At 47.7% G+C, this 121,896-nt stretch overlaps 7 protein-coding genes and 1 long non-coding RNA gene across 22 annotated transcripts; 7 read left to right on the plus strand and 1 right to left on the minus strand.

Moving 5' to 3' along the window:
- The first annotated feature begins 9,648 nt into the window (after window positions 1-9,648).
- Window positions 9,649-22,584, plus strand: HOXB9 (homeobox B9). The gene is made up of 2 exons (XM_085561749.1): window positions 9,649-12,029; window positions 17,593-22,584. Exons 1-2 carry the CDS (start codon window positions 11,645-11,647, stop codon window positions 17,826-17,828), a joined length of 621 nt encoding a protein of 206 aa, XP_085417875.1. The 5' UTR covers window positions 9,649-11,644; the 3' UTR covers window positions 17,829-22,584.
- Window positions 22,585-23,865: 1,281 nt separating this feature from the next.
- On the plus strand, window positions 23,866-31,002 carry HOXB8 (homeobox B8). 2 transcript variants are annotated; one of them, XM_021547494.2, is made up of 2 exons: window positions 23,866-28,910; window positions 29,664-31,002. In XM_021547494.2, exons 1-2 carry the CDS (start codon window positions 28,493-28,495, stop codon window positions 29,969-29,971), a joined length of 726 nt encoding a protein of 241 aa, XP_021403169.1. In that variant the 5' UTR covers window positions 23,866-28,492; the 3' UTR covers window positions 29,972-31,002. The 2 variants fall into 2 exon arrangements, with proteins under 2 accessions (XP_021403169.1, XP_021403170.1); XM_021547495.3 differs by having other exon boundaries at window positions 29,667-31,002.
- A 2,332-nt stretch (window positions 31,003-33,334) lies between these two features.
- On the plus strand, window positions 33,335-38,089 carry HOXB7 (homeobox B7). The gene is made up of 2 exons (XM_021547491.3): window positions 33,335-33,816; window positions 37,603-38,089. The coding sequence occupies exons 1-2, from the start codon at window positions 33,417-33,419 to the stop codon at window positions 37,854-37,856; spliced, it is 654 nt and encodes a 217-aa protein (XP_021403166.1). The 5' UTR covers window positions 33,335-33,416; the 3' UTR covers window positions 37,857-38,089.
- Window positions 38,090-38,268: 179 nt separating this feature from the next.
- LOC146765136 (uncharacterized) lies at window positions 38,269-78,050 on the minus strand. Of its 4 annotated transcripts, none has more exons than XR_014950200.1 (3): window positions 77,979-78,050; window positions 38,819-38,980; window positions 38,269-38,515 (listed from the first exon to the last, which is right to left on the minus strand). It is a non-coding gene; the product is annotated as an uncharacterized LOC146765136 (long non-coding RNA). The 4 variants fall into 4 exon arrangements; XR_014950199.1 differs by lacking the exon at window positions 77,979-78,050 and adding an exon at window positions 60,480-61,915; XR_014950198.1 differs by lacking the exon at window positions 77,979-78,050 and adding an exon at window positions 41,804-43,727.
- HOXB6 (homeobox B6) lies at window positions 45,507-54,752 on the plus strand. Its single transcript, XM_021547493.3, has 2 exons — window positions 45,507-51,457; window positions 53,477-54,752. The coding sequence occupies exons 1-2, from the start codon at window positions 51,043-51,045 to the stop codon at window positions 53,734-53,736; spliced, it is 675 nt and encodes a 224-aa protein (XP_021403168.1). The 5' UTR covers window positions 45,507-51,042; the 3' UTR covers window positions 53,737-54,752.
- HOXB5 (homeobox B5) lies at window positions 56,850-59,862 on the plus strand. The gene is made up of 2 exons (XM_077788430.2): window positions 56,850-57,501; window positions 58,505-59,862. The coding sequence occupies exons 1-2, from the start codon at window positions 56,952-56,954 to the stop codon at window positions 58,750-58,752; spliced, it is 798 nt and encodes a 265-aa protein (XP_077644556.1). The 5' UTR covers window positions 56,850-56,951; the 3' UTR covers window positions 58,753-59,862.
- Window positions 74,309-120,813, plus strand: HOXB3 (homeobox B3). Of its 11 annotated transcripts, none has more exons than XM_085561740.1 (6): window positions 74,309-74,544; window positions 88,032-88,169; window positions 101,447-101,511; window positions 112,397-112,972; window positions 114,700-115,184; window positions 118,036-120,813. In XM_085561740.1, exons 5-6 carry the CDS (start codon window positions 114,809-114,811, stop codon window positions 118,794-118,796), a joined length of 1,137 nt encoding a protein of 378 aa, XP_085417866.1. In that variant the 5' UTR covers window positions 74,309-74,544; window positions 88,032-88,169; window positions 101,447-101,511; window positions 112,397-112,972; window positions 114,700-114,808; the 3' UTR covers window positions 118,797-120,813. The 11 variants fall into 11 exon arrangements, with proteins under 11 accessions (XP_085417866.1, XP_085417863.1, XP_085417869.1 ...); XM_085561737.1 differs by lacking the exon at window positions 74,309-74,544 and adding an exon at window positions 77,538-77,678; XM_085561743.1 differs by lacking the exon at window positions 74,309-74,544 and adding an exon at window positions 77,538-77,678 and having other exon boundaries at window positions 112,397-112,480.
- On the plus strand, window positions 77,559-81,481 carry HOXB4 (homeobox B4). The gene is made up of 2 exons (XM_085561748.1): window positions 77,559-78,201; window positions 80,696-81,481. The coding sequence occupies exons 1-2, from the start codon at window positions 77,895-77,897 to the stop codon at window positions 81,211-81,213; spliced, it is 825 nt and encodes a 274-aa protein (XP_085417874.1). The 5' UTR covers window positions 77,559-77,894; the 3' UTR covers window positions 81,214-81,481.
- Window positions 120,814-121,896: the final 1,083 nt, after the last annotated feature.

The raw sequence follows: 121,896 nt of genomic DNA on the forward strand, positions 1-121,896 counted from the left end.
GCGCCCGGTGAGCTCGGGGCAGCGCCCGGTGCGCTCGGGGCAGCGCCCGGTGCGCTCGGGGCAGCGCCCGGTGAGCTCGGGGCAGCGCCCGGTGAGCTCGGGGCAGCGCCCGGTGCGCTCGGGGCAGCGCCCGGTGAGCTCGGGGCAGTTCCCGGTGAGCTCGGGCAGTTCCCGGTGAGCTCGGGGCAGTTCCCGGTGAGCTCGGGGCAGCGCCCGGTGAGCTCGGGGCAGCGCCCGGTGAGCTCCGGTGAGCTCGGGGCAGTTCCCGGTGAGCTCGGGGCAGCGCCCGGTGAGCTCCGGTGCGCTCGGGGCAGTTCCCGGTGCCGGCCCGGCCCGAGCCGCTCTGCCCGGCTGGCACGGCCGGGGCTGCGCGGGGCCTCTCCGAAATCCGGGTCTCTGTCCTAAATCCTGTCCTCATCCTAAATCCTGTCCTCATCCTAAATCCTGTCCCCATCCTAAATACGGGTCCTCATCCTAAATCCTCTCCTCATCCTAAATCCGGGTCCCCATCCTAAATCCTGTCCTCATCCTAAATCCTGTCCTCATCCTAAATCCTGTCCTCATCCTAAATCCTGTCCCCATCCTAAATCCTGTCCCCATCCTAAATCCTGTCCTCATCCTAAATCCTGTCCTCATCCTAAATCCGAGTCCCCGTCCTAGATCCGTGTCCCCTTTCCCGGGTCTCTGTCCCTCTCCTGGGACCATGTCCCTTCTCCTGGAGCTGTGTCCCCTCTCCCGGGTCTGTGACCCCACCCGGGACCGTGTCCCCGTCCTCGATCCGTGTCCCCCCCTCGGGACCGTGTCCCCCCCTCGGGACCGTGTCCCCCCCTCGGGACCGTGTCCCCAAGCCCGGCTCTGTGTCCCCCCCCCCATCTCCGTGTCCCCCCCCCCATCTCCGTGTCCCCCCCCCCAGATTTTTGTCCCCCACCCCAGATCTTTGTCCCCCCATCTCCGTGTCCCCCACCCAGATCTTTGTCCCCCCATCTCCGTGTCCCCCACCCCAGATCTTTGTCCCCCCCGCTCCGTGTCCCCCCCCCAGATTTTTGTCCCCCACCCCAGATTTTTGTCCCCCACCCCATATCGGTGTCCCCCCCCATCTCCGTGTCCCCCACCCAGATTTTTGTCCCCCACCCCAGATTTTTGTCCCCCACCCCAGATTTTTGCCCCCCACCCCAGATTTTTGTCCCCCACCCCATCTCCGTGTCCCCCCCATCTCCGTGTCCCCCCCCCAGATTTTTGTCCCCCACCCCATATCGGTGTCCCCCCCCATCTCCGTGTCCCCCACCCAGATTTTTGTCCCCCCCCCCCAGATCTTTGTCCCCCACCCCATCTCCGTGTCCCCCGCTCCGGTGCCCGCCCCTCTCCCGCCGCCCGGCCCAGCCGCGGCCCCGGGCGGGGTCGGGGTCGGGGTCGGTGTCGCTTCCTTTGTCTCGATCCCGTCCCGGGGACCTTTCCCGGGACAGCGCAGCCACGCCCCGAATCATCACGAGCTGATTAACGCGCTAATTAGGCTGCGGCGCCTCTCGGAGCTGAAATCCCCCTCCCGGCAAAGCCCCCGGGCTCAGCGACCCCCCCCCGGTTTGTGTCCGGCATAAAAATCCCCCCTAGAAATACACGCAGGGCCATCAAAGAATTGTTTTTATTTTAAAAATCTTCTTTTATTAGGGGCTGTGATCTCCAGCTCGGGGTGACGAGAGGGTTTAGGCAGCACAAAAAGCTGCCAGCAGCCCTCGGCTTTAATTTTTCCAGTTGATAAAATAAGTTTATTAAAGGTCCCCCGGTAATTTTTATAGGGGCAGGGCTGGGCAGCGACTCCTGGGAATTTTTTAGGGAAAATCCAGGATTTAGCTGTGTGGATATTGAATATTTGGTCACCCAGAGGCCCAGGATTTTAGGAGCTGAGAAATGATGCTCGTGGCTGGGCGCTGATCTTTAATTCCATCACCTCTGACATCTCCTCAAACTCCGAATTCATCACCTGCAACATTCCCTTCGATTTTCACCCAACAAAAGGATTTTTTTGGTGGCCGCAGCAGTTCCGCCACATCCTTCCCCTCAACGTGGGAATATATTGATTTAAAAACGGGGGGGAAAAATCCCCAAAACGACCAAATAAAGCCCTAAAAGTATAAAATTTCCGTGAGAAAGGGAGGGCGGGGAGCGCCCGAGTTTTTCGGGATGAAGTTCAGGCTCTGCCCGCTGCGCACCCGCGGACTTTTGAGCGTGAGTGTGCGATTTTCCCCGCGCCGCTGTTCCCAACGCTCATAAAAGCAAATTTCACATGCTCAGCGAGCCTGGGAATTGATCTCCCTGCGACGTTTCAAGAATTCAACTTTGATACCAGATCCAGCGCCCGACCCGCCATCTGCTCCTGCTTTTTGTGGCCGAGCCTGGTACTTTTTCATTTATTTTTTTTTTTAAGTTTAGTCTGGTTTTTCTTAACAATTTTCTTGCACTATTGTGAGAAAACCAAACCAAACAAAGCGAGGGTTAAAACCGGTTTTTTATCCCTCAACCCGGCCACTCTCGCCTATAAACAAACACGCGCCGGAGGGGAGCGGAGGGGAAAATCAAACAGCGGAAAAGCAGCGGGAATTTTAGGGATCCTTGCGGCTCCCGCCTTAGGAACGAGGCCTCAAAAGCCCCAAAGCGGAAAAGGCCAATCTGGGCAAGTTAATCATAAACCGCTCGGAAATTACCCCAAAATCTGCCCCGGCTGCGCGCGCGGCGTCTGGCGCTGCCGGGTTTGATCTCGCCCAGGAAACCGCGCAAAGGTCGGCATCAGAGCCGGCCCCATCCCCCAAAAAACGCGAATTTGGGGCTCCTTCCCCGCGGGAGAGGCTCCGCGGGGGCTCAGCGCTGGGTTTTTCCCGTTTCCCGAATAAAAAACCCCAAAAGAGGCGCTCCCCCCCCCACCCTGCGCGGGGATGCTGCGGGTGCTGCTCCGCGCTGGCCCGCGGGGGGAACCGCACTTCAAACCGAGTTTTACCCCAAAAATCCCGCTCCGAGCCAAGCCCAGCCTGGCTGGTACCCCCCAAAATTCCCTTTTTTGACTAGGCTGTGATGGGGTTCCCGTACCTGCCTGTCCTGTCCCTCCGCAGCGGCAGCGACGCTTTTGTCACCCGCGCGGGGCTTTCCCTGCCCCCCTCCCGCCGCCTTTGGGGATTTTTGGGGTTTTTTTGGAGGGGTGACCCGGTTACACTGCCGGCACCCCAAAGCAGAGCCCCCAGAACCCGCTAAACGCGAGCAGGACGATGGTTTGGGGGGATTTTGTGGGGCTCTTTGGTTTTTGTTTTTGAATTTTTTGGATTTTTTTATTTTATTTTTTTAATTTTTTTTAGGGTTATCCCGGTTACACAGCGGGCACCCAAAGCAGAGCCAGAAGAATCCCCTAAACGCGAGCTGGACGATGGTTTTGGGGGATTTTTGTTTGTTTTTTGATTTTTGGGGGTTTTTTGGAGGGGTATCCCGGTTACACTGCCGGCACTCCAAAGCAGAGCCAGCAGAATCCCCTAAACGGGAGTTGGAAGATTATTTTGGGGTTTTTTTGGGTCTTTTTGAAGTATTTTTTGTGTTTTTTTGAGGGTTATCCAGCTTACACTGCCGACACTCCAAACAGAACCAGCAGAATCTGCAAAACACGAGTTGGACGAGGGTTTTGGGGTTTTTTTTGGGGGGCTTTTGTGGGTTTTTTGGGGTTTTTTGGAGGGTTATCCCGGTTACACTGCCGGCACTCCAAACAGAGCCAGCAGAATCCCCTAAACGGGAGTTGGACGATTATTTTGGGGTTTTTTTGGGCTTTCGAGGGGTATTTTTGGGATTTTTTGGAAGGTTATTCCAGTTACACCACGGGCACCCAAAGCCGAGCCAGCAGAATTCCCAAATCGCGAGTTGGACGAGGGTTTTGGGTTTTGTTTTTGGGCTTTCGAGGGGATTTTTTGGGATTTTTTTAGGGTTTTCCCGGTTACACTGCCGGCACCCCAAAGCAGAGCCAGCAGAATTTACTAAGCTCGAGTTGGACGAGGGTTTTGGGGTTTTTTGGGGGTATTTTTGGGGTATTTTTGAGGCGAATCCCTTTTGCACCCCAAAGCAGACCCAGCAGAATTTCCTAAACACGAGCTGGATGATGATGTTGGGGGATTTTTTTAGTTTTTTGGGGGTATTTTGGGATTTTTTGAAGCAAATCCCTGTTTCACCCCAAAGCAGAGCCAGCAGAATTTACTAAATGTCATCTGGACGATGGTTTTGGGGGTTTTTTTAGGTTTTTTGGGGTATTTTGGGTTTTTTTGAGGCAAATCCCTGTTTCACCCCAAAGCAGAGCCAGCAGAATTTACTAAACTCGAATTGGACGATGGTTTTGGGGTTTTTTGGGGGTATTTTGAGGTTTTTTTGAGGCCAATCCCTGTCGCAGCCCAAAGCAGCGCCCGGCACCAGGAATTCCCCACAAATCCGAGATTATTCCGGGCAGGGAATGAACCCAGCGACCAGAACGGGGATCCGGAACAACAAAACCCGATTTTATTTCCTTTATTTCACATTTTTCCCCTTCCCAAACGCGCACACGCTTCCACTTGGCCGGGGCACGGACCCCGAACGCTTTATTACAAACCTCATTTGAAATTCTGTTTTTTTTTGTGGGGTTTTTCCTTTTTTTCCGAGCCAGGGTAAACTTTTGCTCCTTGGGAAATTGCCCACGTGTGTAATTTATTTTTGCTGCTCCTCAGACAAGGAATTTCCCTTCCCTCCCTCAGCGCTCGGGATTTTGACCGCGCGGCGCAGGAAATGGCCAAGGTAGATCCTTCTCCTTTTAGGCTACAGAAAATTATTTCAGCTTTTTATTTCTTTTTTCCCCCCAAAACTTTTACCCTTCAGGAGGGAATTTCGCGTGTTTTGGAGGGGGAGCCCCTGCCTGAAGTTTATTTCATAAACCTGAACGTATCCTTCATTAATTCTGGTGAGGTTTTCATTCTGCTTCCTGACCCTTAAAAGCCAAAAAAAAACCTCCAAAAAATTGCTTTTTGTTGTGGTTATCGGCGTTATTCTAATGATAATATCGGGGTGTTTAATTTCATTTAAAGGCTGAGTTTTCGGGCTTTTAGCTCCGGACTTTTCCATAAATGTGAAATTCACCCTGAATTTTTATCCTCCCTTATAAACCTCTAAACCCAAACCGGCCCAGGAAAAAACCCCAAAAATGGCTCAGGTGGGGTAAAATCCTGATGATTCTCCCCAAAATTCTGCTGAATTTCCCCAAAATTCTGCAGATTTTCCCAAAATCCTGCTAATTTCCCCCAAAATTCTGCTGAATGCCCCAAATTCCTCCTGAATTCCCCCAAAATTCTGCTGAATTCCCAAAAATCCTGATGAATTTCCCCAAAATCCTGCTAAAACCCCCAAAATCCTGCCGAATATCCCCAAAATCCTAGTGAATTCCCCCAAATCCTGATTATTTTTCCCAAAATCCTGATGAATCCCCCAAATTCCTGCTGAATGCCCCAAAATCCTGATGAATTTCCCCCAAAATCCTGATGAATTCCCCAGAATCCTGCTGAATTCCCCCAAATTCTCCTGAATTTCCCCAAAATTCTGCTGAATCCTCCAAAATCCTGCTGAATCCCCCAAAATCCTTCAGAGCTGAGGAGGCGAAAGCGGCCGGAAGAAATCTCCGGTTTTAATAAAAGAGAACAATAAAAAGCGGTTTAAAAAGCGATTTAAAAAGCGATTTAAAAAGCGATTTAAAAAGCGATTTCAAGGCGTTTCCGGGATGAAGCAGCCGCGATTGCTCCGAAAATTGTCAATCAATGAGAGGCGGCCTCGGCACGGCCCGAAAATCGGAATATTCCGAAGATTTTTGGTGTTTGGCAGCCGGGAAATGTCAATTTTCCTGCGAGGAGGGAATTCCGCACTTGGGAATTTCGGAGGGAAAGATTCCTTCTCTGCACGGGCAAAAAAAATTAATTTATTTCCAGCCGGAGCCCGAGGTTGGCTGCGAATTTCCCCAATTTTCCCTCGCAGCCCCACGCGCCTCAGCCCAGCGCGGGAGAAGTTTCCGCTGCGGATTTTATTTCAAAATTTGATTTATTTTTTTAAAAAAACTCTTCCCGCTTCCACTTCTGCACATCCCGGAATTAATCCCATTTTCCAACCGGCCCAACTCGCCCTTCCTGCCTCATTTCTCCCCAAAATTCCGATTTCCCCTCATCTCTCCCCAAAAATCCCAATTTCCCCCTCATTTCTCTCCAAAAATCCCGATTTCCCCTCATTTCTCCCGAAAAATTCCAATTTCCCCTCATTTCTCCCGAAAAATTCCGATTTCCCCTCATTTCTCCCCCAAAATTCCGATTTCCCCCTCATTTCTCATTAATAATAATAATAATAATAATAATAATAATAATAATAATAATAATAATAATAATAATAATAGTTCAGCACAGACCGGGTGTTCCGCTTCCATTTATCTCCGATAATTCCATGAATAATTTAATTTTTCTCCTTATCCCAAAGCAGCGCAGGGCCGTTTATCCACACGATTTCGATCTTAAAGCGCCTTTTTTTTTTCTTTTTTATTTCTTTTTTTTTCTTTTTCTATTTTTTTGTCCTTTTTTTCTTCTTTGTTTTCTCTTTTTTTCTTTTTTTTTCTCTTTCTTGTTTTTTTTTCATTTTTTCTTTTTTGTTTTTTTTTTTTCTTTTTTTCTTTTTTTCTTTTTTTTTCTTTTTTTAATTTTTTTTTAAATTTTTTTCTTTTATTTTCTTTTATTTTCTTTTATTTTCTTTTTTCCTTATTTTTCCTTTTCCTTTCTTTTTTTTTTCTTTTTTCTTCTTTTTTCCTTTTTTCTTTTTTCCTTTTTTCTTTTCACTTTTTTCTTTTTTTTTTTTTCCAGAGTGTCCCCGAGGTGTCCCCAAAATGTCCCAAAATGTCCCAAAATGTCCCAAACTGTCCCGCAGTGTCCCCGCAGCTCAGCGTGGCCGGAGCTGCCCAAAATGAGATTAAAATGGGATTTTGGCCGTCCCCAGCCGAGCTCCGCGGGAATTTGGGTTTTTCATCCCACGAGCCCCAAAATCTCCTTTTTTTGAGGAAATCTGGGAGAGCTGAGCTTTGAGATGGGGTTTAATGGCCTTCATCACCATCGTCATCATCGTCATCTTCATCTTCACCATCACCATCACCATCTTCATCTTCATCGTCATCTTCATCTTTACCATCACCATCATCTTCATCATCATCACCATCACGATCACCTTCATCTTCATCTTCATCTTCGTCATCATCTTCATCTTCTTCATCTTCTTCATCACCATCATCTTCATCATCATCACCATCACGATCACCTTCATCTTCATCTTCATCTTCATCTTCATCATCATCTTCATCTTCTTCATCTTCTTCATCACCATCATCACCACCATCACCATCATCTTCATCATCATCACCATCACGATCACCTTCATCTTCATCTTCATCTTCTTCATCATCACCATCATCACCATCATCTTCATCTTCATCTTCATCTTCCTCGTCGTCGTCATCGTCATCTTCATCTTCACCATCGCCATCATCAGCATAATCTTCATCTTCATCATCTCCATCATCTTCATCTTTGTCATCATCTTCATCATGTTCATCATCATCATCATCATCACCATCACCATCATCACCGTCATCTTCATCACCTTCATCATCTTCATCACCGTCATCTTCATGTCATTATTTTCATCATCTTCATCATCTTCACCATCATCTTCATCATCTTCATCTCCTTCATCATCACCATCACCATCATCGTCACCGTCATCACCGTCATTTCATTTCATTTTATTTTTATTTTATTTATTTATTCATTTATTACTTTTTAATATTTATTTCTTTATTTTATGCATTTTAATTTGATGTTCTTTTATCTTATTTTACCTTACTTTTTATATTTTATTTATTTTTTTTTTTATTTTTTATTTAGTTTCATTTACTTTATTTCACTTCATTCAATTTAATTTCCTTTCCTTTCCTTTCATTTTTATTTTATTTTTTATTTTATTTATTTATTTATTTATTTATTTATTTATTTGTTGTATTTTAATTTTATCTTATTTTATCTTATTTTACCTCACTTTTTATATTCTTTTTTTTTTACTTTATTTCACTTCATTTCATTTAATGTCATTTTTATTTTATGTTTTATTTTATTTATTTATTTATTTATTTATCGGTTGGTTTATTTTTACTTTTTTATATTTCTATTTATTTATTTTCTACCTTTTTATTTTCTCTTATTTTCTCTTATGTTACCTCACTTTTTATATTTATTTATTTGTTTGTTTTATCCTATTTTATTTTACTTTATCTACTTTATTTCACTTCATTTCATTCCATTTAATTTCCTATTTTCTCCTCTCTCATTTGATTTTCTATTTTATTTTCCGCCTTCCCCTTCACCCCGATTCTTACACGGCCGCAGCGCCGCTGGAAAAAAATAAATAAAAGAAATAAATAAATCTATATATCCTCCCGAAAAAACCTCCCGAAATTCCGGATTTTGGGGGAAAAACACAAATAAAAAACGAGAGAGCCGGGGGTGGCCTTGGGCCCTTTTTATCCCTTTTTTTCCCTTTTTATCCCTTTTTTTCCCTTTTTATCCCTTTTTTTCCCCCCTTTTTTCCCCTTTTCTTCCCCCTTTTTTCCCTTTTTTATCCCTTTTTTCTCCTTTTTTTCCTTTTGTTCCCTTTTTCCCCCTTTTTCCCAATTTTTATGCTTTTTTCCACCTTTTTTCCCTTTTTCCCCCTTTTCCCCTTTTTTCCCCCTTTTTTTCCCTTTTTTTTCCCTTCCCCCCCCTTTTTCCCTTTTTTTTCCTTTTTTCCCCCCTTTTCCCCTTTTTTCCCCTTTTTCCCTTTTTACCCCCTTCCCCCCCCTTTTTTCTCCTTTTTTCCCCTTTTCCCCATTTTTATCCTTTTTTTCCCCTTTTCCCCCTTTTCCCCTTTTTTCCCCCTTTTCCCCCTTTTTCCCCTTCCCCCCCTTTATTCCTTTTTTTTGTTTGTTTTTCCCCCCTTTTTCCCTTTTTCCCCCCTTTTTTCCCCCTTTATTCCTTTTTTCCCCTTTCCCCCCCTTTTTTCCCCTTTTTTCCCCCCTTTTTTCCCCTTTTTTTCCCCTTTATTTTCCCCTTTCCCCCCCTTTTATCCCCTTTTTTTCCCCTTTTCCCCCCTTTCCCCCCCTTTTTTTCCCCTTTATTTTCCCTTTCTCCCCCTTTTTTCCCCTTTTTTCCCCTTTTCCCCCTTTTTTTCCCCCTTTTTTTCCCCCCTTTATTTTCCCCTTTTCCCCCCTTTTTTCCCCTTTTTTCCCCTTTTTTTCCCTTTTTCCCCCTTTTTCCCCTTTTTTCCCTTTTTTTCCCCTTTTTTCCCCTTCCCCCCCTTTTTTCCCCTTTTTTTCCCCTTTATTTTCCCCTTTATTTTCCCCTTTCCCCCCCTTTTTTTCCCCTTTATTTTCCCCTTTATTTTCCCCTTTCCCCCCCTTTTTTTCCCCTTTATTTTCCCCTTTATTTTCCCCTTTCCCCCCCTTTTTTTCCCCTTTATTTTCCCCTTTCCCCCCCTTTTTTCCCCTTCCCCCCCCTTTTTCCCCTTTTTTTCCCCTTTTTCCCCTTTTTTTCCCCTTTTTTTCCCCTTTTTCCCCTTTTTCCCCTTTTTCCGGGCCATAAACCCGCGGCTGTAAACCCAAGCGTCGCCGCGAGTTTTCCGCAACTCCAATTGAAAGTTGGAGCGCTCGGGAACAAAAGCGCGGCGCTTTACGGGCCTCGTAAACTTCGGCAATTCCGCCGCTTTTCTCCGAATTTGGGTTTTTTAACCCATTTCCACCAACACCCCGCGGCGCTGGGCGCGCCCGGGGCTGCTCGCGATGGGAATAGGCGGCATTTTTTCCGCTGAAATGGTTAAAAATTCATATTTTACCCGGTTTTTTTTTGCTGTCGCATCTCTCCTCCCCACGCCGGACGCTTCATTTTTGACATCGGCCTCCCCAGCGCTCCAGGGCCAAAATTATTTCAATTTTCTTTCCAAAAAATGAGGGGTTTTTGCCCGGTTTTATGGCGCGGTGTGACCATAAAGAAATGACGGCCGTGAGGGGGATGGGGGCGGTTTGTGTTTATTTATTTTTAATTTTATTTTTAATTTTTTCCCTCTTTATTTTTAATTTTCCCTGTGTTTCTCCGCAGCCCGAAATGCCTTTTTTCTCTCCATTCCCCCGCGGCCGCTATTAAAGGCAAAACCGGCGCATCAGCATCTTCCCGGAGAAGGGGAAAAAAATAAATAAATAAAAAAATAAATTAAAAATTAAAAAAAAAAAAAAATCCCACCCCCACCCCCCCCACCCCTCCTTCCCGACCCCTCCCCGCCAGCAAAAAATGGGTGGGGACGAGTTCAAAAAAAGCGGAAAAATGCGAATATTCGCCGCGAGCCGCGCGGGGTTGGGGTTTTTCGGGCTGTAATTTATTTTTGATTTCTTTCCGTGCGCTCTGCGGCGCGGCACGGGCGCGGGGGGCGCGCACGGGGGCGGATGAGGGCGCGGCCGGCCCCGCGGCCCCGGTGATTTACGCGCTGCCGGAGCTTTATCAGCCCCGCCAAAGTTTCCGCGAGCAGTGCTGCGCCGGCCCCGCACGGCGCGCAGCGGCCGCGGGCAGAGCTCTGCTCCTCACAGCACTCCTCACTGGTTGCATTTCAGTTGAAATTATTTTTATTTTTAATTATTTTTATTTTTAATTAATCTTATTTTTAATTATTTTATTTTAATTTTTTATTTGATTATTTAATTTTTATTTTTATTTTTATTTTTATTTTTATTATTTTTATTTTTATTTTTTTTTATTTTATTTTTATTATTTTTATTTTTATTTTTATTTTTATTTTTATTTTTATTTTTATTTTTATTTTTATTTTTATTTTTAAATTTTATTTTTATTCTTAAATTTAATTTTAAATTTTAAATTTTAATTTTAATATTTTTTAATTTTATTCTTATTTTTTATTTTATTATTTTATTATTTATTTTTATTTCATTTTAAACTTTATTACTTTATCTTATTTTCTCGCTTCATTTCCCACTTCAATTTTTTTTCCAGTCTATTTTTTCCTTTTCCTTTTCCTTTTCCTTTTCCTTTTCCTTTTCCTTTTCCTTTTCCTTTTCCTTTTCCTTTTCCTTTTCCTTTTCCTTTTCCTTTTCCTTTTCCTTTTCCTTTTCCTTTTCCCTTTATCTTTCCTGTTATCTTTTTCGCTCTGATTTTTTTACTTCCATTTGTTTTCACTTCACTTTCTCCTCGCGTTTTTTTCATTTCATTTTTCCTTCCCTTTTTCTCCTTCCATTTCTTAATTTATTTCATTTCTTCCTTTCCTTTCCTCCTTTCATTTCCCCATTTCACTTCTTCACTTTCTCCTCTCGTCATTCCATTTCTTCATTTCATTTTCTCCTTTCATTTCTTCCTTTCACGTCCTCACTCCATCCCTTCATTCCATTTCCTCCTTCCATCCTTTATTTCTTTTTCAACTTCACTTTATTATCCCCCCCCGTTTAATTTTTTTTTTAAATTTACTTTTTTTTCCCAATTTTATTTTTTAATTACCGCTCACCATTCCCCCCCCGCCGCCGCTGGCTAGATGATGCCCCACGATGTCCATTCCCGGCACGCTCAGCAATTACTACGTCGACTCCCTGATAAGCCCCGAGAGCGCCGATTCCCCTTCCCCTAAATTCGCGGGCGGAACTTACGCGGCGCCGCGGGCCGAGCCGCCGGACTTCCCCTCGTGCAGCTTCCAGCCCAAGGGCTCCGCGTTCTCCGCGCCCTGGCCGCCCGCCGGCCCCGCGCCCTTCGCGCCCTACGCGCCCGCGGCCGGCTCCGCGCGGGGCTGGCCCGAGCCCGTTCCGCCGGGCCCCGCGGCCCAGCCCGCGGCCAAGAGCCGCGCCTTCGGCCCCGCCGGCTCCGCGCCCCTTCCGAGCGCCTTCGAGGACCGTAAAGCCGCGGGAGGAAGCGCGGACAAAGAGCGCGGAGATCAAAGTAAGTGCGGAGAGCGCCCAGGGGGCGGAGGAGCCATAAAGGGAAGAATCCCAGGAAGGAATCCAAGGAAAGCCAAGGAAAAGCGCGGAGGGGTGAACCGCGGGGCGCGGGCAGGAAGGGGCGCGGCGCGGGGGTGGATTAAAGCCCGCGGAGCGCCCGCGGAGCGCAAGGACGAGGAGAGGAGAGGAGAGAGGAGAGAGGAGAGAGGAGAGAGGCGCGAGCTGCGCAGCGGCGCCGGCATGGAGAGGAGGAAGCGGCGCGGAGGGAAAGGGAGGAAAGGGGGAGGAAAGGGGGAGGAAATGGGGGGGAAATGGGGGGAAAATGGGGAGGAAAGGGGGAGTAAAGGGGGAGAAAATGGGGGAGTAAATACGGAGTAAAGGGGGAGAAAATGGGGGAGTAAATAGGGAGTAAAGGGGGAGAAAATGGGGGGGAATGGGGAGGAAAGGGGGAGGAAAGGGGGGGGAAATGGGGAGAAAATGGGGGGGAAATGGGGAGTAAAGGGGGAGGAAAGGGGGAGAAAATGGGGGGAAAATGGGGGGGAAATGGGGAGGAAAGGGGGAGAAAATGGGGGAGTAAAGGGGGAGAAAATGGGGGGGAAATGGGGGGGAAATGGGGAGAAAATGGGGGAGAAAATGGGGGAGTAAATAGGGAGTAAAGGGGGAGAAAATGGGGGAGTAAATAGGGAGTAAAGGGGGAGAAAATGGGGGGGAATGGGGAGGAAAGGGGGAGGAAAGGGGGGGAAATGGGGAGAAAATGGGGGGGAAATGGGGAGTAAAGGGGGAGGAAAGGGGGAGGAAATGGGGGGGAAATGGGGAGAAAATGGGGAGGAAAGGGGGAGGAAAGGGGGAGTAAAGGAGGGGGAAAGGGGGAGAAAATGGGGGAAAATGGGGAGGAAAGGGGGAGGAAATGGGGAGAAAATGGGGGGAAAATGGGGGAGTAAAGGGGGAGGAAATGGGGGGAATGGGGGAATAAAGGGGGAGAAAATGGGGAGGAAAGGGGAAGGAAAGGGGGAGAAAATGGGGGGTAAATTGGGAGAAAATGGGGGGAAAATGGGGGAGTAAAGGGGGAGGAAATGGGGAGGAAAGGGGGAGGAAATGGGGGGAAAATGGGGGAATAAAGGGGGAGGAAATGGGAGAAAAAGGGGAGTAAATGGAGGGGGAAAGGAGAAAAAAGGGGAGGAAATAGAGGGGGAAAGGGGAGCAAAGGGGGAGTAAAGGGGGAGTAAATGGGGGGAAAAGGGGGGAAAAGCGGAGTGAATGGGGGAGTAAATGGGGAATAATTGGAGGGGGGAAGGGGAGGAAATGAGGGGAAAAAAGGGGGAAATGGGGAGAAAAAGGGGAGTAAAGGATGAGTAAAGAGGGAGGAAATGGGGGAAAGGGGAGGAAATGGGGGGAAAAGGGGAAAAAAGGGGAGTAAAGGGGGAAAAATCGGGAGAAAAAGGGGAAATGGGGAGGTAAAGGGAAGTAGAAGGGGAAAAAAAGGGGAGGAAAAGGGAAGAAAATGGGGAGAAAAAGAGGATTAAAAGGGGAGATAAAGTGGAGAAAAAGAGAGGTAAAAGGGGAGAAGAAGGGGAGTAAAAGGGGAGTAAATCTACGCGGCCGCGGGCGGAGGGGTGGCGGGCAGCGCGGAGAGCGAGAGAGAAAAAGGGGAGGAAAAAAAGGGGAAAAAGAGAAAAAATCACCAGGAAAAGTTCAGCGGGGGAAGGAGAGAGAGAGAGAAAAAGGAGGGAAAAAAGGGGAAAAAGAGGAAAAATCACCAGGAAAAGTTCAGCGGGGGAAGGAGAGAGAGAGAGAAAAAGGAGGGAAAAAAGGGGAAAAAAGAGGAAAAATCACCAGGAAAAGTTCAGCGGGACCCGCGGAGGTTCCGCGGCTTTCCCGGCGCGGAGGGTTCATTTAATTGTGCTGTTAATTGTTCGTTCATTAACGCGAGTATTTCAAAGTCGCGCTCTTTCCCTGGCTTAAAAAAACAAAAACAAGTGGAGAAGGAGGGAGGGGGTGTTTGAAGTTAATTAGGTTTTATATCAGCTTTTATATCAGTTTTATATCAGCTTTTATATCAGTTTTATATCAGCTTTTATATCAGTTTTATACCAGTTTTATATCGGTTTTTATTCGTAATTTACCCACATCGGGGAGACTGTTCAACTCCAGCTTTTTCCGCTTGAAATTTATATTTAAAATAATACCAAGGATTCGTTCAGGGGACATTTAAGGCTACCGAGAATGGTATTAATATAATAATAATAATAATTATTATTTTTAATGATAATATTTGGCTCGGAGGGAGGAGCGGCCGTCACCTCCCGCTGGCGCCGCTTTCCGCTGGAAGTGACCCCGGAGCGCGGCGGCCTCGGCTTCACCCTCCCGGAAATTTATTTTCCATTAAAAAATCAAAATTTCCAACCTGGCAGAGCAGCAGCGCCCGGCCGGGGCGAAATTCCCATTTTTCCCCCTTTAAATTCACTTTTTTTCCCCATTAAAAACACAGATCATCCGCTTTTTCCCCCATTAAAAATACAGAATATTCACTTTTATCCCCATTAAAAATACAGAATATTCTCTTTTTTCCCCGTTAAAAACACCGAATATTCTCTGCCCCCCTCGCGATTTCCTCCCGCGCTCTTGCGGGGCGTTCTGGTGGCGTTTTTATGATTTTTTTAATTTCCTTTTAATTTCTTTTCTTGTTCCCCTCTCATTGAGCTCGCCCGCAGACACAAAAAGAAAAGCGCTTTTCTCTGGTGCCGGGCAGAGCTCCAGAACAAACTCCCGGCGGGCGGTGAGCGGTGGGGGAAATAAAACACCCGAAAATTCAACATTGTGGAAGTTTTCTCCCAAAAAAAACATCATTAAAGCCGCCGGCGTGGGCGCGCTGCAGTTTTTTATTTAGATAATAATTTAATTTCGAGCTGGCATTCCACAGCGAGTCCCGCTTCCGATTTCCCCATTTTAACTTTTGTTTTTTATTTTCAATTTGTTTCCCCCTAATGAATCCATGCCTGGAAGCCGTTAAATTATTTTCAAGGGGGAAAAAAAAAGTAAATAAAAAGAAAAAAAAAATAGAAAATGAAAATAAAAATAAAAATAAAAAATAATAATAAACTAAAACTAAAATTAAAACTAAAACTAAAATTAAAAATAAAAAATATAAATATAAATATAAATATATAAAATAAAATAAAATTAAATTAAATTAAAATAAACTTAAACTATTAATAAAATAAAAATAAAAATAAAAATAAAAATAAAAATAAAAATATAAAAATATAAAAATAAAAATAAAGATGTGCCAGGACCTCTCCCCATTCTCTTTCCTGCTCGGGGATTTGTGAGTGGCGAAGAAATGGAAAAATTCCGCCTAAAATCCATTTTAACAACCCCGAAGCCGCGGATGGAAGCGCTGCCATTAAGGGCCGGGCAGCGATGAAAAATATCAATTATGAGCAGCTTTCCTGCCTTGAATAATTAATTCCGCAGATCCCATCAAGGCAATTAGCGCAGGAAGCGGCCGCGCGAAATTCGGAAGGGGCGGAGCTTGCGCGGGGAATGCGCGGGGGCGGTTCCGTGCTTTTATTGGCTGCAATATTCCATATTCGGGATTTTGGGGGATTTTGGGGCGTGCGGGTTTCCAGCGCCGCGGGAATTGCGGGAAGGTTCCCGATATTTGCATATAATTAGCGAAAATCCAATTAGCGCCCCAAAGCGGCTTCGGCCTCTGCCGGCGGGGTGGGATCTGCTCCCAAAATTTCCTGCATCCTTCCCGTCCCCCATGGAAAAAAATCCCGAATTTTTATTTTTGCCGCCGTTCCCTCGCAGCTTCTCCCACCCGCGAGCGTGGCTTTATTTATTTATAATTTTTTTTATTTATTTATTCTTTTTAGTTTTAATTTATTTTTTAATTTTTAATATTTTTATTTTTATTTTTATTTTTATTTTTGGCAGCCAACGGCCTCGGGGTGACGCTGCAGACCCGGCGGCAGCTCCCGGGGATGTTTCTGGCAGCCGGGAGCGATTTTTGGCCAGATTGAACCCAAAAAACTTTAAAAAAATAAAAATTTGTCAGGATTTATCCAGGAAAAGCCCCCCGGGTCTCCCCTCCCCCCGTGCCGGCTCTGGAGCGGCAAATCCGGGAAAACGGGGGGAAAAACGGGAATTTTGGGGTTGGGTTTTTGATGGGATGTGGGGCGATGGGGGGGCTGGGACGGGACCCCAAAAACCCGGGTGAGACCCCAAAACCAGCAGAAATTCACCCCAAAAACCCCGGGGCGAGACCCCAAAACCAGCAGAAATTCACCCCAAAAAACCCGGGTGAGACCCCAAAACCAACAGAAATTCACCCCAAAAACCCCGGGGCGAGATCCCAAAAGCTTCAGGGTGCTCCCAAAACCCCAGAAATTCACCCCAAACCCCAGAAATTCCCCCAAAACTCCAGTAATTCCCCCAAATCCCAGAAATTCTCCCCAAACCCCAGAAATTCTCCCCAAATCCCAGAAATTCACCCCAAACCCCAGAAATTCTCCCCAAATCCCAGAAATTCCCCCAAAATCCCCAGAAATTCCCCCAAAATCCCCAGAAATTCCCCCAAATCCCAGAAATTCCCCCAAAATCCCCAGAAATTCCCCCAAATCCCAGAAATTCCCCCCAAATCCCCAGAAATTCCCCCCAACTCCCAGAAATTCCCCCAAAATTCCAAAAATTCATCCCAAATCCCAGAAATTTCCCCAAAATCCCCGGAATTTCACCCCAAATCCCAGAAATTCCCCCAAACCCCCAGAAATTGCCCCAAACTCTCCGGGCTTCGCCCCAAAACCCCAAATTTGGGATTTGGGTTCGGCCCCCCCCGCCCCGGGCGGGATTTTCCTGCGGCCTCGTCCCCTCCAGGTGATTTTTGGGGATTTTTGGGGAGTTTTGGGGTTTGTTTTTTGGTTGGTTTTCTTTTCTTTTCTTTTCTCTTTTCTTTTCTTTTCTTTTCTTTTCTTTTCTTTTCTTTTCTTTTCTTTTCTTTTCTTTTCTTTTCTTTTCTTTTCTTTTCTTTTCTTTTCTTTTTTCTTTTCTTTTTTCTTTTCCCTTCCCTTCCCTTCCCTTCCCTTCCCTTCCCTTCCCTTCCCTTCCCTTCCCTTCCCTTCCCTTCCCTTCCCTTCCCTTCCCTTCCCTTTTATTTTTATTTATTTTAATTTATTTTATTTTATTTCACTTCATTTCATTTCATTTCATTTTTCATTTTTTTTTTACTTTATTTTACTTTTTTTATTTTTTTTTATTTTATTTACTTTTTTAATTTTTATTTTTTTTTTACTTTATTTTATTTTACTTACTTTATCTTGTTTTATCTTGTTTTATTTTATTTTATCTCCTTTTCCTTTATCTCCTTTTACTTTACCCCCTTTTCCTTTATCTCCTTTTACTTTACCTCTTTTTCTTTTATCTCCTTTTACTTTACCCCCTTTTCCTTCCCTCCATCTCCACGCCATTTTATTCCCTTTTCTCTTCCCTCCTTTCATTCCTTCCCCCACCCCTCCAATACCCTTTTCCCGATTTCCGCTCATTTTCCCTTTCCCGGCCCGCAGGCCCCGCGGCGGCGGGCTGGCTGACGGCGCGCTCGGCGCGCAAGAAGCGCTGCCCGTACAGCAAATTCCAGACGCTGGAGCTGGAGAAGGAATTCCTGTTCAACATGTACCTGAGCCGCGAGCGGCGGCTGGAGGTGGCGCGGCTGCTGAGCCTGAGCGAGCGCCAGGTCAAGATCTGGTTCCAGAACCGCCGCATGAAGATGAAGAAGATGAGCCGCGAGCAGCCCAAGGAGTGAGCGCGGCCCGCGGCGCGGATTCGCCGCAAAGCGCCCCAAAAGCGGCGCCGGATCCATTGTTCCATCTGAAATTTGGGTTATTTCCATTTAAAAATCTCTTTTCTTCCTCTGGTGTAACTGAGCCCAAAGCGCAGCTCCTCTTTGGGATGAGAGGAGAGAAGGGCACAGCCCCCAAATCTCCGATTTTTCCTCCAAAAGCAGCGCCGGATCCACTGCTCCGTCTGAAATTCGGGTGATTTCAGTTTAAAATTCATTTCTGTTCCTCTGCTCTGACTCAGCCCAAAGCACAGCTCCTCTTTGGGATGAGAGGAGACAAGGGCAGCACTCCCAAATCTCCGATTTTTCCTCCAAAAGCAGCGCCGGATCCATTGTTCCATCTGAAATTCGGGTGATTTCAGTTTAAAATTCATTTCTGTTCCTCTGCTGTGACTGAGCCCAAAGCGCAGCTCCTCTTTGGGATGAGAGGAGAGAAGGGCAGCGCTCCCAAATCTCCGATTTTTTCTCCAAACCGCCCCAAAAGCAGCGCCGGATCCGCTGTTCCATCTGAAATTTGGGTGATTTCAGTTTAAAATTCATTTCTGTTCCTCTGCTGTGACTGAGCCCAAAGCGCAGCTCCTCTTTGGGGCAAGGAATGAGCAGGACAAGGAATGAGGGAAAGAGCCCCAGATCTCAGATTTTTCCTGCAAAGCACCCCAAAAGCGGCGCCGGATCCACTGCTCCGTCTGAAATTTGGGTGATTTCCGTTTAAAATTCATTTTTGTTCATCTGCTGTGACTGAGCCCAAAGCGCAGCTCCTCTTTGGGATGAGAGGAGAGAAGGGCAGTGCTCCCAAATCTCCGATTTTTTCTCCAAACCGCCCCAAAAGCAGCGCCGGATCCACTGCTCCATCTGAAATTTGGGTGATTTCCGTTTAAAATTCATTTCTGTTCGTCTGGTGTAACTGAGCCCAAAGCGCAGCTCCTCTTTGGGGCAAGGAATGAGAGAAGGGCAGCGCTCCCAAATCTCCGACTTTTCCTCCAAACCACCCCAAAAGCAGCACCGGATCCGCTGTTCCATCTGAAATTTGGGTTATTTCCATTTAAAATTCTCTTTTCTTCCTCTGGTGTAACTGAGCCCAAAGCTCAGCTCCTCGGTAGGGCAAAGAATGAGAGGAGAGAAGGGCAGCGCTCCCAAATCTCCGATTTTTCCTGCAAACCGCCCAAAAGCAGCGCCAGATCCTGCTCTCAACACCAGCTCCGCTGTTCCGTCTGAAATTTGGGTTATTTCCATTTAAAATTCTCTTTTCTTCCTCTGCTGTAACTCAGCCCAAAGCGCAGCTCGTCTTCGGGGTGAGGAATGAGACAGGACAGAAAGGCAGCGCCCCCAAATCTCCGATTTTTTCTCCAAACTGCCCCAAAAGCAGCGCCAGATGATGCCCCGAGTCCCAGCTCTGCTCTTCCCTTGGAAATTTGGGTTATTCCATTTTTAAAATAATTTTTCTTCTGGTGCAACTCAGCCCAAAGCGCAGCTCCTCTTTGGGGCAAGGAATGAGCAGGACAAGGAATGAGAGAAGGGCAGCGCCCCCAAATCTCCGATTTTTTCTCCCAAAGCAGCGCCGGATCCTGCCCTCAATGCCAGCTCCGCTGTTCCATCTGAAATTTGGGTTATTCCCATTTAAAATCCATTTTTGTTCATCTGGTGCAACTCAGCCCAAAGCTCAGCTCCCATTTTAGGCCAGGAATGAGCAGGGCAAGGAGTGAGGCACAAACCCAAATCTCCGATTTTTCCTGCAAACCGCCCCAAAAGTGGCGCCGGATCCACCGTTCCCTCTGAAATTTGGGTTATTTCCATTTAAAATTCATTTTTCTTCTGCTGCTGTAAGTCAGCCCAAAGCGCAGCTCGTCTTTGGGGCAAGGAATGAGAGGAGAGAGCGTCAGAGCCCCCAAATCTCCGATTTTTTCCCCAAAAGCAGCACCAGATCCTCCTCCCAGTCTCAGCTCTGCTGTTCCATCTGAAATTTGGATTATTTCCATTTTTTAATATCATTTTTCTTCTTCTGGTGCCCCCCAGCCCAAAGCGCAGCTCATTTTTGGGGTAAGGAATGAGAGAAGGGCAGCGCCCCCAAATCTCGGATTTTTTCCTCCAAACCGCCCCAAAAAGCGGCGCCAGATCCTCCCCCCAGTCCCTGCTCCTCTTTTCCATCCCAATTTTTGTTTATTTTCATTTTTTAATCCCTTTTCCTCCTCTAGTGCCACCCAGCCCAAAGCGCAGCTCCTCTTTGGGGTTAATTTCTTTTTCCTTTTTCCTTTTTCCCTTTTATCCTTTTTTTTCCTCCTTTTTTTCCCCCTCCCCAGTGCCGGAACAATTTTTCCCCTTTTAAATTTGATTTTTTTCCCCCCACAAAAAAGCAAACCCAAAAATCCGGCCCCAAAGAGGCAGCACCGAACCTCGCCGTTCTTTCCACGCAAGGACAAAGATTTAATTTAATTTAATTTAATTTCTTTTTTTCCACCCCAAACCCTCCCAGACGCTTTAATTAAACTCCTGCAAGACAGACATTCATTAACGCTCAACTTTAATTACTCCCAACGAATCATTTCCAACTCCAGCCCGGGGTGGCCGCGCCTTGACAGCCCAAATTTGGGGTTCCCCCCTTTTTTTTCCCCCTCGTTATTTCAATTTTTTACCTCGGTTTACAACGCAAAATTTGCATTATTTCAATTATTCCACAGGGTTTGGATCCCGGCCACACTTTGGGAGGAAATTGGGACTTGGAGGAAAAGTTTTTTGGGGCAGAACTGCCGGATTTTGGGTTTTTTTGTGCTGGGAAGAAGAAAAAGAAAAAAAGAGAGGGGAGAGAGAGGAGGGAGTGAGGGGCGCTCCCCGAGCCTTGGAAATTTTAGGAGAAAAAATAAAATTTTAGGAGAAAAAATAAAGGGGCGGAAGGACCCCTGCCAACTTCTCCCGAACTTTTTAGCCGAGAGGAAGAGCGGGATTTTCTAGTTTAAAAATAAAAAAGAAAAAGAAAAAAAAAAAGAAAAAAGAAAAAAGACAAGAAAAGCACACACACAAAAAAAATTCAAAATAAACTACCTTGGAGGAGCTTTCAGGGAGGGGCCGGCCGCTCTTAGCGCTCGATATTTATAATTTATTGAGGATTTTGGGACTTTTTTTTGTTGTTTTTTTTTTTTTTTTCCTGGAGCTGCTGCAGAGATGAAAGCGCCAACCCCAGCCCGGCTTTTTTAAAATTGAAATGTTAATTTTTATTTTCTTTTCTCCCCCCTCGCCTTTTGCAGGGGCGGCCCGGGGGGTTTTTGGCCGCCGCCAGCGCGGATTTCTCCGCGGCTCCATCCTCATGGTCAGCCCGGAGCGGCCGCGGGGCCCGCGGGGATTTTGGGGTTTTTCTCTCTGTGAGGACGATTTTGGGGTGATGGGGAGGGAGGGAGGGCGGGGAGGGTTTAGTTCGTGACCCGTGGTTCGTGCTCGTGTTTCTCTCGGTGTCTCCGCTGTGTTTCCGTTGCTGAATTCCCCTTTTGAAATATTTTTTCGATTTTAAAGTAATTTTTTTTTTCCCCCAAGCGTTCTGCACTCGGTAGCGGCTGGAAAAACCCGAAAAAAAAAAAAGAAAAAAAAAATCGAAATAAACTTTCCTCGCTCGCCTCGTGCGCGGAGTTTGTGCGTTCGGCTTTTCGAGGAGATCCCGACGGGGAGAGGGAGGGGAAAAAAGAGAAAAAAATTCATTTTTTGCTGCAGTTTATCTGCGGGAACCAGCGCAAATTCCGCCCCCGGTCCTCGCCCCGGCCCCGATTTTATCGGCGGAGCGGGCGCGGCTCTGCGCGGCAGCGATAACGGAGATTTGCATTTTTGGGAACAGCTCCTGCTTTTTTTATGGTTTTTCTTCCTTTTTTCCCCTCCGCCATCCCGAGATAAAACCCGAGGAGCTGCGCTGAAATTTCCGCCGCTCCAAACCCTCTTCGAAAGGGTTAAAAAACCCCAAAAAACCCCCAAAAATCCAAATTATCTCCCCCGTTTGACAAGAAAGCAGAGCCAGAGGCTTTAAAAAAAAATCCCCAGAAAATTATTTGGGGTTTTTTGGGTTTAAATTTTGGGATTTTCTCGTGTCGAACTTTCCCATCCCGAAGCGGCTCGAGGGGGGTTCCCAAATTTAACCCCTCTGCTGCCGGAGGGAGCTCAGCGCCGCCGAACTTCGCTCCGGGTTTAAAAACCCAGCGGGGAAAAAAAAATTCAATTTTTGAGGCGTTTTGAGCTGCGGGCAGCGGGAGGATTTCTCGAAATGCTGATTTATTTAAAAAACAGCATTAAAAAAAGCGAATAAATGAAATAAAAAGGGTGGGAAGCGAAGCTTGAGCTGGGCGGGATTTTTCCAGGCTGCTTTGGTTCTCCTCGAGGACGGGCGAATCCTTCTCCCCGAGAGGCCGGATTTGCCAAAATCCTCGTTTCTTTTTAATTTCCACGAGTTCCTCGATGTTTTCTTGAGACCCCATCGGCCGCCGGGATTTAGGAGCGGATTTTTCTCACTTTCCTTAGAGTTGTGCTAAAGAGCAGATATTTTTAAGATGACGATTCTGAGGTTCTTTTGGAAATAGAATTGAAGATGTTAGCTGATTTTATTAGGAAATACTCTTAAAAGAAATAAAAAAAATTAAATTAAAGGGGAAAAAGTGTTGGGAAATTTTGTTTTCTGTAGCATCAGCCCGGGTGTATTTTCCAGAGATGTTTTAATGCTCCAGAATAAAAATGGATTTTAGAACAACGAGCAGCGCTGTCCTTGTGTCCCACCGCTTCACCCGAAATCCCGGGATTATTCCCGCCGCGTTTCCCTGATTTTTTGGGGGGGTTTAGGTTACCCAAAATCAGCCCAGAAAATGGAAATAAATAATTCCACTCCCGAGCCGCGAGGGTTTGCGGGGTCCCTCCCGCACTTGCTGCGCTTCTGAATTTTTATTTTTCAGCTCATTTTCAGTTCTGAGCCCCGAGGTTCTGAATTTCCAGCCGCGTTTCTCCTCCGCTCGCGGTTTTTTTTTTATTTATGGCTTTTATTTCTTATTTTTGGAGATTTCATCTCCTGATTCCCGCCTCAGCCTGAGCTTGGAAAAGGCTCAGCGTGGGATTTTCTGCCTCTCCTCGCTTCATTCCCCTCTCGCCCAAGGAAAAGCTTGGCCTGAGAAGATTAAAAAAACACCCAAAAAACACCCAAAAATCTAAAAAACCCCAAAAATCTCAAAAAAACCCAAAAAGCCCAGCGGGACGAGCCCACCCCGCTCTCCCCACTCGGCGTCACCTCAGGTTTGACACGCGGCTCCTTTTTCCAAGAGCGATTCCTGCGATTCCCTCCCGAAATTCGTTTGCTCACGAAGCAACGCGAGTGCCTGGAAAGTGGGTTTATATTAAAAAATATATATTAAATTAAAATACTTTTTTAAAAAAGCACAAAATCCCCGCCGGGTCCTGCTCAGCCCCGCAGGAAACAGGTAGCGAGAAATAAAAGCCAGAATCTCTCTCCCACTAATTTTGAACATAATGGGCCGCTCTAAAGGGCAATATTTCACTTCTTAAGGGGAAAAAAAAGGGAAAAAGAATTTAAAAAAATCCTTTCTTTGGGGCAGCTCTGAAAAGAAAACAAAAGAAGAAGGAAGAATTTTGGAGCTTACAGAGGGAAGGGAGAGAAAGGGAAGGAACTTGTCATAAAAGAAGGAAAATTCAGTGCAGTGCGCTGCAATAAAAGAATATGACCGCTATAAAACTTTATAGGGTATAAATTTCTGAAGGTTAAGGAACTGAGCGGCTGTAAAGGAAACAGTGCAAGAAAACTTTCAGGAACTCCTAAATTACTCCAACGACTTGGGAATGCGGGGAAGCCCAGCGCGTAACAGCTCGGGCGTTGCTGCCTCACTCGCGAGGTTCCCCTCTTTTTTCTTTTCTTTTTCTTTTCTTTTTCTTTTTCTTTTTCTTTTCTTTTTCTTTTCTTTTTCTTTTTTTTTTTTTATTTTCCTATTATTTTTCTTTTCTTTTTCTTTTTTTTTTTTTTTTTCCTGAGGGAGTGGGCAACCCAAAAAAAAATCAGCATTGGGGGTGAAAAAAAAAAAAGAAAATGTGGGGAGGGACTTTTGCTAATTTATTCTTCTCTTGCAGATGCCGTGAAAATCCAGCGCTCGGGATGATTCCCTTTGTTCTTTTTTTGTGTGTGTGTGTGTTTCCTTTTTTTTTCCACCCTTTTTTTTGGTCCCTTTCAAGCAATTCCAGGCCTGCACACAACAACAACAACGCCGCGCACAGAGGCACCCCCAGCGCTCGCACACTCGAAGTTCTGGCGAGACGTCTGGGCTGGGGAAGCTCTTTATGACTTTACAGCCCCGGCCTTGTCCCCCCTTCGCCTCCCGGGCAGCAGAATGACCAATTGTTTAGTCTCGGAATTTGAAACAATAGCGCGTTTCAAAAGCGAGCCCGCTTCGCCTCTTTTATTTTTTATTTTTTTATCTTTTTATTGCCGCACTTTGAGAAAACTCCAGCGCGGCGAGGCAAAGAGGCGCCCCCCAAAAAAATCCTTCTCCTTTCCCTCCTCCTTTCCTCCCTCGCCTCCTTTTCTTGTTGCATTTTTCAAGCTGGTTTATGCTCCCAGCGAGGAGCGCCATTCCTGATTTTGGTGTTTTTTCCCCTTTTTTGGGGTTTTTCCCCACCCCGGCCAGGGACGCTGCGCTGCAGTTCCGCGCGCGGCCGCGAGGTGGCGCCGTTGCTCCACGCTAGAGGCGCCCCCTGGGCGCGAACACCTTGATTCCATTAGGTAAAATATTGGGTTAATTATCGCTATTTTGCCCATTTTATAGCTCGCATCGCCGCTTTTTTTTGGATCGAGGGTAAATTATGTGACGCCGGGAAGGGGAAAAACACCGCGGCAACGCGGCGGCAGAGCTGCGGGGAGAGGTGGGGCGCGCATCTCTCCGAAATGTTCGTTTAAAAAGCGAATAAAAAAGCGCCGGTTTTGTTTTCTGCGGGTCTGGAGGTGGGAGGACAGCTGAAATTACCCCGAGCCCGCAGATTTACGTTTGCAGGGCTTGAAAAATAAAAAAAAGAGAGCAGCTAGAAGATTTCGGGGAGAAAGGGACCAGCAGAACCGGGACAATATTTTTCCCCTCGGCCATTAGGATGATCTGCGCTTTCCCCGCTCGATATTTTATGTGTTTTATAATCCCAGTCACCGCAGAAAAAAAAAAAAAAGATAAAATAAAAGAAAAAAACTACTCAACCATGCATTAAACCAAGAGCATTTGTTTTTTTAGAAGTTGAACCACTCATTTCTGGTGTGGCTGCCCCATCTTTTGGCAGTGCCGATGCTCTTCGCTTGAATTCTTCACTTTAACAGCTTCAGAATTTTTTTTTTTTTTTAATGCCACAAGCGAGTAAATTAACCCAAAATGCTCTTAAACCACCGCGCTTTGGGGTACAAATAAATGCACCCCTGATGCGGCAGCAATAACGTCAACTTTTAACTCCACCAGCTCACTTTGATTTTGGCCTTTGATTCCTCAGAATTACGAGGCAAAAATTTACTCCGATGTTGTAATTCTTCCGCCACAAACGGCGGCAATAATTTCAAGATGGGTTTTCTTTCAAATTGGTATAAACGGGTTTTTTCCTGACTGAGAATTGCTCCCCAGTTCCACCAGAAACCGCTCCCGTCGCTCCCAAAAATCAAGATTTTGGGTGAGGGCGGAACAATTCAAACCCACACGCAGCCGCGCAGGGTGGGAAATCTTCTTTTAAGAGGCAAAGTTTCGGCATCTCCAGGCTCCGTTTCAACGCCAGGGCGAGAAATACGAGCGCAAACAGAAATAAATGAGGGGAATGAAGAAAAATCTCGCCCCTGTGCATTCGGCGCGAGGCGGAACTTGAGGTTTAGCAGGGAAAGGATTTGAGGCTCTTTCGGGTTATTTTTAATTTTTTTTTTCCCCCTTTCCTTATGAATTCCTAATAAATCTTCCCTCCGCTGGGTATTTATAAATTACCTCGCTCCGACACCCACCCCGCGCACTCGCTCGCTTTTCCCTGCAATGGAAACATTTTCCTTTCATCGGGACCCCGAGCGCGGTGATTTAGGATCAGCCTCGGATTTCTGGGGCACCGCGGAGCTCCCGCCGCATCCCCGCCTTCCAATTATTATGATTATTATTATTTCTTTTTCATCAAAACCCTCATTCCCAACCGCAACTTCCCGGCCTCCGCCAATTCCTGCTCTTTTCGCCCTTCCCAAAGTTCAGCGGAGGAAACTTCGGCCGGGAAATCGCTTTCCTCGATTCCGCTGGAATTTTTTTTCTCCCCCCTTTGAATATTCCAGCATCCCCAGGCCGGGCTGCGGGGCTCTGTTTACTTCCCTGCACCATTTTCGGGGCTTTTTATGTGGCGAGATGAAACCCAAATCTGCTCAATCGGCAATAAAAGTGGGGAGAAAAAAGAAAATGTTAACTCGTCTTTTTAGAGGGGCGAAAAGAGCCTTAATTATACCGCTGCAAGTACTCCAGCAGCAATAATTACCCGAAAAGGCTCTTAGGCTCGGCTGGAATTATCCCTCCACAAAATAAAGGAAGCGTATTTACTTCCATTATTTCTCTAAGGATGGGTTTAAAGTTTTATTCCGTTGCTATCTTTGTTTTCTTTCTCGCTCTCTCTTCCTTTCTGCCTTCCTTCTCTCCTTGCCTTTCCCCCCTGATCATTTTAGGGCGGATTTTTAATTTTTTTTTTTTTAACCAAGGTAGAAAACCCAAAATATTTCAACTTTTCCCTCTTTTTTCGTGCGGTGGAGGTTGAATTTGTCCCTCAGCTGGAGGAGGACACCTCCTAAAATTCACTTTTCTCGCCTCCAGCCCCGCTCAGGCGGAGGCGATGGGGAAGCAGCAGAAACCCAGGCGGGGCAAAGCGGGGGAAAAATTCCAAAACTGAGGTGGAAAAGAGAGGACGGGAGGCAGAAAAAGCTGGAAAATCCAGCTGGGATTGCTGGGGGGCTCTGGAGGGGCCGGGGCAGCGCTCGGGCTGGGAGGGTTCGGAGTCGTTATTAACTGAGGAACGTCTGGGTAATATTTGCTGAGTGCGAGAAATGAATTTCCAAATCTACCCCCTGTGTGTTCCGGCGGTGGAAAATTGCAGCGCTGGCATCCGAGGGGCAACTTTGGCTCCGCTGTTGCCGAATGCCAATAAAAGAGAAAAGCTTCTCCCTCCTCTCTCCCCATCCCCCCGCGCTTGCCCTGGGAAGAAGAAGGGGAAAATGTGAAATAAAAAGAATGAAATAAAGAAATGGAAGTCCTGGGGGCTCGGTGGGCTCGGGATTTTCTGCTCTGGGGGTGAGCAGAGCCTCAATATTTGGAGTTTGGAGTCATCCCCGAGCGCGTCTCCTGGTGAGGAGGAGGAGGAGGAGGAAGAGGAGGAGGAGGCAGCGAGGGCGAGCGGCGCAAAGTCGCTGTTGCAGCTGAAAAACTCGCCGGTTTTAATTCGATATTGCCACCTCCGCGTCTGGCCGCGGCCGCGGAAGGCTCCGCTGGAAAGCTCCGCTGCCAGCGGCGGAGGAGCGGACTCGTAAAAGCCGAGCGGCTTTTATGGAGTGCGGCATAAACAACAACAACATCCCCGGCTTTATGGCGTTTTATAGTTTGTTAAACAGTTTACAGCCTTTTTTGGGGCTATTACAAACGCAATTCCCTTCATGCGATAGTTAAACCTTTATCAATAATAAGGAAATTGATCATTAAAATGTTAAATATGACTACCTCGTTTGTTTTAAAATATGTTTAGGATAAGAAGCTGTATGATTTGATAACTTGTATTAAAATACCAATTACATTTATAGGACCTTTTAAAACTGGTAGCAATTAAATCGTGTTCTTTTACAGTTTTCCAAAGCGACCCTGACATTTAAAAAGGCTAAAACTGCCTCGTTAAAATTTTGAAATTAACGACTGCGAGCGCTCCTCTTTAATTTTCCAACACTCCCCAAAAATCAATCTTTTGGGTGGTCTAGGTACGTGATTTGTTGTGAGGCGAGCGATATCTCATTAATGGGGGTAGTTAAACATATTTAATCCGTATATTCACCCCACCTCCTTCTCCCTTCCCCTCTCCTCCCTCCCTCTCTCTCTCGCTCGCTCCCCCTGCTCGCTTTTCCTTCTTTATTCTCCCACACTCTTCCTTTCACAATCATGCGGTGCAGAGTCCGTGTGGAGTAAGGAGAAGCCAATAGGATGAGGTTTTGGTAATAGATGCAAATGATCATGAAAAGACACTGCAAAATATGAAACAACTCATTTGCGCTGAAGTAAATCACTGAAAACTGTTTATGAACTGGCATCTCTTCTTGGAAATGTAAAGCGAGAACTCTTTAAGTGGCGATTTTTTTTTTTTTTTTAGGGGTGGGGGGGGAGGAAAGAATTCAATATCATGCAGGCTTAGAGTTTTGATTATATCCTCCTTTTATATTCCTGGAAATCACAAACTGTCGTTGCTTAGCATCTTAGCGCTTTCTTTTTTTGCTAATAGATTCTCGCGGTCTGGTTTGTCGTGAGGGTGATTTTTTTTTTTTAATTTTTTTAAATTTTTTTTTCCTCCCGCTGCTTTAAAAAAAAAAAAAACAACAACAACGGGAAAAAAAAAAAAACCAACAACCTCTTATTGAAATTAAAATGAGCTCCTATTTTGTCAACTCACTCTTCTCCAAATACAAAACCGGCGACTCCCTGCGCCCCAATTACTATGACTGTGGGTTCGCTCAGGAGCTCGGGGGCAGACCCACCGTGGTGTACGGCCCCAGCGCGGGGGGCACCTTCCAGCACCCGCCCCAAATCCAGGAGTTCTACCACGGCGCCTCGTCGCTCTCCAGCTCCCCGTACCAGCAGAACCCGTGCGCCGTGGCGTGCCACGGCGAGCCGGCCAACTTCTACGGCTACGAGCCGCTGCAGCGGCAGAGCCTGTTCGGCGGCCAGGAGCCCGAGCTGCTGCCCTACGCCGACTGCAAGCTCGCCGCCGGCGGCCTCGAGGAGGCGGAGAGCTCGGAGCAGAGCCCTTCTCCCACGCAGCTCTTCCCCTGGATGCGCCCGCAAGGTGAGGCGAGAGCGGCGAGCGGCGCCCCGGAGCAGCCCCAGCTCCCCCCAAACCCGCCACCCCCTCGGCTTTTCTCTTTTTCTTTTTCTTTTCGGCGTTTTGCTTTCTCTGCCCCTCCTTTGCTGCCTTTCTTTCTCTCGCTGCCTTTTTCTCGCCCCCGGTGACTGTATTTTAGTGCTTTATGGGGGTAAACTTTTGCACTTGTAAATTGCTTTATAGTTTAATTACCCTGAAGGAGACCTTTTCTTCTGGGGGCTGAGCGAGCCGGGCTTTCTGTGGAAGGAAGCGTCCTTAAAGTTTATGGCACTTTTATAGCCTTAAAAAGCCCCTTCATTTTTGTTTGCCGTTCGACTGGGGCTCTCGGCCGCGCTGCCGCCTCTCTGCGGGCCGCAGCCTTTTATTTATTTTCATTTTTTGCTGCTTTTTGGGGGTTTTCCCGGGCCGGGCTGCGCTGTTGTTGTGCTGGGGGTGATAATCGGTGTGCAAAGCGCAGCTCCGGCCGGGCTGCTGGGGTGGGCTGAGGGTGACCGACCCCCCCTCTCCCTTTTCCCTCTCCCCTTTTCCTTCCCTTCCCCTGCCACCATCGCCCTTTTCCCTCTGAACCGTCTCCCCCTCGCCCTCCTGCCTTCCCGCGGGGTTTTTTGGGGGGTTTTGCGAGTTGTTTGCGCCTCTCCCCGAGCCTGGTTTATGTTTCTCTCAACCTCCTTCTCCTTTCCGCCCCTTCTCTCCCACCCAACCTTTGCCATCCCCCAGCAGCCGCCGGACGCAGGAGGGGGAGGCAAACCTACAGCCGCTACCAGACGCTGGAACTGGAGAAGGAATTTCTATTTAATCCCTACCTGACCCGCAAACGGAGGATCGAGGTCTCGCATGCCCTGGGATTGACAGAGAGGCAGGTCAAAATCTGGTTCCAGAACAGGAGGATGAAATGGAAAAAGGAGAACAACAAAGACAAGTTTCCCAGCAGCAAATGCGAGCAGGAAGAACTGGAAAAACAGAAAATGGAAAGAGCGCAGGAGGTGGACGAGGAAGGGGAAGCACAGAAGGCGGACAAGAAATAAAGGGAATTTTGAGGACTGAAAGGCAAGCGCTGCTGGGGTGGAGGAGCCCCCGAGCCCCGCGTTAATGAGAGTTGCTGTAAGGGAGGGGTGGGGGTGGTGGTCGGGGGGGGGGGGGGGGGCACACGACAAAAACAACAAACCAGGAAAACAAAGCGTAGAAAAGAGAAAAAAGGGGAAGCAGGAAAAAAAAAAAAAAGAAAAAAAACCACAAAAAAATCCCTTTTATTGCTGTAAAACAATATAGCTGTAAGCGCCACTTTCCCGATTATCCTTTGACACAATGAGCAGAGCGCGGGAGGCTCCGGCAGCTCCCGGCTGCCTTTTGCCAGTTATTAACTAGCGGTAGTGTAACGCAATAGCTTCTGTAAAACATGACTGTGAAATTCTCTCTCTGTCTTTCTCTCTGTCTCTCTCTTCTTTCCGGGGGCGCGGGGGGTGGGGTGGTTAACATAGCTTTCAGCGCTAGAGGAGTTCTGTGAGATTACATTTGTGCACTTTTTTATTTTATTTTATTATTATTTTTATTTTAATTTGGATGTTTAGTTCCTTATTTCCCATCCTTTTTGTTGTCGTCGTTGTTGTTGTTATTGTGGTTTATCTGTATGTACTGGAGGTAGCTATTGAGACAAGCATCCCAACAACATGAAACTGCCTATTTATGCTATAGTTATCTCTCTCTTCACTTTCCCCTCCTCTTCTTTGCCTTGGTTAGTTGGGGTTTTTCCTTTTTTTTTTTTTTTTTTAACACAATTTTTCAATGTCTCTTCCATAAGAAAAAAAAAGGGGAAAAAAGAAAAAAAAATGCAAAAAAAAAAAAAAAGCGTTTTTCTTTCCTTTAGTTAGCATGCGCACAGTGAAGCAAGTTGTAAAGTGATCTTTAGGTTAACTGTGAAAAAGAATGTATACTGTATACGTGAATTACTTTATTGGGGGAACTAATGCTATATTTTGTTGTTCTTTCACCACTTTGTTCTATTGTCTAAACCTGGAAGCGGCGGAAGAAAAGTTACAATAAAGTTTACAAGCGAGAATTCCGTGACATCATTCCTTTCGCCCTGCTCCGCTTCCTCCAGGACCGCTGGGATAGAAAGGAAATTAAAAAGTCAATTTGTGCACCACCGAAAATAAAAGGCAAAACCTCGGCCGGGCTCGGAGCTGCTGCCGGGCCGGGGCCGAGGGGAGGGGAAGGGCCCGGGGCAGCCGCGCTGCCTCCCGCTCCTCTTCCTCCCGCTCCTCTTCCTCCTGCTCCCTTCCTCCTGATCCTCTTCCTCCTGTTCCCTTCCTCCTGTTCCCTTCCTCCCGCTCCTCTTCCTCCTGCTCCCTTCCTCCTGATCCTCTTCCTCCTGTTCCCTTCCTCCCGCTCCTCTTCCTCCTGTTCCCTTCCTCCCGCTCCTCTTCCTCCTGATCCTCTTCCTCCTGTTCCTCTTCCTCCTGCTCCTCTTCCTCCTGTTCCCTTCCTCCCGCTCGTCTTCCTCCTGCTCCTCTTCCTCCTGTTCCCTTCCTTCTGCTCCCTTCCTCCTGCTCCTCTTCTTCCTTCTCTTCCTCCTTCCCTTCCTCCTTCCCTTCCTCCTGCTCCTTTTCCTCCTTATCCTCTTCCTCCTGCTCCTCTGCCTCCCACTCCTCTTCCTCCTGCTCCCTTCCTCCTGTTCCCTTCCTCCTTCTCTTCCTCCCGCTCCTCTTCCTCCTGTTCCCTTCTTCCTGCTCCTCTTCCTCCTGCTCCTCTTCCTCCTTCTCTTCTTCCTCCTGTTCCTTTCCTTCTCCTCTTCCTCCTTCTCCTCTTCCTCCTCTTCCCTTCCTCCTTCTCCCCTTCCTCTTTCTCTTCCTCCTGTTCCCTTCCTCCTGCTCCTCTTCCTCCTTCTCTTCTTCCTCCTCTTCCTTTCCTTCTTCTCCTCTTCCTCCTGTTCCCTTCCTCCTGTTCCCTTCCTCCTGTTCCCTTCCTCCTGCTCCTCTTCCTCCTCCTCCCTTCCTCCTTCTTCCCTTCCTCCTTCTCTTCCTCCTGCTCCTTTCCCTCCTGTTCCCTTCCTCCTCTTCCATTCCTCCTCCTCTTCCTCCTGCTCCTCTTCCTCGCAGCTCCCAGCTGGGGCTGCCGCCTGGAATTCGCTGTTGCAGGTAACGTTTCGTGAAGCTCGTGGCTTTTTGGTGGCTTTTGGTGGCTTTTGGTGGCTTTTGGTGGCTTTTGGAGGCTTTTGGTGGCTTTTGGTGGCTTTTGGTGGCTTTTTGTTTTGGTGCCCTCGCCCTCCCGCGGCAGCCCGGCCGCTCCCGGCCCCGCTGGGGGATCGCGCCGGGAGCAGCGCAGCTGAGCCGCCGCTTCCCCCGGCGCTCGTAACCTTGGGGAAGGAGAAATCGCCACAAACCCCGCACCATTGTCTGCTTTTCCTGCCTCCCGGAGCTTTTTTTTTATTTCTTTCTACATGCCCCTCACCCTGCCCTCCCCTCCCCATCCCACCCAAGCCGGGGCCGCCGCCTCTTCGCACAAAAAAAAAAAAGAAAAAGGAAAAAAAAAAAAAGAAGAGAAAGAGCCAGATCGCGGTTTTGGATGGTTCCTGCGCTTCTCCAGCAGAAAGCAAATCAGCCAGCTGCTCAGGTCTGACTTCTGGCTGGAATTGAGCCCTGCAGAAGCGCTGACACGCGGAACAAGGGATCCCAGCGCTCTTTATTTTCCCCAACAAGAAAAGCAAATGCCAGCTCGATGCGCAGCTCAAAGCCTGTGGCACTGGAATAAATTAGATATAGAGCTGAATGGCATTTTGGGGGGTGGAAAAAAAAGACGCCTGGAACTATTAGGTATCAATGAGACATTTGTCTCTTTTTTTTTTTTTTTTTTTTTTTTTTTTTTTTTTTTTTTTTGGGGGGAGGGGGTTGAGGAGGGGGCGAGGGTCGAGGGGGGAGGGGAGGGAATTATGGCCAGTCTGGTGAAAAAGTAGCTCGGAGACGAGGAAATGGTGCAAAGGAGGGAAATTTAGACGGGATCAATAAAGGGATAAATAGAACTCCCTTCCCTTTCCTCCAGCAGAGAGAGACCGAGAGAGCCTCGCTGGTTTATCAGCAACGTGCTTGTAACCCCCTCCCCTTTTTCATGTTGTTTTTTTCTTCTTCTTTTTTAATTTTTTTCCTCCCCTTTCTCCCTCGCTCCGAGCTGAAAACTGATTACAGGTTGCTTATCGACTCCGGCACAATTTCACCCCTTCCAGCAGAGCTCGTGCAGGGTTTTATAGGGCATCAATTATTTATCATATTTTATAAATCCAGCCGCACAGTCCCGTGCCCCCGAGGAGGGGGCGGCCGGCGATTGGCGCCGCCGCAGCCACGTGCCCGCGCGTCACCGGGGCCGGGAGGAAAAAGGCTCTTTTTTGGTGTAAATCTGGACTCTAATTCCGTAATATATCACGGTACCTCGTAAAACCGACACTAAAACGTCCCGACCTACAAATCACCCGGCCAAATTATGAGTTCATTGTATTATGCGAATGCTTTATTTTCTAAATATCAAGCCGCAAGTTCGGTTTTCCCATCCGGAGTGTTTCCCGAGCAAACTTCTTGCGCTTTCGCCTCCAGCAGCCAGCGAGCGGGCTATGGGGCCGGATCCGCGGCGCCCTTCGCCGCTTCCATGCCCGGCCTCTACTCGGGCGGCAGCTCCGTGCACCCGCAGCCCCCCAGCGTGTACCCCGCGGGCTACGGCCTGGAGGCCGGCTCCTTCAACATGCACTGTGCCCCCTTCGAGCAGAACCTGGCCCTGATGTGCCCGGCGGACGCCTCCAAGCAGAGCTGCAGCAAAAGCGACCAGAGGGACGCGGATCTGCAGGGCGACAGCAACTTCCGCATCTACCCCTGGATGAGGAGCACAGGTAGGAGCCCCGGAGGGGGCTGGGGCCGGGGGAGGGCGGCCGGGGGCCGGGAGGGGGCTGGGGGTGGGGGGAGCGGGAATTATTTGCTGGCGTGCGGAGGAGGAAGGGGGTGGGGGTCGTCCCCAGCTCCTTTCGTGACGTTTCGCTGGAAACGCGTCTTGGAAAGAGAGGAGGGGGTGGGTGGGGTGGGGTGGGGGGAGCCACACACCGCCACCCCCCTCCTGTCCTCCTCCGCGCCCCCGTTTGCCGTCAAGCCGCGCTTGTAGCTCCAGATACCGATCGGGGCCGTGTCTGTCTGTCTGTCTGTCTCGGAGGGGACGGACGGAGCCGCAGGGATCGCGGGCAGCCCCCGCCGTGCGCACGGGCGGAGGCTGCGCGCTCCGGGACAGGGGCTCGGGGTGAAGCCCCCGACGGGAGGCGCTTCCAGGGCCGGGGCTGTTCTCCTGGAGGCGGCCAAAGCTCGGCCCGGCTGTCCCGAGCGCTGCGGTGCCCGCAGCGGCAGCGCATCCCTCCCCGCTCCGCGGAAACATCCGCGCTCGCCGAGCGGTGACAGCCCGGCGTGGAGGCAGGGATGGAAATGGGATCAAGAGCGGCGCCTTCTGTCCCAAAACCCTCGGGGAAAGCCCTTTCGGGGCGGCCCTGCTGGAGCTGGGGCGGCTCCGGGGGTGACCCCGCTCCGGGTCACGCTGGCCCCGCACATGTCCCGACCCTCCGGGCTGCCTCCGGCTCCGTCTCGGGGCATTAACGTCAATTAAGGATTAATAAATATCCCAATAAATATCCCTGGCCCCCCGCGGGAGGGGCCCGGCGCGGCCCCGCTCCCCCCGGGCCGCCCGGAGCGCTCCGGGGCTGGCTGGGCGCTCCCTCCGTGCCCGCGGTCACTCGTGGGCTGGTCACGCTGCCCTCGTGGGCTGGTCACGGTGTCTGTGGTCACTCGTGGGCATGGTCACTGTGTCTGTGGTCACTCGTGGGGATGGTCACGGTGTGGGGCTGGTCACTGTGTCTGTGGTCACTCGTGGGGATGGTCACGGTGTGGGGCTGGTCACGCTGCCCCTGGTCACTCGTGGGGATGGTAACGGTGTGGAGAGGGTCACTGTGTCTGTGGTCACTCGTGGGGATGGTCACGGTGTGGGGATGGTCACTGTGTCTGTGGTCACTCGTGGGGATGGTCACTGTGTGGTCACTCGTGGGCTGGTCACTGTGCCCGTGGTCACTCGTTGGGCTGGTCACGGTGCCCGTGGTCACTCGTGGGGCTGGTCACTGTGTCTGTGGTCACTCGTGGGGATGGTCATTGTGTGGTCACTCGTGTGGGTGCTCACTCTGCCCGTGATCACTCGTGGGCTGGTCACTGTGCCCGTGGTCACTCGTGGAGCTGGTCACTGTACCCGTGGTCACTCATGGGCTGTTCACTCTACCCATGATCACTCGTGGGCTGTTCACTCTACCCATGGTCACTCGTGGGGCTGTTAACGATGCCCGTGGTCACTCATGGGCTGTTCACTCTACCCATGGTCACTCGTGGGGCTGTTAACGATGCCCATGGTCACTCCTGGGCTGTTCACTCTACCCATGGTCACTCGTGGGGCTGTTCACGATGCCCGTGGTCACTCGTGGGCTGGTCACTGTGCCCGTGGTCACTCCTGGGCTGTTCACTCTACCCATGGTCACTCGTGGGGCTGTTCACGATGCCCGTGGTCACTCGTGGGCTGGTCACGGTGCCCGGGGCTCCTCACACCCGTGGGATGCCGAGAAGAGCGAGAAAGGCGCTGCTGCCCCGCCTGGGAGCGGCACGGGCGGGGGGACGCGAGCTCCTTTTCCAGCTGGCCCAACCTGGGAGCATCAGCCCCGCTCCGCGGCGGCGGAAAATCCGCGGCAGGGCTCGTTAGGAGAGCTGGGGGCGAGCGGAGAGCGGCCCAGGCTGGCCGGGAAGCGGAGGGAAGGAGGAGCAGGGCGCAGCAGCCGAGGCACGGCGGGCTGGGCAGGCGGGAGTTCCCTCGCACTTATTCGGTGGTCACTCCTTTCCATTACCTGCTCCATAATTCATCCGCTTTTACAGTTGATTTATCAAAGACCAAATATTTCTGGTCGTAAACACTTCATCTCCGCTTTTATCCGACTTTAGATTTAAGAAGCCCCCCCCGCTCACTCCTCTTTCAGCCGGTGACGCTGCGAGGATCAGCGCTGGAGAGGCTTTGGAAAGAGAGCAAACCTCCAAAAAAAACCCAAAAAACCTGGATGTTCTGGGATCAGCTGAGCTTAAAACCAGAAAAACTCGAGTCAGGGCGTAAAATCAGGGGTCCCTTCCCCGCAGCCCCCCTTCCCTTGCCGTTCCCGGTGCCCAGGGTGCGATCCCGCTCGCGGAATTGCGGAATTCCACCCGCGAGCAGAGACGGAGTTGTCATCCCCATTCAGCAGCGCTTTATGGCTCTCTCCTCTGCGGATTTTACAGCCCGCATTCCACGACCTGCACATTTTTACTTTACAGCTTTGGCCGGGCGATTTTGCCTTTTTTTGTTTCCCTCTCACTTTTCCTTTTAATGACTGGACCTTTTCTTCTTGAAGAAAAAAAAAATTAAAAAGGCTAGGAAAAAAAAATAAAAGAGTTGAGTTTGGAGGGGGGGGAAAGGGGAGAAGAAGGAGAAGAGGTGGAATGCGGGGAGGAAGGAGAGGCCGGGGCTGCCTCTGCACGGAGTTTACACCCCGCGATCACAAACACCAGATTGTAGAATCATTCCCAACCAGGAATCCAGGAAATGTCGGGCGGAGGGGAAAATCAGGAGCTGGGCCCTTTCCAAACCCTGCGGGCTGCTGGCCAGCCCGGGCTGGGAACTGGGGCTCTTCCCATCTTCACACCCCCAAAAAAAGCGGCCTGGGTGGCGGGAGAAACCCCCGCGAGAGCCACAGAAGTGCCCAAAATGCCCCAAATTTCTCCCGGAATGGTTAAAAGCGTCTCACACCTTCCAGCGAGCATCCCGATGGCAGCTTCAGGAGAGGACGAGGGGTGGGTTTGTGGAGGCAGCAGATGTCCCTGTCCTGTCCCTGTCCCCGTCCCTGTCCCTGTCCCTGTCCCTGTCCTGTCCCTGTCCCTGTCCCTGTCCTGTCCCTGTCCCTGTCCCTGTCCCTGTCCCTGTCCCTGTCCCTGTCCCTGTCCCTGTCCTCTCCCTGTCCTGTCCCTGTCCCTGTCCCTGTCCCTGTCCCTGTCCCTGTCCCTGTCCCTGTCCCTGTCCCTGTCCCTGTCCCTCTGCCCGGCTGTTTCCACGCTGATGTCCCCCCAAACCACCCCAAATTTCCCCAAAAACCACCCCAAATTTCCCCCCAAACCATCCCAAATTTTCCCCAAAAACACCCCAAATTTCCCCCCAAACCACCCCAAATTTCCCCCCAAACCATCCCAAATTTCTGGTGCCTGGCTGAAAATGGAGGCAGGGACTCGGAGCCTGGCCGGGGCTGGGAGGGCAGGAAACTTTCTGAACTTTGTTGTTGGCTCTGAGACTCTGCTGGCCCCGAGACGGAGGCAAATGAAATTTGGGGGTGTTTGGGGTGTTTGGGGGGCTGCGAGCGCCAGGGCGAGGAAAGGGAAAAGGCTGGAACAGCAGGAAACGCCTCAAAATTAAAGGAAATATTGGCGCGGGTGGTGGTTTTGTCTTCGGTGGCGCCGCAGAGGAGCAGTTTTGGGGCTGTGCGACAACAAGAAAAAAATAAAAAATGAAAAATAAAAATAAAAATAAACACCAAAACAGGCCAAAAACCGCCCCGAGCTGACCCGAATTTGTTTGTTTTCGGCAGGAACGGACAGAAAACGCGGCCGCCAGACCTACACCCGGTACCAGACGCTGGAGCTGGAGAAGGAATTCCACTTTAACCGGTACCTGACGCGGCGGCGCCGCATCGAGATCGCGCACTCGCTGTGCCTGACCGAGCGCCAGATCAAAATCTGGTTCCAGAACCGCCGCATGAAGTGGAAAAAGGAGAATAAAACCTCCTGCCCCGGCTCCGGCGGGCAGGAAAAGGCGGACGCCGAGGAGGATGAGGAGGAGTGAAAAGGGGGGAGAGGTGGATGGATGCGGGGAGAGAGAGAAGGAAAAAAAAAAATAAAGAAAAAAAAAAAACCGGGGAGAAACGCAAAAACACGCGTGAAAAAAAAGCAACAAAAAAAGGACTGGATGGAAAAATAAATGATAAACGCATCGATCATTAAACCTCTAGGAGGGATACGTTGTTTGATGACACTGAGAAAAAAATACTGAGAAAAAAATACTGAGAAAAAAATACTACCTATCCTCGAGCCTCTTTTTTGGTTTGGGTTATGTATCTACCTATTTTTGGTTTGGGTTATGAATATCTACCTATTAAATGTGGCTTTAGTGTCAGCATAGACACGTTTTTTTCTAGGTGAGCCTTCCTCTAGCAGCAGTAATTTGTAAATCGCTGGAATTTGTACTTCGCTGTGTATTTTTAATTTTTTTTTGTTTGTTTGGCGGGGGTGGGGGTGGGATATGAAGTAACATGGTCGTGTTTAGCACCTTTAATTTAGAAAATGTGACCCGAAAGCCTGAATGCAAATTACATTTAGCGCGTAGAGTCCTGTACATAATATGAATTATTATTCCTCCTTCCTCCCTGTAACCTCGGTGGTTCTTTTCTCCTTGCGATGCTCTTTTGTCTGTGGATATTTTTACCTTCGTTGTTCGAGCCTCTACTGGGGGAAAAATAAAAAAAAAAAGAGAGAAAAAACAGAGGAATTAATATTGTGCTACGTCAAATGTTGTATATCAAAGTAGCAAATTATTTAATGGCGGCGCGTTGCTTTTTTTTTTTTGTTATTATTAATAATAATAATAATTATTATTATTTTCCTTCGTCTGTGATTATTATTCTTCGAAATAAAAAGGAGATCTCCAAAAATCTACAGCGCCTTGTGTGCCTCCCTCTTTGGCTTGTTAAAAACGCACAAAACCCCAACATGTTATTTGGAAATAAACGTGCTGAAATATCCTTTTACCCCGATTTTTCACCCAAATCTCTCTCCTTTTCTCTGGGACAGCCAATCCGCTCGAGACCTCGCTGCTTTTTCAGTAGATTTGGCGAATATCCTGAGAAATAATTGATTTTCGGGGCTCTGGAGATGCGGGCTGGGCCCTCTGCGGTTGCGCTGGGATTATTTCTGAGGAAGGCAAAAGCGGGAAAAAAAAAAAAGGAATTTAAAGAACCCAGAACGGCCCCAAATAATTTCTCCTCTCCTCGCTTTAATTCTCTTCTCCTCCGAACTAATTTGCACCAACCCGATCCATTTCGCCGCGCTTTTGGCCGTTTTATTTATTTATTATTTTCTTTTTAAGAGTCTCCCTCCGCCCTTCAATTCCTTCGCTGCGGACTGGAACTCTTTCATTAGAACCAAATAACGCCGAGCATCAAAGCGCGCATAAAATAAATTAAAGCAATTAAACGCGGGGGAAGGAGAAGAAAAAAAAAATTAAAAAATCAACAAGGCAAAACAAAAGACGAGTAAATTTAAAATTTAAGCACTTGCGCCTCGGCCGCGCTCTCCCCTCCCCGCCTTTTTTCTTTTTTTTTTTTTTTTTTTTGTTTATTTATTTATTTATTTCCACTGCGCATAAAAGCGCGGAGGCTCCGCGGAATTGTACTCGGCGGAGGGAAGGGAATTAGAAAAAAAAAAAAGTAAAAATAAAAATAATTATTTTTTAAAATTTCAACAAAATAAAACCCAAATCTTCCTTTGCTGCCTTTTTCACCTCCCACCACCCCCAGATGATTTCTTGCCCCGCCGCATCCTCGGGGATGCTTTTTATTTTTAATTATTTTTATTTTTTTCCCCAAAAACAATCCGGCGCCACGCCAGGGACGTGCGCGCCCCCAGACTCGCTGCTGGCCCTAATTAATCCCGTTATTAAAGGCTCGGCTTTTCCGGGCCGAAATTCCCGGCTGGAGCGGGAAATCCAGGGGGGAAAAAATCCCATTTTTGATCCGGGCAGCGCTGGCTGCAGAGCCAGCTTGGGGGGTGGGGAGGGCTGAAATAAAAATCAGAATAATTGTAGAAGAATTCGACTCATCAAATCAGAAGCGGTTCCAGAATTTTCTCCGCTCCCGCAGCGGGGGGAGCTCGGCTGGAGCCGCCCCCCGGCCGGAGCTCTGCGCTGGGGGGGCAGCGGGAATTGGGGCGAATTCCCGGGAAAAAAGGCAAAAGCGGGCTCGGATCCGGCAGGGCTGGGCGGGGGGCGCCCGGGGCACCCCAAAATCCCTCCCTGGGGCCGGGGGGGGTCCCGGGGGGTTCGGAGCCCCCCGAGCTCCGCCCGCGCCTTCCCCGCCTTTATTTCACCCCCCCGGAGCTCCCGCTGCCCCTCCCAGCCCAAAAATCCCAATTTTCGCCCCAAAAAAAGGGGGAACGAGCCCAAAAGCGCGGCGGAGCCCGCTGTTTGACGCTGCTTTTCCCCATTTTCAGCCATCCCAAAGCTCCAGCTCTTCCTTCTGGGGGGGTTCATTGTTCGGGAATATCAGGCGTTATTCCATTTATTTTTCACCCCAACGCCACCCCCCCCCCCCCATATCCAAGCCAGGGGTGAGGTGAGGGGGGTGAAAAATTAAAAAAAAAAAAAAATCGCCGACCCCCTGTTTGGTTTTTTTTTCAAATTTTTGTTAAAAAAAATAAATTAAAAAAAAAAATTTAAAAAAGATGGCGGCTAAGAAAAAGACTGCTGTTAAACCGGTCATGAAGAAATGCAATAAATTCCTTGTTGTTTTATGAAAATTTACAACTTTGTGATAGAACTTTATGAGTGGCTGGGTTCTGGGATTGGCCAGAGCCGGTCATGTGGACTGCTAACCGTGAACATGAACTTTTTATTATTTCCCATGTGGTTATATTGCACCATTCTTCTGTCCGCTGCACCTTGGGTCGGATCAGTGTCCTCTATAGGGCTCTCGCCCTCTCTCTTTCCATTTTTTTACTTTTGTGTGTAAGCTCGGCAGGGTAAAGCGGGGCAGAGGGGAGGGGGGGCCGCGCAGCCCCACGCACCCCCGGGCTCCCCCCTCCGCTCCCTCCAAACACTCCCAGCCAAATTTTTCCTTTTTTCCCCCCGTTATTACCACGATTTTTTGGGGTATTTTTATATATTTTTATTAATTTTTATTATTTTTTTAAAAAACCCGCTCCCCCCACTCCCCTCGCTTTCCCAGCTGCTTTATTTTTAATTTTCTTCTTATTGTTATTATTATTATTTTGGGATCTCAGAAATAATGGAAGGGCGGAGGGGGTCGTGCACCAGGAGCGGTTTTTGCAGAGGGGGAAGTCGCTCTTTTTTCCGGGCAAGTGGCAGAAAAATGCCAGAAGCTCAGAGGAGGCTCTCAGGCTGGGACAATATTTGTCAGCCAACAGATAAGCCAAGGCTTATCTCTCCCGCCCCAAAATTCCCACTCGTGCCACAGAAAAGGACGCCAAAAGGTAAGGGAAAAATACATTTCTCTTCATTTATTATATGTCTATATATATTTATATATATATTCTCTATTTTTCCAATGAAAAAATGGATTTGTCAAGCTGCTTTTTATTATTATTATTATTATTTCCCCCCTGTTTCATTCCCATCTCCTCCAGCCCGCGGAGGAGGCGGTGGAGATGAAAAAAGGGTGGGGTGGTGGAGAAGGAAAGGAGGAATTAAAGGTTTGAAATGTGTGGAAGCGACAATTTCAGGCGGGGAAAAAAAAAATAAGCGGAGATTAGAGGCGAGAAAAAGAGAGGAGGGCGAGAGAAATAAAGGTGGAAAAAAAAAGGAAAAGAAATCAATCGAGAGAAATAAAGGTGGGAAAAAAGGGGAGAGAAAGAAACCGAGAGGAGGAAAGGAAGAAATAATGAAAAAAATAAAAAGGAAAAAGAGGATGAGGGAAGAAAAAGGGAAGGAAATGATGAAAAGAAATGTAAAAAAAGGGAAGAACGGATCAAAAAGGAGAAAAAGGAGCCTTGGGAGGTCACCTGGAGGGAGCAGGGGAGGCTCTGCAGCCGCCGCTGGCCGGGATTTTACCCCGCCCGAAAATGCCCGAGCCCTTTGTGGCACTTGTCGCGTTTTATTTCGTTGCTTTGGTTTTGTTGGGGTTTTTTTGGGTTTTTTTCCTCCCCCGGCAGAATCCCGGGCCAGTTTTATCGTCTCCAGGCGAGCCCAATCGTTTGGCCGAGTTTCCGCGGAACCGCGTCGGGTTTTGTGTCGCTCTCCAGGGTCGCTGTTGTGTGGGTGGATTTTTCTTGGAGGGGAGGGGGAAAACCTGGAAATTAATGTTTAAAAAAAACAACCAAACAAAAAAAAAACAACAAAAAACCAAACAAAAAAAGGAGGGAGAAGGAAAAAAAATTAAATGGAGGAGAGAAAAAAAAAAAAAAAAGAATGAATCAGCGCAGAGCGCCGCGCTCTCATTGTAATTATATTTTTTTTTTCTCTCCCCAACTCCCAAATGAAGCTGACGTCGGGAGCAATCAAATCTCGGATTTTAATTGCGTTCTGCAGCTCTAAGGCGGCTTTGGGCTCGGGTTTCAGCCCGCGCTGCGCCGGGGCTTCTCCTCGCCCGCTTCCGCGCAAACCGCGCTCCCGTTCCGCGCCCGCGCTGCTGCTGCGGGGGAACCTTTCCGCCGATGTCGGGTTAAATCTCATTGAATTTGAATTTTGCCCTGGAAGTTTCGAGGGTGGGCTGTGCAATCCTTGTGTGAGCGGCTGCCGCGGCGGGGTGCGTGTTAAATAAGAAAAGGCGAGCGCGCAGGGCGAAGAGGAGATTCATTATTTCAGCATCAACCAATTTCTGAGGCGCGATTTATCTCGGCCGAGCGCAATATTGGGTGCGAGAGGGGAAATGACGGCGAGTCATAAACAGAAGGACATTTTAAAAAGCGATTTTTCCCCCGAACCTGTTACATTTCTCAGCCCCCGGCGGCCGAGGGGGTGGGAAAAGCGCTGCGGGTTCCGCCTCGCGTTCTCCCCTTGCCCCCCAGCTTTGATCTTTGCGGTTTTAATTTTCTCCTGCTCGCGGAAGGGAGGAAAAAACCGAATTACAAGCAGTGAATGGGAGGGGAAAAGCTCATGGTGATGGCGATTCTTCCGCTCCTCGCGTGGCCAACCACTTGTGGAACCCCCGAAATGGGTTTTTAACCATTTCCCCGCCGAGCCCCAAACCTCCCGCCGGGGCTGCGGGGGATGGGGCGGATTTGGGGGTGTCCCCGCTGCTGGCCGGTCCCCGCGGTGCCGGAACAGGGAAATCAAAGGGGAATCAAAGGGGAATCAAAGGGAATAAAAGGGAAATAAAAGGGGAATATAAAGGAAATAAAAGAGGAATAAAAGGGGAATATAAAGGAAATAAAAGGGGAATAAAAGGGGAATATAAAGGAAATAAAAGGGGAATAAAAGGGGAATCAAAGGGAAATCAAAGGGGAATAAAAGGGGAATAAAAGGGGAATCAAAGGGAAATAAAAGGGAAATATAAAGGAAATAAAAGGGGAATAAAAGGGGAATCAAAGGGGAATAATCAAAGGGGAATAAACGGGAAATCAAAGGGAAATCAAAGGGGAATTAAAGGTAAATAAAAGGTAAATAAATAAAAGGGAAATAATATAAGGGAAATAATATAAGGGAAATAAAAGGGAAATAAAAGGGAAATAAAGGGGAAATAAAAGGGAAATAAATAAAAGGGAAATAGCAAAAAGGAAATAAAAGGGAAATAATACACGGGAAATAATACACGGGAAATAAAAGGGAAATAATGAAATAAAAGGGAAATCAAAGCTCCCGCGGGGCCCCCCGGTGCTCGCCCATTCCGCGCCGTCTGCTGCCATCTACCGTCAGCGGCGGCGGCCGGCGGCTCCCGGGGACTACCGGGGGTTCCCGGGGGGCTACCGGGGGCTACCGGGGGCTACCGGGGGCTCCTGGAGGGCTACCGGGGGCTACCGGAGGGTCCCTGGGGGTTCCTGGAGGGTTACCGGGGGCTCCCGGGGGCTCCTGGGGGGTTACCGGGGGCTCCCGGGGGCTCCCGGGGGGTTACCGGGGGCTCCCGGGGGCTCCTGGGGGGTTACCGGGGGCTACCGGGGGCTACCGGAGGGTCCCCGGGGGGTCCTGGGGGGTTACCGGGGGCTCCTGGAGGGTTACCGGGGGCTCCCGGGGGCTCCCGGGGGTTCTTTGGGGGCTCCCGGGGGTTCCTGGAGGGTTACCGGGGGCTCCTGGAGGGTTCCCGGGGGTTCCCGGGGGGCTACCGGGGGTTCCCGGGGACCTCCCCCAGCCCCCAGCCCCGTCCCGGCCTCTCCCCTCCGGGTTTCCCGCGGTTCTTCCGCCTCGCACCGGGGGAAATTCGGGATTTTGGGGGTTGGGGTGGTGGGGAGGAGTTTGGATGTCTGCAAAGCCCCAGATCCGCCCGGCGCCGCGCAAAGTGCGCGCTGGAGGAGCGCGGGGGGAGAGGGGGGGTGGCAGCTCGTCGTGAAAAGAAAAAGGGGGGAATAGAAGAAAATGGAGATAAAATGAAATGAAGTGGGAAAAAAAAGATAAAGAAGGATATATAGAATGAAATATGACGAAATAAAATGGAGTATGATGAAATAAATGAAATAAAGGTAAAAAAAATTAAATAAAAGGAAATAACTGAAATAAAAGGAAATAACTGAAATAAAAGGAAATAAAAATAAATAAAAGGAAATAAAAATAAATAAATGCAATAAAATGAAATAAAAGGAGAAAAAATGAAATAAATGCAATAAAATGCAGTAAAAGGAGAAACGTTAAATAAAAAGTGAGAGAATAAAATGAAAGGGGAAAAAATAAAGGAACAGGGAGGACTAAAGGGAAATAAGCTGCAATAAAACGCTGCAATAAAACGCTGCAATAAAACGCGCTGAAATGCGGGCAGAGGAGCTGCGGTTGCCTCCGGGCGGGCCCGGGGGTGCCGGGGTCACTTGGCCGTTCCTGCGCGGACAATGCGCGCCCGGCGGCGGAGGCGCTCCCTCCTCCCGTCCCCCGGCCCGCAGTTTCCTGGCAACTGCCGCGGCCGCAGAAATGCTGCTTTTCCCCCCGAAAATGCCGCGCCCGGAGGCTCTGGGGTGGCGGGGAAAACTCTAAAATAAAATAAAATAAAATAAAATAAGATAAAAAAAAATAAATAAAATAAAATAAAAAATAAAATAAAAATAAAATAAAATAAAATAAAATAAAATAAAATAAAATAAAATAAAATAAAATAAAATAAAATAAAATAATAAATTAATCAGAAAAAGGAGGTGGAAAGGCAAGTTTTCTGCAGGGAGCAGCAGCAGAAGTTGTTCCAGGCTGTAAATCCACATTACACCAGCCCCGGCTGGCCTGTCCCTCCCCTTCTCGCTCGGAGGCTCTGGGGTGGCGGGGGAAACTCAAAAATAAAATAAAATACAATTTAAAAAGCAGGAAAATGAGAGAGAAAGGCCAGGTTTGTGTAGGGAGCAGCAGCAGAAGTTGTTCCAGGCTGTAATTCCGCATTACACCAGACCTAGCTGGCCTCTTGCTCGGAGGTTCTGGGGTGGTGGGGAAACTCTAAAATAAAATAAAATAAAATAAAATAAAATAAAATAAATAAAATAAAATAAAATAAAATAAAATAAAATAAAATAAAATAAAATAAAATAAAATAAAATAAAATAAAAATAAAATAAAATAAATAAAATAAAATAAAAATAAAATAAAATAAAATAAAATAAAATAAAAATAAAATGAAATAAAATAAAATAAAATAAAATAAATAAAATAAAATAAAAATAAAATAAAATAAAATAAAAATAAAATAAAATAAAATAAAATAAAATAAAATAAAATAAAATATCAGCAAAAGGAGGGGGAAAGGCCGCGTTTCCCCCGGCAGCAGCAGCAGAAGTGGCTCCAGGCTGTAATTCCCACTCCCCTCGCGGCACATTCGGGGCCGGGCACATTCGGGGTCCCTCCGTGCCCCCTCCCCCTCCTTCCCCCCCGTTTTATTCCATTTTCTTGTTAATAATTAGCCGCAGTCATTAATGGAGCCGCGGCAGGTTATTATTGCTGCCGGGGCTGCATTAACAAGGTAATTACGCGCTGCTCGGGAATTCAGGTAAATTCAACTTCAATTGCTGCGAATTAACTTCCAGGCGGCTTGGCGCTGGGAGAGAGGCGATTTCTGAAAATTTTAATTTCTTTTTTTAGCACCTTCGGGGCTCGTGGTTTGAAACGCTCCGAGCCCGCAGCGCGGGTTCGTTTCCCGCAGAGGTTTTGGGTGTTGGGAGCTGCCGGTGCGTTTTTCTGTGTCTGCCTTCCCAGGACAAGGGGCTTGTTCTGCTCTTGGCTTGGCTTGGTGGCCCCAATAAATCCCTCGGTGGGGAAACCCCCGCTGCCTTCTCACTTCGGAAGGGTCGGGAGCAAATAAAAGCAAAAAAAAGATTAAAAAATAATAATAAAAAAGAGATATTAATTTTTTTTGGATCAGGATCAACCTAAAAGGCGAAAAAAAAAAATTTAAAAATAATAATAAAAAAGAGTGTTTCATTTTTTGGATTGGGACCAACCTAAAAGGCAAAAAAAAAAAATTAAAAAAAAATCATTAAAAAGAGAGTTCCATTTTTTTTGATTGGAACCAACCCAAAAGGCAAAACAAAAAAAAAATTTTAAAAAAAATAATAACAAAGAGTTTCATTTTTTTTTTTATTGGAACCAACCTAAAAGGCAAAAAAAAAAAAAAAATCATAATAAAAAAGAGAGTTTAATTTTTAAATTGGAAGCACGCCAGGGAACTTTGGCGGCTCCGGCTTTTCGCACAAGCCGCGCTCTGTTCTTTGGGTGTTGTTTTAATCCCCTCGTGCCTCTGCTCCGCCGGGGCTGCTGCCAGCAGCAGCACGCGAGCAAAAGCGGCCGCACAACTTGTCCGGCCCCGAAATTTGTTCTTTTTCTCTTTTTTCTGCCCCGGCGCTGGGCGATGCCCGCCAGGAGCGCAAAGGCGCGCTGAAATCCGCGGCTGCGCCTTCTGCCGCCTCCCTGCACACCTCGCGGCTGGGAATTTTGGGGGTTTTTTTTAGGAAATGAGGCCAAAATCTGATTAAAGACCAGCCCCCTCCTCAGTGTATTGCTCTTCTGCAGCCCTCGGGCCTGGGATTTGGTTATTTTCTTTAAAAGATGGGGCTAAAATGTGATTAAAGACGAGCCCCCTCCCCAGTTTATTGCTCCTTCTCTGCAGACCTCGGGCCTGGATTTTTGGGTTTTTTTTAGGAAATCAGGCTAAAATGTGATTAAAGACGAGCCCCCTCCCCAGTTTATTGCGCCTCTGCAGACCTCGTGCCTGGATTTTTGGGATTTTTTTAGGAAATCAGGCTAAAATGTGATTAAAGACGAGCCCCCTCCCCAGTTTATTGCTCCTTCTCTGCAGACCTTGGGCCTGGAATTTGGATTTTTTTTAAATATGAGGTCAAAATCTGATAAAAGCCGAGTCCCCTCCCCAGTTTATTGCTCCTCTGCAGACCTCGCGCCTGGAATTTTGTTGGTTTTTTTTTTTAGGAAATCAGGCTAAAATCTGATTAAAGAGGAGCCCCCTCCCCAATTTATTGCTCTTTTGCAGACCTCGGGCCTGGAATTTGGGTTTTTCTTTAAAAGTTGGAGGCAGAATCTGATTAAAGATGGGCCCCCTCCCCAATCTATTGCTCCTCTGCAGACCCCGGGCCTGGATTTTGGTTTTTTCCTTTTAAAGATGAGGACAAAATCTGATTAAAGCCGAGTCCCCTCCCCAGTTTATTGCTCCTCTGCAGACCTCGCGCCTGGAATTTTTGGGTTTTTTTAAGGAAATCAGGACAAAATCAGATTAAAGATTAGCCCCCTCCCCAATGTATTGCTCTTTTGCAGACCTAGCTACTGGATTTCTATTTTTTTTTGTTAATATGAGGCCAAATTCGGATGCAAGCCGCGTCCTGGCGCCCTCCCAGCCCAATTTAACTCCGGGACTTTCTCCTCCCGCCCGAGCTGGGGCGGCGGAGGCGTCCAAAAGAAATAAAAAATCGGCCAAATTCCGATTTCCCGGGGACCGAGGCGGCGGTTTCCATTTGAAATTCCGATTTTCGAGCCCTCGGACGGGGAATTGAAACCACCCCTGAGCCCGGCGCTCAATTGCGGGAGATTTAGTGCGCTTTAAGCCCCTGCTCGAATTTAAATGTATCATAGGTGGCAAATCAATTACAGCGCGGGCCTGACCCTCGGGAGGATGAAAATTTGACAGGTTTGGGGTTTTTGGTGGGTTTTTTCCCACCTTGCGAGTCAAGTTTGCCTCTTCTCCTGCCCCGAGCAAGCAGCGATAGGGTCGAGTGAAAATAAAGATTTTTTTTAATCTCCAGAGATGTCAGCAACGCGCAATTAGCGAGCGGCCGGCTTCAATTAGCGCGGTTTTATTTTCTTTTCAAACCAAAAAAAAAACCGCCCTGCAAAGAGCCCCTTTCCACCACAAATTATCATAACGAGCAGCGGCTGGGAGATTTTTGAATTTTTTTCCCCATTTTTTAATGCTTTCCCAAACTCTTTCGAGGGATTTATTGGCAGAGCAGTGGCAGCAGTGGCGGAAAACACGAGCGCAAACATTTTTTACATTTTTTTGTTGTTCCTCACGAGCTGGGCTAGCAGGACATCCCAAAAAATGTGCAAATTTGCATGCGGGGGCTGCTCGCGCCTGATAATCGCAGAGCCACCAAAATTGCGAAACTCAACAGAACCGCCCGGCTCCTGCAAAGCTTTTTTTCTTTTTTCTTTTTTTTTTTTTTCCTTTCAGATAGAAAGAAATAAGGGGATATAGGGTGGAAATTGCGTGTTTTTTTTAATTTCCCCCCTCTTTTCCCCCCTTTTCTTCTCTACTCATAGCTCCCTCTCAACCTCTTTTTTTTCATTTATTTATTTCTAAATTTTCCCTAATTTTTTTTTTTTAACCCTGTCAACTTTGGGTGCATTCCACACACAAAGGGGAAGCAAATATCGGAGCGATCGCCGCGGGAGGGGGTGGAGGCTGGAGAACCACTTCCTCCGCCTGGTTTTTTTGGTATTTCCTTGAATTCTGCGGATCCCGCGCGGCCGCGGAGCGATCCCGCCCGGGCTGGGCTGACCGCGAGCTTTCCAAGCGCTTCGCTGGTCATAAAATCCCGATTTTCCGAGGCGTTCCAGCCCTGGCAGGGGAGCGGCGCTGGCAGCTCCGTGCGAGGTGTGCAATCGTCAATTTGTGCGCACAAATCCCAATTTCCAGGGATTTCAGCCCCGCCAGACAGATGGGCACAAATTCGGACAGGAAACAAACCCTTGAGGAAACGCTGCTGGTCGGGGGGGTGGCGCTGGCCTTCATCTAGGTGGATTTTCTTGCCTTTTTTTTTATTTTTTCTTTCCTTTTTTTCCCCTTTTCTCCTTTTTATTTTCCTTTTTTCTTTTTCTTTCCTTTTTACTTTTCCTTTTCCTTTTTTCTATTTATTTCATTTTTCTTTTACTTTTCTCTTTTTCTTTTCCTTTTTCCTTTTCCTTTTTGCTTTTATTTTTTCCCTTTTTTATTTTCTTCCCCCCCCCTCTTTTTCTTTTTTATTTTCTTTTTTTTTTTTTATTTTTTTAAAATTTTTTTGTTCGGTTGCTTTTTTGACCGCGTCTTTCTGCTGCTGTGTCTTTGATTATTCCCCCCCTCCTTTAAAAGCCAAAAATACCCCAAAAAACCAAAAAAACCCAAAAAACAAACAAAAGAAAGCGACGAGAGGCGCTTCAACCCCACCTTGAGCCAGCGAGGAGCTCGGGGGGGATGCGCAGGTAGAGCCAAGAGAGGAAATCCGGGCGAAGCAAAAAAAAAAAGATTAAAAACCAGAGCAAAGTGGAGCTTTCAGGGGGACCGAGACTTTCTGCGCCGCGCTTCGCGGGGGTTTAAATGAGCAAAATTCGGTGTTTTGTGCTGCGGACTGGCTGGGACGGGGGCACGCGGATCCTGCGCGGGGAAGGATCGATAAACTCCGCTTTTCTCCCTCAGCCAGGGCGCTTTTTTGGGCTCGTTTTCAGCCAGAAAAGGTCGGGCGCGGGGTGGGATGAACAAAAAAACGCAAGAGGGCACAATGCGGGGCGGGCGGGCGGAGCAGAGCGGAGGAGAAGGGAAATATTCCCGTTTTCCGTGTTCCATTTCCCATTTCCCACGTTCCATTTCCCATCTTCCATTTCCCGTTCCCCGTTTCCCGTTCCTGCCCGGGGCGCGGAGTTTTGGGGCGCCGAGGGACGCGGAGCGAGCCCCGGGCTCCATCTCTGCGGAGCGGGCAGCGCTAATTGCCGCTAATGAACGCAGCGCGGAGCCGCCGAACTTGTCAGAAGCGATTTCTGCTGCCGGAGCGAGCCCAGCCCCGCTCCCTGCAAACTTGGCGCAAGAACCAAACTTTTCCTTTCCTTTTTCTGCCCCGTTCCCCCGGCCGGCCGCGCGGAACTCGGCGCGGAGCGCTCGGACGAGTCGCAAACCCAGGGGTTACAGTTCGGCGAGCGCGAGTAATTAACTTTTTACTTTCTTTTTGTTGTTCTTTCTCTGTTTTTCCCCGCTCCGCACCGTTCCGCCGGGGATCCGAGCGCGCTTTTTGGGGTGTAAATATAAAAATTTCGGCGCCGAGCTCCGGGGGAGGGAGAGGAGGAGGAGGAGGAGGAGGAGGAGGAGGAGGAGGAGGAGGAGGAGGAGGAGGAGGGGGGAGCACGCGTTTATTTATTTATGAAGCTCGCAGCGCGCCGGGAGAAGGCTTCTTTCGGCAGATATTATATATTTGGTTAAGGGGGTGCCTTGCCGTTGTTTAAAAGGGAGGGAAGAGGGGGTGGACGGTTTGTTCTTGGGGGTCCCTGGTGCAATCTCAGCTCCTCATGGGTGCTATTTTGCAACCTCAGGCGCCTGCTATTGGTCAGCCCGTGATCAGATGGTTGTATTTCCTTGTGTCCCTCGCTGGCACCACGCCATCTCCCTTCAGCTAAAACCCAATCTCCGATATACCACTAATAGCTAAACCACTTGGACTATAAAACACAACAAATCATAAAGCCCGGGCAAAAAGGACGGCACGCACGCACACACACACACACACACACACACACACACACACCGCCAAAAAAAAAAAAAAAAAAAAAAAAGGAAAAAAAAAAAAAGGAAAAAAAAAAAAAGGAAAAAAAAAAGGGAAAGGAAAGGAAAAAAAAAAAGGGGGGGAATCTCTCTCTCTCTCTCCTCTTTCCGATGAGTTCTTATTTTGTCAACTCGACCTTCCCGGTGAGCCTGGCGGCGGGGCAGGAGCCCTTCCTGGGACAGATCCCGCTGTACCCCTCGGGCTACGCGGATCCTTTGCGGCACTACCCCAGCACCTATGGAGCCGCGGGCGCGCAGGACAAGGGCTACTCCTCGTCCGCCTACTACCAGCAGAGCAGCGCGGCGTTCGGCGGCCGCGGCTCCGCCTGCGACTACGGGCCCGGCGGCTTTTTCCGGGACAAGGAGGCGGCGGGCGGCCCGGGCAGCCTGGACGAGCTGTCCCCGTTCGGCGCCGAGCCGCGCAAGCCGGACTGCGCGCAGGGCAAGGGCGCCTTCGGAGAGAGCGAGGAGCAAAAGTGTTCCGCGCCGGTTTACCCCTGGATGCAGCGGATGAACTCTTGCAATAGTGAGTTTACTCTTTTACAGAAATAAATGCGGCAATCTCCTCCCCCCCTTTTCTTATTTGTTACCGCCAGGGAGAGAGAGAGAGCGAGCGAGGGGAGCAGGAGGAAGGTTCACTCTGAGAGCCCAAACTTCCAGCGGGGGAACTTGGGCTCCAAACTCGCACCAAAACTTCCCAGCGCTCCAACATTTCCTCCCCCTCCACCCCGAGCTAGAAACGTTTCAACCCCAAAACTGAATTTCTGAATTTCTGCCCCCTCTCTCCTTATTTTTCTCTTATTCTTCCCCCCTTTTTTTGCCACATTCCAGTTCGCGTGTCACTCAGCTACAGCGATTTGTCTCTGTCTCTGCCCCACACGCACAGGGAGATATCTTTTCTCAATCAGATCTGGATGACTCTACACACACAGCCCCCACGCAGCTCCCTCTCTCTCTCTCTCTCTCTCGGAGCCAGAATTAAATGATATAAAAAGTGTTTAAATATTTGAAGGCAGTCGGTTGCATTTTTAATGCGACTCGCACCTAATGAAAAGTCTGCCTGGGGAGGATTTTCCTCATTTTTTCCCCCCTTCCCCGGTGATATACGACTTCTTTAAGTGCTGTTTCCTCCATCCGAATTATAATAATAATTTTTTTTTAAATCAGCTAAACGGGGAGGGGGGAAGAACAACAATCAAAGCCTCGCTGCTCTCCTTGCCCATGTTTAGATGCATTTGTTGCCTTTTAAGTTCCAAATTGATGTCCATTAGCGCGGGGACATGGAGTGTTGTGTCCTCTTTAATGCGGGCTTTGGGCAGATCGATCCACTTCATTATTGCTTAAATGCCCCGATCTATTAGGGCCGGCCGGCAGGCTGGGAGGCGGCGGGGGGGAGAACACCTTGCGATCCCTCATCCCGGAATAAAAAGATGGATCCGGCCTTGTCTGGCTGCCCAAAGCCCGGCTCTGACCCCCCTGCCCGGCCGGGCTTGTCCCGGAGCTGCGCAGGGCTCTGGGAAGGCGCGGCCCCCCCGCAGCACCCCAAAAATCAACCTCGCCTTCCCCCTTCACCCCTGCCCTATGTCCCCCTAGTTCCCCCTATTTCCTCTTATTTTCCCCCATTTCCTTTTATTTCTTCTTATTTCCCCCATTTCCCCCTATTTCTTCTTATTCCCCCCCATTCCCCCCTATTTCCCCCCTATTTCTATCTATCCCCCTATTTCCTCTATTTCCCGCTATTTCCCCCATTTCTTCTTATTTCCCCCCAATTCCCACTATTTCCCCCCTTATTTCCCCTTATTTCCCCTTATTCCCCCCTATTTCCCCCTATCCCCCCCAATTTTCTTCTATTCTTCCCCATTTCCCCCTATTTCCCCGCATTACCCCCGGATTTTCTCCTATTTTCCCCCTATTTCCTCCCTTTTTTCGTATTTCCCTCTATTTTCTTCTATCCTCCCCCTATATATCCCCTATTCCCTCCATTTCCCCCTATTTCCCTCTTATTTTCCTTATTCCTCCCTATTTTCCCCCTAATTATCCCTATTCCCCCATACTTCTCCCCTAACTTCTTCTATTCCTCTATATTTCCCCCATAATTTTCCCTATTCCCCGCTATTTTCCCTATTCCCCCATATTTCCCCTCTAATTTCCCCTATTCCTCCATATTTCCCCCCAGTTTTCCCTATTCCCCCATATTTCCCCCCTGATTTTCACTATTCCCCTCTAATTTCCCTATTCCTCCCTATTTTCCTCATTATTTCCCCTATTTCCCCCTATTGCCCCCTTATTTTCCCTATTCCCCCCTAATTTTCCCTATCTCTCCCTATTTTCCTCATTATTTCCCCTATTTCCCCCTATTCCCCCCTAATTTTCCCTATCTCTCCCTATTTTCCTCATTATTTCCCCCCTATTTTCCCCATTCCCCCTATCCCACCTCTCATTTTTTTTAATTCCCATACCCTATTTTTTTATCCCCTATTTTTTTTTATCCCCTATTTTTTTTACGCCATATTTTAATTTTTTTGGTTTTTTTTTCCCCCCGCAGGTTCTTCCTTCGGGCCCAGCGGCCGCCGGGGCCGCCAGACCTACACCCGGTACCAGACGCTGGAGCTGGAGAAGGAATTCCACTTTAACCGGTACCTGACGCGGCGGCGCCGCATCGAGATCGCGCACTCGCTGTGCCTGACCGAGCGCCAGATCAAAATCTGGTTCCAGAACCGCCGCATGAAGTGGAAAAAGGAGAATAAACTGCTCAGCTCCTCGCAGCTCAGCGCCGAGGAGGAGGAGGAGAAAGCGGCCGAGTGAACGGCGGAAAAAAAAAAATTAAATTAAATTAAAAAAAAAAAATAATCCCACAGCAACAACAACAACAAACAGGAAAAAAACAAACCAGATTGAAAAAAAAAAAAGCGCGACAACAACAGGAAAAAAAAGTTATTTAATAGGCGCAAAAAGCGATTAAAAAAAAATTTGAAATGTAGGGAGGAGGGTGTGGGCAGCCTGGGAGGAAAATCCCGCTCCTTGCTGGGAGTTTTTGCCACTTTGTGGCCACAAAGTTTGGGCCACCAAAGCTCCCGACTCGAATTTCCAATGATTTTGTCCACAAACAAACAAAACAACAACAAAAAATCAGGTTTTAGTCGCGTTTTGAGATTTTTTGCCTTTCCCACACCTCCCTTTCCCTCCCGCTCCGCCCCCCATAGAAGAAATTGAATAATAATAAGAATAATAATAATTAAAAAGTGCAGAGATGGAGAGAGAGGAGGAGGGAAAGAAAGGGAAAGAGAAAAAAGGGGGGGAAAATTAAAAAAAAATTTAAAAAAAAGGACTCCTAGCCGTGTTTCTACCCTTGGTGTCACTGTTAGTAATCTGCTAACTCTTGTATTTAATGGAAGTGCTGCAATATATGTCATTTGGGGTGTTTCTTGTCCTAATTTTGTAAAAATGTTTCATGCACGGTTGGCATAAGTTGGGTTTTTTAAATTTTCTTTTGTTTTTAAATTTTTTTTTTTTTACTCCTTTGGTAAATTAATCAAACCCTGAGGTCCTTTGTAATTAGTTTTGGGGTATTTGTTTTTTTTTTTCCTTTTAATTTTTTGCCTTTTTATTTTTATTTTTTAAAAGGAAAACAAATCTACTGAAAGAACAAGTACTACCTACAAGGCTAAAAAAAAAAAAAAAGGAGGGGGGGGAAAGGGGAAAAAAAGAACAACGACAGAAAGTTCTATTTTATTAATTTTTGTACGTGTTGTGTTTGGAGTTTGTCTTAGGTATGACCATGGAATTCTCTAATAAAAGCCAAGTCCTGGATCTCACCCGCACCACCCCTCCCCTGTCATTATTCGCGCCGGGTTTCTGTTGATTTTTCCCTTTTCCAGGGGGATTCTCGAGGGCTGAAAAGGAGATTTTCGCTCCCCTCTGCCTGCCAAAATCTCCCGATCTGCCCGGCCACGCAACTCCGAGCGCACGGAAGTTACAGCGGACACAAAAATCGGATTTTCGCCCCTTTTTTTGGGCTCTAATCTGCGCTGGAAGCCCTTTCACCCGCGGTATTTCCTGGCTGACATTTCTGCCTTTAGCGCCGCTCTCTCTCTTTTCTCCCTCTCTCTTTTTTTTTTATTGTTACAGTACAAAGAGTTATGACGAAACGCCATCCCATCTCCATAATAAATCACGGAAACGGGCAAAAACGCGCTCTCATTTGTCTACCCAAGATACCTAACATTTGCCCAGCATCTTTCAAACATCTGCTCCCCCCCAAAACCAAAGAGAAACGTGGCGCATTGAACAGAAAAAAAAATGTTAAAATTCAGATTTCTGAAGAATTTACCCCGGAAAAAAAATTTTCTCAGCGCCAGGAGTGAGCGTCCGTTTAAAGTGGTGGGGGGGGAAAAAAAGGTGGGAAAAATGTGAATTGAGGTGTTTGGAAAGGGCAGATTTTGATTTTCTCTTGCGAGCGGCTGCTCGGCTTGGCTGCGGACGGGACGGGGAAGGTTTGGTGCTCCTCAGCGAGGAATTTTCTTGCGAAATCTCCAACTTTTCCGGGGGGATGGAATGAGGGCAGAGGCGCTTTTTTATCAGCCGGGGGGATTTGGGGCAGGGAAGGCGGAAAAGGGCGAGGAGCGAGAACCTCGTGGCCACCAGGAGCCCCCGGCTGGGAGCGCGTCCCCCCCGCGCCACGAGCCGCTTTTAATGCCACTCACTTTTAAAATCAATTCATGCAGAAGCTTCACAGCTGTAGGACATTTACTATTATTGCCACGCTTTTCATTGCCCGTAATTATTATAATTATATGTCACTTTCAATATGGCGCATCATTCCCAACGAGTTGCAGGCGAGCACATGAAATTCCTAAACTGCCTTGGAAGGAGGAGGAGGGAAAAAAAAAAAAAGAAAAAAAATAATAAAAATAAAATAATAAAAAGGAGACAGAGAAAAGGAGAGAGCCAGAGAAAAGAGAAGAAGGAGAGGAAAAAAAGGAAAGTAACGCCAAAAAAGCCCAGCTCTTTCCCAACGTTTTTCCCCAGTTTCCGAGCGCTTTTGCTCCCCGATATTCCTTGCAGGTCAACAAACGGGAAGGAAAAACCAGGCAGCTCAAGGCTCAAAGAGGACGTGGAAATGCTCAGCAGCAGGAACATCCTAAATTAAAGCGACCTTGCCAACCATTCCCACCGGCCGGATTTCTTCTCCTTTTCCTTTCTCCCACCTCTTTTTCCCCCCGGTATTTTTTTCCCCCTCCAGAATTAAGGCGCGAGCTCCGTGCTGAAGGAACCTCGACTTTTTCCTGCCCAAACAACCGCGGAGAAGAAACCACCCCAACATTCCGTTCCCCGCGGCTCCTCTGGACCCCTTCCAACCCGGCCACCCCCAGAGGCCTCGCAGGCACCCAGAACCTCCTCCCAAACTCCTCCGGAGCTTTTCCAACGCCACAAACCCAAGAGTTCTCCAGCAAAACCCCGACCCGGGGGGCGCCCGGACCCGCCCGGCCCCGCAGGACGCAGCGCAGCCTCTCCTCGCTGCCCACCGCGAATTTTTGCCTTTTTGAATATTTTTTTGGTGTTGTTTTTTCTTTCAAAACACACACGCAGAGCGGACTCGAGGCGGGGGTGACGCGGGTTTTTGGATTTTTGGGGTTTTGGGGAGCGGAGGAGGAGCAGGGGGGTCCCCGCGCGGCTGCGCTGCGGCGGCGCGGCCGGCAGGTGGCGCGCTCCGCCCAGGCGGGGGGCGATGGCGGCGGCGGATTTGGGGGCGACTTTGGGCCTAAAACGGCTCCGCGCTCGTCATTATTTGTAACCATAGAGCATGAATTACCTCCTGAGGTCATCAGCGAGAATTTACGACTGGTCAACAAAAGCACGTGACGCCCAAACGCACCCCCCACCCTCCCCCCATATTTGGCCGCATACATAGCAAAAACGAAGTACAGTGCATCGCTATAATTCATTAATACATCATAAATCGTCAAGCACGGGGTTATAACGACCACGAGCCACAAATCAAGCCCTCCAAAATAACCCAAATGAGCTCTTACTTTGTAAACTCGTTCTCAGGGCGCTACCCAAATGGCCCCGACTATCAGTTACTAAATTATGGGACCGGCAGTTCCATGAACGGTTCTTACAGAGATTCAAGCACCATGCATTCCAGCTCTTATGGCTACAACTACAATGGGATGGACCTTAGCATCAACCGCTCGGCCTCCTCCAGTCACTTTGGGGCTGTGGGCGAGAGCTCCCGCGGTTTCCCTTCTCCAGCTCAGGAGAGCAGGTTTAGACAGGCGTCCAGCTGCTCCTTATCTTCTCCCGACTCCCTGCCCTGCTCCAACAGCGAGAGCCACGGGGGCAAACCCGCCCCGTCCCCCTCCGAGCAGGCTCCTGCTGCCAGCAGCACCAACACAAATTTCACAGAACTAGACGAGACCAGCGCGTCCTCGGGAGCCGACGAGGGCACTCCACTAAGCAGCAGCATCCCCCGAGCGCAGGCAGAGCCCATCGCGACCTCCACGGCAGCGACAGAAGGGCAGGCACCTCAGATATTCCCTTGGATGAGGAAACTTCACATTAGCCATGGTACAGCTACTTCTTTTTCCCTCCTTGTGCTTGTTTATTTTTTGCCGCACACCCCCCCCACCCCTGCACCGCCGCCTCGCTCTTTTTCTCTGCTCTTTCTTTCTCTTTTTCACCCTCTTTTTTTCCCTCACTCCCCCTCAACCTCACTCCCTTTTTTCTTCCTTCTCTCCTTCCTTTATTCCGCGGAGGCGCTTTGATCAAATCGCAGCTATTTATTGCTTTTGTATTTCTCGCTCTGGAGCTGCCTCTGGCGCCTGGAGGCGGGGGGGGTCTCTGTGTCTCTGTGATTCTGGGGGGGCGATTTTATTTTAGTTTCGCTCTCCTGGCCGCCAAATCGGCGCTTTTTTCCGAGCTCTTAGCACCGTGCGGGCGGTGGGAGAAGGTAATTTAAAAATTGAGGCGAGGGGGGTGTTCCTTGGGGTGGGGTGCGGGGGGTGGAAAGGGAAGAATTGACCATTAAAATGGCATTCGAGACGCAGATGGGGCTCGCAGCCCCGTCCCGCTCTGATTTTCTGCCTTTTATTCCTGACGAGCTGCCCTTGACAAACCCCCCAAAAATCGCCAGGAGACCCGCGGGAGGGAAGAGCCACCCCCAGCTTCCCTCTCTGCGCTCAGCTCTCGCTTTTCTGCTGGAGAAAAAGCGGCGCTAAAACCTGCCAGGAGCGCCGGGAACACCCAGGGAAAAAAAAAATAATAATTAAAAAATAAAAAAGGGCCGAGATTCCCAGAGCTCGCTTCCCCGGTTAAATTATGGATCTCGAGTGGGGAATGTCGGGTCTGGAGGGGCCGAGGGTGGGGGTTTCACACGTGTGAGGGGGGGTGGGAGAAAAAGGAGAGAGAGGAGGGGGTGCTGATATTTGGGGGGAATTCGCAGCTTTCCACTATTTAAAAAATATTGGGGGGGAAAAAAAGCGCGAAAAATAGGCTTAAAATGGAAAAAAAATTAGATGAAATGCGAGCAGAAAAAGCAAACCCCAACCCCGCTGTTGTCCGTGTTACCCAGACATGACTGGACCAGACGGGAAGAGGGCGAGGACAGCGTACACTCGCTACCAGACCCTGGAGTTGGAAAAGGAATTCCACTTCAATAGATATCTCACCCGCAGGAGGAGAATAGAGATCGCTCACGCTCTCTGCCTCTCCGAGCGCCAGATCAAAATCTGGTTCCAGAACCGGCGCATGAAGTGGAAGAAGGATAACAAACTGAAAAGCATGAGCCTGGCCTCGGCGGGCAGCGCCTTCCAGCCCTGAAATCCTCCTCCAGCAGCCAGCCGGGGGGAAAACCAGAAAAAAAGGTGAAGAAGAAGAAGACAAAAAAAAAAAATTAAAAAACCCAAAAAAACCACAACAAAAAACCCCCGAGTGAATAATGAAATAAATAAAGAAACGGCCGCAGATTTTAGTTTCGGAGTACTGTACAGCGAGGCACCTTCTGTGGTTGATTTATCCCAAATTCCAGCTCCTGTTGGTACCGTTAGCCCAGGACTGAGCTCGTGGCGTGTTCTCTTTTGGGAGTTTTTGGTTTGGGCTGGGTTTTGTTTTTTTGGTGTTTGTTTAGAAAAAAAAATATTAAATTTTATTTCCAGATGCTCCTCCTGCTCTCGTTGTTCTTCTGAATGTCTGTGTCCGTGCTCTTGGTGCTTTCTGGAAAGCTGGCATGTGTTCTGTGAGCCCTTTGAATGTTCTAACTTATTTATAAATCCACAACAGATACGCTGGGTTGTTTATTTGCTGGGATTTCCTTTTTTAATTTTTCCCCCTCCCCCTTTTTTTCCGAGTTTACTGCACTTGGGTGAGTTTTTCTCTGCCTAAGCGAAAATCGGGGGTTCCTGCACTACAGTCGCAAAAAAAAAAAAAAAATTAAAAAGTCTTTAAAAAAACAACAAAAATGGAAAAAAAATAGGAAAGAAAAAAAAAAAAAAAAAAAGCGCAACTCTTGTATCTTTCTGTCTTAAAATTGTCCAGTCTGTGTTTTAGTCCAAACTCCAGGCCGGGATTTCTAATCCCAGCCTAATTCCAAGGCGTACTCTTAGACGTGGGTGAACTTCACTATTAAAAATTGATAATAATAACAATAATTAATAACTCAAAAAAAAATGAAAGAAAAATAATAAAAAAAGAAGAAAAAATAGAAGAAAAATATGTATAAAAGCGGAGAGCGACGCTGGAGTGCTCTGATGTTTGTAAATATTAGAAATATTTCTGCCGTGAGTAATAGCCGGGTCGTAGTGGGCAGAGTGAATGCGGTGTTCTGTGTAAAAATGGCATCTGTCATGTCTAGCAGCCTGGTAGCAATTTGCCAAGAAGCTTTTTGTATTTGTTTGTAGCTTTACTGGAAGTCAAATAAACGTTTTCCCCCGACTCACAAAGGCTCCCAGTCGCCTTCTTCCCCCCCCGAACCCCTCCGAAATTCGCAGCCTAAAGACCCCGGAGGTGCCCGGCAGCTCCTCAGCCTCTCCTGGGCATCAGAAACGCCTCAAAATCCGCCCAAATCCGCCCAAATGCCCCAAATGCCCCAAACGCCGGGGGTCCAGCCAGCCGCGCCCCCGGAACCGCGCGGAGGCTCCGCCGCTCCAGCGGCCCCAGCGCCAGCGCGATTCCATCCCCCGGCGGGCCGGGGTGCTCGGCCGGGGGAAAAAACCCCAAAATCCAAATCTGAAGCCAGCAGAGGTACCAAAGGCCGCGCCAAGCCGCGCTCCGGAGGGTCCCGGGGGCGAGGTTTTGTTTGGGGTGATAAATCAGAAATTCGGAGCCGAAGCCGAGCTCGGCTGCTCCTGGGGGCTTTCCCCTCTTCAATCCCTGCTTTAACGCGGGAATCGCGAGTGGCGCTCCCGCGAATTTGGCAAATTTGGGAAATTTGGCAGCCGGGCGAGGGAGAAAATCTCGGTTTGAAGCGGCTGGAGCGGAGCTCGGAGCGGCCTCCGGCACCTCGGCGGCCCCGCTCGGGCTCGCCGCACGCAAAGTTACTCGGAACTTACCAAACTTTAATCTCTCCCATGTTTGGGCACTTCTTAAGTGATTTTGAGAGGGATGTGAAGTGGACTGTCAGATCCCAAACCATTTGCTCGCCTTCCCCTTGGTAATTTTTTTTTTCCTTTCCTTTTTTTTTTCTTATTTTTTCCTCTTTTTTTTTTTTTTCCCCAAACTACCCCAAAAGTGGGTATGACATTTAGATGTCAAATGGATAAGGGGGTTTTATCTGGAAGTTAGATCGTAAAAATCGCCCGGAGCTCAGGCAGATACCCCTCACTGGCTCTCAAAAGTCACGTGAGGTCCATAAAGTTAGTTTTATGGTTTTGGGGAGTTGACAATGTACAATATATTTCACATTCTCCAGAATGTTAAGTGACACTTTAACTGCTGCCTTTGCCTTGTCAGGGGCGGCAGTGGCTGAGCGCTTTTCCAGATGAGAGATAAACGCCGCAATTGCAGGCTCCGCAATGGTTTTTTGTTTTTTTTTTTGCGGGTCCCGCTTTTGCAGCGCTCGAAGTAAGTCCTGAGATATTCTCTGCTTTAAAAACAAACAAATAAAAAGCAAAAAATAAAAAAAAATTAAAAAATCCCTTTGCGGGCGTTGGCGGGGAGCAAAGCGGGGCTGCTGGCTCAACTCTGGCAGTTTAATCCTGGTTTTTAAGGGAGATTTTTCACTTTGGGTTTCTCCATCCCAGCTCCCAGGCCTGGGAACTCGGCGTGGGAGAGGCTGAAAAATGGGGGGAAATCGGTGTGAATTCGTCCCCCGGGCTCGCCGGGCCGCGGAGGTGCTCGGGGGGTTTGTGCCGCCCCAGCCTCTTTGCATCTCAAAGCCCCGCTGCGCTCTCACCTTCGCCTCGCGGCCCTTTTCACCTGCTGGCCCGGGAAAAATCGCTTTTTTCCCTTGCCTTTCTCCCCACCTCCACTTCGCTGCTTCGCTTGTTTGGGTTCTTTTTTGTTTATTTGGGTTTTTGATGATTTGGCGGGTTTATATGCATTTTTAAGTTGTTGATATTTTGGTTTTTTCAATATTTTTTCATTTTTTTCCCCTCAGGCCTTTCTGGTTTTGCCTTTTTTTTTTTCTTTTTCTCTCTTTGCCCTCTTGGGTTTCCTCCCCCCGCACGAGCGCAGACATTTAATAGGATCGAGTGTCCTCACATTTCCGCGCTCCGTCCCTGCCATCTGGAGACACTGAATGACCACTGTTGTGTCTCCAGCCCGGCTTGAAGTGCTACAGAAAAATAATCACGGGAGCTGCTGCTCCTGCATCTGGAGCCCCGCATCTCCCCCCTGCCCTCCCTGCCGAAGGGAAAATTCGGGAAAATCACCAAAACAAACAGGCAGGTGGCCGCGGGCCCGGCCGCGGGGTCCCCGCACAAATTGGGCAGGTAAAGCAAAAAAAAAAAGGGAAAAAAACCCAAATTCCAAGCGTGAAGAAGCTGCTGTGTGGTTTTTTTTTATATTTGTTTTTTTGGGAAGTTCAGTTGTCATCTGCGAGAGGGGTGGGGGCGACGCCTCGTTCGCACCTGAAGCGGCTCCTCCCTCCGTAAAAATAAAATTAAATTAACAACATGAACCCAGAGCCAAAGCGCCGCTGAGAATTGAGGCATTTCTAGGATTTACCGCGCTCCCAAGCTTCGCTTTTTTCCCTCTTTATTTTTTCCCCCTTTTCCTTCTCCCTTCTCCTCACCCTCAGAACACATTTGGTGGACACATGTCCGTCTCCTTTTGTATTTATTTTGTATTTTTTCCCCCTTTTCGCACACTTTGGAGGTCGCTTTTCCTCCCTCGGGCTGTTTTTCCTGCCCTGCCCCATGTGGCTCCCAAAATCTTCGCCAGCAGCGGCAGAACTCGGGGCTGCGCTGGAAATTTGGGGATTTTGGGCCTTTCCCCGATTGTTTCCCGTGGATAATGAAGATGCTGGGTGGGATGCAGGAGGAGGTGATGTTTGGAGGGGATTTTGGCCCCAAAAGCGATGATTTATCCCCAATTTTGGCAGGATTTGGCAGTGTTGGGGTGGGATCAGGGGTGGCCTGCTCCTCCTTCACCCTCTGGTTCAAAGTTGAATTTTCCTGATCCCAAATCTGAACTTTGGCTTTCGTGTGCATTTGGGGTGTGCCTGGACCCCAAAATCCTCGTGTTCCCAAAATTCCATGGCTCATCCATCCATCCATCCATCCATCCATCCATCCATCCATCCATCCATCCATCCCCACTCCCAAAATTTCATTTTTTGGGTATTCCCGGCCAAACTTCCCCTCCAAACCCCCTGGCACCACAGGAGCCAAAATTTGGTTTTTTTTTTTAACCTTTAAACCCATCCTTTCCAATTTGTTCCCGCAGCCAGTTTGGGGTTTTGAGGGGGTAAAAAAGCAGATTTTTGGGTTTTCCAATGGGTGTCTTAGCTATACGGTTTTCCAATGGGGTTTTTAGCTATGGGGTTTTTCAGTAGAGTTTTATATATGGGATTTTTCAGTAGTTTCCCATGGGATTTTTAGCTATGGGATTTTTTCAGTGGGGTTTCCCAACTGAGTTTTTACCTATGGGATTTTTCAGTGGAGTTTTCACCTATGGGATTTTTAAATAGAGTTTTCCAATGGGATTTTCCAATGGGGTTTTTAGCTATGGGGTTTTTCAATGGAGTTTTATAGATGGGATTTTTCAGTGGAGTTTCCCAGTGGAGTTTTTGGCTATGGGATTTTTCAGTGGAATTTTATATCTGGGATTTTTCAGTGGAGTTTTATATATGGGATTTTTCAGTAGAGTTTCCCAATGGAGTTTTCACCTATGGGATTTTTCAGTGGAGTTTTTGGCTATGGGATTTTCCAATAGGGTTTTTAGCCATGGGGTTTTTCTGTGGAGTTTTTGCCTATGGGATTTTCCATTGGAGTTTTCCAATGAAGTTTCTAGCTTTGGGATTTTTCTGTGGAGTTTAAGCTATGGGGGTTTTAGCTGTGGGATTTCCTAGTGGGGTTTTTAGCTATGGGAGTTTTCAGTGGGTTTTTAGATACAGAATCTTTCAGTGGAGCTTTTTAGTGGAGTTTTATCTGTGGGATTTCCCAGTGAGGGTTTTAGCTATGGGATTTCCTAGTGGGGTTTTTAGCCATGGGATTTTCCAATGGGGCTCTTGGCCATGGGATTTCCCAGTGGGGTTTTTGGCTATGGGATTTTTCAGTGGAGTTTTATATATGGGATTTCTCAGTGGATTTTTAGCTGTGGGATCTTTCAGTAGAGTTTCCCAGTGGGGTTTTTAGCTATGGGATACTTCAGTTGAGCTTTTTTCGTGGAGTTTTATCTGCGGGATTTTTCAGTGGGTTTTTTATCTGTGGGATTTTTACCTGTGGGATTTCCCAGTGGATCTCTATCCATGGGATTTTTCAGTGGAGTTTTAACTATGAGATTTTTCAGTGAGGTTTTTATCTGTGGGATTTTTATCTGTGGGATTTCCCAGTGGATCTCCATCCATGAGATTTTTCAGTGGAGTTTTGTCTGTGGGATTTTTATCTGCGGGATTTTTTAGTGGGATTTTATCTATGGGATTTTTCAGTGGGATTTTATCTATGGGATTTTTCAGTGGGATTTTTGTCTGTAGGATTTCCCAGTGGCGTTTTTAGCCACGGGATGAGCTCCTCGCTGCGGTGCCAACAGGTTCCAGCCCTTGCCTGGAGCATCCCGGCTCCCAGGGGCTGGAATTTCAACCTCGCCCCTCTCCCCCCACCCCGGGAGCTCTGATTTCCACCTGCAGCATTTTTGGGGCTGTTCCTGGAGGTTTTGCTGCCAACAAGCTGCGTTTTTGGGGAATTATTTGGGGTTTTTTGGTGGGGTTTTTGTTGTGTTTTTGTTGACCAAGCCTCCCTCTTCCTGTGAGGTGTCACCGTCTCCCATTTCCCACCCTGCCAGAGGTCACGGGCTGAGCACAGACTTCCTTTTTTTTTTAAAAAAAAGGGAAAAAATGAATTCCAAATACAAAAAAAAAAACCCAAACCCTGCCCGTTTCTGGTGCAAAAGGAAGCGTGAGGAGAGTAAACAGGAAAGCGCAGCTCTGACCGTGCAGGTAGGCGGGGATTTTCATTTTCCTGGGCATTTTTCATCCTTTCTCGCACTTCCATGGCACACGTCAGGCACGGGACCACCGCTCCTTCCGCAGCTGCAGAGCACAGCACAAACACAAAGTGCTTTCATTTCGCCCTCGGGACCTCCAGCAGAGGCAAATTCGGGCTTAAAATCGAATATTTGTGTGAAAATTCCCGGCTCCGGGTGGGGGAAACCTCGGGGTTTAGGGCTGAGCGCTGAAATTTGGGGTTTTTTACCCCAAAATGCCAATTGAGGACCTTTCCTGCGAGCTCACCTGGCTGGCAGTGTCAGTCCCTAAAAAAAAGTCACATTGTTAAAAATTCTCCTTTTTTTTTTTTTTTTTTTTTGTCTCCTTGTTCTGTGTGTTCACCCTGGAGGTTTCCTGTCATCAACAGGGATTTGAAGGGAAAGAAAAACCCCTAAATCACCTTTTTCTCCCCCAAAGCCAAGGTTCCCCAGCCTGCCAGAGCCCAGATGAGAATCTGCATTAATTACAGATTAATTAATCAAGCCGCCTGTTTTTTTTTTTTGGGGGGGGGGGCTGGGCAGGGAGGGTCCTGCTGAAAGGTGAAAAAAAGGTGAAATTTCACCCATAAAATTCAAACCCGGGGTTTATTCAGCAAGAAACGAGCGGGGGTGGGGACGGGCGGAGGGGAGAATTTGTGAGGTTTGGGGGGGTGCAAAAAGCAGCTGGAGGTTGTAATGCCGTGCTGAGGCCATCTTGAATGTCATTTATTTATTTTATTTTTATTTTTTAGGGTTTTGTTTTTTGAACTTTCATGCTGTTTAGGCCTTTCCCCGCTCCGCTGGGTGAGGTGTAACATTAAATTTTAAAATTCAGATTTCCTCCCACCGAGGAAGCCTCGTCTGGCACTAAACCCCCCCTCCCTCTAAAAAAACCCCAAAAAACAAAATAAAAATACCCACTCCGGCCTCGCCTGACGCCTTATTTTATTCACCCAAAAAACCCGATTAAAATCACTTAGAGGATTTAATTAAGAGAACGAAATGGAAACGAAGGGGCACAAATGAGCCTGGGCGAGAAACAGAGAGGAGAGAGAGATTAAAAAAAAAAAAAAAAAAAAAAAAAAAAAAAAAAAAAAGCGCACCAGAGCTATTCTAAACGATTAAATCGCCATTTTAACAGTATAATGGGGTTTGCATTCTGAGGAGGCGATCGGAGCTCATATCTCATCAATAATTCATCGCCGGGATCAAACCGGGGTCAGCGGCGCCGGCCGAGCCCGGAGCAGCGCCCGGAGCCGGGGCTGGGGCGGTTCTGCAGGGAGCAGCGGCTCAGCCCGGCCTTTTTTGGGGTTTTTTGTTGGTTTTTTTTGCCAGCGGACCGAAGCTCTGCTGCCGGAGGGAGGGGGAGGGCGGCCTCCGATCCGCCAACAATGCGCTGATTATGCTGCCGGGGATCGCGGGGATCTCCGATTTTCCCCCTCTCCTTCTTTTTTTCCTCCTCTCCTACTTTCCCCCCCTCCTCCTTTATTTTCCCTCTTCCTCCTTTTTTCCGCCTCCTCCTTTTTACCCCGCTTTTTCTGCTTTTTTTCCTCCCCTCCACCTTTATTTCCCCCTCCTCCTCCATCTTTTACCCCTCTTTTTCTGCTTCTTTCCCCCTCCTCCTTTTTTCCCCCTCCTTCTTCTTTTTTTTCCCCTCTCCTTCTTTCCCCCCTCCTCCCTCTTTATTTCCTCCTTCCACCTTTTTTCCCTTCCTCCTTCTTTGACCCCTCTTTTTCTGCTTATTTCCCCCTCTCCTCCTTTTTTCCCCCTTCCTCCTTCTTTATTTTCCCCTCTTCCTCCTTTTTTCCTCCCCTTCCTCCTTCTTTTCCCCCTTCTCCTTTTTCCCCTTCTCCTTCTTTCCCCCCCATTCCTCTTTCTCTTGCCCCTCTTTTCCTGCTTTTTTTCTCCCCCTTTCTCCTGTTTTCTCCCTTTTTCCTCCCCTTTTCTGCTTCCCCCCCTTTTTTCTTTCCCCACCTTCCTCATTCTTTTCCTCCCTCCTTTTCTGCCTTTCCCCCCATCCTCCTGCTTTTCCCCCTTTTCCTTCTTTTTCTCTCCTTTCCTTTTCCCCTCCTTTATTCTTTTTTCCCTTTCCTCTTCCCCCCTTTCCTTTTTCCTCCTTTCCTCTTTTTCTCCCCTTTCCTTTTCCCCCCCCTTCCTCTTTTTCTCCCATTTCCTTCTCCCCTTTCCTTTTTCCCTCTCCTCCTTTTTTTCCCCCGCTTTATTTTTTTTTTTATTCCCTGACCACAGCACTGAACTCAGGGAGGCTGCGGCTCCCCGAGCCCGGCTGCAATTCCTGGATTTCATTTTATCCCGATTCTTCTCCCAACTCTCCCCCGATTCTTCCCCTGATTCTTCCCCGATTCTCTCCTGGTTCTCCCCCGATTCTTCCCCCGGTTCTTCCCCTGGCTCTTCCCCAGTTATCCCACGATTCTCTCCCCAATTCTCCCCGATTCTTCCCCGGTTCTCCCCCCAGTTATTCTCCCAGTTCTCCCCCCAGTTCTCCCGCGATTCTTCTCCAAATTCTCCCCCCAATTCTCCCGAAATTCTCCCCCAATTCTCCTCCGGTTCTGCCCTGATTCTCCCCCGGTTCTGCCCTGATTCTCCCCCAATTCTTACTCGGTTCTCCCCTCTATTCTTCCCCGGTTCTCCCCCGAGTCCCCCCTGTTTTTTCCCCACATTCTCCCCCATTTTTCTTCTCGATTCCCCCCCGGATTTCTGTCCCCGGTTCTCCCCGGGTTTCTCTCGCCGCTCTCCCCCAGCCCGCCCAGCCCCGCCGTGACCTCTTCCCCAAAGCCCGGCCCTCCCCCACCGCTGAATTTCAGCCTGGGAAATTCGCTTTTTCCTGGAACTGCTCTCGCTTTCCCACCAGCCCCAACCCCTTCCCTCTTCGAATTATTTTTCCCTCTCTATTTCCCACCTTCCCTCCCCCTTTTTCCTCCCTTTCCCCCTTTTTTTTTCTCCCCACCCCCTTTTTTTTCATTTTCCCTCCTTATCTTCCCCCTTTCCCCTGTATTTTCCCTACTTTCCCCCTTTTTTCCTCCTCCTCCCCTTTCCTCCCTTTTCCCCCTTTCCCCTTTCTTTCCTTTCCCCGCTTTTTCCCAATTTTCCCATTTTTCTCCCCTTCCCCCTTTTTCTCCTCCTTTTCCCCTTCTTTTACCCTTTCCCCCTTTCCCCCCTTTTATCCCTAATTTTTCTCCTCCTTTCCCCCTTTTTCCTCCCTCTTTCCCCCCTTTTATCCTCTCTTTCCCCTCCTTTCCCCCCTCTTTCCCCCCTTTTCTCTCCCTTTTTCCCCCATTTTTCCCCCTATTTTTTTCCCTCCCCCATTTTTAATAAGACCCGAAACCAAACCAATAATTAAAAACCCCTCCCCATTAAGATCTCCCCTTTGAACCCCCCCCCTAAAAAAATGACTTTTCCAGCGCTTGGCTCCTCCTCTTTGGGACCCCTTTCCAACCCTGGGATGGATTTGGGAGTGAAATTTCCTTTCCGAGCTGATTCCCCCCCTTTTTCAGGTGAAATAAATGATATTTGGAAGGAGGGTGATAACTTAACTCGCGAGGTGTCCAACCCGCCGCGCTTTCCCCGTGTTCTCTTACCCTAAATAGCTTCCCAAAAAAAACTATTTTGACAGCGAGCGTTGAAAGAAGGGGAGAACCCGCCAGGTTTTTTGGTCTTTTTGGTGGTTTTTCCTTTGATTTATCTCTTTTTAACATGTGCAGCGATATATACACCCACGGATAGAAATATAAACACGTATAAATATCTCTATTTATACACCCTTCATGTCCAAACAAATCGCAGCGCCGGGATTTTGGGACTCGCGGCTGGAGGGAGATTTTGAGGGGGGGAAGGGATGTTTTAAAGTGGATTTTTTGGGGTTTTTCGGTGGGGAATCGGGCGAGCGGAGGCTCGGGGCCGGCCTGTAACGCGCCCGAGCAGCCAGCAGAGCTCGCTTCACACCAAGTTCACGGCCGGGCTGCGGCCGCCGCGGCCCCGCGACCCCCGGGACCCTCCGGGACCCTCCGGGACCCTCCGGGACCACCCCAGGATCCCTCCGAGACCCCTGTGGGACCCTCCGGGACCCCCGGGACCCTCCGGGACCCTCCGGGATCCTCCCGGGACCACCCCAGGATCCCTCCGAGACCCCTGTGGGACCCTCCGGGACCCTCCGGGACCCTCCGGGACCACCCCAGGATCCCTCCGAGACCCCTGTGGGACCCTCCGGGACCCCCGGGACCCTCCCGGGATCCTCCGGGACCCTCCGGGACCCTCCGGGACCCTCCGGGACCACCCCAGGATCCCTCCGAGACCCCTGTGGGACCCTCCGGGACCCTCCGGGACCACCCCAGGATCCTCCCGGGACCACCCCAGGATCCCTCCGAGACCCCTGTGGGACCCTCCGGGACCCTCCGGGACCCTCCAGGATCCTCCCGGGACCACCCCAGGATCCCTCCGAGACCCCTGCGGGACCCCCGGGACCCTCCGGGATCCTCCCGGGACCACCCCAGGATCCCTCCGAGACCCCTGCGGGACCCCCGGGACCCTCCCGGGAGCACCCCTGGACCTTGCCAGGACCCTCCGGGACCCCCGAAAACCTCCCCGAGACCCCCCAGGATCCTCTGGGATTCTCCCGGGACCACCCCGGGACCTTCCCGGATCCTCCTCAAAACCTCCCCGTGCCCTAAAGAAAAAAATTCTCATAAAAATGTGGGAAAAGAAAAGCGATCTGAGTAATAAAATTGAAAATATCGGCGGGATTCTCTGGGTAATAACGGGGAAAATCGCAATAAAATGGTATTATTTATAGTAAAAAAGCGATAGAAGGAATAAAAGTCATAATATCAGGTGAATTCGCTTGATAATAAAAGGAAAAATCTCAATTAAATGATATAATTTATCATATAAAAGTGATATGAAGAATAAAAGTCAAAGTATCAGGTGAATTCACTTGATAATAAAAGTAAAAATCACAGTAAAATTATGTTATTTGTCATATAAAGTAATATAAATAATAAAAATATCAAAAACCTATTATTACTTATCGCAATAAAAGTAATATACATAATAAAAGTAACAATATCAGTGCCATAGCCTTATTTGTCTTTTATTGATCGCCAAAAAAAAGAGAAATAACGTTGTGAAATGTTAAAGGAATATTTTTTTTTTTTTGGTCGCTTCCTGATATTTTAGATAAAAAAGCGAAAGGAAAATCAGAAATATCTGATATTTCAGATTAAAAATGAAGGAAAAGCAGAAATATCTGATATTTCAGATAAGGGAGGAGATTAAAAAAAACAGATATTTGCAGATAAGCAGAGATGCGCAGACAAAATTCAGATTTTTTCTGTTCTCCTCTAGGATGGAGGGGGAAAAATGGCGAAGAAATAAGGATTAATTTGCATTATTCTGCATTATTTCACATTATATTTTGGATTATTTGGCAATATTTTGCATTATTTCATCATTTTTCTGATATTATTTTGGCATTATTTTGTATTATTTGGCTTTTTTGGGCATTATTTCAGCATTATTTTGGCATTATATGGTATTAAACTGTATTATTTGTCATTATTTGCCATTACTTTGGCATTATTTTTTGTCATTCTGCATTATTTTGAATTTTTGGCATTATTTTGGCATTATTTTGGCTTTATATGGCATTATTTTGTGTTATTTGACATTATTTTGGCATTATTTTGCATTATTTTTATTATTTGGCACTATTTGGCATTACTTTGTATAGTTTCACATTGTTTTGTATTATGGGGCATTATTTTATATTATTTCAACATTTTTGGTATTATTTTGGCATTACTTTGTATTATTTGGTGCATTTATTCCTTTTTGGCATCATTTGGCATTATTCAGCATGATTTTGTATTTTTGGCATTCTATGGCATTCTTTTGTAATATTTTACATGATTTTGGCATTGTTTCGTACTATTTGGCTTTTTTGGAAATTTTTGGACATAATTTTGGCTTTTTTTGCATTACATGGCATTATTTTGTATTATTTGACATTATTTTGGCATTATTTTGTATTTTTTTGCATTATTTTGTATTTTTATCATTATTTTGGCACTGTTTTCTATTTTTGGCATTGTTTTGGCTTTATATGGCATTATTTTGTATTATTTGACATTATTTTGGCATTATTTTGTATTTGTGGCATTACTTTGGCTTTATATGGCATTATTTTGTATTATTTGACATTATTTTGTATTTGTGGCATTACTTTGGCTTTATATAACATTATTTTGTATTATTTGACATTATTTTGGCATTATTTTGTATTTTTGACATTATTTTGGCATTATTTTGTATTTTTGGGCATTTTTTGGACGTTATTTTGGCATTATTTTGTATTTTTTGGCATGATGTTGTATTATTTCTCATTATTTTGTATTATTTGGCATTTTTTGGCGTGAATTCTGTATTTTTAGCCCGATTTTGTCTCTTTTTTTTTTGCTTTTCGGCTGGAAGGGGCGGGGTTCGTCCTTGGCAGCGCCGAGCGGCCGGGCCGGGGTCAAAAAGTTGAGGGTCAAAAGTTGAGGCCGAGCGCGACTCGGGCTGGGCGGTGGGAAAAGGGAAAAAAAATCAAAATTCCAATAAAAGAAAGAGAGGGGGAGGAAAGGCGGGAGGTGGGGTTGGGGATAAAGGTGGGAAATGGGTGGGAAATGGGGAAAAACGCGTGGAAAAAGCAAATTGGGAGCGCTGAGGGGTGAACAGGGAACGGGGGAAAAAAGAATTGGGAAATGGAGGAGGGATTTTGGAAAGGGATTAGGGTTGAAAATGAAAATCGAGTCAATGAATGGAATGAAGTGAAGTAAAATAAAGCGAAATAAAGTGGCAAATAAATAAATAAATAAGAATAAAAATAATAAAATTGCTACAAATAGTAAAAAAAAAAGTAATTGAAAAGGAAAAAATAAAATAAAGTAAAAATAAAATTGAAAGTAAAAATAGAAATAACTACAAATTTAAAATAAAAATAAAAAATAAAGTAATACATAAAATAAAATAAAATATGGCATTAAAATAAAATTAAAATTTAAAAGAATTTAAAAAAGAAATAAAATAAAATAAAAATCTAAAATTAATGAAATAAAAGAAAATAAAAATAATAAAAATTAAAAATAAATTAAAAATAAAATTTAAAAATAAAAATTAAAAAATTAATAAAGCTCAGACTGGCAGAGGTCTCTCCCACGAGAAACGCAATTTTTTCAGAGGAGCCCCGCGCCGCTGTTGGGGCCGCGCTGAGCGGGATCTCGGGAATCGCTTTGATTAAATCCAAATTATTTCCCTTCCGGCGCGGGGACTTTGGAGAGTTTCAGTTCTCCGGGAAAAGGGAAAAGGGAAAAGGGAAACGCGGCCGGGGGGAGCGGACTGGGGAGCGCGGCCAGAGCCAGGGAAAACTGCGCGAGTTCTGCTCCTCCTCCCACCCCCATGGGAACCCGAGAGATTTTTATTTTATTTTATTTTATTTTATTTTATTTTATTTTATTTTATTTTATTTTATTTTATTTTATTTTATTTTATTATTTTATTTTATTTTATTGTATTGTATTGTATTTTAATTTTATTTTCATTTTATTTCATTTCATTTCATTTCATTATTTCATTTCATTTCATTTCATTTATTATTTTTAAAAATTTTTTAATTTTTAAATTTTATATTTATTTTATTCCTATTTCTATTTCTATTTCTTATATATTTTTTTTTTATATTTCTATACTTCCTTATTAAATCCTATTTTTCCCATTAATTTTCCCCCTCCCGGCCGCCCCTTTTCCCCGCTCCCCTCCACCCACACCCCTACCGAGGCTCATTTTTCCCCGGCGGGGCGAACATTAGAGCCCTGGGAAAGGCGCGCTGGAAAATCCATTTCCTCGGATTGGCGGCCGAGGTGAAAAATCCGGGAGAAAATTAAAAATAAACCAAAAAACACCAGCCCGTTTTGCTGGGCCTGATAAGGGCCGGCTTTAATGAATTTACTCGGGGTTTACTCCAGCTCGCGGGAGTAATGAGCGCGCTTATCTGCGCCCCGCACTCGCTGCTCCGCCTTTCCGCGCGGCCAAGAAAAGCCATTTGTTGGCGGATTAAAGCGAGCAGGTAGCGTCGTTTGGCGGCAATAAAAACAGCGAAAAAAGAAATTAAATATTCTCTAGAAATCCATTTCTTTCCAGGCGCCTCCCCCATTCCGCCCCGCGATTCTCGCTCCCCCACGGCAGCGTTTAAATTTCAATTTAGGGCCGCGAGGGGAGGGCAGAGGAAATTAAAGGCGTCATTTGCGGCGAGATTTGGGATTTATCTCCCTGGCCTGGGCTCGGGATTTTTCTGGAGTTTTGGGGTTTTTTTTTTCCCTCTATTATGGTTTTTTTTCCCGCCCGCCAATCGATTGAATACGCTTTTTAATCGCGATTTTCTTCCCCAATTCGCCCTTTATGGCCGTGTCGGAGCTGGTGGTAAAAGCGGGGCTGAAAAGGGAATTCCCGCAGGGCTGCGGACCCCGACCCTGCCCGCAGCTCCTCGCGTGCCGAAATATTTAATTCCTCAAAATATTCAATTCGCCAAAATATTCCGTTTTTCGGAGCGTTCTGATGGGTTTAGGGAGGCGCGCCGGGGTTAAAATCTGAATTTTCCGCCTGGCAAAGCAGGTGTGAGCTCATCCCCACCTCTCTGCCCTGCCTTTATCCGCCTCGAGGTTTTTTATTTATTCAAAGTCCTGCCCTGAAGAAATCCCTCAGACCTGCGGTGGGAGAAATCCCACCCGAATTCCCAAAAAAAAAAAAAAAAAAAGGAAAAAAAAAAAAAAAAAAAAGGAAAACCAGAAAACCAGAAAAAGAAATGCTAAGGAGGGGAGAGGCGAGTGGAAAAGGAGAATTAAAAATTTTAAAAATTAAATCTTCATCTTTGGAGAAAGGGGAAGGATCAGAGCGGGCAAAACACCTCGGGGCGGGTGGAAAAGGAGAATTAAAATTTAAATTTTCATCCTTGGAGAAAGGGGAAAGATCGGAGCGGGGAAAACACCTCGGGGCGGGTGGAAAAGGAGAATTTAAAATGTTAAAAATGAAATTTTCATATTTGGAGCAAGGGGAAAGATCGGAGTGGGGAAAACACCTCGGGGCGGGTGGAAAAGGAGAATTTAAAATTTAAAATTTAAAATTTTCATCTTCGGAGAAAGGGGAAAGATCGGAGTTGGGAAAACACCTCGGGGCGGGTGGAAATGGATAAATTTTTTTTTTTTAATTAAATCTTCATATTTAGAGAAAGGGGAAAGATCAGAGTTGGGAAAACACCTCGGGGCGGGTGGAAAAGGAGACTTAAAAATGCTAAAATTTATAAAATTCCTCTTTGGAGAAAGGGGAAATATCGGAGCCTCGGGGCGGGTGGAAAAGGCGAATTAAAAACGTTAAAAATTCAATGTTCATCTTTGGAGCAAGGGGAAGGATCGGAGCTGGGAAAACACCTCGGGGCGGGTGGAGCGGGAGACAAAAAACCCAAATAAATGAAAATTTCGGGGTGAAGCGCGGGTCAGCGCGGCGGACACGCCTCGCTGTTTAACAAAGACTGCCAAAGTATGAGATTAATACCAAAAGTTGCGTTCGCCTTCCCAGCCCAAAATGCTCAGAAGGGCCTCGCGGCAGCTCCGGGGACAAAGCTGGGCGAGCGGGGGAGGGGGAGCGGCCACCAGCGAATGGCCACAAACCCCCAAAAAAACCCCCAAAATTCAGAATTAGGAGAGGAGGAAGAGGGAAAAAAAAAAAACAGAGAGAGGGAAACGAGGGGGTTGAAGGAGGATTAATTCATTAATTCATTAATTCATGGTGCTGGGCAGCGCCGCGGCGGCGGGGCAGGGATGGGCAGGGCTGGGGGGATTTTTGGGGGGTTTTGGGGGATTTGGCCCCTGAAAACTCCCTGGGTTTTGGGGAGAGCCTGGAACCCCCCCCGGGATTTGCCGCGAGGAGAAGGAGCCGCGATTTGGCCAGGTAGGAAGCGCTGCGGGCCGCACCTGCGGGCCGGGGTCCCACCCCCCTTTTTTGGGGTCACCCCAAAGGCCGGGGGAGGGCTGCGCTGGCAGGTGCCGCCGGATTTGGGGAAGGCTTTGGGATGCCCTTCCTAAAAAAAGGGGCAGGCCGGGGGGTCTGCTTGAGGGGGCTTTGAAATGGGGGAAAAAAACCCCAAAAAAATCCTCCAAAAAATAAAAATTCTGTGAGAAATTTCCGCGGGATCCCAAAGGGGAGGAAAGGGTGAAAATTTGGGATCCGAGGGGAGATTTTTTGGAGGTGTGCTGGGGGGAAAATAAATTCCGGCAGACGCTAGGGGTGCTGGTTGGCAAACCCCGGCCCTGTGGTGTCACCGCGGAGAGGAAAAAAAAAAGATTTTTTTTTTTTAAAGGGATGTGGGAGGGGGTTAAAAATAGAGAAAAAGGCCTGGTTGTTCCTAGGGCTGGGGCGGGAGAAAATGGAATAAAATAAATCACTGAGGAGGGGTCGGGGAGGAGGAATAAACTCTAAAAGAGATAAAGAGGGGATTAAAAAGGAATTAAAATGAAAAGGAGCCGTAATGGGGTCGGTTCTGATATTTTATGGCAGCCGTGCCCGCGTTGTAGGTTTGGCTCCGCTCTTTTCGGGCAGGTTTTAGAGGAAAAGGTGAATTTTGAGGTGTTGCTGCTGCGGGAGGTGGGAGATTCCGCTCGGTGCAAAAAGATTTCGCTGCTTCTGCTGGAAATTTGGGGTTTTTAAAAGAATTTTGGGGTTTTCTTCGATGCCCTTGGTTTGTTTCTTAAAGCGTCGCTCAGTTATTCTGTATTTAGCGGGGAGTTTTTAAGCAGGAAAAGCGATTTATTCACCTCAAAGCGCCTGAGAAATCCAGAATGGGGAGATTTCGGGGATTTTATTCTTGGCCAGAAGTTTTAATTGTTTGGTTTTTAGGGAAAACGCGTGAGTTCTCGGAATCTGCCGAATATATCGAGAGGAATTTTAAAAGCAGCTTTTCCCTGATGCCCTCTCGGCTGCGGCATTTAAATGCAATTAATTCGGGAGATACTTGACCTGGAAATGTTCTGCCTTTTGAAATACCAAAAAAAAAAAAAAAAAAAAAAAGAGAGGGAAAAAAAGGAGGAAAAAAAAAGAAAGAAAGGGGGGCTGCTCTACTTTTAATCTCTTGGGTAACTGTAATTTTAAACGAAATCTCAACACGATGCTACCCTCATTAGTTCCGAATGAAGGTTCATTACCTAGACAGTATGAATATTTTATTGCTTTATATCCCCTTTTTCGGAAATGAAACGCCTTTGATCTTTTTCTCGGGTTGTAAAAAGAATTGCCTGTCATTAAAAAAAAAACCTGTCGCCCCATCTGCCTTTACATTCTGTATTTCTTTTCATCTGTTTCTTTCGCTTTTTTTTTTTCTTTTGTCTTTTTCTTTTTTTTTTTTTTTTTTGTAATCATTTCCCCGCACACGCACGGCTAAACGCAAACCTTGGGTGACCTCCAAGAACGAAAATTGGGTGAAATTTTTGCGCTGCCCACCAGAAAATCACGGCGGGACTCTCAGGGCGGGGTGGCGACGGAGCCTGGGGGGGATTTCTCTTTTAAAATAAGATTTTAAACGGATTTTGCGTTCGCGTCTCGTTGCGCGCCTGCACCTCCACCTTCACCCCAGGAGCTGATTCTTACACGCCCAAAAAAACCTTTCTCTTTCCCCAAGGTGTGGAGAGAAAGGTGGGAAAATCCCGATTTTCCTCTCCTGCGAGCTCTGCAGCCTCGCTGCTTTCATGAACGCCTTTCCCCCTCCCCGGGGGGAATTTCCCGAGCCCGAGGCGAAGCCCCGGCTGCTCAAAAAACCCCAAAACTTTGCCCCAGAAGAGAATGGTGGCGGTAGGAGAAGATCTGAGACCGAGGAGGACGCAACTGTCTTCTATATGTACCCTGTAGATCCGAATTTGTGTAAAGGAAGTTGGGTCACAAATTCGTATCTAGGGGAATATGTAGTTGACACAAACACTACAAACCCAGGAGCCATTAACACACCCCCCCCCCAAAAAAAAACAAACCAAAACCCTAAAAAAATCAAAAATTAGAAGGGTGGAAAGGAGGGTTTGCAGAAAATCCCTTTAGGGCTCCTTTGGATTTGACCTCAGCTCAACTCCGGCGCTGCTGCGATCAAACTTTATCAGAGCTCCGAGATACGAGCGGAGCTGCGAGAGGGAATTTGGGGATTTGGGGATTTGGGGAGGGGGCGAGAGGGTCGCGGGCGTTGTTGCAGAGATTTCAGAGCGGGGCTCGCCCGCCTTTGCTTTAATTTGTGTGGTCTGGGCGCTGACAAGGATTAAAAAATAAATAAAAATTCTCCGTGCCGCCGCTTTGCTCCCTGCAGCTCCCGGCGCGTTTGGGGTCTGCCCGGAGGATTTGGGGGGTTCCTTGGGGGATTTCAAAGCTCGCCGTGGCTTTTGCAGCGCCTTTATGACGAGAAGGGCTCGGGGAAATCGCATTAGGCGCGGGCTAATTGGCTTTTGTAATTGTTCATCGAGTGCCGGGCTCCGGCCCCGAGCGCGGGCCGCTCCTGCCGTCCCCGAGCGGGCGGGATTTGGGATCTGGGATTTGGGATGGCCGGCACCCCGAATTAGCCGCTGAATTCCGTATCGATCCCCGGGCAGCCCGATCCATCTCTGCCAGCTCCCGCAATCCCCGGAGCCCCGCTCGGGGGGTGGCGACCCCGGCTCGGGGGTGGCGACCGCGGCTCGGCTTGCGGGGCGGGCGGGGGGAGGCAGCGCCCGGGATCCCCCCGCGAACCCCCCGAATTTTTACCTCGCCTGCTAATTATTCTCTGTTTGTCGGCTTTCCGAGGGGGGGCCGCTGTCCCCACCGCCCTCCCCGAGGCGAGGACACACCCCCGAGGGGTGTGGGCAGCCCGCGGGGCGCTGCGAGCCCGGGGCCGCCGGAGGGGCCGGGGGCGGCCGGGGGTGGCCGGAGGGGAGCGGACGGCCCCCGGCCGCCTCCCCGGGGATGCCGGGGGTCCCGGGAGAGCCCGGGCTGGGCAGGTTTCCTTATCCGGGGCTCGCCGTGGCCCTCGCCATTGGCCCGCGCTGTCACATGGACTCAACTTTGTTCACTTGACAGTAAGTAGGAGGGTTCCGCCGAACAGGAAAACGGGGAACGGCAGGCGGGGGGGTCGGGGGGCACAGGAATAAATTTTAAGGAGAGAAAGAGAGAGAGGGAGAGAGGGAGATACATATATATAGATATAGATAGATATACACACACACACACATATATATATATATACACGTAATTTTTTTCGCCCCCGCGCGCGCTCGCAAATCCTTAAGACATTAATGGCCATGAGCTCGTTCCTGATCAACTCCAACTACGTGGACCCCAAGTTCCCACCCTGCGAAGAGTATTCCCACAGCGATTACCTTCCCAATCACTCGCCGGAGTACTACGGCAGCCAGCGGCACGGCCAGGACGCTTTCCAGCAGCTCGGGGCCGCCTGCGAGGAGCGGCCGCTGCCGTCCTGCCGCGGCCCCGGCGCTGCCGGCGGGGCCGAGCCGCGGCCCGGCAGCCCCGGCCCGGCGCGGCGCGGCCGCGGCGCGGAGCCCGTGGTGTACCCCTGGATGAGGAAGGTCCATGTCAGCACGGGTAAGTCGGGGCCGCGCTCGCTTTCCGCCCGGAGTAGCACCTCGGAGTCTTGCAGGAATCTTCTTGTAAAAGGAGCGTTCGGCGGAGATTTACGAGCGCCCGTTTGCGGAGCGCTATAATTACATCCTCCATAAATTTTTATTGCTCTGCTTGGCCATGTGCCTTTGAAGTCTCTGTTACCATCCTCCTCCAGTTTCTTCCAGGCTACTTGGCTTTTTTTTTTTTTTTTAAGTTTTTTTCTCTCTCTCTTTTTTTTTTTTTTTTTTTTTTTTTACGGCTGTCCAATCTCCCTAAGTGAAGTTTTATGTTTTGGTAATTTGTATTTAAGTGGCGGATTGAGTAAAGTTTTACAATTTTCACCTCCCCTGCCCTCTTTTTTTTTTTTTCCCTCCCCTTTTTTTAACTCCTTTTTTTTCTCCTTTTTTCCTCCTCCCTTTCTTCCTCCCTTTTTTCTTCCTCCTTTTTTCCCTCCCTTTTTTTCCTCTATTTATTTCTTCCTTTTTCCCCTCTCTTTTTTTCCCTCCCTTTCCCCCTCCCTTTTTCCCCTTCTTTTTTTTCCTTCCCTTTTCGCCCCCCCCTTTTTTTTTCCTCTTTTTTTTATTTTTTTTTTTTAAGGGAGATATTTAACAAATCGCAGCTCCCGTTCTCGCCGGTTTTCCAGCGCTCAGGGGGAACTTTTGGGGGCAATTCCGCGCTGCTCTCGCAGAGCTGCGAGTGCAAAAAATGCGAATTTCCACACGCGGAGGGCTCGGAAAACGCGTCTAGGAAAAACCTTTGGGCAGGAATCCACGTCCAGCCATGAGGTGGAGATTTCCACATCGCTTCTGGGGGGATTTTTTAGAAAGTTTCCCTTTTTATTTTTATTTTTTAAAGCAAATCCCCCCTTCCAAAGAATGTGGGACACTTTTTTTTTTTTTTTTTTTTGTGATTTATTGAGGGGGGGGAAAGAACCCATTAAAGGAACAGCTCGGTAATTCTGCTTTTCTTTTTTTTCCCTTCTTTTTTTTATTTGCTTTCCCCTTATGTTTTTCCTTTTTTGTGTGTGTGTTCACCCCTCTTTTTTATTTTTTTGCATTTTCCCTTCATTTTTTCCTTTTTTGTGTGTTTTCACATATTTTCCACTATTCTTGTGTTTTCACATTTGTTACCATTTTTTTGGGGCGTTTTCACGTATTTTTTCCTTTTTTTTTTTTTTTTTTTTTTTGTATTTCCACATTTTTTTCCACTTTCTTTTATGTGTTTTCACATTTTCTCCCTCTTTTTTTTTTGTTTCTTTCCCATCTTTACCCCCTCTTTTTTTGTGTGTGTTTTTGCACATTCCCCCCCCCATTTCTTTTTGTACTTCCACATATTTCTCCCCATTTTTTGGGTGTATTTTCACTTATTTTCACCCTTTTTTTTTGTATTCCCACTTATCCCCCCTTTTTTTGTGTGTATTTCCACATCTTCCCCCCATTTTTCCCTATTTCCACATATTCCCCTTTTTTTTTGTATATTTCCACCTCTTTCCCCCCCATTTTTTTGGTGTTTTCACATATTTTTGTGGATTCCCATGTATCCCCCTCCATATTCTGATATTTCCACATCTTTCCCCCACTTTTTTTTTTTGTATTTCCCCATATCCCCCTCCAAATTTTGATATTTTCACATCTGTCTCCCCCCTTTTTTTTGTATTCCCACAAATCCCCCCCATTTTTAATATACTTCCCCCTTTTTTTTTAACATTTTCACATCTTTCCCCCCTTTTATTTTGCAATCCCACAACCCCCCCATTTTTTAATACACTTCCCCTCCTTTATTTTTTAACATTTTCACATCTTCCCCCCCCTTTTTTTTAAACATTTTCACATCTTCCCCCCCCTTTTTATCTATTCCCACAAACCCTTCCATTTTTAATATACTTCCCCCCTTTTTTTAACATTTTCACATCTTCCCCCCCCTTTTTATGTATTCCCACAAACCCTTCCATTTTTAATATACTTCCCCCTTTTTTTAACATTTTCACATCTTCCCCCCCCTTTTTATGTATTCCCACAAACCCTTCCATTTTTAATCTACTTCCCCCCTTTTTTTAACATTTTCACATCTTCCCCCCCCTTTTTATGTATTCCCACAAACCCTTCCATTTTTAATCTACTTCCCCCCTTTTTTTAACATTTTCACATCTTCCCCCCCCTTTTTATGTATTCCCACAAACCCTTCCATTTTTAATATACTTCCCCCTTTTTTTAACATTTTCACATCTTCCCCCCCCTTTTTTTTAAACATTTTCACATCTTCCCCCCCCTTTTTATGTATTCCCACAAACCCTTCCATTTTTAATCTACTTCCCCCCTTTTCTTTAACATTTTCACCTCTTTCCCCCCCTTTTTTTAATGCATTCCCACACCCCCCCCTTTTAAATACACATCCCCCCCTTTATTTTTTTTAACATTTTCACACCTTTCCCCCCTCTTTTTGTGTTTTCCCCCCGCTTTTCCCCGTGTGCCCCCAGTGAACCCCAATTTCTGCGGAGGGGAGCCGAAGCGCTCGCGCACGGCCTACACGCGGCAGCAGGTGCTGGAGCTGGAGAAGGAGTTCCACTACAACCGGTACCTGACGCGCCGGCGCCGCGTGGAGATCGCGCACGCGCTCGGCCTCAGCGAGCGCCAGATCAAGATCTGGTTCCAGAACCGCCGCATGAAGTGGAAGAAGGACCACAAGTTGCCCAACACCAAGATCAGGTCCGGCTCCTCCTCCTCCTCCTCCTCCTCCAACTCCTCCTCCTCCTCCTCCAACTCCTCCTCCTCCTCCTCCGGCTCCCTGCAGGCCCCACAAGGAGGATCCCAAGCGCAGATCCTACAGGGAGGATCCCAAATGCAGATCCCACAGGGATCCCAAAGGCAGATCCCACAAGGATGCCAAAGTCACATCCCACAAGGATGCCAAAGTCACATCCCACAAGGATCCCAAACTCCAATTCCACAAGGAGCATCCCAAAGTCGATCCCACGGACCGGTCGGCACCCTATAACCGCCCCGATGGATCTGTGTGTGTGTTTGGGGTGTGAACTCGTGTGAGTGCAGAGAGGGGAACGGGATAATTTTAATTTGTGTCATATTTAATGATTATTTGAACCGCGGGGAAGGCGGGGCTGCTCTTTGTTACCCAACGCCAGGATCAGGTCAACTCCTCCTCCGGCTCCCTGCAGGTCCCACAAGGACGATCCCAAAGGGACATCCCACAAGGAGGATCCGAAACACAGATCCTACAGGGAGGATCCCAAACGCAAATCCCACAAGGATGCCAAAGTCACATGCCACAAGGATCCCAAACCCAGATCCCTCAAGGATCCCAAACTCAAATCCCACAAGGAGGAGGATCCCAAATGCAGATCCTACAAGGAGGATCCCAAAGGCAGATCCCACAAGGATGCCAAAGTCACATGCCACAAGGATCCCAAAGGCAGATTCCTCAAGGATCCCAAACTCCAATCCCACAAGGAGGACGATCCCACAAGGCAGATTCCTCAAGGATCCCAAACTCCAATCCCACAGGGAACATCCCAAAGTCGATCCCATGGACCGGTCGGCACCCTATAACCGCCCCGATGGATGCGTGTGCATGTTTGGGTTGTGAACTTGTGTGAGTGCAGAGAGGGGAACGGGATAATTTTATTTTTATCATTTTTTAATGATTATTTGAACCACGGGGAAGGCGGGGCTGCTCTTCGTTACCCAACACCAGGATCAGGTCAACTCCTCCTCCGGTCCCACAGGGAGGATCCCGAAGTGACATCCCACAAGGAGGAGGATCCCAAAGGCAGATCCTACAGGGAGGAGGATCCCAAAGTAACATCCCACAAGGAGGATCTGAAACGCAGATCCTACAGGGAGGATCCCAAAGGCAGATCCTACAAGGAGGAGGATCCCAAACAGAGATCCCACAAGGAGGAGGATCCCAAACAGAGATCCCACAATGAGGATGATCCCAAAGGCAGATCCCTCAAGGATCCCGAACTCCAATCCCACAGGGAACATCCCAAAGTCGATCCCATGGACCACCTGCTGCCCTATAACCGCCCCGATGGACACGTGTGTGTGTCTGGGGTGTGAACTCGTGTGAGTGCAGAGAGGGGAACGGGATAATTTTAATTTGTGTCATATTTAATGATTATTTGAACCGCGGGGAAGGCGGGGCTGCTCTTTGTTACCCAAAGCCAAGATCAGGTCAACTCCTCCTCCGGTCCCACAAGGAGGATCCCGAAGTGACATCCCACAAGGAGGATCCGAAACACAGATCCTACAGGGAGGAGGATCCCAAACGCAGATCCTACAGGGAGGAGGATCCCAAACACAGATCCTACAAGGAGGATCCCAAACTCAAACCCCACAAGGAGGAGCATCCCAAAGGCAGATCCTACAAGGAGGAGGAGCACTCCAAAGGCAGATCCCTCAAGGAGGATCCCAAACGCGGATTCTACAGGGAGGATCCCAAAGGCAGATCCCACGAGGAGGATCCCAAAGGCAGATCCCACAGGGAGGATCCCAAACGCAAATCCCACGAGGAGGATCCCAAAGGCAGATCCCACAGGGAGGATCCCAAACACAAATCCCATGAGGAGGATCCCAAAGGCAGATCCCACAGGGAGGATCCCAAACGCAGATCCCACGAGGAGGATGCCAAAGGCAGATCCCAGAAGGATCCCAAACCCAGACCCCACAAAGATCCCAAACTCAAATATCACAAGGAGGAGGATCCCGAAGGCAGATCCCACAAGGATCCCAAACTCAAATATCACAAGGAGGAGGATCCCGAAGGCAGATCCCACTGGGAGGATCCCAAATGCAAATCCCACAGGGAGGATCCCAAAGGCAGATCCTACAGGGAGGATCCCAAACTCCAATCCCACAAGGAGGAGGATCCCAAAGTCGATCCCACGGACCCGTCGCCGCCCTATAACCACCCCGATGGACGCGTGCGCGTGTTTGGGTGTGAACTCGTGCGCGTGCCGGGAGGGAAACGCGATAATTCCAATTTTTATCATTTTTAACACTGATCTGAACCGCGGGGAGAGATGCGTGCTGGTTATTTCTGACCAATAATTTGAATTTTTCTCATTTTTAACGCCGATTTTAACCATCAGGTCAGACGGGGTGCTTGTTATTTCTGGCCAGAAATTCGAATTTTGATCATTTCTACGCTGATTTAAGTGGTGGGGACAGGTGAGGTGGCGTGGTGCTCGTTATTTACAACCAATAATTGGAAATTTTATCATTTTTTGCCAATTTTAACCATGGGGAAAGGTGGGTACTGGTTATTCCAGCCAATAATTTGAATTTTGATCACTTTATGCTAATTTTAACCACGAGGACAGGCGAGGGCTGGTTATTCCACCCAATAATTTGAATTTCTATCATTTTATGCCAATTTGAACCACGAGGACATGCGAGTTCTGCTTATTCCACCCAATAATTTGAATTTTGATCATTTTTACACCCATTTTTTGCGGCGAGGGGACAGCGCTCAGCACAAAGCCGGGAAGGGGAGGCCGGGAAGGGAATTTTTTTTGGGATTTGCCTGAGCTGGGTCCTTGTTTCATCCTTAATCACGCCAGCTCACCCCATTTGTCATGTTTACTCTGGCGTACAAAGGACGGACCTTATGTCTGCCATTACCCGACAGCCGCGCGCGCTAATAAATGAGCCTCAGTTTCTTCCACACCACTCCCTTTTTTATTTTTAATTATTTTTTCCTCCTTCTTTTCTCTTTTTTCCTCCTTTTTTCCCCTCTTTTTCCTCCTCCTTTCCCCCCCTTTTAAAATTTTTTTCAGTTTTTTCTGATTTTTCTTTTTCTCAATTTATTTTCTTTCTTTTTCTCATTTTTCCCCCCTCCCTTCTTTAAAATCTTTTTTCTCCTATTTTTACCTTCTTTTTTCTTTTTATTTCCTGTTTTTATTCTCTTTTCCCCCCTTTTCTTCCATTTTTTTTCATTTTCTTTATCAACTTTCTTCCCCTTCCTCTCTTTCCCCTTTCCCCCCTTTTTTCTTTGTTTATTGTACTTTCCCACTATTTTTCCAATTTTTAAATCAATTTTCTTCCCTCCTCCTCCTCTTTCACCTCTTCTCTTTTCCCTTTCCCCCCCTTTTAAAAATATTTTTCTTTTTTTTCTTTTCTTCTTTGATTTTCTTTCTTTATTTTGCTTTTTTCTCCCTTTTTTCTCTCTTCCCTCCCTTTTTTCCCCTTTTTAAATCAATTTTCTCTCCTCTCCTCCTTCCCCCCATCTCTTTCTTCACAACCACGAAGTTTCTGCCCCGCTGCCCCAAAGAGACCAAAGTGAGAGACAAAAAAAATCCAAAAAACACCAAAACTCAACAAATAACCCCAAAATCTCCTCCAGGGACTTGGGAACTCTGCGATACCGAGGGGGAAAAAATGGGGAAAAAAAAGAGAATTGTGTCAAGGAGGTGTTGGGGAAAGAAATGCAAAGAATGGCGAAGGATCAGACCTTTTATTTTGAATTTTTTGGGGTTTTTTTAACCCATCAGGTTCGTTGTGACCAGAGTGGGGTGGGGAGGGAGAGGGGAACTGGGATGGACTGGGATAAACTGGGATGGACTGGGATGGACTGGGATGGACTGGGATGGACTGGGATGAACTGGGATGGAACTGGGATGAACTGGGATGGACTGGGATGAACTGGGATGGACTGGGATGAACTGGGATGGAACTGGGATGGACTGGGATGGACTGGGATGAACTGGGATGGACTGGGATAGAACTGGGATAAACTGGGATGGACTGGGATGGACTGGGATAGAACTGGGATGGACTGGGATGGACTGGGATGGACTGGGATAAACTGGGATGAACTGAGATGGACTGGGATGAACTGGGATGGACTGGGATAGAACTGCGATGGACTGGGATGGACTGGGATGGACTGGGATGAACTGGGATGGACTGGGATAGAACTGGGATAAACTGGGATGGACTGGGATGGACTGGGATGAACTGGGATGGACTGGGATAAACTGGGATGGACTGGGATGAACTGGGATGGAACTGGGATGGAACTGGGATGGACTGGGATGGACTGGGATGGACTGGGATGAACTGGGATGGACTGGGATGAACTGGGATGGACTGGGATGGACTGGGATGAACTGGGAGCGCTCCCGGAGCTCCTCCCTGCCCCGATTTGGGGCTGAAAATGTGAATTTCGGGCCGGGGGGGAGGGGTGACCCCGACCCCCCCCACTCCTCCCTTTGTCCGGATTTACCTGGAAATTCCCAAAAAAACCCAAAACCACAACTCAAATAAATTTTCCATCGCCAAAATGCCCCTGTGTGGTTTTTTTCCGGGGGGAGCCAGGCTGGATTTGGGTTATTTAGCCGGAAAAATAAATATATTTCTTAAAAGCCGTGATTTAATCGGTTTATTTTGATTCTAAAATTATTTTTTCGGTTTTTTTTTGTTGTTGTCAGCAGCCCCCTAATGAAAACAAAAGATGTTTGAGCAGCTTTAAGTAGTGCTAAGCCTCGGATATTATGATTTATTTGTTCAAAACCCACATTAATTCTGTTTTTTCCCAACCCCAGACAAACCAGGGGCGCTCATTAACGCTTTGCTGCCTTGGGTTTCTCCGGAGATCTTTTTGTATTTATTTATTTATATTTATTTATTTATTATATTTTTTTTAAATCCCTCCTTCTCGGCGGTAATTAATGCATTAATGAGTCTAATTTTGGCACAGATGTTTCTGGGTGGTTTTTGATTTTTTTTGGGTGTATTTTGATTTTCGAAAGGCGCCGCGCCTGCGATAGCTCATGGCCTGACAAGCAAATAGATAATCAAGAAGACAAATGGCTCCTTTTGTGAGCCGCAGCTCTCGTATTAATTTTCATTTTCTTTTCGCGGCCAGGAAAGGAGCGAGGAGGGGAAAAAAAAAGAGAGAGGAAAAAAAAGAGTAAAAAAAAAAAAATAAGAGTGAAAAAAAAAGAGAGAAAAAAAAAAGAGTTAAAAAAAGAGGGGGAAAAAAAGACAAAACAATTAAAAAAAAAAGAGTAAAAAAAAAAGGAGTGAAAAAAAAGAGAGGAAAAAAAGACTAAAAAAAAATGAATGAAAAAAAGAGTAAGAAAAAAAGAGAGGTAAAAAAAAAAAGGGAAAAAGAGGAAAAAAAGAAAAAAAAAAGAAAAAAGAAAAAAACAGGAAAAAATTAAAGGGAGAAAAAAAGAGAAGAAAAACAGAGAGAAAAAAAATTTAAAAAGAAAAAAGGAAAAAGAGAGGGGAAAAAACAGAGAAAAGAGAGAAAAAAGAAAAAGGGATAAAAAAATTTAGAGAGAGAAAAAGAAAAAAAGAGAGGAAAAAAGAGGAAAAATGTTTTTAAAAATAGGAAAAATATTTTTAAAAGAGAAGATAAATAAAGAGAGAAAAAATTAAAAAAAATTAAAATAGAAAAAAGGAAAAAAAAAGAGAAAAAATAGAGGGGGAAAAGAGAGGAAAAAAGTAAAAAGAGGAAAAACAAAAGAGATGAAAAAGCAATATTAAAAATGAAAAAAAAAAAGCGAAAATAACGTGGCAGGAATGGGGAGAAAAAAGCAAATTATTGTCCTCGAGGGGGTGGGAGCAGCTGAAGGAAGAATGTTCGCCACTAAAATAATGGTGATGATGGCAATAAAAATATATTAAATGTAAATTTAAGTAGAAATGAATGTGTAAGTATAGGTGTAAATATAAATTGTGATTACGAATATAAATATATAAAGGTGGAGATATAAAATATAGCTATACGTGAATCTATGGATACAAATGTGTGTATAAAGAATAATAAAAATAGAAATAAAAGTAGAAGTAAAAAAAAATAAAAGTAAAAATAAAAAATAAAAATAAAAAATAAAAGTAAAAATAAAAATGAAATATTAAAAACTAAAACTAAAACTAAAACTAAAAATTAAAATTAAAATTAAAAAACCAATAACAAAAAATTAAAATGAAAATTAAGGATAAAAATAAAAATATTTTAAAAAATTTAAAAATTAAAAATAAAAATTTAAAAAATGAAGTGGCTTTGACTGGTTTGCTTGATATTCACGGAATCCTCCAAAAACCCCAAACAGGACCCAAATTTCGGCCCCGCTTCGCCCCCAGACAAAGGCAGGGCTGGGAATGTTTGAAAACTCAGCCTCTCCTCGTGTGAATAAAATAAAATAAACCAAAATCAAATCAAATCCCCCCCGCTACAAACACAACCCTGCTGCGCGTTTATTTTTATTTTTCCCTTTTTAATACTTTAAAATAAATAATATTCCCGCGGTCACATGGCCCAGGCTCCGCACGGTGTGATGGAAAAAAAAAAAAAATCGGATTTCTGGCCGGGTTTTTGTTGAATTCTGGCGGTTTTGGAGGTGGCGGCAGCGGAAGTCGCGGTTTCTGTTTGAATTTGATTTTCTCCTTTCTTCGCTCCGCTCTCCCTCCCTTTGATCCGCTGCGCTTGGGCACGGGGTGCGATTTTCGAGAGGAGGCTCCTAAGAATGGCCAAAAATGGGTGTTTAAAGCCAAAAAAAAAAACCCTAAAAAAAACCAAAAAAAAAAAAAAACCAAAAAAGAAGGAAAAAATATCAAAAAAGAGACATATGCTGGCAGGAATGCGGGGTCTGTGGGGGCAAAGCCGAGCTGGGGGAGCGTGAATGGGACGGAAGGGGGAGAAAAGGAGATTTCTATAGGACCGCAAAGTTCACAGCCATCAGCAGCGGACAGAAGGCGAGAAAAATGCGCGAATTATACAGAAAAAAATCATTAATCACTTCTTTTCTTGAAATACTTCTCCCTTTTCCCATTGTTATTCAACAGCGAATCTCCCGCTCAGCGTCTGGCGGCAAAAAAAGCACCCGGAGAACTGCGAGAGACCCGCAGGGGCGATGAGGAAAATCAGAATTAACAGGAATAATATTCCTAATGTGGCTAATAATAAATCCCCGAGCCCCAAAGGTGAAAAATTCTCTTTTTTTTTTTTTTGGTTGGGGGGAGGGGGGAGAAAAGCCAAATTCTCCCAGAGTTTGGAAGAAACCACCCCGAGCGTTGGAAAAAGGATTTGGGAGCGAAGCAGGTAACGGAGCTGCTCTCTTGGCGTGCCTTGGGGATGGGGTTTCCGCCAGAAATTGGGGTGAAATTCAGAGAAAAAAGCGAATTCTTAACAAATAGAGGCGGGAAGAGAAACTCCCCGCGAGCTCTCGCGCGGGGTTTTCCTTTTCTCCTCGGGTTTTGGGGCGGGTCTTGCTGGCGAGAAGGGTTTGGGATGTTTTTTTGGGAATTCCGTCTCGATTTGGGGCTGGGCGTGGTTGGGGTTTTGTTGGGGGGGCCCGGCGTGCTGGTTCCGGGTGGAGATTTGGGGGGTTTATGCTTAAAAATCGGGGATTTTTTCACGTTTTTTCCCGAGTTAAATCTCTCACGGGATGGTTTGGGGAGGGTTTGGTGGAGTGGCTGCTGGGTGTTCCGGGAAATGGGAATAATCCCGGTCTAAACTCTCCCGGGAAATGGGAATATTCTTGGTTTAAACTTCCCAGGAACTGGGAATATTCTCAGTTTAAACTGTCCCAGGAAATGCGAATATTCCCCAATTAAGCCCTTCCAGGAACTGCGAACATTCCCAGTTTAAACTGTCCCGGGAACTGAGAATATTCCCGGTTTAAGCCTCTCCCAGGAATATTCCCGGTTTAAAACTGTCCCAGGAACTGGGAGCATTCCCGGTTTAGGCCTGTCCCAAGACCATTCTGAGTTTAAGCCCGTCCCAGGAACATTCCCAGTTTAAACTCTCAGGAACAATCCCGGTTTAAACCATTCCAGGGGTATTCCCAGTTTAAACCGTCCCAGGAACTCTGAATATTCCCAGTTTAAACCATCCAGGCACATTCCTAGTTTAAACTCTCAGGAATATTCCCAGTTTAAATTCTTAGGAACATTCCCAGTCTAAACCCATCCCAGGAACATTCCCGGTTTAAACTCTCAGGAGCAATCCCGGTTTAAACCATTCCAGGGGTATTCCCGGTTTAAACCGTCCCAGGAACTCTGAACATTCCTGATTTAAACCTCCCCAGGAACACCCCCAGTTTAAGGCAATCCCAGGAATATTCCCGATTTAAACCACTCCGGGAACATTCCCGATTTAAACTCTCAGGAACACTCCTGATTTAAATCTGTCCCAGGAACATTCCCGATTTAAACTCTCGGGAACAATCCCAGTTTAAACCATTCCAGGGGTATTCCCGGTTTAAACTGTCCCAGGAATTCTGAATATTCCCGATTTAATACCCCCAGCCGTGCCGGGGCTGTGCAATCCCGGGATCGGGGCCGTGCAATCCCGGGATCCGGGGCCGTGCAATCCCGGGATCCGGGGCCGTGCAATCCCGGGATTTGGGCCGTGCAATCCCGGGATTTGGGCCGTGCAATCCCGGGATCCGGGCCGTGCAATCCCGGGATTTGGGCCGTGCAATCCCGGGATCCGGGGCCGTGCAATCCCGGGATCCGGGCCGTGCAATCCCGGGATTTGGGCTGTGCCGAGGCCGTGCAATCCCGGGATCCGGGCCGTGCAATCCCGGGATTTGGGCTGTGCCGAGGCCGTGCAATCCCGGGATCCGGGGCCGTGCAATCCCGGGATTTCGGCCGTGCCGGGGCCGTGCAATCCCGGGATCCGGGCCGTGCAATCCCGGGACTCGGGGCCGTGCAATCCCGGGATCCGGGGCCGTGCAATCCCGGGATCCCGGGGCTGTGCAATCCCGGGACCCCGGGGCCGTGCAATCCCGGGACTCGGGGCCGTGCAATCCCGGGATCCGGGCCGTGCAATCCCGGGATCGGGGCTGTGCAATCCCGGGATTTGGGCCGTGCAATCCCGGGATTTGGGCCGTGCAATCCCGGGATCGGGGCTGTGCAATCCCGGGATTTGGGCCGCTCCGGGGCCGTGCAATCCCGGGATTTGGGCCGTGCAGTCCCGGGATTTGGGCCGTGCAATCCCGGGATTTGGGCCGTGCAATCCCGGGATCGGGGCCGTGCAATCCCGGGATTTCGGCCGTGCCGGGGCCGTGCAATCCCGGGACTCGGGGCCGTGCAATCCCGGGATTTGGGCCGTGCAATCCCGGGATCGGGGCCGTGCAATCCCGGGATTTGGGCCGTGCAATCCCGGGATTTGGGCCGTGCAGTCCCGGGATTTGGGCCGTGCAGTCCCGGGATTTGGGCCGCTCCGGTGCCGCCGGCGGTGCGGGAAGGGCTCGGGGCCGGCCGGGCACGGCGCGGGACAAAGGCGGCCGGGCCGGGCCGGGGTCACGCCGGGGACACTTTCTGGCCGATTCGGCTTTTCCAGCCCGCGGGTGACCTCGCGAACCCCTTGACCTCCCCGGGCCGGACATTGTGCTGATGCCCCAGCGCAGCGAAACCCGGCCCTGGAGAATCCGCCAAAAAACTGGGCGGAAAAAAGTGGAAAAGTTGATTTATTTCTGCTTCTTCAGGGTTTCAGCGCTCTGGGCTTAACGGTGTTGCTCGTGTGGTTTGGGTGTATAAAAATCGGGGGTTTTGCGCCTTGTTTTGAGTTGGGAGAGGGGTTTTGGGTGATGGGTGAAGGTTTGGAGCTGCAATTTTGATTTTTTTTGGGGAAGGAAAATACCCAAAGGTAAAGGCCGAGTGGAGCGGAGCGGCCGCGGCCTGGGCTGATCTCTGCGCTGATTTTCAGAAATTCCTTTGTTTGAGAATCCCCCTCCTCCTCCTCCTCGTCCTCCTCCTCCTCGTCCTCCTCCTCCTCGTCCCGCTCCCGGGGCGCTCGGAGCAGCGCGGGGATCCCCGCGGGAGCCGGGAGTCACCCCAAACCCCCCCAAATCCATCCTCTGAGTCCTTTCTTATCCCTGCCCAAAAACGGGGAAAAAACCAACCCCAAATGCCGGGATTGGATAAAAAATCCAACCAAAAATGGCAAAATTGGGGTAAAATAATGCCACCAAAACTGGACAAAAAAAATCCACTCGAAAATCCCCCCAGTGATCCCCAAAACTGGACCCCAAAAACACCCAAATATCCCTAAAATTGGAGCAAAAAATCCACCCAAAGATGGCCAAAACTCTACCAAAAATCCCCCCCAAAGATCCCCAAAATTGGATGAAAACCCCCCCCAAATATCCCCAAAATTTGAGGAAAGAATCCCTGAAAGATGGCAAAATTAGACAAAGTAATCCCCCCAAAGATCCCCAAAGTGGACCCAAAATCCCCTCAAAATCCCCAAATTGGACCAAAAGTCCCAAAATTGGACAAGAAAATTCCCCAAAGATCCCGAAACTGGACCGAAAAATCCCCCCCAGAAGTCCCAAATTGGACCAAGGATCCCCAAATTGGACCATAAATCCCCCCAAGAAGTCCCAAATTGGACGAAGAATCGTCGAATTGGACCAAAAAATTCCCCACATTGAGCCCAAAATCCCCCAACTGTCCCCAAAACCCCCCAACTCTCCCCAAAAATTGTGCTCGCGCGAGGAAACGGCGGAGCTCCACCCCCAGCGGGCTGCGGGGGCTGCAGGGAGGCGCAGAAAAATCGAGGAAAATTCAATGTATTGGCGGCTGGCGGCCGGAGCCGCGGGCGCGGGGAGGGGGCGGCGGGTCCCGGTGTCCCGGGGACGCTCCGGCTGCCCGAGACGCCGCTCGGGGCCGTTCCCAGCGCCGCTGGCAGATTTACGAGGCGCGATGGGGAAGGGACGGCGAGCCCTTCCATCAATCGCGCTGCACAAACGCGGGTTTGTCTTCACAAAGGCGACGCCTTTGATCGCCGCACCTCCGAGGGCTCTCCCCGCCCTTCGAGGGCTTTCAAAACACAACAAAACGAAAATTCGCCGAACCTAAAATGAGGTTTTTTGGTTGTTTTTTCTTTTTTTTTTTTCCATGAAACCAGCCCTAAAAATGCCAGCGGAGGGGAAGGCTCGGGGGTTCCGCGCTCCGTTTGCTGCCTGGGGTGGCTCCGTTCCCTTTTGGTGTTGTTCTTTTTTCTCTTTTTCAATGTTTTTCAATGTGTTCACCCGTTTTTTCAATGTGTTTACCCGTTCACGCGCGGTTTATGAGGCGAAAAAAAGGGAAAAAAAAAAGAAAAAAAAGTTTTTAATGGAGTGAAAGTTGCGGCTTCTGAACTGAGCTGAAGTTCTCCGAAATTTCCCTCTCCTCCCCCGCGGAATTTCCGCGCTCGGAGCATCCCCAGGGAACTTTTAAAAATCGGATTTTTTGTCCCTCCCAGCCCCGCACTCGATAAAATCGATGCAGAAATCATCGGGGGTTTTTGAAACCCGAGCGTTTCCCGGGCCGTTCTCCTTCCAGCGAGCCCCAAAATCCGCTTTTTTAGGCTTTTAATTCTTCCTTTTTTGCCTTTAATTCCAGCTCCCTCCAGGATTTATCCCGGCAGGGATTTGGGATTTGGGAATTTGGGGTGCTCTGGGCTGGCCCCCGAGGCTCTCGGGCTCTGCTCGGTGCCAATTTTTGGGGGGATCCCTTCCAAACTTTGGTCCCAAATTGGACCAAAATCCCCCCAAAATCCCCAAACTGGAACAAAGATCCCCAAATTGGACCAAAAATCCCTCAGAAATCCCCAATTGGACAAAAAAATCCTCAAACTGGACCAAAACTCCCCCCAAAATCCCCAAATTGGACCAAAAATCCCCAAACTGGACCAACTCTCCCCCCCCAATCACTAAATTTGGCCCAAAATCTCCCCAAAAAGCCCAAATGGGACCAAAAAAATCCCCAAACTGGACCCAAAAATTGGGATTTCCTGAGGAAACCTCACTGGGTTGCTCTCCCTGGGCTCCGCGGCCTTTGCCAGCGCTCTCCTTTGTTGCTCTCCCCCTCTCTGTCTCCGTCTCTTTCTTTTGCTTTATTTCCCAGGATTCTCGCACTTGGCCGCTCTCCTCAGCCTCAAAATTTGATTTTTTCCCTCTTTTTTTCCCCCCGCCCTTCTCTCCCTCCCTAACTCGATCAAGTCCGGCCAAATAACAACAGCGGCCTGGGAATCCGGGGGAGCTGAGAGCTTTTCCAAATAGGAATAAAAATATTTCAGCAGCTTTGGGAGCCTGGAGCTGTTGTGCGTTCAGGGCACACAGAGATTTGTGATCAAAATCTCGGCGTGCACAGAGAGAAAAAAAAATCAAAAATCGGGGAAAATCGGGATTTGCTCTGGTTGAACCCAAGTCCAACAAAGCCGAGTTGCAGAAAGGGTTTAGGGAAAGGTTGGAAATCACTCAGGGTGGGGAAATCACCCCAAAATCGCGTTGTTTGACACAGAATTGGGTGCCCCGAGCCGCGCAGAGGATCCGCGGCCGCCTTGGGGTGGAAAGTTGTTGGAAAAAAGGCAAAAAAAAAAAAAAAATCGCTGTTCCGGTGGAAGGTCAGAGTGGTCCTCGGAGTGCGGAGCAGAGACCCCCTTCCCCCTTCCCCATCACGTGGCTCATTAAATAATTAATGCCGAGCTTGCAGAATTGAAATGTGTTCGGCAGGAAAATCCCAGCCGCCGGCTCCTCCTGACGTGAAATTCAACTGTCCTTTAAAAAACAGGGAGCAGAGGGAAGGGAAAGGGAGAGGGGAGAGGGAGGAAAAAAAAATAATAAAAGGGGAGAGGGAAGAGCGAGAGGAGGGAGAGAAAGAGGGGGAGAGAAGGAGGAGAGAGGGAAGGATCGGCAATAAAACAATTCTGGGGCTGCGCCGAGCACGCCGAGGGCTGGATTATTGTAAGTAGCGGGGGCTCCGAGCGCGTCCGTGTGTCCATGTAAATTTATTGTTTGTTATTAATGTTATTGTCGTAAAATGTGACAAATCGCCGGCTTCATTTCCTCCCATTCCTCTCCGCGCGGGGCTCTGTGTGTTTATACCCACCGAGGCATTTCATTGATATTTTTAGGAATATTCTCCCCTCCTCGCAGCCTCTCTCTCTCATTTTTTTTTTCCCTTCTTCCCCCCTTTCTTGATTTATGACAATAAACATGTCAGCGGCGGCGCGGCTGCCATTGTGCGCGTGTTTCGGGCAGAGCCGGCTGTTCTTGCTGGCTCTGGCCGAGATAAATCATTTTTGGTCCGGGCCCAGCGAAGTGCGAGCGCCGCGGGCCGGGCGCGGCTCTGCGCTGCCGGCGCCGCCAGCCCCGAGCTCCTCAATTACGGCCCCCGTGATTAGCAATTAAACAGAGATTTGGATCAATCTCTGGAGTGTAAAGCTCGGGAAAGAGCGCGACCGTAATATCAAAATCGCAGCGCGGCCGTGTCCCTTTATCGCGCTGGGCTCGTCTCATCCCTTCCCTCCCCGCGTCCCTCCGCAGCCCTCCGCGCACTGTGCTCCGGCGATTCCCCCCCAGAATACTGGATTTCGGGGTGAAAAATGGGAGCAAAGCGAAATTATTTGATTGCAAAAATTATTATTGTAAAAATCATTATTGTAAACTTATTTTTGTAAAATTATTTATTATTGTGAATGTTAATTTTTATTTATTTGATTTTTTATTATTTTATTTTATTTTATTTTATTTTATTTTATATTATTTTATTTGATTTTTTTGTTATTTTATTTTATTTTATTTTATTTTATTTTATTTTATTTTATATTTTATTTTATTTTATATTTTATTTTATTTTATTTTATTTTATATTATTTTATTTTATTTTATTTTATTTTATTTTATTTTATTTTATTTTATTTTATTTTATTTTATTTTTTATTATTTTATTTTATTTTATTTCATTTTATTTTATTTTATTTTATTTTATTTTTTATTATTTTATTTTAATTAGTTTATTAGTTTATTAGTTTATTTTTATTATTTCTAAGCCATCAAAGCGGGTCTGGGAGGGGGCTCTGCCTCACAACCAGGGGGGTCCGGGGCGCTGCCGAGTGACCCCGAATTGTCCCCAAAAGCCCTGGAAGGACAGCGAGGGGCTCAGCGCCTTGTGCGGCGATCCCTGAGCTTTTCCAGGGATTTTTTTGGGCTCTTTTTTTGGGAATTTTTTTGGGACGTGGAGAGGTTGAGGAGCAAAGTTGGAGAAAGAGCCCGAGGGTCGCGTTTCCCTCCAGGAGCCCGGCCTGGGCTTCACCTCGGGATAAAAAAAGCGAATTTCGAGGGGAAAAGCGCCCAAAAATGAATTTAAAACAGCAGAACCCGCCCGGGGCAGCTGCAAATCGCGAATTGCGAGGGGGAAAGAGCCCAAAAATGAATTTAAAACAGCAGAACGGGAAATCTCCGTCCAGCTGCCCAGGGGGCGAAATTTGCGTCCCGAAAAGGGGCAGCGCATCCCCCGCTCATTCCCGCGCATCCCCCGCGCATCCCCCGCGCATCCCCCGCGCATCCCCGCGCATCCCCCGCGCATCCCCCGCGCATCCCCCGCGCATCCCCCGCGCATCCCCCGCTCATTCCCCGCGCATCCCCCGCGCATCCCCCGCGCATCCCCCGCGCATCCCCCGCGCATCCCCCGCGCATCCCCGCGCATCCCCCGCGCATCCCCGCGCATCCCCCGCTCATTCCCGCGCATCCCCCGCGCATCCCCCGCGCATCCCCGCGCATCCCCGCGCATCCCCCGCGCATCCCCGCGCATCCCCCGCGCATCCCCCGCGCATCCCCCGCGCATCCTCCGCTCATTTCCGCGCATCCCCCGCGCATCCCCCGCGCATCCCCGCGGGTGCGGAGGCAGCTGAAGGGGAGGCAGGAGGGCGAGCTCGCGGTTTTGTGGCTTTTTATTTTCGGTATATATATTTTTTTTAATGTGCTTGACAAGCTCCGGCACGCGCGGAGTCAATAAAAGTGCCGGCGGCAGCGCGGAGGAAACGCCGGCCGCGGATCCTCGGCGAGAATTCCGAGCTTCTCCCTGGCCGGCCGCGGGTGCGGAGCGCTGCTGCCAGAACAAACCTTTACAGAGAATTAGAGCGGCTCCGGAGCCACGAAATATCCAGGGACATCCAGGGACTGAGCCACAAACGCGGCATCGCTCCGTGTCAGAGCCCGGATTCATTTCAGTTCTCGGATTTCCGTGGCTGCGGAACCCCTCCCCACTCCCCTCCCCCCCTTATTTTATTTTATTTTATTTTATTTTATTTTATTTTATTTTATTTTATTTCATTTTATTTCATTTTATTTCATTTTATTTTATTTTTAATTAATTTTTAAAAATCAAATTTATTTTATTTTATTTTTTATATTTTATTTTATTTTATTATTTTATTTTATTCTATTATATTATATTTTATATTTTATATTATTTTCATATTTTATTTTATATTTTATTTATTTATTTTTTATTATTATTATTATTATTATTTTGTTGCATTTAAAAAAAATATAATATTTTTGTCCTCTCGGTTTGGGACTGTGACCGTGAGAAATCGGCCCTGGGAGGGGGCCCAGCCCAGAGCCCCCCGAGCTTTACCCCGATGCCGGGGTTGGTTTGTGCCCTCAGGAATGGGAGTCCCGGGGGGACCCCAGACCCCGAATTGAGCCCGGCCCCGGGGAGGGGCTCCGGGCCGGGATGGGACCCCCGGGGACCCCCGGGGACGCCCGGGCCAGGGGGACACCCCAGGAACGAGGGGCTGAGGAGCCCCAAAGCCCAGGGAAAATCCGTGAGAGACCCCAGACCCAAACTGGGACCCCGAACCCGGGGGGACCCCGGACCCAAACTGGGACCCTGAACCAGGGGGGACCCCCGACCCAAACTGGGACCCCAGACCCAAACTGGGACCCTGAACCAGGAGGGGACCCCAGACCCAAACTGGGACCCCGAACCGGGAGGGGACCCCAGACCCAAACTGGGACCCCGAACCCGGGGGGACCCCAGACCCAAACTGGGACCCTGAACCAGGAGGGGACCCCCGACCCAAACTGGGACCCCAGACCCAAACTGGGACCCTGAACCAGGAGGGGACCCCCGACCCAAACTGGGACCCCAGACCCAAACTGGGACCCTGAACCAGGAGGGGACCCCCGACCCAAACTGGGACCCCAGACCCAAACTGGGACCCCGAACCGGGAGGGGACCCCAGACCCAAACTGGGACCCCAGACCCAAACTGGGACCCCGAACCGGGAGGGGACCCCAGACCCAAACTGGGACCCTGAACCAGGGGGGAACCCAGACCCAAACTGGGACCCCAGACCCAAACTGGGACCCTGAACCAGGGGGGAACCCAGACCCAAACTGGGACCCCAGACCCAAACTGGGACCCCGAACCCGGGGGGACCCCAGACCCAAACTGGGACCCCAGACCCAAATTGGGACCCTGCACCAGGAGGGGACCCCAGACCCAAACTGGGACCCAGAGCTAATAATTGGCGATTTCGGGCGGCTGGAGCGAGCGGGTCCCATCGATTCCGGGGCACTCAGCCCCGGCTCCGCGCCTGCCACCCCCGGAACGTGCGGCTGCGTCGGCGCCGCGCTCGGCCCCGCGGAAATCCCCGTCCGTGTCCCTGTCCCTGTCCCTGTCCCTGTCCCTGTCCCTGTCCCTGTCCCTGTCCCATCCCTGTCCCTGTCCCTGTCCCTGTCCCTGTCCCTGTCCTGTCCCTGTCCCCGTCCTGTCCCTGTCCCATCCCTGTCCCTGTCCCTGTCCCATCCCTGTCCCTGTCCCTGTCCCTCTCCCTCTCCCTGTCCCCGTCCGTGTCCCTGTCCCTGTCCCTGTCCCTGTCCCCGTCCCTGTCCCTGTCCCTGTCCCTCTCCCTCTCCCTGTCCCTGTCCCTGTCCCATCCCTGTCCCTGTCCCTGTCCCTCTCCCTCTCCCTGTCCCCGTCCGTGTCCCTGTCCCTGTCCCTGTCCCTGTCCCTGTCCCTGTCCCTGTCCCTGTCCCTCTCCCTCTCCCTGTCCCTGTCCCTGTCCCTCTACCTCTCCCTGTCCCTGTCCCTGTCCCTGTCCCTGTCCCTCTCCCTCTCCCTGTCCCTGTCCCTGTCCCTCTCCCTCTCCCTGTCCCCGTCCGTGTCCCTGTCCCTGTCCTGTCCCTGTCCCCGTCCTGTCCCTGTCCCATCCCTGTCCCTGTCCCTGTCCCATCCCTGTCCCTGTCCCTGTCCCTCTCCCTCTCCCTGTCCCCGTCCGTGTCCCTGTCCCTGTCCCTGTCCCTGTCCCTGTCCCTGTCCCTGTCCCTGTCCCTGTCCCCGTCCCTGTCCCATCCCTGTCCCTGTCCCCATCCCCGTCCTGTCCCTGTCCCTGTCCCTGTCCCTGTCCCTGTCCCTGTCCCTGTCTCTCTCCCTCCCCTCCCTCCCCTCCCCTCCCCTCCCATTAACGCCGCAAAGCGACTCAACAGCGCCGGAATCGGGAATTTATCGCGGGCGGCAGGGGAGGCTTCGTTCACATCAAAGCCCCGCGGAGGAAAAAACCAAAAAAAGGAGGATGAGGAGGAAATGGGAGGTTTAGGGAGGTTCGGGAGCGGGGCAGAGGCTGCTGCCCCCGCCTGTGACATGCTTGATGAGTTTGATGAGTTTGATGAGTTTGATGACTTTGATGAGTTTGATGAGTTTGATGAGTTTGATGAGTTTGATGAGTTTCGAGGCTCTCGGCATCGTGGAGGCGGGGTCAGCCAGGCCGGGGGCTGCCGCATTTATTTTTTTAATTTTTTAATTTCCTTTTTATTTTTATTTTGTTATTATTTTTAAAATTTTTTATTTTTTTATTTTTTACTTTTAATTTATATTTTTAATTTTTAACTTTTTTATTTTTTTTTACTTTTTACTATTTATTTATTTATTTATTCATTTTTATTTTTTACTTTTTACGTTTTATTTTTTTTTTTAATTTATTTACTTATTTATTTATTTTTAATTTACTTTTTATTTTTATAATTTCTTATTTTTAAACCCCAGGCCAACACGAGCGGCAGGCGGCCGAGACAAAAGGGAAGATCTCGGTGGCTTCGCAGCCAAACAGGGCAAAGTTTGGCAGCGGGGAGGGTTTTGCTTTGAAGTTTTCTCTTTTTTTTTTTGGCCGTGCAGGGAGGAGGGAGAGGAGGGGGACAGGACAGAAATAAAAGGCAACAAGGGCGTTTCAACACTTCCCTGCTCGCCAGCACCCCGAGATGAAAAGCGAGGCAATAAATCAGAGAACCAGAGGCCCGGGTGGCGATTTGCCTCTTTTTTTTATTATTTATTTTCCTTTTTTTTTTTCCTTTTCTTTTTTTTTTCTTTCCCATTCCCTTTTTTTCTTTTTTTTTCTTTCCCATTCCCTTTTTTTCTTTTTTTTTTTCCTTTCCCATTCCCTTTTTTCTTTTTTTTTTCTTTCCCATTCCCTTTTTTCTTTTTTTTTTCCTTTCCCATTCCCTTTTTTTCTTTTTTTTCTTTTTTTTCTTTTTTTTTTTTTCCTTTCCCATTCCCTTTTTTTCCTTTTTTTCCCGTGGAAATGAGGGAGGGCAGAAGGAGAAATCCCCGCTCGCGGCTCCTTTCCGATGCGGAATCCAGCGGGGATTTCCCGGCGCTCGGAGCTCCCGGGAGAAGCCGGGAAAAACTCCGGGGGAAATTCTGGGATTTTGGGATGGAAATGCGGGATGGGGACCCCGGAGCGGCGCCTCCCTCCCGCCCCAGCGCCTGGAGGGGTTTTTGGGATGGGGAAGGTTCCCCCCGGCAATTCCCGGCGGGTTTTGGGGCGCAGCAGCCGCGGCAGCATCGCCCGGACCCGAATTCCCTCTCTCAGCTCCGGGCTGCAAATAACCCCGAAATAACCCCAAAATAACCCAAATATAACCGCGAAATAACCCCAAAATAACCCCAAAATAACCCCAAAATAACCCAAATATAACCCCGAAATAACCCCAAAATAACCCAAATATAACCCCAAAATAACCCCAATATAACCCCAAAATAACCCAATATAACCCCGAAATAACCCAATATAACCCCGAAATAACCCCGAAATAACCCAAATATAACCCCGAAATAACCCCAAAATAACCCCAAAATAACCCCAAAATAACCCCAATATAACCCCGAAATAACCCCAAAATAACCCCAAAATAACCCCAAAATAACCCAAATATAACCCCGAAATAACCCCAAAATAACCCCAAAATAACCCAGATATAACCCCACAATAACCTCAAAATAACCTCAAAATAACCCCAAAATAACCCCAATATAACCCCCAAATAACCCCAAAATAACCTCAAAATAACCCCGAAATAACCCCCAAATAACCCCAAAATAACCCCAAAATAACCCAAATATAACCTTAAAATAACCTTAAAAATAACCCCAATATAACCTCAAAATAACCCCAAATAACCCCAATATAACCTCAAAATGACCCCAATGTAACCTCAAAATAACCCCACAATAACCTCAAAATAACCCCAAAATGACCCCAAAATGACCCCAAAATAACCCCACAATAACCTCAAAATAACCCCAAAATAACCCCAAAATGACCCCACAATGACCCCACAATGACCCCAACCCAACCTCTTCTCGCCGCTCTGGGGCTCCCGGCGCCTCTCCCCTTTTCCGGCATCCCAAAAATCCCCAAAATCCCCGGGAAAGGCGCTGGAACCCCAACCCGCGGCGGCTTGGCCAAAATTCCAATTCCGCTCCCTCCCCTCCTCTCTCCCTCTCTTCCCTCCCGTTTTTCTCGGTTTTTTTTGGTTTTTTTTAATTTTTCCCTTTTTTTCCCGGGCCAGATGGAATCGATTCCCGTCGTGCCGCTGAAGGCCCGGCTGGAAAAAGCGGAATTTTGGTTCCCTCTCGCAGCTCCCCTTGTCACTCACGCCGCAGCCCCGCTCGCAAAATTGGAATTTTCCCGAAACACAAACAGATCCCAGCCGCTCCCCAGTGGGGGAGGGATTTTTGGGGAATTTTCCCCTTTTTTTGGTTTTTTTTTTTGGAAGTTTTCCCCCTTTTTTTTGGTGTTTTTCGAGAGTTTTTTCCTCATTTTATTGTATTTTTTCCCAGCTTGCCTCCCCCCTCTCCCAGCTGGGCTCCTCATCCTCGCCACAATTTGATTTTTATTTTTATTTTTTCATATTTTGGGGAGTTTCCCCCCCCTTTTTTTTGGGTTTTTTTTTGAGAGTTTTCCCCCCAGTTTTATTGTATGTTTTCCAGCTCACCACGTTCTCTCCCAGACACAATTTGATTTTTTTTGCGTGATTATTTCATTTCTTCTCCACCTCCAGCCCGAACGAGTCCCCAAAAAATCCCCCAAAAATTAAAAAAAACCCCAAACCCCCAAAGCATCTTTGAGAGGGGGAGAAAAAAAAAATCACAACCCAGTGGGGGTGAAATAAATCAGATTTTTCTTCATTTTCCTGCTCCAGAGAGGAATCCTCTGCACCCCGAGCCGGCTTTTTCTGCTTCCCCTCGGATTCGCGGAGTCTCACAGGTAAGAAGTTGAAATAAAATAAAATAAATTAAATTAAAATAAAATAAAATTAAGAGCGAGCTGGAATTAATCGCTGCGAAAGCTTCGCCGAGGCTCCACCAGGAGCCTCAAATTAACCCCGATGCCTTCGGGGAAGCTGAAAAGGAGCAAAAAATGATCCAAAACGCGGTTTTTTCCCCCCCAAAAAAGTTTAATTTTATTTTTCCCGGGACACATTTGTTAAAGATTTCTCACCTCCAGTTCGGTTTGGGAAAAAAAAGATCAAAAACAAAGAAAAAAAAGCAAAAAAAAAAACCCAAAAAACCCTAAAAAAAGTTCTGAAAGCGCAGAAGTCCCGGCCCGGTGATTTATGGCCCCAGCGAGTTTTTGTTTACTCGGAGCAAACTCTAATTACAAAAAAAAAAAGGGAAAAAATAGAAAAAAAAGGGGAAAAAAGAGATTTTTTTTTCCCTGCTGGAGCTGCCAGAAAACATCTGGGTGCTTCTCCTTGGGCGGCGCGGAGGTTGAGGCTGCTGAAAATTCGGATTTTTGGGGATTAAAAAGACGCGGATTGGAGGAAAATTTAAATTTTGGAGCTTCCCGGGCAGGGGGGGAGGCGGAAAACGCCCCCAAAGGCCGGGAGGGAGAAAGGACAGAGGGAATTTGAATTATTTATTCCCATTTTTGCCCAAATTTTCTGTCTCAGGGAATAAAAATTCCGCTCTCCCTCCTCCCCCAGCCAGGGTATTTAAAGGCGAGACAGAAAAATCCTCGGTGGGGCGGGGAAAAGAAAAAAAAATCAGAAAATCGAATTAAAGCGGCGAATTTTTGGGTTAAATTGTAATATTTTTGTGCCCTCCGGAGCGAGAGAAGAACTCGGGAAGCGCTGCCAGAGCTCAGAATTCCCAAATTCCTCAGCTCGGAAAGTTTTTATTTTTCATGTTTATTTTTAATTTTTTATTATTATTATTTTTACTTTTACTTTTACTTACTTTTTAAATTTATTTTTTTAATTTTTTTTTCTTATTTCTTATTTCTATTTCTGTTTTCTATTTTTTATTATTTTTTATTTTTATTTTCTAAAAATTGCTCAGCATCCCCGCTTGGCAATGATCTCCCTTCGCCTCCAGCCAAACTCGAATTTTTAATTTGATTTGATTTTTTTTATTCGATTCGATTTTGGATTTTGATTTTCAACCCGAATATTTATCGGATTTAATATTGAATTTCTTTATTTCTTATTAATGAGACCCGCGGAGGAAGCGCAGGCCCGGAGCGGCCGCGCTTTAATTGATTTTCTCATTAATCACGCGGCTGATGAAGAAGCGGCAGTAAATGGATTAAATTGATATTAATGAGAATTTGCTGCTCTTTAACCGCGCGGGGCCGCGGCTCCTGCGGGACGGCAGATTTTGGGGGAATTTGGATTTCTTGGATTTATTTCCTCACCTTCCTGAGCGGCTTCTTCCCCTCTCCCTAAAAAATAATCCGAATTTTATTCCTGGTGTGGAGGAGGGAGCTGAGCCCCTCGAATATTTTATTTTATTTTATTTTATTTTATTTTATTTTATTTTATTTTATTTTATTTTATTTTATTTTATTTTATTTTTATTTTATTTTATTTTATTTTATTTTATTTTATTTTTATTGTATATTATATTTTATTATTTAATTTTATTTCGTTTTAATATTTTATTTTATTTTATTTTGTTGTATCTTATATTTTATTTTTAAATTTTATTTTAATTTTTATTATTTTATTTTATTTTATTTTATTTTATTTTATTTTATTTTACTTTATTTTATTTTATTTTATTTTATTTTACTTTATTTTATTTTATTTTATTTTATTATTTTAATTTTTAAAAACTATTATTCTTAAATTTTTTTTTTTTTAAGAAAAATGAATTTATTTGGGTTTCCCCCCTTGTGCGTCACCTCAGCATTTCCGGGAGCATCTTTTGGGAATTTTTGGGGCGGATTTTGGCAGGAACGGGATTTAACCCCTTCGCTGCCTCCCGCTCCCAAATTCCCCCATTAAAAATTAACGCGCGGCTCCGGCTGACCACGGGCGCTTTGATGAGAACAGCAAAAAAAGAGATTTTAACCCAAAAAAGAGATTTAAAAAAAAAAAAAGCTATTTTAAACCCCCAAAAAAAGCGATTTTAACCCCCAAAAAACCGATTTTTGGGGCTGTTTTTGGCATGCGGCGCTCAGCTGGAGAAACCCTCGCTGTAAATTCACCCCGAAGTGAAAAAATTGAATTTTTTGTGCCGCTTTTCCCTCTAGGGTTTTTTTCTCTTTTTTGAGGCTCGGGAGGTAAAAATTCCTGCCAAGAAAAATTCCCCGAATTCCTCCTTTTCCTCACCAAAACGGCCGCGGGAAAATCTTGGAGGGGAAAAACTTTAAATCTTCATTTTTCTCTCTCTCTCTTTTTTTTTTTTTTTTTCCCTTCTGGTTTTTAATCTTTTGGAAGAGAAGGGTTAAAAAAATAGGAAAAAAAAAGAAAAAGAAAAAACCAAATCAAAAAACCAGGAACCGCCTCCTCCGTGCGGGGGATTTGCCCCAGGATTTGAAATGCAAAAAAAAAATCCAAATTTTTCTTTTTCCCTGATCCCAAATCTCGTTTTTTCCCTGGATTTGCGAACCGGAGCCCGCAGAGTTTTTTGGGGTTTTTCCTGTGCCAGGTTCAAAGAGAAAAAAAGAAAAAAAATTGAAATTAAGAAGGAAAAAAAAGGGGAAAAGTCCAAAAATAGGGAAGGAAAAAAGGCGGGATGGAGATGGGAGCTCGGCTCGCGGGAAGTTTTGGGATCCAAATTCTGCCTAAAATGGGGAAAAAAGGAAAAAAAGGGGGAAAAAAGCAAAGTTTGACGTGGTTGGGTCACGTGGGCGCAGAATTCCAACGATTATTTGGGAAAAAAGGGGAGGGAAAAGGGGGAGGGGATTCCCAGCCCCGCCCCCAAAATCCCCCAAAAATTCCCCAAAAAATCCCAAAAAATTCCTCCCGTCCCCCCCCTCCGCGCCGCAGCCCGGGGAGGAATTTTGGGGGTCCCAAAATCCTGGGGACCCCAAAAAATTCTGGGATTTTTGGGGGTCCCAAAATTCTGGGGACCCGAAAAAATCCTGGGGCCCCCTAAAAAATCTTAGGATTTTTGGGGTGTTTTAAAATCCTGGAGCCCTCGAATAATCCTGGAGCCTCCCAAAAAATCCTGGAATTTTGTGCCCCAAAATCCTGGGGCCAACAATAAATCCTGGGATTTTGGGGAATCTTAAAGTGCTGGGGCCACTCAAAAAAATTCTGGGATTTTTGGGTGTTTTAAAATCCTGGAGCCCCCCAAAATCCTGGGGTCCCCTAAAAAAAATTGGCATTTTTGGGTGTTTTAAAATCCTGGAGCCCCAAAAAGTCCTGGGATTTTGTGCTCCAAAATTCTGGCGCCCCCCCCCCCCCCAAAAAAAATCGGAGATTATTTGATATCCCAAAATCTCGAGGCCCCCAAAAAATTCTGGGATTTTTGGTTGTTTTAAAATCCTGGGAACTCTTAAAAAAAATCTGGGATTTTTGGGCGTCCCATGTGCCCCCATCCCAGGCGAGGGTTTGGTTTTATTTTTTTTTTTGGCCGTTTTTATGTTTAATTTTTATTTTGGGGGCTTTTTTTTTTTTGCTTTTATTTTGATGTTGTGACCGTTTTTCTCATTTTATTTTGATTTTGTGGCGGGTTTTTTTTGCTTTTATTTTGATCTAGTGACCGTTTTTTAGTTAATTTAAATTTTTTTTGATGTGGTTTTTTTTTGGAACCGTCTCCAAAGCGCTGGGGCGGGTTGCTCATTAACCTGGTGAATAATTGCTGCTCCCAGCAAAGGTCAGGGCGAGGGGAAATCTCCGATCTGCTCCGCCTTTAATTCCGATTTTTTTCCTGCTTTTTAATTTGGATTTTTTTTCCCTCCCCTCCTCCTCCTCCTCCGAGCTCCCCCCGCCCGCTCCTCGCTGTTTTCGGGAGAGAAAACTCCAAATTCTGCTTTTTTTGGCAAAAAAAGAGTAAAAATTTGAGATGGGAGGAGAGGGAGCAGCCCCGCCCCCGAGAGAAGAATTCAGAGAGGGAAAAAAATTCAAAACCCCCCAAAAAACAAACAATAAACCACCAATAAACTCTAAAAAAACCCCAAAAAATCAACAAAAAAAGTCAAACCCCCCAAAAAAAACCCAACCCCCCCAAAAAACACACACCCAAAAAAAAAAAAAAATACAAAAACCAAGAAAATGCCAAAAAAAACCCAAAAAAGCCAAAAGTTTCCCAAAAATCCCAAAGGAAACCCAAAAAACCCCCAAGAACCGCCCCCCCCCCCAAAAAAAAACCCTGCTTCCAATTTTTGCACGTTTGGGAAACAGGAAATTTTTAAAATCCCAATTTTCCCAAATTTCCCAATCCTGTGGCTTTTCCAGGAAAGCGGCCTCGTGTTTTCCTCCTGTTTAACAATTTCCAATTAATTAAGAATGAATTAAGGGTGGGTAATTAATCCGAGCGGGGTTTAACGGGGAAAGCAGCGCCAGGAGCGAGAAAATTCCTTCAAAAGAATTTGGGATTTGGGGTCGGAGCTCGGGGCAGGATCCGGCCCTAAAGGGAGCCCCAAAGCCGGGACCCCAAATCCGGAATCCCAAATTTGGGAACCCCAAATCTGGGAATCCCGAACCCTAAAGGGAACCCCAAACCCGGGAATCCCAAACTTGGGAGCCCCAAATCCAGAACCCCAAATTTGGGAACCCTAAAGGGAGCCCGGGAACCCCAAATCTGGGAAACCCAAACTTGGGAACCCCAAATCCAGAATCCCAAACCTGGGAATCCCAAACCTGGGGACCCCAAACCCAGAATCCCAAATCTCCCGGATCTCAGGAATCCCAGATCCGGGACCCCAAACCCAGGAATCCCTCATCCGGAATCCCAAATCTGGGAATCCCAAATCTGGAATCCCAAATCCTAAAGGCAACCCCAAATCCAGAATCCCAAACTTGGGAATCCCAAATCTGGAATCCCAAATCCTAAAGGCAACCCCAAATCCAGAATCCCAAATCCAGGACCCCCAAAACTGGGAACCCCAAACCCAGAATGCCAAACCCCAAACTTTAAATCTTCCAAAACTCCCGAATCTCCAAATCCCCAAATCCCCAAATCTCCAAATCCCCAAATCCCCAAATCCCCAAATCCCCAAATCTCCAAATCCCCAAATCTTCAAATCTCCCAAATCTCCAAATCCCCAAATCCCCAAATCTCCAAATCTCCCAAATCTCCCAAATCTCCAAATCTCCAAATCCCCAAATCCCCAAATCCCCAAAGCTCCCAAATCTCCAAATCCCCAAATCCCCAAATCTCCAAATCTCCCAAATCCCCAGATCCCCAAATCCCCAAATCCCCAAAGCTCCCAAATCTCCAAAATCTCCAAATCTCCCAAAGATCAAAATCTTCAAATGTCCAAAGCTCCCAAATCCCAAATTCCCAAATTTCCAAATCCCCAAAAAAGCGCTGCAGGCTCCGGAATTTCTGGGCCCTGCCTTCCTCCCACTCTCCCCTCCTCGGCCCGGGGTTCTAAAATTCCACCCCAAAATGTAAATTTCCTGAGGCCAGTGTTAATTACAGTAAGAATAATTATCTTTATTAGCAGCAATAATTATTATTATCTTTATTAACGGCAATAATAATAATAATCTTTATTAGCAGCAGTTATAATTCAGCAATAATAGCGATTATCTTTATTAGCAGCAATAATAGCAATTATCTTTATTAACAGCAGCACTAATTATATTTATTAGCAGCAGCAATAATTATCTTTATTAACAACAATAATAATTATTACCAGCAATAATTATCTTTATTAACAACAATAATAATTATCTTGATGTGCTGCCCCGAGAGCCCCTCGGTCCCCCCAAACCCTGTGGGGCCCCGAGTTGTAGGAACAGCAAGAATTGCTCAAAACACCCCAAAAACCCCAAAATTTGGGGTTTGGGGTTTGGGGTGGCTGCGAGAAGGGAAATCGGGGTGCAGGAGTGCAGAAAGTTCCTCTGAAGTTACTCCGAGTTGTAGCAGCAGAGAGAATTGCTCAAAACTCGCCCAAAAATCCCCAAAAATGGGATTGGGGTTTTCGGGTGACTGTAAGGAGAAGGAAATTTTGGGGGAGCATCCTCTGCGGTGCTCAGCGTTCCACTGAGGTTACTCCGAGTTGTAGCAACACCGAGCATCACTCAGAATCCCCCCCGAGAAATTCCCAAAAACATTTTGGGATTTTGTTTCTGGGGTGGCTGAGGAGAAGATAAATTGGTTCTGGGGTGCTGGAAGCTCTGCCGAAGTTACTCCGAGTTGTAGCAACATGGAGCATTCAGACACCCCAAAAATTGGGGTTTGGGATTTGGGGTGGCTGCGAGGAGGGAAACTGGGGGAGCCCCTCTGGGATGCGCAAAGTTCCGTCAAACTTACTCTGAGTTGTAGCAGCAGTGGGAATTTCTCAAAAACCCCCCTGGAAACCCCCGAAAAATTTTGGGGTTGGGTTTTGGGGTTGCAAGGAGAAGGAAATTTGGGGGGACCCATCTTGGGGTGCTCACAGTGGAGTTACTCCGCTGAGGTTACTCCGAGTTGTAGCAGCAGCGAGCAGCCAGAAACCCAAAAATTGGGGTTTGGGGTGGCTGCGAGGAGGGAAACTGGGGGAGCCCCCTTGGGGTGTTGAAAGTTGTGGAGTTGCTCCGCTGAGGTTACTCCGAGTTGTAGCAACACGGAGCGTTCAGAAACCCCAAAAATTGGGGCTTGGTTTTTGGGGTGGCTGCGAGGAGGGAAACTGGGGGGAGCCCCCTTGGGGTGCGCAGAGTTCTGCCGAGCTTACTCCAAGTTGTAGCAACAGCGAGCGTTGCTCAAAACACCCCAGAAACCTCCCAGAAATGTTGGGGTTGGGTTTTGGGGTTGCAAGGAGAAGGAAATTTGGGGGGGACCCATCTCGGGGTGCTCACAGTGGAGTTACTCCGCTGAAGTTACTCCGAGTTGTAGCAACACGGAGCGTTCAGACACCCCAAAAATGGGGTTTGGTTTTTGGGGTGGCTGCAAGAAGGGAAACTGTGGGAGGCCCCTCAGGAGTGTGGAAACTTCCGCTGAGGTTACTCCGAGTTGTAGTGGCAGCGAGCATCCAGAAACCCCAAAAATGGGATTTGGGGTGTCTGTGAGAAGGAAATTTGGGGGGAGCCCCCTCAGGAGTCCAGAAAGTTCCGCTGAAGTTACTCCGAGTTGTAGCAACACGGAGCATTCAGACACCCCAAAAATGGGGTTTGGTTTTTGGGGTTGCAAGGAGAAGGAAATTTGGGGGGAGCCCCCTCAGGAGTGCAGAAAGTTCTGCTGAAGTTACTCCGAGTTGTAGCAACAGCGAGCATCCAGACACCCCAAAAATGGAAGTTTGGGGTTTTTGGGGTGGCTGCGAGAAGGGAAACTGGGGGAACCCCCTCGGGGTGTGCAAAGTTCCGCTGAGGTTACTCTGACTTGTAGGAACACCGAACATTGCTCAAAACCCAAAAATTTGGGGGTTTGGTTTTTGGGGTGGCTGCGAGAAGGGAAATTGGGGGAGCAGCATCCTCGAGGGTGCTGAGAAGTTGCTCCGAGTTGTAGCAACAGCGAGCATTCAAACACCCCAAAATTGGGGTTTGGTTTTTGGGGTGGCTGCGAGAAGGGAAACTGGGGGGAGCCCCTTTGGGGTGCACAAAGTTGTGGAGTTACTCCGAGTTGTAGCAGCACGGAGCATCCAGACACCCCAAAAATGGAACTTTGGGGTTTTTGGGGTGGCTGCGAGAAGGGAAACTGGGGGAGCCCCCTCAGGAGCGCGGAAAATTCCGCAGAAGTTACTCCGAGTTGTAGCAACACCGAGCACTCAGACACCCCGAAAATGGGGTTTGGGTTTTGGGGTTGCAAGGAGAAGGAAATTTGGGGGGAGCCACCTCAGGGTGCTCAAATTTCCGCTGAAGTTACTCCGAGTTGTAGCAACACCGAGCATCCAGACACCCCAAAATTGGGGTTTGGGGTCAGGGGGACAGGGGGGACATCCCGGGGGGGACAGGGCGCTGCTGGCGCGCCTCATTTGCATAAATTGACGCCTAATTGTTCATCCCGCCGATCAAAGGGCGCCGCCGCCGCGCCCGGCCCGGCCCGCGCCCCCCATTTCGCCCTTTCCCAGCCCAAAACCAACCCCCCAGTTTTTTTTTTTTTGGGGTTCCCCGCTCCTCATCCCCCCCATCCCCACCCCCTCCCCCCCCGCAGCCTTCCCCTCCCATTGCAATTTTAATTTCATTTAATTTTCATTTTAATCCCAGCAGTTCCAGCGGAGGGGGGGGGTCTGGTGCTGGTGATGGAGGTGGGGGTGTGAAATTCTAAATTTTTGAATTTCCGAATTTCTGGCCGCTTTTTTTTTTTTTTTTTTTTTTTCCTTCTGTCTTTTTTTTTTTTTCCTCCCTTCTCCTCTCCCTTCTTCCCCTTTGCTCAGGCAGAGGCCATTGTTATCAGTGAGCAGCGCTTGGCAGAGGCCAAGTGGAACCTCCAGCCTTTGGCCATCCCCAAGCCCCGCTCGGCTTTCCGCGAAAAGCTGGCAAGCATCCCCATTTTTATATTATTATTATTCATTTCTTCTTATTATTTTTTTAACCACCCCCTTCCCAAAAACGCGGCGCGAGCGACACAATTTGAGCCGCTCGCCAGCGCCTGCCCGAACCCCCTCCCCCTTTTCTATCCCCTTTATTTAAAATCATTTTTCAATCCTTAAAATAACCCGTCCCCCCCCAACCCATCCCACCCGCCATAAACCCGGATCGACCTCTATTAAATTTTTTTTTGAAATTTTAATCATTTTAACCCTTTCACCCCGTGAGGTTTTGAAAGGAGAGAGAGAGAAAAAAGACCAAAAAAAAAAAAAAAATCAGCAACAAGCCAGCGGGGAGGGGAAGGGGAGGGGGGTCACTGCTGGCTTATTGATTGCGCGGATGCTGGAAGTGAAAATTTATATTATGTCTGCCCGGGCTTGGCTCGTCGGAGGCTCAGGTAAGGCGCAGTGCAGCGGGCTGGGCGCGGAGCGTGTCCCGATGATTTATGAGCAGCTGACTCGGGCTCGGTTCAAGCAGAGTTCACAGGCTCGGAGCTTCCCTCCACGCGGAGCCGCCTGTGCAGCCTCACCCACCGCCTGCTCGGCCACGGCGTTGCTTTTTTTATTTCATTCCGCCACCCCCGCCTTCTCTTCTTTTTTTTTTTTTTTTATTATTTATTTAATTTTTTTTTTCCGCCTCCCTCCGCGCTTTTAAATTTTTTTTTTCCTGATTTTTTTTTTTTGTCCGCCTTTCCCCGCGTTATAAATTGATTTATTTCGGTTTTTTCCGCCTCTTCCACGCGTTTTTAATTTTTTTTTTTCGCCTCTCCCCGCGTGTTTTAATTTATTTATTTAATTGTTTTTCCGCCTCTCCCTGCCTTTTGTAAATTTATTTATTTCATTTTTTTCCGCCTCTCCCCGCGTTTTCAAATTTATTTATTTCATTTCTTTTCCACCTCTCCCCGCTGTTTTTTAAATTATTTATTTAATTTGTTCTCCACCTCTCCTTGTGCTCTTTAAAATTTTTTTAAACATTTTTTTCCACCTTTCCTTGTGCTTTTTTTTTTTTAAATTATGTTTTTCCGCCTGTCCTTTCACTTTTAATTTTTAAATTTTTTTCCCACCTCTCTCCGCGTTTTAAAAATTATTTATTTATTTCTTTTTCCGCCTCTACATGCACTTTTAATTTTTTTTTTTAAATTTTTTTTCCTCCTCCTCTCCTTCCGCTTCTAATTTTTTTTCCCCGCCTCTCCCCGCTCTTTCATTTTTTTTTTTAGTTTTTTTTTAATTTTTTTTCCCAGCCGGAGGGGAGCTGCTGGTGCGCGGGGATGGGGAGGGAGGAAGGGAAATTTGGGGACGCTCCGTTGTTTTTCCCGGCGCTGGGCTCGCTCTCAGCTCCCCTCCCATTGTTGCGGGGCACGCTTGGAATATTTGGGATTAATAAAAAGCGGAATTAAAGCGCCGGGGCCGAGCCCGGCTGCAGCGGGGGAGGGGAAAGGCGCGCTCCGCTCGGGAAATTCGGATTTTCCAACATGGAGGGGCCGCGATTCCAGCGGGAGCCTTCGGCCTCAGCTCCCTCCCATCCCCTTCCCCCGCCCGCCTGATTCTTCCTGCAATATTTCCATTTCTGTATTCCGATTTCTCTATTGTTTCTGTTTTTTCTGTTTTTCTGTATTCTATATTCCTGTATTTCTGCATTTCTATATTTCTATACATCTATATATCTGTATTTCTATACTTCTATATTTATATTTTCCCTTATTTTTCTATATTTTTCTATATTTTTCTATCTTTCTATATTTTTCTATCTTTCTATACTTCTATCTTTCTATACTTCTATATGTCTATATTTTATTTCTCTATATTTCTATATTTTTCTATATTTCTATACTTCGATATTTCTACATTTCTATACTTCTAGTTTTCTACACTTCTACATTCCTCTATTTCTATTTTTTTTTCCCCGGAGCATCCTCATCCTCCCCACAACCCTTTCCCTGCCTCCCCTTCCCCCCTCCCCACCCTTAATTATTTTATTTTTAATTTTTTTTATTTAAATCACCCCAAATCCTCTCCCTCCAAACTTGCAAAGACTTTTTGGGGAATCTCTGAAAAAAGTGAAACTCGGAGCGGGCCGGAGCAGCTCCCGCCCGCCTTTCATTGGAGCAGGAGAACATCGAATATTTATTATTTTCCCTGGGCTTTTTTTGTCTTTTTTTTTCCCCTTTTTTTTTTTTTCCCTCTTTTTTTTTTTCTTTATTTTCCTTTTTTCCCCCTTTTTTTTCGGCTTCTTTTCCCTTTTCCTAAGCAATTCCTTGGAGTAAATAATTAGGATTGCGGCCGTCGCGGGCGAAGATAAATGAGCGGCATTTGTGAGGCGCTGAGAGATGAGGTACAAAGCGGAGCCACGAGCGAGGCGGAGGGGGTTGTAAATTCATTTTATGGCCGTTTTAAAACAACGAGAGCCCTTTAAAAACAACAACAGCCAAAAGTTTAAAAGGGGAAAAAAAAAAAAATCGCCGCTATTTTTAGCGAGCCTCACGAGCTTCTGCTTTGGGTTCTGGGGTTGGTTTTTAAAATTTTTATTTTTTTTTTTTTTAATAAATCTTGAGCAGACAGAAAGGCCTTGGAGAAATTCCCACCTCTGCCCCCTCGCAGATATTTCCCAGCAAACCTATTCATAATGGAGGCGCTGCTGTTTGTTAATTAATTAATTCACGGCTCGGGGAGCGGAGGCTACTTTTTAATAAGACAAATTTATCATGGCCAGGGAGGAGGAGGAGGAGGAGGAGGAGAAAAACTCGCAGCGAGGATCTGAGACAATAAACGCATCTCCGAGGAAGATCCGATGCGGATTTGGGAATGCGGGAAGGATTTAATCAGGGTAAAAAAAAAAAAATTAAATAAATAATCCTAAAAGAAAAAAATATATTAAATAAAAAAATAAATAAATAATAAAACGAGCCGTCCCTTGGAGGACGCTCGGAGGATGGGATGAAGCAAACGGAGCTTTGGTGTGACATAAAAACAGCAGCCAGGAAAAGGGGGAGGAAAAAACCAAAACGATAACAACAACAAAAAAAGTTATTTATCGCCGAGCTGTGGCTTCTGTTAAACCCCCGGCACTTAAAAATATCGCGCTGGGCTTTATCTCGGCGGGGTTTGTTTGGGTTTGTTCTCGGGGATGAAAGAGGCCCAGATAAAATTGAATATACAAGGGAGACCATTCAATAAACACTGGGCATCAATCCCCGGCTGCAGAGGAGTCTCTGCCTTGCCCAAAACCCCTCTGCCGAATATTTCCATTTTCACCTTTTTTTTCGGGGTATTTCTGCTCTGCTTGAATGGAGGGGAAAGTTTCTGCTGGGAGAGAAAAAAAGAGATGGAGGAAAATAAGAGACGGAGGGGAAAAAAGGTTTAATTTTGTGATTTTGAAGCTTTGGATTGGGTTGGTTTTGGTTTTTTGGGTGTTTTGGTTTTTTTTTTTTTTTTTTGAGTTTTCGAGCTTGGATTGAGGGAGGGAGGGAAATCCGAGGGGTGGAAAGCGAGGAGCAAATGGCCTCGCGAAGTGTTTGTTTTCCGAGAGAAAGAGAGAGAAAGAAGAAAACAAAAAATAATGACAGTGATTAAACCCCACCGGGTTCGGGATCAGCGCCTCCCTGGATCTGGGATGAGAAACACAAAACCGTGCTGGGGGAGGAAAAAAAAAAAGAAAAAAGGGGATTTATTCTCTAAATTCAACCTGTGCTGTCAGAGAGGGGAAGAAATCGCATTTTTGAATTCCTGCCGCTGCTCTCATCTGCTGGGAATCTTTGCCCTGAATTCCAGAGGCGCTGGGAGTTCCTGTGTAAACAAAAAAAGGGGAGTCAAGTGTGCCAGGACAGCGTTACCTGGGGGGAAAACACGGATTTTTGCTGATACCTGGGGGAAAAACAGGGATTTTTGTGGTTACCTGGGGGGAAAACACAGATCTGTGCTGTTACTTGGGGAAAAACACAGATTATTCTTGTTAGCTAGGGAAAAAACATGGTTTTTTGCTGTTAGCTGGGGGAAAAACATGGAATTTTGTTGTTACCTGGGGAAAAAACACAGATTTTTGCTTTTACTTGAGAAAAAACATGGATTTTTGCTGATACCTGGGGGAAAACAGGGATTTTTGCTGTTACCTGGGGAAAAAACATGAATTTTTGCTGTTTGCAGCTGAAAAGCAAACCAACCCTGGTGATCAACTTTGAATTTCTGCTGGCGGGATGTTTTTGGGGGCTGCTCCGCGTGGGATTTCAGTAGAAATGGCAAATTTCAGTGGGTTTTGGTGGTTCTCCCCTCGGCGCTCCCGTTTCCGTGCTGGTTCGGGGTTTCTCCGGGCGCGCCCCGCGGGGGGACGTCTGGGATAAATCCGGAATAAATCAACGTACGGAGCCAAACGGGCGGCGACAAAAAGGCTCCGAAACTCCTCCGGACCCCAAAACCGGCCGGGGCTCGGCGGGGTGGGATCTGCCGGCAGCATCTGCTCCCCGCGCCGACCGCGGGACCCTATTCATGTCAGCGTCCTTTCAGGCGCCAAGATGGATTCCTGGCACTGTCATTGTGTTTTTCCTCCTAACCTTTCAGGTCAGCTCCCACCAGACAGCTGGAGAGGGGCCGTCGCGTGGCCTCGGGGTGCCAATGTTCTGCCATAGGGGTGTCAAGACCCTGGTAGCCAAAAAATCCCCGGCGGAAGATGCAGAAGACCTCGTACTACGACGGCTCCACGCTCTTCGGGGGTTACTCCTACGGCAGCGCCGCCGCCGCCAATGGGTTCGGCTACGAGGACGCCCAGCCGCCTTTCCAGGCCTCTTCCCACGTGGAGAACGACTTCCAGAGGTCCTCCTGCTCCCTGCAGTCCCTCGGCAAGAATAAGGAGCTCAACGGGAGCTGCATGCGGCCCGGCGAGCCGCCGGCGTCGCCCGACGGCGGCAGCGGCCAGGCCGGCGCGGGGAAGAGCGCGCCAGGCAAATCCGGCCCGGCTGCCGGCGCCGGCATCTCCAAGCAGATCTTCCCCTGGATGAAGGAGTCGAGGCAGAATTCCAAGCAGAAGAGCGGCTCGCCCAGCGCAGGTAGATGGCCGGGCCTCGGCCGGCTCCGGCCTCGCCCTCTGGGAAGTGACGAGGCTGAAAAGCAAAAAAGCGCCGGTGAAAGAGGGCTCAGAACGGCAAAGGGTTGGAGGAATGGGTTTAGGGAAGGCCCAAATTCCCATTTTCCAGCCCAGAATCCCAAAGAGAGGTCTAAGGGCTGGAGGAATGGGTTTAGCGAAAGACTAAATTCCCATTTTCCAGCCCAGAATCCCAAAGGGAGATCTTAGAATCCCAAAACGTTGGAGGGATCAGTTTAGGGAAGGCCCAAATTTCCATTTTCTGGCCCAGAATTCCAAAGAGAGGTCTAAGGGCTGGAGGAATGGGTTTAGGGAAGGACTAAATTCCCGTTTTCCACACAGAATTCCAAAGAGAGGTCTAAGGGTTGGAGAGATTGGTTTAGGGAAGGACTAAATTCCCGTTTTCCAGCCCAGAATTCCAAAGAGAGGTCTAAGGGCTGGAGGAATGGGTTTAGGGAAGGACTAAATTCCCGTTTTCCAGCCCAGAATTCCAAAGAGAGGTCTAAGGGTTGGAGGAATGGGTTTAGGGAAGGACTAAATTCCCATTTTCCAGCCCAGAATTCCAAAGAGAGGTCTAAGGGCTGGAGGAATGGGTTTAGGGAAGGACTAAATTCCCGTTTTCCAGCCCAGAATTCCAAAGAGAGGTCTAAGGGTTGGCGGAATTGGTGTAGGGAAGGCCCAAATTCCCATTTTCCAGCCCAGAATCCCAAAGGGAGATCTAAGAATCCCAAAACGTTGGAGGGATCAGTTTAGGGAAGGCCCAAATTTCCATTTTCTGGCCCAGAATTCCAAAGAGAGGTCTAAGGGCTGGAGGAATGGGTTTAGGGAAGGACTAAATTCCCGTTTTTCCACACAGAATTCCAAAGAGAGGTCTAAGGGTTGGAGGAGTCAGTTTTGGAAAGCCTCAAATTCCACTTTTCCCGCCCAGAATTCCACAGAGACATCTAAGGGTTGGAGGAATCAATTTAGGGAAGAGCTGAATTCCCGTTTTCCAGCCCAGAATTCTAAAGAGAGGTCTGAGAATGGCAAAGGGCTGGAGAAATCAGTTTTGGGAAGTCCCAGATTCCCGTTTTCCTTCCCAGAATCCCAAAGGGAGGTCTAAGAATCCCAAAACGTTGGAAGGATCAGTTTAGGGAAGGCCCAAATTCCCATTTTCCAGAATCCCAAAGAGAGGTCTAAGGTTTGCAGAAATCAGTTTAGTGCAGACCCGAATTTCCATTTTCCAGCCCAGAATCCCAAAGGGAGATGCAACAATCACCAAGTGTTGCAGGAATCAGTTTAGGATAGTCCCCAACTCCCATTTTATTTCCCCCAAATTCCAAACAGAGGTCTAAGGGTTCAGAAATCAGTTTGAGGAAGGCCCAAATTCCCGTTTTCCTGCCCAGAATCCCAAAGGGAGGTGTAAGAACCACAAAGGGTTTGAGAAATCAGTTTAGGGTAGTCCCAAATTCCCGTTTTCCTGCCCCGAATCCCAAAGGGAGGAAGGAGGAGCTGACACCTGGGAACATTTCTGCCCAGGGGAGGTCTCCTGGGCAGGTTGGGTTTGTTTGGAGCGGCCGGGACGGGGAGAGGACCCCACAAGACTCCTGGGAGGGTCCTGGCACCAGGCACTGCCCACTCACACCTGGTTAATTAATTAATTAATTAATTTATTAATTTATTTATTTATTGATGGGTTGTTTCCAACGCAACCACGGGTGCTGAACCCAGCCCTGGTCGGGCTGGTGGACACAAATTTGGGGAAATTGTTCTCCCAGCTGCCCAACCCGCGGCTGGAATTCTGTTTGGTTCCTTCCCGGAGCTCGGAGAGAGCAGATGTGGCGCCCACGTCCAACTTCTCCTGGTGTCCCACCAAAAGTTCAGATAAATTCAGATAAAAACGAAAAATTCCATTTGGATTTACCACAGTTTGGGTAAATTCAGATAAAACCCAAAAATTCCATTTGGATTTGCCACAGTTCAGATGAATTCAGATAGAAACCAAAAGTTCAGTTTGGATTTGCTACAATTCATCTTGGGTTTACCACAATACACATAAATTCAAATAAAAAGCAAAAATTCAGTTTGGATTGACCAAATCTCAGATGAATTCAGATAAAACCCAAAAAATTCAGTTTGGATTTGCCACAATTCAGATAAAAATCAAAAATTCAGCTCAGATTTACCACAATTCAGATAAATTCAGATAAAAATCAAAAATTCAGCTCGGATTTACTACAGCTAAGATAAATTCAGATAAAAGCCAAAAATTCAGCTCGGATTTACCAAAACTCAGATAAATTCAGATAAAAACGAAAAATTCACAGATAAATTCAGATAAAACCCAAAAATTCACAGATAAATTCAGATAAAGACCAAAAATTCCGGCTCAGATTTGCCACAAATTTGACAAATCAATTCACACAAACCTCGTGGTGCACACTTCATCCCCCATCCATGGAATTTATGGAATTTACCTCTGGAAAAGGTCGGTGCAGAGGCAAATATTTGGTGTCGCACCCGCGCCCGAACCGACCCTCTCCCAAACCCCGGATATTAATTGACCCTGCGGCCGCGCCGCCAAACGTCATTTTCCGGAAAATTATCCTCTGGAAATAATCTCCTCGTCACTAAGGGGCCCCGGAATCCTCTCGTACATGACATGATCCAATTTTCATAAAGCAGGGGCAGCTTTGGAGAGCAGAACTCTTAATAAATGACACGATCACGGAGCGCGGGCCGCCGCGCCGGGGCGAGGGCAGGGTTGATTAAGGAGCGACGCTTTCAATCTGTGCGCCTAAGTAATTCTCTTTTATTTCATTGCGGGGCCCCGACAGAATCCTGCGGCGGCGAGAAAAGCCCCCCGAGCTCCTCGGCGTCCAAGCGGGCGCGCACGGCCTACACCAGCGCGCAGCTGGTGGAGCTGGAGAAGGAATTCCACTTCAACCGCTACCTGTGCCGGCCGCGGCGCGTGGAGATGGCCAACCTGCTGAACCTCAGCGAGCGCCAGATCAAGATCTGGTTCCAGAACAGGAGGATGAAGTACAAAAAGGATCAGAGGTCCAAAGGCGTGGGCGGCTCTTCCTCCGGGGGCCCTTCCCCGGCGGGCAGCCCCCCGCAGCCCGCGCACGCCTCGGCGGCGTTCCTGGGCGCCCTGCACCCCATGAGCGGCGCCTACGAGGCGCCGTCGCCGCCTTCCTTCGGCAAAGCCCCCCAGAACGCCTACCAAGCCAACGTGGCCAACGCCGCCTACCAGGCGCCCATCAAGGGCTGCCCGAGCCAGCACAAGTACGCCGGGGCCGAGTACGAGCCGCACGTGCTGCCGGCCGACGGCGCGGCCTACGGGCCGGCCGGCGCGCAGGGCGGCCCCGCGTACGCCGCCGGGAACTTTGCGGATGCTCTGCCCGCCTCGGGCCCGGCGCTCTACGGCCTCGGCCACCTCCCGCAGCACCGCGCCGCCGGCGTGGACTACGCCGGGGTGGCGCCGGGCCAGCCCCACGGACCGTGCGAGAGCCACGGCGCCTACGCGGAGCTCCCGGCGCACCACGCCGCTTCTCAGGGCAGAATCCAAGAGGCGCCCAAGCTCACCCACCTGTGAGACGGGCGGCGGCTTTTGGGCAGGGAGAGGGGACGCTTGGCTGCCAGGGATGGGCGCCTTGGGTTTCTCTCCGGCCTCGCTGGTTTTGGGGGGTTGCGGCGCTCGGGGGTCGTTGCGAGCACAAAATCCAAGAGTTTCTTGGTGGTTTTGGAAGGGAGGAACCCCCTGGGTGTTCGAATGTTCTGAAACGGGCTCGGCGTGGTTTTGTGGGAATCCCGCAGGGTTGACGTGGCCAAATCCGTCGTTTCCAAGCCACGTCTGGATCGTCACGGATAATTCCCGGATGCTGGGAAGGAGGAGAGTCCGCCAGGCAAGTTTTGGGGTCTCTGCGTCCAAAAAAACCCCAAAGAGATCCACCAGGAAGTTCCTTCTCCAGATCCAGCTGTGCTTTCCTTCCCAGCCCTCAGGGGAAGGGTTGTCCTTTTTCGCTGGCCAAGGGAGAAATCCAATTTCCCACCGGAAAAGGGAAAAATCCAACTGGAAAAGGGATAAATCCAGTTTCCACTGGAAAAGGGATAAATCCAATTTCCACTGGAAAAAGATGAAATCCAATTTCCACTGGAAAAGTGGATAAATCCATTTTCCTACTGGAAAAAGGAGAAATCCAATTTCCCACCGGAAAAAGGAGAAATTCAATTTCCCAGTGGAAAAAGGATAAAATCCAATATCTGTCTGGAAAAAGGAGAAATCCAATTTCTGACTGGAAAAGGGATAAATCCAGTTTCCACCGCAAAAGGGAGAAATCCAATTTCCGACTGAAAAATGGAAAAATCCAATTTCCACTGGAAAAGGGAGAAATCCACTTTTCCACCATGTAACTTCCTACCGAACCCCCAAAATCCTGCCAATGCCCACAGCTGCCGACGCCCGGGAGCCGCGCTCGTCCCTCCAGGCCCCGCTCCCCCTCTCCAAAACAACACCACAAAAACAACAAAAAAAAATTCAAAAATTTGGGGTAAGAGCGGCCCAACCCCAGCAAGGCTCGAGGAATCCCTTGGGAACGCCTCGATCCCCCTTTATCCCCCTCCCAAAATTCCAAAGAGAGGAAGAAAGAATCGACAGGTCGGAATATTTCCCTTCCTTCGCCTCAGCTGAGGCGAAATCTCCATTTCTCTGTTCAGGGAGGGTTTTGATTTTTAATTTTATTTTCTTTTTTGGGAGGTGTTTTTTTAGGGTTGATGAGTGGGAAAAAAATAAAATCGGGGAAATCCGGAGCTTCTTTCCTCCTCTCCTCTGGAGCTGAGGTGCAAACAGGGTATTTGAGCAGAGGGAATGTCCTCCCACGGAAGCTGGAGCCAGCGGCGACGCTTTCCTGCCGGGACATCTTTGTTGCACTTAGAGTTTACATATAATGGGTATTAAAAACAAAAATAAGAATGAATAATTAATAATAATGATAATAATAAAGCAACTTGGAAGGGCTCTCCGCTCCTCGAGGCGCCCTTCAGTTAGGTGTGTGTTCTGGTGAACATTCAGATATATTTATTGGTTATAGCCACTTGAAAATATTTTAGGGTTTTTTTTTCCCTTTTGTTTTTGTATTATTTATCCCCCCTCCTGCCCTGGTATTTATATAAGGAAAAAGCAAGGAGAAAAAAAACAAAACAAAACAAAACAACAGGACTTTTTTAGTATCTCATTAAAAAAAAAAAAAAAGAAAGAGAAAAAAAAGAAAAAATAGCAGAAAATAAATAGAAAAAAAATTTTAAAAAAATTTTAAAAAATGAGGTTGTGTTGCCCTTGTCACTGTACCTTTTTTAGTTATTGTAATTTAGGGAGAAGCAGTAGTTTTCTGTTCCCTCGGTACTTATGAATAATGTAATTAGTTCTCCAGGAGGCATGAGAGCAGACTGTAATTGTTTCGTCCTGAATTAGAAGAATTTCCTCGCGGCTCCCTCCCCTCGCGCCCCTCCTCCCGGAGCTCTTCCTTTGTTCTTACAGTAAATTCTTTTCTCCCCTCGCTCCCAGCCCCGTCCGCCCAGCGATTCCCCAATAAAACTTTCTCTTTTCGCTTTCATCTCGTCCTATCCCTGCGGTTTGGAGGTGGGAAAAAGCAACAACAACAACAAAAAAATTAAAAAAAAAATTAAAGGGGATTAAAAATAAGAATTTGTTGAAGGGAGGAAGGAGAGGGATGGAGAGAGGAGCCTGGTTTGGGGTGAAATCCTGGGAATTCGGGCGCCCACAAAGGGGGATCACGTGGAGGCAGGGCCGGGCTGCCATTGGAGAGGGAAGGAAAACAAAGGAAAAGGGATTAATCCAGAAAAAAAAAAAAATAAAAAGGGTGAGCGGGAAAAAATAAAACAAAGCAAAAAAACAAAACAAAAGAAAACAAACAAACAAACAAAACCAGAAAAAAAAACCACCCAGAAAAACCAACCAACCAATCAAATAAACAAACAAACAAAAAAAAAACCCCAAAAAAACCCCAAAAAACCAAAACCAAAACGAAACCAAAACAAAACCATGAAAACCCAAACAAAACAAAACAAAAAAATATAAAGAAAAAAAAAATATATATAAGAAAATATAAAAATGGCCCATCCAGGACCCTGGGGAAGTGAGGAGGAATTAAATCCCTAATTTCTACGCTATTTAATTGAATATTAAATAATTAAATTCTGGATAAAAGAATCGAGTTCTGGCTAGGATAAGAGAATTATTTCTGGAATTGGAGTGTGTGGCGCCTCCCGGGCACCCCAAATTGGGATTAAAAGAGAGAAAATCGCCGCCAGAAAAGGCGAAAGTGCAGAAGGGAGAGGAAGGCTGCGCCAGCAGCGGAGCGGGCGGCGGAGGCCGTGAATAATTCGCTTTTTCTGCTCTAAAGCCCAAGGAAAACTCCCATTAAAGCAGCAATAAAAGTTTTATGGCGCTGGCAGCGCTGGAAAGGCTCGGGGGACGAGGAGGAGGAGGAGGAGGAGGAAGGTCCCCTGCGATCTGGATTTTCATTTGCATTCTGGATTTCCGTTCCTTTTTCATTTTTTGGATTTTTCATTTTCGCGAGAAAAAGGGTGGAAAAGCTGGAGAAGGTACAAAAAAAAAAGAGTAGGAAAAAAATTAAAAACAAAAAAGAAAAATAAGGGGGTTGAGGTTGTAGAGG

This window comes from Lonchura striata, chromosome 27 (assembly GCF_050655825.1).
Source record: "Lonchura striata isolate lonStrDom1 chromosome 27, ASM5065582v1, whole genome shotgun sequence".
NCBI classification, from domain to species: Eukaryota; Metazoa; Chordata; class Aves; order Passeriformes; family Estrildidae; genus Lonchura; species Lonchura striata.

Coding starts and splice junctions, on each gene's coding strand:
- HOXB3 (XM_085561740.1), top strand. CDS start 114,809: ATGCAGAAGACCTCGTACTACGACGGCTCCACGCTCTTCGGGGGTTAC. Junction 115,185..118,035: donor GAGCGGCTCGCCCAGCGCAG/GTAGATGGCCGG, acceptor GGGCCCCGACAG/AATCCTGCGGCGGCGAGAAA.
- HOXB5 (XM_077788430.2), top strand. CDS start 56,952: ATGAGCTCTTACTTTGTAAACTCGTTCTCAGGGCGCTACCCAAATGGC. Junction 57,502..58,504: donor GAAACTTCACATTAGCCATG/GTACAGCTACTT, acceptor CGTGTTACCCAG/ACATGACTGGACCAGACGGG.
- HOXB6 (XM_021547493.3), top strand. CDS start 51,043: ATGAGTTCTTATTTTGTCAACTCGACCTTCCCGGTGAGCCTGGCGGCG. Junction 51,458..53,476: donor GCGGATGAACTCTTGCAATA/GTGAGTTTACTC, acceptor TTCCCCCCGCAG/GTTCTTCCTTCGGGCCCAGC.
- HOXB8 (XM_021547494.2), top strand. CDS start 28,493: ATGAGCTCCTATTTTGTCAACTCACTCTTCTCCAAATACAAAACCGGC. Junction 28,911..29,663: donor CCCCTGGATGCGCCCGCAAG/GTGAGGCGAGAG, acceptor GCCATCCCCCAG/CAGCCGCCGGACGCAGGAGG.
- HOXB7 (XM_021547491.3), top strand. CDS start 33,417: ATGAGTTCATTGTATTATGCGAATGCTTTATTTTCTAAATATCAAGCC. Junction 33,817..37,602: donor CCCCTGGATGAGGAGCACAG/GTAGGAGCCCCG, acceptor TGTTTTCGGCAG/GAACGGACAGAAAACGCGGC.
- HOXB4 (XM_085561748.1), top strand. CDS start 77,895: ATGGCCATGAGCTCGTTCCTGATCAACTCCAACTACGTGGACCCCAAG. Junction 78,202..80,695: donor GAAGGTCCATGTCAGCACGG/GTAAGTCGGGGC, acceptor GTGTGCCCCCAG/TGAACCCCAATTTCTGCGGA.
- HOXB9 (XM_085561749.1), top strand. CDS start 11,645: ATGTCCATTCCCGGCACGCTCAGCAATTACTACGTCGACTCCCTGATA. Junction 12,030..17,592: donor CAAAGAGCGCGGAGATCAAA/GTAAGTGCGGAG, acceptor CCCGGCCCGCAG/GCCCCGCGGCGGCGGGCTGG.